At 39.3% G+C, this 144,179-nt stretch overlaps 3 protein-coding genes across 3 annotated transcripts; all 3 read right to left on the minus strand.

Moving 5' to 3' along the window:
- Positions 1-17,814: 17,814 nt before the first annotated feature.
- On the minus strand, positions 17,815-33,966 carry LOC121950168 (CD44 antigen-like). Its single transcript, XM_042496090.1, has 8 exons — positions 33,531-33,966; positions 24,745-24,910; positions 23,819-23,961; positions 23,595-23,660; positions 21,330-21,719; positions 20,200-20,286; positions 19,978-20,056; positions 17,815-19,815 (listed from the first exon to the last, which is right to left on the minus strand). The coding sequence occupies exons 1-8, from the start codon at positions 33,595-33,597 to the stop codon at positions 19,602-19,604; spliced, it is 1,212 nt and encodes a 403-aa protein (XP_042352024.1). The 5' UTR covers positions 33,598-33,966; the 3' UTR covers positions 17,815-19,601.
- Positions 33,967-43,122: 9,156 nt separating this feature from the next.
- pdhx (pyruvate dehydrogenase complex component X) lies at positions 43,123-81,145 on the minus strand. Its single transcript, XM_042496914.1, has 11 exons — positions 81,002-81,145; positions 74,990-75,073; positions 72,213-72,313; positions 65,185-65,393; positions 63,884-63,982; positions 55,985-56,150; positions 54,601-54,748; positions 52,746-52,804; positions 50,673-50,831; positions 44,955-45,019; positions 43,123-44,056 (listed from the first exon to the last, which is right to left on the minus strand). Exons 1-11 carry the CDS (start codon positions 81,135-81,137, stop codon positions 43,801-43,803), a joined length of 1,482 nt encoding a protein of 493 aa, XP_042352848.1. The 5' UTR covers positions 81,138-81,145; the 3' UTR covers positions 43,123-43,800.
- A 4,277-nt stretch (positions 81,146-85,422) lies between these two features.
- Positions 85,423-95,524, minus strand: ehf (ets homologous factor). Its single transcript, XM_042496291.1, has 9 exons — positions 95,313-95,524; positions 92,040-92,154; positions 91,317-91,574; positions 90,174-90,218; positions 90,012-90,056; positions 89,835-89,897; positions 89,713-89,751; positions 89,425-89,620; positions 85,423-86,213 (listed from the first exon to the last, which is right to left on the minus strand). The coding sequence occupies exons 2-9, from the start codon at positions 92,113-92,115 to the stop codon at positions 86,114-86,116; spliced, it is 822 nt and encodes a 273-aa protein (XP_042352225.1). The 5' UTR covers positions 92,116-92,154; positions 95,313-95,524; the 3' UTR covers positions 85,423-86,113.
- Between the last annotated feature and the right edge of the window lie 48,655 nt (positions 95,525-144,179).

The raw sequence follows: 144,179 nt of genomic DNA on the forward strand, positions 1-144,179 counted from the left end.
TGGTGTGTCTGTGCACACTATTTAATGTCGTTTTCATCAGTTTTTAGCAGTTTTTTGGAAATGTCATTTTTGCCATTTTTGCCATACTATAGCCTTGCTTTTTTGGTCATTTTTTCGACATGCCGAATTCGGGTGTTTTTTTGGCGTTTTTTGCAAATTCTATGCTATGGCGTGTCTTGGCACACTATTTAATGTAGGTTTAAGCAGTTTTTAGCAGTTTTTTTGGAAATGTCATTTTTTTTGGACATTTTTGCCATACTATAGCCTTGCTTTTTTGGTCATTTTTTTTCGACATGCTGAATTCGGGTGTTTTTGGCGTTTTTTGGCAAAATTCTATGCTATGGCGTGTCTTTGGCACACTATTTAATGTAGGTTTTAAGCAGTTTTTAGCAATTTTTTGGAAATGTCATTTTTTGCCATTTTTGCCATACTATAGCCTTGCTTTTTTGGTCATTTTTTTGACATGCCAAATTCGAGTGTTTTTGGCGTTTTTTTGCAAAATTCTATGCTATGGCGTGTCTTGGCACACTATTTAATGTAGGTTTAAGCAGTTTTTAGCAGTTTTTTGGAAATGTCATTTTTTGCCATTTTTGCCATACTATAGCCTTGCTTTTTGGTCATTTTTTTTTTTTTCGACATGCCGAATTCGGGTGTTTTTGGCGTTTTTTTTGCAAAATTCTATGCTATGGCGTGTCTTGGCACACTATTTAATGTAGGTTTAAGCAGTTTTTAGCAATTTTGGGGAAATGTCATTTTTGGCCATTTTTGCCATACTATAGCCTTGCTTTTTTGGTCATTTTTTCGACATGCCGAATTCGATTGTTTTTGGCGTTTTTGGCAAAATTCTATGCTATGGCGTGTCTTGTTACAGTATTTAATGTAGGTTTTAAGCAGTTTTTAGCAATTTTTTGGAAATGTCATTTTTTGCCATTTTTGCCATACTATAGCCCTTGCTTTTTTGGTCATTTTTTTTTCCAACATGCCGAATTCTGGTGTTTTTTTGGCGTTTTTTTGCAAAATTCTATGCTATGGCGTGTCTTGGCACACTATTTAATGTAGGTTTAAGCAGTTTTTAGCAATTTTGGGGAAATGTCATTTTTGCCATTTTTGCCATACTATAGCCTTGCTTTTTTGGTCATTTTTTTTCGACATGCCGAATTCGATTGTTTTTGGCGTTTTTGGCAAAATTCTATGCTATGACGTGTCTTGTTACAGTATTTAATGTAGGTTTAAGCAGTTTTTAGCAATTTTTTGGAAATGTCATTTTTGGCCATTTTTGCCATACTATAGCCTTGCTTTTTTGGTCATTTTTTCGACATGCCGAATTCGATTGTTTTTGGCATTTTTGGCAAAATTCTATGCTATGGCGTGTCTTGTTACAGTATTTAATGTAGGTTTAAGCAGTTTTTAGCAATTTTTTTTGGAAATGTCATTTTTGGACATTTTTGCCATACTATAGCCTTGGTTTTTGGTCATTTTTTTTCCGACATGCCGAATTCGGGTGTTTGTTGTGTTTTTTGCAACATTCTATGCAATTGCGTGTCTCGGCGAGCTATTTTACGTCGTTTTCATCAGTTTTCAGCAGTTTTTTGGAACTGTCATTTTTGCCATTTTAGCCATACTATAGCCTTGCTTTTTTGGTCATTTTTTCGACATGCCACATTATGGTGTTTTTAGTTCTTTTTTCAACTTTCAGTGCAATGGTGTGTCTTGGCAGGCTTTTTCGTGTGGTTTGATGTCATTTTCAGCTGTTTTTGGGAGATGTCATATTTGGACATTTTTGCCATACTATAGCCTTGCTTTTTTTTGGTCATTTTTTCAACTTTCTTTGCTATGGTGTATCTCGGCAGGCTATTTTATGCTGTGTAAGGTGATCTTCAGCTGTTTTTGGGACACAATTTTGCCATACTATAAACAGTCACACACAGAATTGTTGTTTCAAAAAACATAAAGCACAAAAAAATACAACATCACAGACCACAGAATATGTTCACAAAATGCATACATTTATTAAGAACAAAAATATTGTGTCAGTATAATGCATTGTAAAAAGTGCAAAAGTCAATGTAATATGACATATCAGTGTAATTTGAAAATAAAGGTAAGTTTATACTGTTAGCATGTCAAAAAAAAAAATAAACAACAATACATACACAAAAATCAGAATGAATACAGTCAAACATATGTATAAAATATATGGTAAAAAAACTAAGTGTAAATATCATGTAATAAAATTCTGAAAATTCATTCATTTTTTCAGAAAAACTTCATAAGAAATGAATAAAAATAATAATGAGCCTATTAAAAAAAATCTGTTTAAAATTTGTGTTTGAAAAAAATCAATATAATAAATTAAAAAAGAACTTGAAAGAATCACAGTATAATCAAAGGATTAAAAAGCATTGTATAAAAATAAATGAAATGAAACTGGGTTTTTCCAGTCTTTTTGTCAGGCAGTTCGACAGAAAAAAATGTTAAAAATATGGTTACAATGCCTATTATGAGATTAAATAGCATGCCGAAACACACCATATCAAAGAAGTTGCAAAAATGGCCAAAACACCATATTTTAGTATTTAAAAAAAAAAAGATGACAATGCAATACTTTTGTATGCAACTAGCCTGCCAAGAAACGCCATAGCAAAGAAAGTTGCAAAAAGGGACAAAAACACCATAATTTGGCATTTTGAAAAAATGACTGAACATGCAAGGCTATAGTATGGCAAAATTGTAAAAATATGACATCTCCCAAAAACAGCTAAAAACCAAATTAAACCATGTAAAATAGCCTGCAAAGACATGCCATTGCAAAGAAAGTTGCAAAAAGGGCCAAAAACACCATAATTTGGCATTTTGAAAAAATGACCGAACATGCAAGGCTATAGTATGGCAATAATGTCAAAATATGACCTGTCCCAAAAACAGACGAAAACTAAATTAAAACCACATAAAATAGCCTTCCAAGACTCGCCATAGCAAAAAAAGTTGCAAAAAGCGCCAAGAAAAACATAATTCGGCATGTCCAAAAACTGACCAAAAATGCAAGGCTATAGTATGGCAAAAATGTCAAAATATGACATGTCCCAAAAACAGATGGAAACCAAATTAAACCACATAAAATAGCCTGCCAAGATACGCCATAGCAAAGAAAGTTGCAAAAAGGCCAAAAACACCATAATTTGGCATTTTGAAAAAATGACCAAACATGCAAGGCTATAGTATGGCAATAATGTCAAAATATGACATGTCCCAAAAACAGATGAAAACTAAATTAAACCACATAAAATGGCCTTCCAAGACTCGCCATAGCAAAAAAAGTTGCAAAAAGTGCCAAAAAAAAACAGAATTCGGCATGTCCAAAAACTGACCAAAATGCAAGGCTATAGTATGGCATTAATGTCAAAACATGACATGTCTCAAAAACAGCTGAAAACCACATTAAAACCTATAAAATACCCTGCTGAGACACACCATAGCAAAGAAAGTTCCAAAAAGTGACAAAAACACCATAATTTGGAATGTCAGAAAAATGACCAAACATGCAAGGCTATAGTATGGCAAAATTGTAAAAATATGACATCTCCCAAAAACAGCTAAAAACCAAATTAAACCACGTAAAATAGCCTGCTAAGACATGCCATTGCAAAGAAAGTTGCAAAAAGGGCCAAAAATACCATAATTTGGCATTTTGAAAAAATCACCGAACATGCAAGGCTATAGTATGGCAATAATGTCAAAATATGACATGTCCCAAAAACAGATGAAAACTGAATTAAACCACATAAAATAGCCTTCCAAGACTCGCCATTGCAAAAAAAAGTTGCAAAAAGCGCCAAGAAAAACAGAATTCGGCATGTCCAAAAACTGACCAAACATGCAAGGCTATAGTATGGCAATAATGTCAAAATATGACCTGTCCCAGAAACAGACGAAAACTAAATTAAACCACATAAAATAGCCTTCCAAGACTCGCCATAGCAAAAAAAGTTGCAAAAAGGGCCAAGAAAAACATAATTCGGCATGTCCAAAAACTGACCAAAAATGCAAGGCTATAGTATGGCAAAAATGTCAAAATATGACATGTCCCAAAAACAGATGGAAACCAAATTAAACCACAAAAATAGCCTGCCAAGACACGCCATAGCAAAGAAAAGATGCAAAAAGGGCCAAAACACACCATAATTTGGCATTTTGAAAAAATGACCGAACATGCAAGGCTATAGTATGGCAATGATGTCAAAATATGACATCTCCAAAAAACAGAAGAAAACTGAATTAAAACCACATAAAATAGCCTTCCAAGACTCGCCATAGCAAAAAAAAAGTTGCAAAAAGCGCCAAGAAAAACATAATTCGGCATGTCCAAAAACTGACCAAAAATGCAAGGCTATAGTATGGCAATAATGTCAAAATATGACATGTCACAAAAACAGATGAAAACTAAATTAAACCACATAAAATAGCCTTCCAAGACTCGCCATAGCAAAAAAAAGTTGCAAAAAGCAACAAGATAAACATAATTCGGCATGTCCAAAAACTGACCAAAAATGCAAGGCTATAGTATGGCAAAAATGTCAAAATATGACATGTCCCAAAAACAGACGAAAAACTAAATTAAACCACTTAAAATAGCCTTTCAATACTCGCCATAGCAAAGAAAGTTGCAAAAAGGGCCAAAAACACCATAATTTGGCATTTTGAAAAAATGACCGAACATGCAAGGCTATAGTATGGCATATGACATAGTATAGTATGGCAAAATTGTCAAAATATGGCATCTCCCAAAACCAACTGAAAGCCAAATTAAACTACTTAAAATAACCTGCCGAAACATGCCATAGCAAAGAAAGTTGCAAAAAGCGCCAAGAAAAACAGAATTCGATACATCCAAAAACTGACCAAACATGCAAGGCTATAGTATGGCAAAAATGTCAAAATATGACATGTCCCAAAAACAGATGGAAACCAAATTAAACCACATAAAATAGCCTTCCAAGACTCGCCACAGCAAAAAAAAGTTGCAAAAAGCGCCAAGAAAAACAGAATTCGGCATGTCCAAAAACTGACCAAAAATGCAAGGCTATAGTATGGCAATAATGTCAAAATATGACATGTCCCAAAAACAGTTGAAAACTAAATTAAAACCACATAAAATAGCCTTCCAAGACTCGCCATAGCAAAAAAGAGTTGCAAAAAGTGCCAAGAAAACAGAATTCGGCATGTCCAAAAACTGACCAAAAATGCAAGGCTATAGTATGGCATTAATGTCAAAACATGACATGTCTCAAAAACAGTTGAAAACCACATTAAAACCTATAAAATACCCTGCTGAGACACGCCATAGCAAAGAAAGTTCCAATAAGTGACAAAAACACCATAATTTGGAATGTCAGAAAAGTGACCAAAGATACAAGGCTATAGTATGGCAAAATTGTAAAAATATGACATCTCCCAAAAACAGCTAAAAACCAAATTAAACCACGTAAAATAGCCTGCCAAGACATGCCATTGCAAAGAAAGTTGCAAAAAGGGCCAAAAACACCATAATTTGGCATTTTGAAAAAATCACCGAACATGCAAGGCTATAGTATGGCAATAATGTCAAAATATGACATGTCCCAAAAACAGACGAAAACTGAAGTAAACCACATAAAATAGCCTTCCAAGACTCGCCATAGCAAAGAAAGTTCCAAAAAGTGACAAAAACACCATAATTTGGAATGTCAGAAAAAGTGACCAAAGATGCAAGGCTATAGTATGGCAAAATTGTAAAAATATGACATCTCCCAAAAACAGCTAAAACCAAATTAAACCACATAAAATAGCCTGCCAAGACTCGCCATAGCAAAAAAAGTTGCAAAAAGCGCCAAGAAAAACAAAATTCGATATATCCAAAAACTGACCAAACATGCAAGGCTATAGTATGGCAATAATGTCAAAATATGACATGTCCCAAAAACAGTTGAAAACTAAATTAAAACCACATAAAATAGCCTTCCAAGACTCGCCATAGCAAAAAAGAGTTGCAAAAAGTGCCAACAAAAAACAGAATTCGGCATGTCCAAAAACTGACCAAAAATGCAAGGCTATAGTATGGCAATAATGTCAAAATATGACATGTCTCAAAAACAGTTGAAAACTAAATTAAACCACATAAAATAGCCTTCCAAGACTCGCCATAGCAAAAAAGAGTTGCAAAAAGTGCCAAGAAAAACAGAATTCGGCATGTCCAAAAACTGACCAAAAATGCAAGGCTATAGTATGGCATTAATGTCAAAACATGACATGTCTCAAAAACAGTTGAAAACCACATTAAAACCTATAAAATACCCTGCTGAGACACGCCATAGCAAAGAAAGTTCCAATAAGTGACAAAAACACCATAATTTGGAATGTCAGAAAAGTGACCAAAGATACAAGGCTATAGTATGGCAAAATTGTAAAAATATGACATCTCCCAAAAACAGCTAAAAACCAAATTAAACCACGTAAAATAGCCTGCCAAGACATGCCATTGCAAAGAAAGTTGCAAAAAGGGCCAAAAACACCATAATTTGGCATTTTGAAAAAATCACCGAACATGCAAGGCTATAGTATGGCAATAATGTCAAAATATGACATGTCCCAAAAAAAACAGACGAAAACTGAAGTAAACCACATAAAATAGCCTTCCAAGACTCGCCATAGCAAAGAAAGTTCCAAAAAGTGACAAAAACACCATAATTTGGAATGTCAGAAAAGTGACCAAAGATGCAAGGCTATAGTATGGCAAAATTTAAAAATATGACATCTCCCAAAAACAGCTAAAAACCAAATTAAACCACATAAAATAGCCTGCCAAGACTCGCCATAGCAAAAAAAGTTGCAAAAAGCGCCAAGAAAAACAAAATTCGATATATCCAAAAACTGACCAAACATGCAAGGCTATAGTATGGCAATAATGTCAAAATATGACTGTACCAAAAACAGACGAAAACTAAATTAAACCACATAAAATAGCCTTCCAAGACTCGCCATAGCAAAAAAAGTTGCAAAAGCGCCAACAAAAACAGAATTCGGCATGTCCAAAAACTGACCAAAAATGCAAGGCTATAGTATGGCAATAATGTCAAAATATCACATGTCATAAAAACAGATGAAAACTAAATTAAAACCACATAAAATAGCCTTCCAAGACTCGCCATAGCAAAAAAAGTTGCAAAAAGCGCCAAAAAAACAGAATTCGGCATGTCCAAAAACTGACCAAAAATGCAAGGCTATAGTATGGCATTAATGTCAAAACATGACATGTCTCAAAAACAGTTGAAAACCACATTAAAACCTATAAAATACCCTGCTGAGACATGCCATAGCAAAGAAAGTTCCAATAAGTGACAAAAACACCATAATTTGGAATGTCAGAAAAGTGACCAAAAATGCAAGGCTATAGTATGGCAAAATTGTAAAAATATGACATCTCCCAAAAACAGCTAAAAACCAAATTAAACCACATAAAATAGCCCTCCAAGACTCGCCATAGCAAAAAAAGTTGCAAAAAGCGCCAAGAAAAACAGAATTCGGCATGTCCAAAAACTGACCAAAAATGCAAGGCTATAGTATGGCAAAAATGTCAAAATATGACATGTCCCAAAAACAGATGAAAACCAAATTAAACCACATAAAATAGCCTGCCAAGACTCGCCATAGCAAAGAAAGTTGCAAAAAGGGCCAAAAACACCATAATTTGGAATGTCAGAAAAGTGACCAAAGATGCAAGGCTATAGTATGGCAAAATTGTAAAAATATGACATCTCCCAAAAACAGCTAAAAACCAAATTAAACCACATAAAATAGCCTGCCAAGACTCGCCATAGCAAAAAAAGTTGCAAAAAGCGCCAAGAAAAACAGAATTCGATACATCCAAAAAATGACCAAACATGCAAGGCTATAGTATGGCAATAATGTCAAAATATGACCTGTCCCAAAAACAGACGAAAAACTAAATTAAACCACATAAAATAGCCTTCCAAGACTCGCCATAGCAAAAAAAGTTGCAAAAAGCGCCAAAAAAACATAATTCGGCATGTCCAAAAACTGACCAAAAATGCAAGGCTATAGTATGGCAATAATGTCAAAATATGACATGTCCCAAAAACAGTTGAAAAAACTAAATTAAAACCACATAAAATAGCCTTCCAAGACTCGCCATAGCAAAAAAAGAGTTGCAAAAAGTGCCAAAAAAACAGAATTCAGCATGTCCAAAAACTGACCAAAAAATGCAAGGCTATAGTATGGCATTAATGTCAAAACATGACATGTCTCAAAAACAGTTGAAAAACCACATTAAAACCTATAAAATACCCTGCTGAGACACTCGCCATAGCAAAGAAAGTTCCAATAAGTGACAAAAACACCATAATTTGGAATGTCAGAAAAGTGACCAAAGATACAAGGCTATAGTATGGCAAAAACTGTAAAAATATGACATCTCCCAAAAACAGCTAAAAACCAAATTAAACCACGTAAAATAGCCTGCCAAGACATGCCATGCAAAGAAAGTTGCAAAAAGGGCCAAAAACACCATAATTTGGCATTTTGAAAAAATGACCGAACATGCAAGGCTATAGTATGGCAATAATGTCAAAATATGACATGTCCCAAAAACAGACGAAAACTGAAGTAAAACACATAAAATAGCCTTCCAAGACTTGCCATAGCAAAGAAAGTTCCAAAAAGTGACAAAAACACCATAATTTGGAATGTCAGACATGAAAAAAGTGACCAAAGATGCAAGGCTATAGTATGGCAAAATTGTAAAAATATGACATCTCCCAAAAACAGCTAAAAACCAAATTAAACCACATAAAATAGCCTGCCAAGACTCGCCATAGCAAAAAAAGTTGCAAAAAGCGCCAAGAAAAACAGAATTCGATATATCCAAAAACTGACCAAACATGCAAGGCTATAGTATGGCAATAATGTCAAAATATGACCTGTACCAAAAACAGACGAAAACTAAAATTAAACCACATAAAATAGCCTTCCAAGACTCGCCATAGCAAAAAAAGTTGCAAAAAGCGCCAACAAAAACAGAAATTCGGCATGTCCAAAAACTGACCAAAAATGCAAGGCTATAGTAGTATGGCAATAATGTCAAAATATCACATGTCATCCCAAAAAACAGATGAAAACTAAATTAAACCACATAAAATAGCCTCCAAGACTCGCCATAGCAAAAAATGTTGCAAAAAGCGCCAACAAAAAAAGAATTCGGCATGTCCAAAAACTGACCAAAAATGCAAGGCTATAGTATGGCATTAATGTCAAAACATGACATGTCTCAAAAACAGTTGAAAACCACATTAAAACCTATAAAAAAACCCTCTGAGACATGCCATAGCAAAGAAAGTTCCAATAAGTGACAAAAACACCATAATTTGGAATGTCAGAAAAGTGACCAAAGATGCAAGGCTATAGTATGGCAAAATTGTAAAAATATGACATCTCCCAAAAACAGCTGAAAAACCAAATTAAACCACATAAAATAGCCCTCCAAGACTCGCCATAGCAAAAAAAGTTGCAAAAAGCGCCAAAAAAACAGAATTCGGCATGTCCAAAAACTGACCAAAAATGCAAGGCTATAGTATGGCAAAAATGTCAAAATATGACATGTCCCAAAAACAGATGGAAACCAAATTAAACCACATAAAATAGCCTGCCAAGACTCGCCATAGCAAAGAAAGTTGCAAAAAGGGCCAAAAAACACCATAATTTGGCATTTTGAAAAAATGACCGAACATGCAAGGCTATAGTATGGCAATGATGTCAAAATATGACATGTCCCAAAAACAGAAGAAAACTGAATGAAACCACATAAAATAGCCTTCCAAGACTCGCCACAGCAAAAAAAGTTGCAAAAAGCACCAAAAAAAACAGAATTCGGCATGTCCAAAAACTGACCAAAAATGCAAGGCTATAGTATGGCAATAATGTCAAAATATCACATGTCACAAAAACAGATGAAAACTAAATTAAACCACATAAAATAGCCTTCCAAGACTCGCCATAGCAAAAAAGTTGCAAAAAGCAACAAGATAAACATAATTCGGCATATCCAAAAACTGACCAAAAATGCAAGGCTATAGTATGGCATTAATGTCAAAATATGACATGTCCCAAAAACAGACGAAAACTAAATTAAACCACTTAAAATAGCCTTTCAATACTCGCCATAGCAAAGAAAGTTGCAAAAAGGGCCAAAAACACCATAATTGGCATTTTGAAAAAATGACCGAACATGCAAGGCTATAGTATGGCATATGACATAGTATAGTATGGCAAAATTGTCAAAATATGGCATCTCCCAAAACCAACTGAAAACCAAATTAAAACTACTTAAAATAACCTGCCGAAACATGCCATAGCAAAGAAAGTTCCAAAAGGAAAAAAACACCATCATTTGGAACGTCAAAAAAATTAACAAAAACATGCAAGGCTATGGTATGGCAAAACTGTCAGAATATGACATGGCAAAGAAACAGCTGAAAACAACATTAGACTACATGAAATAGCCTTCCAAGACACACCATAGCATAGAAAGTTCCAAAAAGGCTATAGTATGTATGGCAATAATGTCAAAATATGACATGTCCCAAAAACAGATGAAAACTGAATTAAACCACATAAAATAGCCTTCCAAGACTCGCCATAGCAAAAAAAGTTGCAAAAAGCGCCAAGAAAAAACATAATTCGGCATGTCCAAAAACTGACCAAACATGCAAGGCTATAGTATGGCAATAATGTCAAAATATGACACGTCCCAAAAACAGTTGAAAACCACATTAAAACCTATAAAATACCCTGCTGAGACACGCCATAGCAAAGAAAGTTCCAAAAAGTGACAAAAACACCATAATTTGGAATGTCAAAAAGTGACCAAAGATGCAAGGCTATAGTATGGCAAAATTGTAAAAATATGACATCTCCCAAAAACAGCTAAAAACCAACTTAAACCACATAAAATAGCCTGCAAAGACATGCCATTGCAAAGAAAGTTGCAAAAAGGGCCAAAAACACCATAATTTGGCATTTTGAAAAAATCACCGAACATGCAAGGCTATAGTATGGCAATAATGTCAAAATATGACCTGTCCCAAAAACAGACGAAAACTAAATTAAACCACATAAAATAGCCTTCCAAGACTCGCCATAGCAAAAAAAAGTTGCAAAAAGCGCCAAGAAAAACATAATTCGGCATGTCCAAAAACTGACCAAAAATGCAAGGCTATAGTATGGCAATAATGTCAAAATATCACATGTCCCAAAAACAGATGGAAACCAAATTAAACCACATAAAATAGCCTGCCAAGACACGCCATAGCAAAAGAAAGTTACAAAAAGGGCCAAAAAACACCATAATTTGGCATTTTGAAAAAATGACCGAACATGCAAGGCTATAGTATGGCAATAATGTCAAAATATGACATGTCCCAAAAACAGACGAAAACTGAAGTAAACCACATAAAATAGCCTTCCAAGACTCGCCATAGCAAAGAAAGTTCCAAAAAGTGACAAAAACACCATAATTTGGCATTTTGAAAAAATGACCGAACATGCAAGGCTATAGTATGGCAAAACTGTAAAAATATATGACATCTCCCAAAAACAGCTAAAAACCAAAATAAACCACGTAAAATAGCCTGCTAAGACATGCATTGCAAAGAAAGTTGCAAAAAGGGCCAAAAACACCATAATTTGGCATTTTGAAAAAATCACCGAACATGCAAGGCTATAGTATGGCAATAATGTCAAAATATGACATGTCCCAAAAACAGACGAAAACTAAATTAAACCACATAAAATAGCCTTCCAAGACTCGCCATAGCAAAAAAAGTTGCAAAAAGCGCCAGAAAAACAGAATTCGGCATGTCCAAAAACTGACCAAAAATGCAAGGCTATAGTATGCCAATAATGTCAAAATATCACATGTCCCAAAAACAGATGGAAACCAAATTAAACCACGTAAAATAGCCTGCCAAGACATGCCATAGCAAAGAAAGTTACAAAAAGGGCCAAAAACACCATAATTTGGCATTTTGAAAAAATGACCGAACATGCAAGGCTATCGTATGGCAAAAATGTCAAAATATGACATGTCCCAAAAACAGACGAAAACTGAAGTAAACCACATAAAATAGCCTTCCAAGACTCGCCATCGCAAAGAAAGTTCCAAAAAGTGACAAAAAAACACCATAATTTGGAATGTCAGAAAAGTGACCAAAGATGCAAGGCTATAGTATGGCAAAATTGTAAAAAATATGACCTGTCCCAAAAACAGCTAAAAAACAAATTAAACCACATAAAATAGCCTGCCAAGACTCGCCATAGCAAAAAAAGTTGCAAAAAGCGCCAAGAAAAACAGAATTCGATATATCCAAAAACTGACCAAAAATGCAAGGCTATAGTATGGCAATAATGTCAAAATATCACATGTCCCAAAAACAGATGAAAACTAAATTAAACCACATAAAATAGCCTTCCAAGACTCGCCATAGCAAAAAAAGTTGCAAAAAGCGCCAAGAAAAACATAATTAGGCATGTCCAAAAACTGAACAAAAATGCAAGGCTATAGTATGCCAATAATGTCAAAATATGACATGTCCCAAAAACAGATGGAAACCAAATTAAACCACATAAAATAGCCTGCCAAGACACGCCATAGCAAAGAAAGTTACAAAAAGGGCCCAAAACACCATAATTTGGCATTTTGAAAAAATGACCGAACATGCAAGGCTATAGTATGGCAATAATGTCAAAATATGACATCTCCCAAAAACAGACGAAAACTGAATTAAACCACATAAAATAGCCTTCCAAGACTCGCCATAGCAAAAAAAGTTGCAAAAAGCGCCAAGAAAAACATAATTCTGCATGTCCAAAAACTGACCAAAAATGCAAGGCTATAGTATGGCAATAATGTCAAAATATCACATGTCACAAAAACAGATGAAAACTAAATTAAACCACATAAAATAGCCTTCCAAGACTCGCCATAGCAAAAAAAGTTGCAAAAAGCAACAAGATAAACATAATTCGGCATGTCCAAAAACTGACCAAAAATGCAAGGCTATAGTATGGCAAAAATGTCAAAATATGACATGTCCCAAAAACAGATGGAAACCAAATTAAACCACATATAAAATAGCCTGCCAAGACACGCCATAGCAAAGAAAGATGCAAAAAGGGCCAAAAACACCATAATTTGGCATTTTGAAAAAATGACCGAACATGCAAGGCTATAGTATGGCAATAATGTCAAAATATGACATGTCCCAAAAACAGATGAAAACTAAATTAAACCACATAAAATAGCCTTGCAAGACTCGCCATAGCAAAAAAAGTTGCAAAAAGCGCCAAGAAAAACATAATTAGGCATGTCCAAAAACTGACCAAAAATGCAAGGCTATAGTATGGCAATAATGTCAAAATATCACATGTCACAAAAACAGATGAAAACTAAATTAAACCACATAAAATAGCCTTCCAAGACTCGCCATAGCAAAAAAAGTTGCAAAAAGCGCCAAGAAAAACATAATTAGGCATGTCCAAAAACTGACCAAAAATGCAAGGCTATAGTATGCAATAATGTCAAAAAATATCACATGTCCCAAAAACAGATGGAAACTAAATTAAACCACATAAAAATAGCCTTCCAAGACTCGCCATAGCAAAGAAAGTTGCAAAAAGGGCCCAAAAACACCATAATCTGGCATTTTGAGAAAATGACCGAACATGCAAGGCTATAGTATGGCATTAATGTCAAAATATCACATGTCCCAAAAACAGACGAAAACTAAATTAAACCACATAAAATAGCCTTCCAAGACACGCCATAGCAAAGAAAGTTGCAAAAAGGGCCAAAAACACCATAATTTGGCATTTTGAAAAAATTACCGAACATGCAAGGCTATAGTATGGCATATGACATAGTATAGTATGGCAAAATTGTCAAAATATGGCATCTCCCAAAACCAACTGAAAACCAAATTTAACTACCTAAAATAACCTGCCGAAACATGCCATAGCAAAGAAAGTTCCAAAAAGGGAAGAAAACACCATCATTTGGAACGTCAAATAAAATTAACAAAAACATGCAAGGCTATAGTATGGCAAAACTGTCAGAATATGACATGGCAAAGAAACAGCTGAAAACAACATTAGACTACATGAAATAGCCTTCCAAGACACACCATAGCATAGAAAGTTCAAAAAGGGCCCAAAACATCATAATTTGGAATGTTGAAAATATGACCAAATATGCAAGGCTATAGTATGGCATTAATGTCAAAACATGACATGTCTCAAAAACAGCTGAAAACCACATTAAAACCTATAAAATACCCTGCTGAGACACGCCATAGCAAAGAAAGTTCCAAAAAGTGACAAAAACACCATAATTTGGAATGTCAGAAAAATGACCAAAGATGCAAGGCTATAGTATGGCAAAATTGTAAAAATATGACATCTCCCAAAAACAGCTAAAAACCAAATTAAACCACGTAAAATAGCCTGCTAAGACATGCCATTGCAAAGAAAGTTGCAAAAAGGGCCAAAAACACCGTAATTTGGCATTTTGAAAAAATGACCGAACATGCAAGGCTATAGTATGGCAATAATGTCAAAATATGACATGTCCCAAAAACAGACGAAAACTAAATTAAACCACATAAAATAGCCTTCCAAGACTCGCCATAGCAAAGAAAGTTGCAAAAAGCATCAAGAAAAACAGAATTCGGCATGTCCAAAAACTGACCAAAAATGCAAGGCTATAGTATGGCAAAAATGTCAAAATATGACATGTCCCAAAAACAGATGGAAACCACATAAAACCACGTAAAATAGTCTTCCAAGACTCGCCATAGCAAAGAAAGTTACAAAAAGGGCCAAAAACACCATAATTTGGCATTTTGAAAAAATCACCGAACATGCAAGGCTATAGTATGGCAATAATGTCAAAATATGACCTGTCCCAAAAACAGACGAAAACTAAATTAAACCACATAAAATAGCCTTCCAAGACTCGCCATAGCAAAGAAAGTTGCAAAAAGCGCCAAGAAAAACATAATTCTGCATGTCCAAAAACTGACCAAAAATGCAAGGCTATAGTATGGCAAAAATGTCAAAATATGACATGTCCCAAAAACAGACGAAAACTAAATTAAACCACATAAAATAGCCTTTCAAGACACGCCATAGCAAAGAAAGTTGCAAAAAGGGCCAAAAACACCATAATTTGGCATTTTGAAAAAATGACCGAACATGCAAGGCTATAGTATGGCATATGATGACATAGTATAGTATGGCAAAATTGTCAAAATATGGCATCTCCCAAAACCAACTGAAAACCAAATTTAACTACTTAAAATAACCTGCCGAAACATGCCATAGCAAAGAAAGTTCCAAAAAGGGAAGAAAACACCATCATTTGGAACGTCAAAAAAAATTAACAAAAACATGCAAGGCTATAGTATGGCAAAATTGTCAGAATATGACATGGCAAAGAAACAGCTGAAAACAACATTAGACTACATGAAATAGCCTTCCAAGACACACCATAGCATAGAAAGTTCCAAAAAGGGCCCAAAACATCATAATTTGGAATGTTGAAAATATGACCAAATACACAAGGTTATAGTATGGCAATAATGTCAAAATATCACAGGTCCCAAAAACAGACAAAAACTAAATTAAACCACATAAAATAGCCTTCCAAGACTCGCCATAGCAAAAAAAGTTGCAAAAAGCGCCAAGAAAAACATAATTAGGCATGTCTACAGTATGGCAATAATGTCAAAATATGACTTGTCCCAAAAACAGATGGAAACCACATAAAATTGCGTGCAGAAACACACCATAGCAATGAAAGTTGCAAAAAGCGCCAAAAATACCATAATATGGCATGCTCAAAAAAAGGCCGACAATGCACTACTATCGTAGGGCCTTTTTTGTTGTTTTTTTGACATTCTGCATTATGGTGAATTAGGCAGTTTTTGCAACTTTCTTTACCATGGCATGTGTCTACATGCTATTTTATGCTGTTTTAAGCTGTTTTGGGGACATATGAAATTTTGACTTTTGATGCCATGCTATAGTATGGCCTTTTTGGTCATTTTTTTGACAGGCTATATGATTTTGCCAGTTTTTGCAACTTTCTTTGCTATGGCATGTTTCGGCATGCTATTTAATAGGGTTTTCAACTGTTTTCAGACATGTCAAATTTTGACATTTTTTGCTATAGTATAGTGTGGCCATTTTCATCGTTTTTTTTTTAAACATGCTACATTATGGTGATTAAGGCCGTTTTTGCTACTTTCTTTGCTATGGCATGATTCAGCATACTATTTTATGTGGTTTTCAGCTGTTTTTGGGACTTGTCAAATTTTGCCATTTTTCGCCATACTATAGTATGGCATTTTTGGTCGTTTCTTTGACGTGCCATAATATGTTGTTTTTGGCTGCAACTTTCTTTGCTGTGGCATGTTTCAGCACACAATTTCTTGCTGTTTTGGGGATATCTCAAATTTTGACTTTTTTTGCCATGCTATAGTATGGTCTTTTGGTCATTTTTTTGGCGTGCTATATTATAGTGTTCCTGGCTATTTTTGCAGTTTTCTATGCTATTGTGTGTCTCGGCATGCACTTTCAAGCGCTTTTCAGCTGTTTTTGGGACATGACAAATTTTGACATTTTTCGCCATACTATAGTAAGACATTTTCAGTCTTTTTCTGGACATGCTAAATTGTGCTGTGCCATTTTTTCAACATCCTATGCTATGATGTGTTTTGGCATGCTAATTTACGTGGTTTTCAGCTCTTTTTTTTTTTTTTTTTACTTTTTTCGACATACTATACTATGATGTTTTGGTTTATTTTTTTGACATGCTTTATTATGACATTTTTGGAAGTTTATTCAACATTCTATACTCTGAGTTTTCTTGATATATTGACCTAAACATGACAAAAAAGTCATGGTATTGTATGTTGTCCAAATTGTGAAGAAAAAGTCATAGTATAAACTGTGAAGAAAAATGTCATACTATAGCATGTCGTCCAAAAAAAAAAAATGTGTGAAGTATGTTGTCCAAAATATGATTAAAAGGTCATACTATAGCATGTTTTTATCATATTTTGGATGGCATGCAACTTTTTTTGTATGTAACACTATGTACACTACATGTCTGCTAAGTAAGTAATAAGTAAGTAATAACTGTGCTGTATTCTTTAACACCTTGACTTTATTTCATGAGGTTTAACAGTGTACGTTAAGATGCCATCTCTGTCTTTTAAAATGGCTGTCTCACTACTGAATAAGCAGTAATGTCGGAGCAGGTGACACCACTTTACATATCCACACACATACTCACACACACCTTGGACATGGACTGTGCGCACCCTCACACTCGCACAAAATCTACTCACATTTTATAGGTTCTTATGTGCTGTGAACTCAGTATTGTTTTTAATTTAACTTAAGTCGTTTTTATGATGTCTCTACATGCGTGATGTTGTGAGGATCGATGAGCTTGTAATGCAAGACAAATGTCCATGCAAACGGACAATGAAGTCTTATCTTATCTTATCTTATCTTAATTTCAGGGATTTTTTTTCCTGTGTTAGCACTTTCTCCCTCCACAGTCCTGGTGCCATGGAAACCTTACTTCCTCTAATGTGGGTGCAATGTAACATCCGCATCCCACTGTCATGCCATTTACTCGCTCCCTTTGTTTTCAGACTTTCAGAATAATCAGTTAGTGAGCACACCATATTCCTGCACATCTCTTTCTATACACATTTATTTTTGCTCATGAGTTTACAAATCTTTTCAGTGACATCTTTTGTTAATTTGTCATGAAACCTGCCTACACTAGTACATTTGCTACATCTCCTCAAAATGAACCACCAGAGCAAAAGCAGGAGAAATAAAATGGAACAAGTCAGAAACAAAAACTCAGTTTGCGACTGCTGTATGCACTAACAAATCAGGAAAAATAGCTGTCACACAGGGAATAATATTGATATGACACAATGTATGATATATTTCACCAAGGAGAGGGTCAGTAGAAAAACTGCAGCATTTTGTTTACATGTGTGAAATGTACAGAGATTGGCACATTGAGGCCTTGGCAAGCACACAAGCCTCATTCATCACATCACCTCCCCCTCTGGAGCACACAAAGATGTTGTCACAGCCCCTCTCTTATGAAGAACCCTTTACATTCCTGTGTTTACAGCACATGGGCCCTCCATTATCATATGTGCCATGTAATTCAGCATCTAAAACTAGGCGGCTGTCACTCACTTTTTGTGACTGAGTTTAAATGTTGCATTCAAAAGATGATTACTATATCCAAATTGTTCTTTTTTTATTCCTTAATCAACGTACACACTGTGTATATAGTATGTACATCATGTATATTATTCTACTTATCCTCAGGATAACATCAGGGACTTCATATTTTTGTATTCCCAACCCAATATAAATATTAACTGACTTCAATGGTGCATCAGTTGCACAGTTTTGATTGCTATACATCAAGTTGATTCATACATTATCCACTCCACTTTGACTATTGCAAAATCCATTTACATTTCTTTACCTCAGAGGTACTCTTTTCTAGTTAAATAACTCTCAAAAAATTGACACATTCCTTTATTTAAAAGGGATACAAAGCCCCTTTCTATCAAAACAACAAAAAAAGCACTGGCAGCTATTGCTAAGGCATTTCCAAAACATATACTGTATATACAATGATCAAGAAAAAGGGAATCAGGGCTGCATAAATTAAGGTGGTGACATCCCCAAGTTGTCTTGAAAATGGAAAATAACCAAACTCCAGTCCACAGGTAATGTCTGAAATATACACAAGGTTACAACAATAAGAAAACAGACGAAAAAAAAAGAAACATATGGAAAACATCTAGGGTTGTTTTGCTCAAAATTATTATGTTTTTTCTGTTTTCAGTATCTCAAATAAAATAACCCAGTTCTCATCATTGATTCATTATTTCCCATCTAGGCTGAATGCCCTTGAATTTAGGATCCACCAACACTATAAAAACAGAATGGTATAATTTCATCAATATGTTCTTCACAAATTAGTCCCCCTCCCTTTAAAACCCATGTCTATCCAGCACCATCATCAACAAAGCCTACAGCTCACAAACACAAAGACAATAAACACAATCACACACCCTGCTATGCACCGATGCATGACACTCCACCATGCACGGTGCTCTTTGACCACCATTCATTTCCCTAGCTAACCTGGCATACCACAACAAACAAAATGCTGCACATATTGGTTTGAAAGACATGGTCCCACTGAGCGGTAACAGCTTAAGCCACAGTACAATACGTTGTACCTCGGTAAGATAATTTTTCTAAATGACACACACTTACACCCTTACTCAGTGTCCATCCAGTGCTGGCCACCAAAGCAGTTTTTACCACCCAGTGTTTGGAACCCCAACCCCCCAACCCATCCAATCTCCCAACCATCCCCTCACTCTATCCCTCACTATCCTCACCTTCTCTTTCCTATCTGCTTCTACTGCACTCCTCTTTCACGCCAGCTGTTCTTTATCTGGCGACTCCTCTAGCGTGATGACGGTGAACTCCTCTGTGTTGCCATTCTCCTGAATCTTCTCCTTGTTCATGAGGGTCACCATTTCCTGCTCTCTCTCCTGGGCGTGGGAGCTGGATACCGATGCCGCAGCACCATTCCCCTCGCCACCATCTTTGGATGTGATTATCAGGGTCTGCTGTCTGCCGCACCAGCTGCAAGAAAATATTTATTTATTATTGGTTGTTTTGTTTTTTTGCCATCCACCTAGACTGAAATAAAACATGTGGCTATTGGAACGCTGACTACTGTGCAAGACATCACATGACAACTGTATTAGTGTAAGATTTAAAAACAAATAGCTATCAAAGTCATACCTCTTTCTTTTGGCAACAGCTGCGCATACGAGAAGAATAGCAGCAACTGCTACAATCACTATAAGGATTACCAGCCAGTCTAGAGGGAGAAATGATAAGCAAGATAGTCAACAGTGTTAAGGCTGAGTCAGAGAGAAATAAAGAAGGAATCCAAAAAAGAGTGCATTTTTCCAACATGGTCTTCTTTGACTGCAATCTCTTCAGGATGTTAGAGGTACTTACTTGAATTGCTTTTCTCCCGTTGATTGGGCTCCTGTGTACTAGGAGTCAGGACCCTATCCTTGCCATGAGGGTGTACCTGTTGTGGAGCTGCATGTCAATAAAGCAAGAGTTAACATTTAAATCATGTCCAATACAAGTCATTCATTGACAATTTTAATTTAAAGGAACACACAAAACTAAGCATATTGAAAACATAAAACTTGATGAAATATGTAAATGTATTTGTGACTACATTACAGAGGATGTCTTTAACTTTAAATTCCCAAATTCTATGTGCATTTTCATCACTTTGTGAGGAGGCTTTGTGGCACCAGATACAGCAGGCTACATAATAAGTTGCTTCTCATTGTACAGCAAATTAAACTGTGCTTTCCATACACACTTTTGTGCCCTTGATGTGCTTGTTTTATACACTAAGCATTATAGTAATGCCCTCTATTACTGTTATTATTGTTACTGTCATTTTATTCTATTCTATTTTATTCTATGTTAAGTGCCTTCCTTTGTATATATATTTGCATTATTTTGCCTGTTTTAATGAATATTTCATTCAGTTGCTCTCTTATTTGCTGCTGTAACAAAACAATTTCCCTAACACAATTACTAAAGTATTATAGTATTATAAAGAATATTCTAAGGGACATAGAGGTAAAATCACTGTAATAAATCTGCTTCACAGCTCAAACTAACACAAGGGGGCGTCATGTGCTCTTAAAGTTCTCTAAGTCTCCCTGAAACCTGTTGCATCTGATGCCAGGACGTGTCTTTATATTTCGATCTACTTATATAACAATATAATAATCTCAACCATCTTTTTCTGTGATTCACTTTGGATATACACATGGCAGCACAAAAAAAAAGTAACCTTGCATTATAATACAATCAGTCAAATAAACAGAGTTAAATCTGCACTCATTCTCTTTGTCTACACACAAATTAGGCATTATAATCACCACAGAGGTGCTTTTGATTGCATGGCTGTAACACAAAATGCATTACATTGTCAGAACACCAAAATCCTGTTGTAAGTTGTAATCATATACATAACAGTACTTGTACTTTAGTTTGTAGCAGCTACGTTCTTTTTTTTTTATTTGTTTTTTTTTTTTTATTGCTGGTGTTTTTCTTACTTTTATCATCATCTCCATCATGCCTTTTTTTCTCTTCTTCTAGCTCATTTTCGGTGGCAGGTGGTGCTTCCTCTGGCTCCCCAACAGGGGCCGTTGGAGAGACTGTCTCCTCCTCAGGCTGCATCCCAGATCCAGCAGGCTGATCGAACTCTTCAGGCATGAAAGTGGACCCCATGCTGCCGTTTTCACTCCCTCCAAAAGGGTTTTCTTCTACAGCAGGGCCCTCTGTGGAAGACTCTGGCTCATCCACGCTAATTTCTGTGTTAACAGTGGTGGCTGGCAATGTAAGGTGCCCAGGTGTTAATGTGGTGTCTCCACCATCACTTCCGGAAGAATCCTCATGTCGTGTTTTTGGAGTGGTCTCTTCCTGGCCCTCTGCCATTGTTGGGGCTTAAAGAATGAGAATAAAGAGGTTCATGCATGGTAACAGTCACACATAATCTCATCTGGATATATTTGTACAGTGTTGTAAAGCCTGATTACATTCTCTCATGAGATTAAACTTGTTTTTATCCAGTCTGTCAATTTATTTATCATCTAGGCATTAATGTTACAATAGTAATACATTACAATTCAAAACACAAGTAAATTAACTTGCGTGATTGACTTTCTATGTTCAGTTGAGTTTCTCACAATCTTCTGCTTTTCATTAGTGTATCACCTCAGTGAAACTAAATAGTGTTTATTTTTTCGTTAGCATGAAAAGTAATCCTTCCATATTGACTGACTTGGAGGAAGGTGCAAAAGGGTGCTCCTCTGCATGTCCACCCTGTTGCAGCACAATGTTTCTACAGTAGCCCAGACCAGACAAACCAAACACTGATTCTAGAGAGGGCCTTTTGCTTTTGATGTTACTTGGAGGCCACCGTAGGTTTTGTGACACATGAGAGGTGAGCAGAGGGGTACTCACTTGGTTGCAATCTGCACCCTACCCCTGAATGCCTCTAAATCATACATACTGCTCATACATGCATATAGCATTTTTTTTTTATCATGGATTCATAAATCAGTAAATAAATACATGCACTGCAATATTTACTTGTAGGATGCACAGCTTAAAAACCCACAATAAAGATGTGTGAAGTGTTACAGCTACTAAAGAATTGCCTTGGATGGGAAGTTTTCAAAAAAGGGAAAAAAGAAATTGAGAAACTGATCCCTTAATGGCACTCAAGGCGGTCATACCTGACTGTAGGTCCCACCTTAGCTAACATAGCTAGGATATGCGAGGATGGTGTTGACTGAGGAGATAATTAGGTAACTAGATCAAGATGTTGTCTAAGACGTATTATTTGCATTTTCTTTTGCTCCAACATATTTTCACTTCCAACTTGTCAAATACCGACACTTGATCAGATACTTGTCAAAATATGACGTTCCAGGTACTCCTCCTGCGTCAGTTTTGTACACTCGTTACATGCATACATGTCTCTTTTTAAAATAAACTACTGTTTTCGCAAGAAATACACAGTTTCTGCTTGTTTAATGCATTGTCATTTTCAAAATAAACTTAGAACATAGGTAAAGACCTTTGCTCTTAGGTTTACCACGGTTAGGCTGAAAAAAAAAGACATGGTTTGGCTAATATTGTTATAATTAATGTAACATAATGTCATGTGACATACACCACCAGTATTGTATGCTACACATACATGCATACATACATACATACATATAGTATGTTGTTGTTAAAACAATTCCATTGACATTTGGTTTCACATGTGACACAAACAGCAGGCTCCTGGGTGAAAGTCCAAAGTTTTTTTGACCCATATTTGATCCACCCACCATCCCTTCCCCCTGCCCTATGCTGACTCTTGTTCTTTATACTATGGTATCCTGGAGCATCAAAAAAGGTCACCTCCTGGTGCGCCTCAGCCTCACACTGAAGGGTGCCTCTTTGCACCAGTGTCTAATACTGAGGTACATTGGCCACGTATCGACTGACTATTTGCAGAGTTGTTTGTTGCTGTAATTATGTGGAGGGTTTGTGAAATTCTAAATTTGTTTATTGTCAGTTGCCTGTCAGATGTGAAAACAAATATGAATGCAGTTTCATAATCTGGACATTCTGAGTGTTTTTAGATGTTGACATCTCATCGGTATTTCAATAGGTCTGATGATAGACAAGATTAGATTTCTTTTATTTGTTTTTCCAGCTTGTCCATGTAGTAGTAAATCAGTATTTAAACTTTGAAAGATGGTGACAGTTGGACACTAAATGTATAACACAAGGTGAGGGAGGAGCAGATCTCTTGTGCCTACCTGGTGCACCTGTGGGTAAAGGTCCATTGACTTCAAATTTTTTTGAACAGTCCATCCCAGGCTCAGCTAGCACATGGGGAAACAGGAAACAGATATTACCGAAAATGGAGAAGCAAAGAACAACAGGTCTATGCAATACAACTTTACATGACATTTGAGCTATTTGAGTGTCAGCTTTGGACTGCACTTAAGTGCAACTGACTTTTTCCTGGGGATATAGTCACCTTCGTTATCATAGCAGTAGACATCATAGCGTTCCTCAGCATTAACATGCGGTTGAAAAATGAAGCCAGTGTTGTTCTTTGCACAGTTTTCATGGTGAGACTGTCTGAGGATGGCAATGCTCACATTGCTGGTCCAGCCATACCTGAATAGAACACAACAATAGTAATATTAGAGGATATATTATGACAGCTTTGTAGCAAACTTTGAGACATTTGTTTATAGAGAAGGCCATTTTTCTCCAAGTAGCCACACATTACATCATCCTAAAAGAAGTAACTCACATGACACTCAAGTGACAATTAAGTGTGTGAAGATACTCTGTGACTAAAATGCAAGGCATGCTTTATTTTCATGCTTTACATTGTCCCAGTTTTTATGATTTTTTTTAATTTTTTTATTTATTTTTTTTTATCTAGTTTTGTGGTATTCACACAATCTGCCCAGGGACTACAGTTGAAAATTACCCAAGGTGACTTAACTATTATATGTGTATTAATGTGCACTGTCCCTGCAATCTCAAAACATAGAACAAAAAGAGACAAACTCAGCTGTGGAACAGATGGTAGTTTTCTTTGTTAGAAGTCTACATGAGTTCTACCACATGACAAAAGTGACATACCCTTTTTATAAAGCGGAAAGACCTTTTTCCTCTTTTCTGGTATTACATGTTTTAGTGAAGGCAATAATGGAGACCAAGTGTGTTAAAGCTGATGTTCAACCGTTGTTCAAATGTTAAAAGATGTTAGAGGGCTGAACTCATGGAAAGACCATATGCATTTGGGGTCCATAAATGTTTCACCCTAAATTGTTTCATCCACACATTTTTAAATATATCTACATAACAACCATAAAATGATTTTTTTTAAAAAGTCTTGTTTACAACACTTAATACAGATAATTATGACACCGAGGCTTGTGGTTTTACCTGCATGTTTCCATGTCTTTGTCATAGGCTTCCTGGACTTGATCAGGATGCGCCATGGTGCTCTGCAGCTGCTCACACACCTTTTGAGCCATGTCAAAGTTCAGGAAGTGACGGTCTGCTCCCTCAGCCAGAAATACCCCAGCATAGCTGCAGGAACGGGACTTCACTGTCGGGAGAGAGAAGGAACAGAAAAAGGTTCAGTGTCTTACAAGATTCATTACGATTTAGATAAATTATGGGAGGATTGCAGGTTAGGAGCAGTGGCGCCTGGGCTTCAGGCCTTTGCATGTATTCACAACAAATGAAGAATGAGAGCCCAGAGTTGTTACATTGTAGCAAAATCAAACAAACAGATACGACATGACAAGACAAGACAAGACTTTTAATCCTCCTTTAATAGTCCCACAATGGTGAAATTCGAATTACGTGTCCGTTTCTAGAAACCGGGAGTGTGCAACCGCCAGCTACTGTATGTAATACACTGACTAGACATAAATATCTCATACAGCCCCAGTTCAATAAATCTCAAACCATCCCTTTTAAATGAAGAGAGAAAGAAAGGCATTATCAGCACAACGTAATTTCATTTACTAAAAGTCTGTTCAAGGTGGAGCTTTCAATTCTGATAGAATGCTGGAAAGTTTAATGCATAGTTATGCATCATATTATAATTCATATTTTGTGAATAAAATTGGATTCTGCAAAAAAACAAGTAGCATGTCTCTGTCAGGTAAATGCAGTGGTAAAATGTAGACGTACAGAGTAAGTAGTTTGAGTTGCACATCTTTTAAGTGCTTTGAGGGCCTTTTGTAAACTATTTCAAGGTATAATGAGTTAGAACAGCAACAAATTATTTTTTATATCTAAACATCATGAGAAATCTATAGCTATCTGGGGTGTGTTGTTTAGGACCCAGGCTCAGCAGCAGGCTGAGCCTATTGCCTCATTTTGCACAGGCACATTTTGAATAAGCACTACACTGGTTAATTAAATTCCTAAAATCCAGTTATGGCTTTTGATTTTGATATCCCGCATGATTTCCACTGACCCCATCTTGTCACCCCACAAAAAAAATTCTGGGTGTGCCACTGTGTGAGAGTAGCATGAAGGTAAAAGAGTCTGTCATTGCTTATGTTTTTTTTAATACTCCATCAATGCAGTTCATTTCTAGCCATCATCAAGTAACCACAGGCTGACATTTTCATTTTAAATGACTATGGCTAGCTAGGGAATACGCAATTTCGGATGAGCTGAGAAATTGTTCTAGTCAGTCGAGAGAAAATTAGTAACTGAATCATATGAATGATTTATTAAAATACATGTAAAGTAAACAAATCAGTAGTAGCTCAAAGCCATAATTACAACATGCAGACAGCGAGATGGAGCATGGAGTTAAGATGCTGCTTCTGAAAATAAATACTATGATAAGGATCCAAACGCTGTGGATTACTTAATAGGTATTTATCATATATTGTTTTAGAATGATTTTGGGATCTACAGTGTTATGGGCATCCTGGTGCCTTTTTAAATAACACTACTATTTACTCAATTTAGCTACAATGTCTTTCACTCAGATGTTTCATTTATTAATTATTTAAGTTGCGATGGTGGGCATGAGTGCTTAAAATTTATGGTAAGAAAATCTAATTTATACTATACACATGCAGTGTCTTTTGCTTTAAGTGCCAAGTCATGGGACTTTTTTCTTTTTCAGATGAGTTTGCTGGGAGAGAAGCACAGAAGCATCATGAGACAGGAAGCATCTACAGTGATTAGCCCCCAGGTCTAGTCAAGTCTATTTTGTTCAAAACAAATTGAGTACACAAGTGTCTGCCAACAACTTACAGACAAGGAAGGATACATAAAGGTATGCACACACATACACACTATGCTGTATGCTTAAATGTATAGCAAATAAATTGCCTAATTAATCGTGCCATCACAAAAAAAGGTTTCACTACAGTATCAACCTCCACAAAATGCTGCCAAATGTTACACTGAAAGTGGAAAACAGTGTGTCTCACATGTGACACTCAGCGTATTTGCTTAAGTTTGCTTGACCAAAGGAGAAACCTCAGGGAAATGACTCTCCCTTGTTGAAATGAAAAAAAGACAAAGTAAACTAGGCCTAGCAAAGAAGCCAAGATATGTCCATTAAGAGAATGTTATAATTGGCATAAAAACAGATTTCAGAGTTTTAACACTAGGGGATTTTTTGACATGAACAGGTGATCATTTGCATTGAGAATGAAACATAGAGACACTACCTGGGAAGATTCAGACATGGGACACACATCCCTCATCCTTATACCTGTGACTGTGACACCATCTTTGCATGGTTTCCCCTCCCACATAGAGAAAAAACAACATTATTGTTTTCCTGTTGAATGCCACTGAAAGCTATTTTGAAAAACATCTCATCTAAATTATGTGAAATAACACATGAAACTCATGTTTCCAAACTTCATGGTAAATTGCAAAAGTCATAAAATGCATTATCAACACTGAAAATTTGATCAGGAAGCTGATGGGTTAATTCCGTTAGGGCTTAACAGATAGTTAACTCAGGTGCTGAAAACAGGCAACATTTTGTGCTAAGACTCGTATATATAAACTTTAGTGCATTAAATTGCACAGTGCCTGTGGGTATAACTTCAGATTTTGTTTAATGCAAGAATAATTTGCATGAGCAAAGGCAAAAATATCCTTTTGCACAAGCACAAATTTATTAGAATCCATGCTGTTAATGCACTGAACAAACCAATATCAGCAGATGCAGGGGATGTGAAACAACACCAGACTTGTACAGGAAAGCAGCACACATATGCTGAGCTTCTTGTGGTGAGGCCTGGCAAACAGATAAATCTGCAGTAACACCTATTGCAGAGTTTCTGAACAAGTAAATAACAACCGTGCCAACTTCTGTTAACAGCTTTCACTAACTGGAATACTTATAGCTTCACAAGCCTCCTGAAGGATCAGGACATAGTACAACTAAAGCCAGTAGCTATAGGGTTTCTTTGTGTTGAAAGTACTCAAGAAGACAAGACTGAAAATGGATCTAGATAATGTGGTTCACAGTTTCAGGAAAAAAACAAAAAAAATGTAATTAGCAAGTTGGAAGAAAACTAAAGTTACAAGAAAAAGTTATGGTGAAGCAATACATTAAAACATACTTTACATTACTTATTATTTTTCTCCTTTACTGCTGCAATTAAAAAACCTTTTACTGATCAATACTTATAAAAACTGCTCCCTCACAATAATATAACTACTTAGCAACAGACCAATGAAGGACATTTCTTGTACAATGTAATGTAATATACAATTGTCCCACAATATACATCCTACATTTTGAATCCTATTGAGCGTGCTTCAGAGAGAAGTGAAGTCAATTCAGTGGTTTGTGTTGTTGTTATCTGGTTGCACGACATTGTACAGTATGTTTTCACATTGTAATCACATGCTCCATAATGACTAATTGTGCGTCTAGCCTCAGCAAAGAGGGAGGTGCACTGTCTAACCACCAGCTTTGGCTTTCTCAGGCTGTATCCTGAACATCTGTTTTTTTGGGTGGAGGGGTTAAATATTCATAATATTCTTTTATAGTCTTTATTTTTTTCTATTTCAAATTATGTGTTGAATTTTACATGCTATTACCACCATGCACCTAAACACCAAGACAAACTCCTTGTTTGTGCAAACTATGTCATGTTTGAGGCAGGATGAGAACCTAAAAAGCAGAAACCCAAAAAGGGAGCAAGAAGTACAAACAAAAAGTGAGTTTTAATGCTGAAGAAAATCCACAAAAAAACATCAAGTGACCAAAAATACAAAGTACAAATTAAAACATAAGCAAAAACTAGGCCGCAGCAAACAAAACAAAAGGACAGACAAAACTAATAACACAGGTGACACAAATCAGGGAAACAGAGACAGAGGAACAAAGAATCAGGGAAACATAGAGGGAGAGACACACTGAGAGACAGAGAGACAGGAAGGCACAGAGAAAAAGCACAGAAGACACACAAGTAGTAAAAATACAAAATAAAACAGGAAACAGAACATGAGTAACTAGAAACAAGGAAAAGCTAAAAAAACAGAAAACCCCACATCAAAGTCCACAGCATAACACAAAACTGCTCAACCATGACAAACTACTTGACAATAAAACTGTTTCTGATTTCTCTGATTACACCTGCATTGAGGTTTGCAAATATGGAGATGTGCCTCAGTTTTAAAGTTTTACGATCCTATGTATGTAGAAATTTCCAAAATTTCTTTTGTTATGTTGTGGCTACATTAATCACTTTGCCATGGAGAAAGCTGACCTCAAAAAGACTAGATATGAATCTCCCCCTCCCCATTTTCCACTGGTTGTTATGAGTAAACAGCACACTAGCAGCAGCAGGAAGTTGAGCTCTCTGCTGTTAGTGGCAGTTGAACAACAAGAGTTAGTGCCAACACTGGCTTTGTCAGGCATTTCAGTTTGCTTCTCTCCCTCTCCCTCTTTCACTCACTCTCTCTCTCTCACTCTCTCTCTCTTGCTCTCTCTTTCTCTCTCTCTCACTTTTGTACACAAACACATAACTGAAAGAACATCAACACATGCTGCCACATGGCAAAGTGTCCCTGAGAGTAAAGGGGTGAAAAACAAGACAACAGTCCTGGCCTTGCAAACCTGCCCAGAGAGATCAAAAGGAGCACCGCTTACCATCAGTGAGCTGAAAAGGAGGCTGACATGAATCTGAGGCGCAATCATTAGTATGCAGAGCGAACGGTCATGGGTGTCTTTATACAGTTGAGAAGCCTGCTATGCCAAGGCACTGACTCCCCCAAAGGCTCCATTGTCACCTAATAGAGTTGAAACCAAGGATACTGCAAAGTGTGAGTGTACAGAGCCTGAGAGAAAGGGAGTTTTAAGGCAGCATCTTGCCAAAACCTCCAGCTGCTCTAGAAGTAATAGACAAGCCCGACTCTCCACTCTCGCTTCAATTTCTCCCCCCCACCTCTGTGTGTTTCTCTTGTTTTCTCTCATTACCCTCTGTTTGTCTTTTCTATGCCAGCAATAAAGTACAAATTACCCCCTGCATGCAGGTGTGCAAACACACAGAATATTGGCTGATCATTTCTTGAGTCATAACCTTTATAGAACCACGACACCACATGGAGCACAGCGAGACAGCCACAATGCTCAGCAGGCCAACATCGGCTTATTTAGTATCTGCATTTTTCCCTTTCCTCTTGTCCTTCATGGCTACACCTTACTGAAAATGTTCTCACTAATGTTTCTCATAAGTACTCATAAGTACAGGAATCCAGTGCTTGAACAGAAAGTCTACTGTATATCCCACTACTACTGTGACATCCTTTTAGCCATAGTTCATCAGCTAGCTAGACCTTTACTCCCACAATGCTCCAGTGTCCTGCATTATCACACTTGAGTGAAGTTGCCCCGTCAGCAGGCATGCCTTTCCCTCGACTGGTCAAAACAAAGGTCCAACGGGCGAGTGGAACAGGTGAAACTTGAGAAATGATGCAAATATGTTTGCACGCATGCACACACACACACACACACACACATCCCAGTGTTACCTTAAGGTTACATGAAGGACTCTAGCTATCTGATTTTCTTTCTTATTTGCCATTTCCTCTTTCACCTTCTGTCTTCCACCCATTGACACTTTGCAGCTTTCTTGAAACAGAGAAGGCATGTGCACGTTTTTCCCCCTTTTGCTTAAAGTTCTCCACTTATTTAAAAAGAAGCTTAATAGATCCAGACATCTGTGATTAGATATTTGACCTCCTACATTCTTTTCAAATTTTAAAATAGGCCTAGAGGAGACTTTAGAAGTCACACACTTTAAAACATTCTTGACACTGCAGGAATATTTCCGTGATACTGTGTGCATATTTTAATGAATAGCTTCTCTGTCTCCTGTTTGTTATTCCTCCGGGTTTTAAATAATGTTTTGCTTGACTGTTTCTTTAAGAGTAATAGTTTGTATGAGTACATGCATTTACTCACTTTCTTGCTGGAGGCTGGGAGATGGTTAGCCTAGCTTAGCACACAGACTGGAAACAAGATGAACATCTACACTAGCTCTCTCCAAAAGGCTCAAAAAATCCCCTGACCGCACATCAGAGGCTTACTATGAAGAAATGTTGTTTGTTTAATCCTTACACAAACAGAAATGCAAAAACAAAACGTTGGACTTCCCCACACTAGCTGTTGCCCACTGTGCCCATCTTTGTGCTAGGGCTAAGCTTGTCCCCTCACTCTTGTGCCACACTTAATGAACTGGCACGAAAGTGGTGGCGATCTTCTCGTGTAATTGTCAGAATGAAAGCAAATGACTTAATCAACCAAAATGTCAAACTATTTCTCTGAAGTAACAGCAGTATTGTTTTTATCTACACTTAGTCACAGTCCTGTCTGCACAACTATGGAAAAGGGAACTTTTTCCTTTTTGTCCTAACATGCATGGATCAGTATAATCTGTTTTACACCTGATGATGCAGTCATCAGAGTTAAGAAATCACTGCCTTGTGCAAGAAGATGTGTGTACATTACAGAGCTCTTTCTGAGCAGTTTTCCCATGGACACAAAGACTTTAGTGTATGTGGAAGGCAAGCAGATGGGGGGGTGGGGGGTGTAAGGAGTATGAAACTCACAAAAAGGTTTTCAAAGTAATAACAAGGTTTAACAGCAGACAAAAACAAAGACAAAATCTGAAACATGGGGGCTCCTGCACCATATAAGATTTGGCTTTGTAAAGACGAGAAAATTCAAAGAGGAGAGAGGTTTTACAAAATACTGGTGCAGGTCCATTTGGCTTCAGGGTAGTTAATTTGTAGAGAGGGGTATGTTGGTAGTGACGGCAAACACGTGTCTGAGAGTCTCAGGTGGCAGGAGATGGTACTCGGAGTCTGTACAGGCACAAGCCCTCTTTGTCAGGGCCCAGTCCCAGTCCACAGGGCCCCTGACCACCCCTCACCTTGTAACATGACACTGGTGCGTGCAGGATGGGCCTTTACGCCAAGGAGGCAAATACGGCCACATTTGCAGGAAGTCCAGCGGTCAGGTTTGCCCGAGTGCTTGAATTTAAGTTTGTGTGTGAAAGAGAGAGACTGATCCTCTGCATAGAGGAAGCAATAGTCAGAATAACAGTCGCACTATCGCAGCAAGTGGACACTTGGTATCTATATATGATACTCAAAAGATACAAAAAAGCTAAGCGCTCATCATCAGATAAAGTTATCAAGTGTTTTGATTCTGATCATCAGATCAGCACAGTTGAATAAACTGACAAATTATCAAATTTGAAAGGTCATTACAGATAACTTTTACAATCTCATGATCAACTTAATTATTGAAGTGCCTTAATAAATTTGAATCATCCCAAATTGGGTTTTTATTACACTACTTTCAGAGGTCATATAGTTACACATGAATTTATATGGCTGACATTAATCCAATTATCTATGTGGAGAAACTAATTTGAATATCCCTGGGGCATTTTCATTCACTACTGTGAAAGAGATACCAGTTACTAGTCAAATTACTTTTTTTTCCAGAAATATGTTGTAGAATTACAAGCTCACAGATGCTATTGGTGGGCAGTCAGTCAGAATTGTAAAAACTCTCCACAAATCTAATTTTCTTAGGCCACAAGTCCATGAGTGCTGCTCTTAATGATGTGCTTCAGGCAAAACACAGCCACCGGTTTAAGGTTCAAAGACAACGTCTGGACAAGGACGAGATGTAACCACCGCAGGACATTTCTAGCCAGACATCATTACTCTCAACACTCATACATAGACCTACAACCACACACAACAACTCACAACTCTTCAGCACACAAGGTGCCTTAAGGGGTGCAAACACATGTTGAAGCACTGGGGAGGAAAGAGGCTCCATCCCCTTTCCTCCTCCTTACCTTGCACATACAAGCTGTTTGGGCAATCTCTTATTTGCTTTTAAATACTGGTCAAATTTATAGCTTGATGCTTGTTGTTCTTTGGCGCAGTGCCAGAGGGAGTCTTTGTGAACAACCCCACTACCACCTCTTTAGGGAACAAGCCAGACGAACCCAGACCTGTTTGATTCAGAACCAACTTCACCTCCAGAGATATATTGCTCCAAGCAACATATCCAATCAAAACCTTACAGCGAAAGCACATGTGGGAAAAACAGACAAAGAGAAAAGAGGTACACATTGAGGGGGGACAGCTAGAGCGATTGCAGAGTATCCTTTGTGTCAGAGAATAAAGCATTAAGCGTGGCAGCACAGACTCCAGCTGTATCAGCACAGCAAAGAAGAAAAAAAAACTATTTCAGCTTCTACCTGAAAAGGACTGCTTGTGAAAGCCTAGCTGATCACCTAAAACCCTGATAAATAAGGTTCACTTCCCAGCGTGTGAATGTGTGTTAGACAGAAAGTGAGCAAGAGCGCCTGTCTCCTTTGTGTCTGTCAGGAGTCTCAGACTGCCAGACATAAGCCTGTCTGTGCTGGTTGTAGCACACGCTCTCTTGCCGGCATCCACTCATCCATTCTACAAGCAGCAGAGCAGCAGCAGCCTCTTTCTTTCACTGCCTTCTCTTTACATGAATGCTCACTCAAATACTCAACAATCCTCAAGGAGAGAAAAAATAACAATACTGGTTGGTCCTAAAATGTGAAAACAAAGGGTTTACCAGCATAATTTTGGCAGAATAAGATAAAAAATAAAATAAAATCCCCAAACAAAGAGCCATCTGCTGGGCAAAGGCACAGTCTCCTCACCTTGAAGTAGTTCGGACCTGGTGGAGGCCAGTAATCCAAAGGTGACCCCCAAGAGAAGCGTCCACATCCTGGGCAAAACGTCTGGCGATGGCTGGGTGAGTAAGCTGGGAGTAAAGGTGTGTAACAGTCCTCCTGTGGTCCTGTCTTCCCTCTGCCAGGAGTGACGGGTGGTGTGAGTGTGTGTGTGAAACAGAGAGAGGGTGAGTGAATGAGAGAGCAGTAAAAAAAATAAAAAAAAGAGAGAGAGAGAGAGAGAGAGAAGAAACCTGTCACTGTAGATGGGAGTTGCTTTAAGTGTCTGGTAGGCTGCTGGAGCTGACTCAGACTTTGCCCCAACTTTTCTATTCTCTGCCCGAAAAGAGACACAGAGACTAGTGGCACACGAGCAGAAGGGCTGAAGTGGTTCATGTAAGCACACACCCTTCTGCCTCTCCCACACTTGCCCCACCTCCCCTCCCGCCCCACCTTGCAAAGCCTCTCTTTTCCTCTTTCTCTCTTCCTGCCTCTACATTTATTAATGGTTAAGAAGAAGGTGATCTCTCCCTCTGCCTGGCTGCTTATCCTCGTCTCCCTCCTTCCCTGCCTCCCTCCCTGTCTCCTGCTTGCTCCCCACCCCTCTTTCCTCTTTTTATGTTCCTGACAGCAACAGTTTCTGAGAGCCCATCTGGTCTTTTGTTCAGTCCTCACTCCATTTTCAATTCATGCGATTTTCTTGTCTCTGCTCACTCTCTTGTCTTTCTCTCTAGCTGTACTGTATGTCTCAGTGTGATCTTGTGCCGCCAAATGAAAGAGGTCACATCCATTTCACAGAGACACACCTCATCCTCCAAGTTTTTACAGATCCAAAACACTGATAGAAAACAGAATTGTTGCAATTATTTTTTTGAGTGTCTCACATCTGTTTTTACCTGCTTTAATCTTATTGTACTGATTGGCCAACATACATAAATTCATCAGATGAAGAAAAACAAGCACCACAGAGTTACATTAAACCCATGTCTGCTTTACATAATTCTGAAAAAAAAATATGGTTGTGAAAATGTGTTCCAGTTGTGCCTCTAGCTAGGAACCCCCTGACATAGAACCATGCTTAATGTTATCTGCAACTTCCTTTTCCACCTCCATTATGAGGAACCTACTTCCACTCATTTCACTCTATCAGGCGATGGACAGAGTCATCATAAATTTCTACAGTCTCTCAGGCAATCTCGTGTTATTTACATGTGATTGTGCAATATTTTAAATAAACTGTGATGAAAATGTATGGTTGTCAGTCTGTAATTCTGTGACTTCCTCAGCAACCAACCATAACGAAAGTCTGATGGCTCAGCATGACCAATAACTCTGTAGTCATGGCAACAGCACTTAAACAAACAGATGTGACCTGGCCTCTCAGGTGAACACAGTTATTATTACACTCAGCTCAGCAGCTCATGGCACTTATCTCAACATTTCCAGCTCATTTAGCCAATATCATTATGAGACAAACAGGGACAACTGGAGTAATGGGTAAACAAAAAAGTCACATGAACATAGATTGCAGATACTTAAGGTCGATATGCTTTTCAACCGGAAACTTTTTACACGCTTCTGTTGTGAAACACAGGAAGTGTAAATGAAGTTGAAGACAAACGCACAGTCACACGAGTGAAATAAACATTAGCAAATATTCACCTCCCGTTCACTGCCATTCAATAAAAGGAAAGGGGCAAATAACACATTTGCATGCACTGGCAAAGTATATTTACATGTTTTTGTATCTTGTGGAGTTCAAATTTGGTGAACTTGACCGCTGAAGTCACAGCCACAACTAATAGCAAAGAATGGCTAATGAACTGCGCTTTTACAGTGCTATTTTAGTCTCGTGACCATCCAAAGCACTTTAACACTACAAGCCACATTCAGCCATTCACACACACATTCACACACTGGTGGCTGAGGCTACCATACATGTACACATACCATGTACCATACATGTACCCATACACACTCACGCCGATGAAACAGCCGTCAGAAGTAATTTGGGGTTCAGTGTTTTGCCCAAGGATGTGCCGACATGCAGACTGGAGTAGCAGGGGATTGGACCACCAATCTTTCAATTTGTGGAAGACCCGCTCTACCTCTGAGCTGACCGGTTCTGTCCAGCTTCCTATACTGTAACACTTCAAGACATGTGAAGTCTTATAATATACTGAATACTGAGCACAGTTTTCAACCACTAGATGAGAGACAGAGATCAACATAGGTTCATTGAACCTAACGGCCATGTTCTCATTTAATACCGTCCAGGGGCGTATCACGCAGACATGAAAGGGGGCTTTTGGCATCAGGATTGTATACTGGAAGCACTGGCAAAGCATATTTGTATTTGACCACTTTAGAAAAAAGTATATCAAAGAAGAATAAATGGAGGAGACATTGATTGTTACTGTGTCTATCCAGCCAATACTATATGATATTGGCAATGAAAAACACAACCTGCCCCACATGAGAGATGCGGCCTTGCTGGCATTGAGTTGGAATGTATGAAAATAGAAGATGCATCAACAACATCAGATTTTGGGGTATGCATTAGCAAGCTAGCTTTCCATGTCTGTCATGATTTCAAAAGAAATCAAGCCAATTTTCTGAGATCTGAGATACATATATTGGAACCATAGTAGCCTATGTACGTACACAAAATTTAATAGCAAATCATCAGTTGTTGAGATTTGTCAGTCTTTACCACAGTGGTGAACCAACTGACTGACCAACTGCTAAAGCCACATCACAGGCAGAGCTAAAAATACTAAAATACACCTGAATGCAATCAAAGCCCCAAACACAATCCCCGTCACTCAGCTAATGATGAAATAAACATACAGGAAAAGGAACAAGTGGAACTCACTGCAGAACAATACCTGAGGACATTGAGAACAATGTGCTCCCAGTAGGTCAGGACTAGTCCTTCAACTTCCTTTAGCCTTCACTGAACTCCTGTTTGGGAACAAACCTTTGATAAGCGCAATTATGTGAAGTGCTTTTGCATGTAGCCATGAAAAATTGATTCATGGTATTTGGGTAAACACAAAGATGAAGAATTAAAGGGAGAATGTTTAGATTTAGTTTGGAGAAAAATACTTACATTAGTAATTTCACACTCGTGATTTCATACACTGATTAAAACACATTTATCTTTTCTGATGACTGAATTCACACACACACCCTTGATTTCACTGAGAAAAGAAACGTCAAAAAGAGAACGCAGTATCAAAGATTCACACTTCCTATCCTGCAGACACAAGTCAGTTCCTGTTTTAGCTGTTGCCATAGTGAAATGTGTTTATAGTTCATCAGAGGCAATAACAGCAAGGGTGTAACAAGGTATTTGGTTCATGGTTGTTTTTTTTTCATGTAAATCACATTGAATTTTTCCCATGTAGATATGCTACAAAAATAAAGTTTCCCTTGCCGGTTTGACAAATATGCATACTGCTATATGAGGAATTATGTAAATATTTAAGGTGGTTTATAGTCCAATTTAATAAATAAAGCTGAGAATAAAACAAATTAAGTGTCAGTAATATCCAGACAGACTGAATGAAAAACAGAGTGTTAGAAAAAGAGGAAGAGGCAGATTGACAGAGAGACGCCAAAGACAAACGATTATCCAGCCTTCCTTCATTTGGTTTGCGTTTCATAACAATGTCTGTCCTAGTTTCTCTCTCTGGAGAAACTCTGAGACAAACTGCAAAGACCACTCCTTTAATGAATAGTCGGGTGAATGTGTAACATTTGCTGTGATTGATAAATCTCTTTTCAAACTGCTGAACGTACACATTGTGCCATGTAGACCTAAGAGTATAATGTTCAACACTTGAGCTCGACGGAATGCACAAAACTCTCAATCACTGTCAGTCGATAGTGGTTAAATAAACTTGTTCACCTAAGTTGAACTCATCACGTTTAAGAGCTTGAATGAACATGATCGTGACCTAGTGATGGGGAGAGTTTGTCCTATTTAAGTGCCAAGTGGACAATGTAAATAAAAAAAGGCGAGAGAGACAAAAGCCTGTAACCAAACAGTTAACCACAGTTTCTGTGTTATTATCTGGCTATCTGTGCTGTGTGACGTTACAGCAACACAAAAAAAGAAAAGCACAGGAGGTGAACAGCTGTACACTGGGCATGACTACAGCCTAAATTAAACAGCAGACTGCTGAGTCAACCAATACGCATCAAGCAAGGAAAAAAAAATTTCCATGATAGCTATTCAGTGAGGACACACACATATGCTCTCAACAGACGCCCTTGTGGTTGGGGATCCTTGTGGTAACGGCCGACTAATGGCAGCTCCTCAGCATTCCTGTGAAGTAGCGTGCCTTTTTCCCTTCAACCAGCGCTGTCACTGGTTTTGCGACTAGAAGCGATTGCAAGATGTCCTTATACACACAAAGCAACAAGACCAAATCCATCATTCACTCTCTAAAGATACAGTGAATATGAGCGTTTGCACAGATGTAGTGTAATAATGAGAACTACATGTTCTGCAGTTATATTTGTGGAAAATATTAGCTGTTGCTGAAGACAGCATTAAGTTTCTACACATTTTAAAGTGATCCACCTCAAGAAGAACATGTGATCTCTTAGTATTTATTAGATAGATGTTTCTGACAACTCCCTGTTCCTCTTAACTGGAACTACAGAGAGCCAATCAGAAGCCGGACTATGTCCTGGGGGTCTATGGGGAGGTGAGGGAGGTCATGAGGAGTGTGTCCTTGTTGTGTATCTTTGGCCGATGGATGAGCTCTGCCTCACCCTGCAGTGTCTCAGGCTGAATGAGTTATCCCGGCGTCACAGGAGCATGACTGGACTGCTTCAAAAGGCCGGGCTTTGTGCAACAACAACAAAGCAAGGGCCTCGCTTGTGTTTGGGTGCTGGGACGGCAGAGCGGGCGTGTTTGGACAGTGAGTGTCACAGAGTGCTGTATAGCCATATGGAATGTCTTGTGTCACCCCACATCGGGGTCGGACTCTCAGTCAGCATCACAATGATTAACCACAGCAATCTCACAGGTGAATTGTTTGCAGATCTCACTCAGATTCTGATTAATTCATGTGCTTCCTTCTACCCAACAGGATGAGTGCTAAAAGTGGCATTTCTAAGAAATGACATAATGGTCTAACTGCAGTAGAACTCAGACAGAAGAAGGAAGTGGAAGTATGAGGTGGTAATTTTACAGCAGGCTTGTCTGCATCCCAGTTAAAAGACGACTGAATAGAGAAGTGCTGGTAGTAAGGGAAAATGGGGAGACCAGAGGAAATCCTGTCAACAATGGTTGAACAAACTTGAGCGTGAGATAATGTGGATGAGAGCAAGCCTCTCACCAACCCTGGTGATCACTCACAAAGCCGTTCACACAGGGAAATATGTGTCTCTGTGGGTGTGTGCGTGATGCCAAAAAAAGAGGCAAACCCCTGTGAGGCAAAACAAAGTAAAATGGGACATTATAGGATGATACGATCATCAAATTCCTTTTATAAATGTTGAAATTATTCATAATTTACCGTTACTTTATCCTCCACAACACTACCCTCTTTGAGAAGACAGAGAAATTCACATGATTTTGTTTGAACACTTCAGGGCTGTTAATACATAAATGGTTCCAAGCTTTGATAGTGCCCAGAACTGGGAGCTGATGGATAGAGGCTTAAAGGGTGGGGTGCAGACTGGGGTACCGTAACACATCCCCACCCCATGTAATTTTTATTTATTTTTTTTACAATCAAGAGGTGCATCCAGCCCCTCATTGGATGTATCGAAACCCTTCAAAAATGGAATTCTGACCACTTCTGCAAATTTGGACCCACACATTTTGTCAGACGATGCATCTGAAGGACATCCAAATATCAGCACAAAACAAGTGCACACTCGCCCACTTTGGTCTCCATAGCAACTGCCTCCATCTCTCTGCAACCATGCTGTGTGTCCATGAGTCTGACCTACACGGCAGCGCGAGCCCCCACACTATCTTCAAGACCCTGTGCACAGTTCATCAAAACCTCGGCGGGAGCAAATCTGATTCCTTCTGTCTGGTGGCTCTCTTACCCAGCTGTTACACATAACAAGATTGCTGAGCGGAGATTGGCGGGCAGCAGTCGCAGAAGTAAATGTCAGACTGTGACAGGAAAGCCAAAGAAATGTCAGAATCTGTTTTGCTGCATTCACAGTGCTGATATTTGGAAGGGCATTGTTCAACTGCACTGCTTAGCAGCCCCAGCAGTTGTCAAGCTTCTAGCAAAATGTGATATGCAGGGAGGTCAAATAAAGGAACATGATTTCACTTTCCTGACAAACGGTACCAACCATATAAGAACAGAAAATATTGCATCACCAGAAAAAAATGCCTATTTCATCATAAATATTAGGCCTGAAGGATATTGCATACCAATGACACAAGAGGGCCAATACAAAAATCGTATTTCAATCAGCCAAGACCATAAGACAACTAATCAACATACGTAATAGAGATGCTTCCAGTTGCCTCTCTGTCAGCTCTGTTAAATTTGTGCTAAATCTACAAGCTACATGGTAGATTCATTCATTCTTTTTTAAACAGAGTTTAAAAAATTAAAGTTAAAATCTGCCCTTTATCTTGCTTCATCTTTGGAGTTGAAGGATGAGTTGAGTAAAATCACCAGCTACGATGAAAATTTCATCTGGTTGCTTGGGCATGTTGCTGCTACAATTCCTGCCATGCATTTTTTGAATTTGTATCTCAGTCTTGTGTCCTGTCTACTCTGAACACGGTCCACCCATCCAGTGCAACAGCTTGATCCAGGATGTTTGGGGTTGACTGTGTTTCCGTGAAGATGTACGCAGAGCAGTCTCTGATTCCCGTTGCTGAATGAGCCTCAGTCGCATCTCATCCACTTTATTCTACTGCAACCTCACATTAGCCAGAAGAAGGCATGGTAGAGAAACAGCTCTCGATCCAAGTCGGGTCAGCCTTGCCCTGATGCCAGCTCTCCTCCCTCTCTCTTCGTCCAGCGCTTTTGTTTTTTTTCTCCCTCTGGTCTGATTGGCCGCTCGGCATATGCTGTTGGTGGAGATCCTCTCGTGGTCTGCTGCATTCAGTCCAAATCCCACACAACTTTTCCCAAAGTTGATAAGTTCTTCCTTATTGTAGAAAAGTCGTGCTTCATAAATTTTCTGCAAAATTAAGCTCTTATGTCTATTTTGCAAGTCTTGGAGGTGCTCTTTGTTGCTGGCTTTGGATGGTGGTGACGTGTGGCTCAGTCATTCATCCACGTGAAAAAAAACTCTCCTTCTGCTGACTTCTAGCTAAATAGCTGCTAGCTAGCCAGGTCAAGATTTTGAAATGTAAACATCAGCAAACAATAATCAAAGTTGGGAATGAATGAACACCAGCCGAACTAACATCCAGCTAGTATTGCACAGGCATCAATAATAGACTGGACAACATCCATGCTGCAGCAGTTTCCAATGGGAAATCAGGAACTGTAATATCCTTGCATTCACCAAAACTTGACTAAATGCTGGACAGTGCCATTCAACCATTCAAAATTTACTCTTTTTGTGCATGCCCATCCGGTGGTACAGAGGACTCTGGCAAGAGAAGGAGAGGGTACATGTGCTATACAATGAACAAGGACCAGTGTGACAGCGGGAATGTTAGGTGCTGTCCTGTTCCTGCTGTGGATCACATACACCTTGTGGGGGGCGGCTGCAGAGTGGAGTCACTGCCTGTGTTCGGGTGGAGCAACCACGTGGTGGTTGAGGTTGGGCTGTGTGGACAGTTAAAAAAGTCCAAAACCAGAAATCATAGTTTACCAGAACTATCAAGAAACATAGACTGTTATAAAGCAGCAGCAGCAGCAGCAGCAGCAGCAGCAGCAGCAGCAGCTAACAACGTAGGAGGACACAAAAAAGACACAATTACAGTGCACAAATTAAGGAGCTGAAGGGATCCCATTTCACTGGAGTCGTACCTTGCATAATTCTGTGACAAATAAATGACTGACTGATAGACATTTTAAGAAAAATTACACGTTTATCACCAGCTCTAAGCAAAGTATCGCTGTTTTCCTGTCAGTGTGTTGCTTGGGTAACAAATCTGCCACCTGTAAAGATGTTTAAAAACTCAAAATACCTACAGAATGCAAATGCTTGCATTTGTGTTTACTTCCTGTGGCTTTGTCTTCCTGAGCAGTTGTTTCAAAGTCTGTTTTTGATTTGATCTCAGTCTAATCCAAGAAGCTACTATATCTCTCACCAGCAGCTGGTGGAGGTTTGCACATAGATAAATACTTACTCAATGCAGCAGTTGTATTATAATAACACATTTATATTCAATAAGGAGGAGATAAATGGAAGAAAGCTTCCCCTCAGCGAGACCATCTCAGACAATGGAATATGGTCCAATTCCTGAAACTGAAAGATGTACAAATATTTTAGACATTTCCTCTTTTTTTTAATTTCAGGTGTGCATGTTTATAGTGACATTTCATGCTTGTCAAATCACAAGTAATTAGAAAGACGAGACTCTGGAGACGCTTCTCCAAATTGTGGTATGGTGATTATGACTCAAGCTGAAATGTTAAAGGGCAACATTTTTGTCCTCTCCCCTCACTTTTTATTTGAGTGTACCTTCCATCACCGTGGTAACCAGCACCAAGGAAGGTGTATGTGAGTGTCTGGAAATGGCTAGCTGAACAGTGGGCATACTGTAGAAAACAGCTGGGCTGTGCCAATGGCCTGTTAACCTCCCCCCATCCCTATGTACCCTGCCTGTATGTGTTCCTCCTCAACACAGAATGAACACATCTCATTCCTCAGCAACCAAAGAACAAAATGTCCTTGCTCCACATTCACTGAAAAGAGTCTATGACGAGTTATAGCCAAATCAGAATAGCAGGGAGATAAGGCAGTTCTAAGAATTACCATCAGCCAGAGAATTTCACTACGAACCTGACTGTAATAGCATTCAATATTAGTGCAGTTCCTGTACCTCTTTTCTTTCATTGCTACCAGCATAAAACACAACTCACCTAAGGTCATTTATACTCTGAATTGAAAAAGTAGAAAACCCATCTTGGAAATAAGCAGCCCATAAATAAGAGCAAATTAATTAAAAGTAATGTATTTTGGTTGTCAAACTGCATTAATTGCACCAATCTCATTGTCAGCGCTGCCCTTGAAGCAGTGTGTGGTGTGTAAAATGGAAATACAAGCTGGGGACATTAGAAAGTGTGAGAGCACAACTTGACTGATCAGCAACTTCTTCCTTCATCTCGAAAAGAAACAATGTCAAACCCTGCCAACACACATCTAGGATGAGCTCTGGCCAACTAGTGCTGATACATATGTAAACAGCTGTTCTGCCCACACATACAGCAAAGATAAACATCTGCCGGCATAGACTGACCTGTATACTAAGCCTAGGAAATTATCCTAATTGGCTTCTATAAATTAATTATCATGTAATCTCTTTAGATTCTAATTAAACAGAAACAGTCACACATCTGTTGTTTCCCTGGTAGCCGTGTGCATGAGGGTGGGGAGAAACATGTTTTAATGAGGCACACACACATTTCAAAGTTGAACAGTGTGTTTTATTGGCATCTGAGGACACCAAAACCTAAATGATTAGTGTATGTATTTTGTATACACATGGACTTGGAAGATTGGTTTTCAGGGATGTTGCATCATCTGTTTTAAATAAGTTAGATTAATTAATACAGATAATTAATTACCTTGCTCAATTCTGTGAATTTTGTAACAGGAAGTGGTTCATGTGGGTTTACCCTGATCGGAAACTGCATTGCCACTGATGTTCAGTGATAAATATTTTTGTTTTTTTACAGCATCCCATGCATGTGTTTTATAGTGACATAGAGAAGATGCACTGGGACTGAAAAACAGAACTATATATACACAACGGAGGTGTAGCACAGAAAAACCACCCCTATTACAGTATGTAGGATTCACGTGCTATTCTCTCTTGGTAATATTTGGCACCACTGCTAGACTCCTCTACTACTCTAGCAGAAGCCCAGTTAAACTCCTCCATCACAAAGCCTGGGGATTATCTGTCAGAAGTGAGCCACACACAAGTTTATAGTATGTGTAAACCATAATCCAAGCGCGACCAGGAATCAGCTTTTTAAGAGCTCTCTGCTTGTGAAAGCCCACGACAGGCTTTGTCATGCAGGTGTTTCTTGCTTTTTCCTTCTAATCACTTTCATACAGCTATCCTGCTTTTGTTTTTTCAGGCTAGGGCCATGCGCTGTGGTTGTTCTAGGTTGGCGCGGAATTTATCTAAAAATCGTGAGGCTAATTCATCATCCACAAGTCGGCCGTCACTTGACAGCGTAACTGTCATCAGCTGCTGGGTGCGCAGGGTCTGGTCATCCTCGCACAGTCGCAGCTCGGCCCTGGAGGTCCCGACGGCAAGGATACACGCCTGAGGAGGGTTTATCACGGCGCTGAAGCCGCTGATACCGAACATCCCCAGGTTGGATATACTGCCAGCGAGACAAAAGGAGAACAGAGGGAGGAAGGGATGGGAAGAGACAGTACACATATTACATCATTAGTCAAGCTCAGCAGGGGAGCAAATGCATGAAAATCAACTAAATGAGCATTATAGAGGCGCTAAAACCAGCTTCTTGACGCAAAAAAGAACATTATCTCTTAGAGTGAGTGAATAAAAAAATGGGAGTGAATCAAGTCTATAAATACAACAGACTGTGAACATCTCATTTTGAAGAATATAACATTGAGCAGTAAGATTAATACCAGCCAGAAAGTCTCCCCCTTAATGTTGTGTATGGTGAGTAAGAGTGACCTGAGGGCAGTCTGCTGTTTGCCTTAATGAGTATTGGAGCTTAGGGTGATGAAAAAACGAATAGAGGAAGGACATACACATATATCCCCAGGAGGACAAAAAGAGCTGCATCTCCACAGGAATTCATCTCTCCTGCCTGACACAGAAACCCCATTTATGCCTAAATGACACCATTAATTCTAATGAGTTGAAAAGCCTCCCTTCCACTTTTCTGCAATTGATGGCACAGTAACTGATGGTACTTGTCGCCCAAGACCACATTAAGTTCAGTCCCACATGAAATGTAGAATATGCATAATATATTGAGTATCTGTGAAACAGGATTTAAGTCATAATAGCGGAAATTTATGATGGCTATCTTGCCGCTGAGCTACAAAAGGAAATTGTGAAATGGAATTAGGTGTTACAGAGATGATAGGGCCACTGTTCTCAAATATATGTAAGAAGTCAGTTTATTGAATTGAGAAAGACAGAGTCATATTGAAGACTGAGGAGGAAAATAACATTAAGTTTTATCATGTGTCTTTCTGTATGCCTTTTCTGTCCCTGAGAGATGACATATCGGTTGGGTTTACCTGAATGAGCCTCCCTGGTACTCTTCAGGTAGAAGTTTCCCATCTCGAGCCTTCTGGGCCAGTGCCTATGGAAACGTTAAATGTCAATCAAACTTGTGAGCTTTGTGTCAGAGAAGAAAAAATTCGAGCATGACATGCGGGAATAATACAGTGATAGAGAAAGCAAACCTATGTGACATGTAGAAGAAAAAGCTTGTATCCAAATCATTATAAATACACACAAGAAATCAGCAGAGCCCCTATTTGTCCATATGAATAAGCAAGAAGCATACAAAGTATTTGGTTAGATGGTAAAGGGAAAGTCAGATCATCGGAGTCAAAAAGATTCATCCTCTGGATATCATGAATATCTTTACAATATTGTGTGCATGTCCATCGAGTCCATGTTGAGATATTTCATATGATAAATGTAAACTTTGACCAGCTGGTGGCCCTACAGGAAATGTCAGGGGATCACCAAATACATTAGAGTCCATCACCTGGGGACCATGCATATCTGCACAATGTTACAACCAGATAGTTGAGATTTTAATCTGGACCAAAGCGGTGGGCCAGCCGAGCAACAGACTAACCGACAATGCCAACTACAGCCCATTTCCCACTGCACAAAACCCAACAGCTGCTAACATCTGGCTGTTTATGTAATGGGAAAGGTAATAATCAACATTCACACCCAAGTCAAATGACTCTGCAGTAATCACAGGTATTTTATTGGCTCCGATTGGCATTAATGGCGTGATGCAATGACACACTGACACAGAATATACCATTCAACTCTGCCCAAGCAGCGCTTAAGCATTACTCCAAACTAGTCTGCACTGAATTTGAAAGAGAGACTGAATAAGTAAAAGATACATAAAGAGAAGCAAGCACCGTAGAGTTTTCACAGGCCTCAAACCATGCTGCTCTCGAGTGTTTACTGACCTGTTCTCTTGCCTGTCCATTACGTTAAATGTAATGCATACTCTTATTGTAATAGCCCCTCAGCAGATGGAGACATAAAATACAATGCTTTACCATGTATGTACTATTAATTCATTGTGCAAAATAATAAATGTACTTGAACTTAGGATGGATGTTTTGTACCTGTTCACTTTGTCAATGAAATTGACATTGAATTGTGATATTAGCAGAAATTAACATGTTGGTTGATATTAATATTTCAATATCTGCTGATACCGTGCGGATAATACTGTGCATCCCTAATATCAAGCCAATTTACACAAATTAAAACTGTGCAGTTGAGGAAGGTTTGGTATATTCCCTTTAAATACATATGTTCTGATGAAATACTCCAAAATGTTCAGTAAACATGTTTACTGAAAAACTGTTTCAGTCACAGTATTATACCATTCAGACCTTTCAGTGAAAGGGGTCAACTTTCCAATATCATGATCAAAAAAATGATTAAAAGCCCAATAGCAAGCACTGATTTACATGAGAACTATTAGACCGTGTATTGCTAAAATCAAGAAAGGGAACTGACAACACCCAGTAGGAAGATGAGACATCTGACAAGGAACACGAACACACTGGGAATGTACTTGATCTACTTCTCACTAAGAAGTATTTGTGTGATTCTCTAAACATATACAGTTGTACCAGAGATCAAGTATGAGCTTTTAAATCTGTTTAAAATACAGGCTTCATTATATTACAGACATTGCTAAAATAACAGGGCTACTGTTGAAAAGCTATTGTTGAACTTCTCTTTTTTCCATGTTCTTTCTCTCACTTGAGACTGCTAGGTGGCCACCATGTCTTTATTCAACATGAACTTTATTCAAATGGAAATGTACTTAAAGGTTAATGCGGGGACACCACTAACACAGAAAGTTGAGAATGACTCACGGTGGTTGTGAGACACTGTGGGATACGGTAGGCGCATTTGAGATAAGAGCTCTTAGGGCAAACACAGTCTGATGTGCCACTCCATCACATCAACAGCCAGCAGTGACCTCTCTATGCTTCATTCAAACCACATGTTGATTTTAATTTGAGACCAATAAGGACTGATAAATGTAGATGCCAGCAGCATAACTAAACTGAATAGCAGTGGGTGGCGAAGCTCATTTTAAAGGCGGAAGTGGACTGAAATGTACGCAGTGTCAGCATCTGTGCTTTATAGCAGCTGTTTGCATGTGTATGTGCACTAATTCTCCTGCAGTGATTTTATTGCTAAGCGCCAACAGACATAACATTATCTGACTTAAAGTCATAAAAAAATGTTTAATAAAGACAACACATGGATAATGCATCTTTTCCTCTGGGGCTCACCACTGGGGCAAACTAAAGTTACTAACTAGAAGTGTAAGAACATATCGAAGCACTTGAGTATCGCAATGCTATGTTTTGTGATACTGTGTCGATGGAGTTAACAGGCAAAGATTCGTGACAGTGCTTCATTTTATGTTGTGTTCACACCCCAGCTAATAGACAGCAGTGCTGTAATCTATCTTTAGCCACCTGATTATTCCACTCCAACGTAACAACATATCACTTACATAAAAACAAAAAGCCAGGTCCTATGAAACAGGCAGTCATAATGGCAACACCAATTGCTCATAATATTACATTTTTTTTTAATCAAAACGTATCCCCTTAACTACAGTACCGCAATGTATTATATATATGATGTGCCACTCCATCACATCAACAGCCAGCAGTGACCTCTCTATGCTTCATTCAAACCACATGTTGATTTTAATTTGAGACCAATAAGGACTGATAAATGTAGATTTAACTGAAGCCAGCAGCATAACTAAACTGAATAGCAGTGGGTGGCGAAGCTCATTTTAAAGGCCGAAGTGGACTGAAATGTACGCAGAAATGCCTTTATGTTTATGCTGCTTTTTAACTTCTGTATAGTGTCTCTGAGTACTAGAATAGTGCTTTATAAATACTATTATTGTTATTATTATTATTATTGTTATTGTTATTATTATACTGCATTGCAATCCCTGTATAGTGGTATGCACTGTATTTTCAGATTACTGCCAATACACAGCCCTATTATTAAAACTGCATTTCAAAAGTATGGCAGCCATGATTAAGACCAGAAGAAATCTAATTCACAAAACCACCAAATTTCACCTGCTGTCCAACTTCCTAGACAGCTTTTTTTTTAGCTTAATGCAAATAAGTTGGTGACTTGACCTGATGATTCAGGAAGCAAAAATTACACCTAGAATATATAAAAAAATAATATATGTATATATAAACATTAAAAAAATGTATTTAGCAATTTATTATTATTCCAATATAATACTTTTTTTTAATCTCCTGGAGAATAAACAACGTATACCCTGGCTCTCAATAATAACACTATTGATAAAAAATACACCAATCACCATCCAAATGCATAATATTGGACACTATCTATAGTACCAAATTGAAATGTGCATTAAACTGGATAGCACTACAATCATCTACCTAATGCAAAACACCTTAGCACTAAAAAAGATATTACTAAAACGGAAAAATATTGCACTCTGGGTTGACGAAAAAAAAGGGTTTAAAACAGGCAAGGTTTGTTCAACTGTAATAGACACTAATCTATAAAACCACATGTTGAGGCAACACATTATATCCCTCTGCACTTAAGCATCATATTAACAGGTAGTTTTACTAGCTCAGTATTGACATAAGATGTCTGTCCAAACAAACACCTCATGGGCTGAAGCAATCATATCTGTTGCAAAATCTGTTTATTATGGATGTACACCATTGCAGCATAGTCATCAGTGCTGAAATCTGAAAAGAAAAAGTACGTCTAAAACCTAACACACCCAGTCACTCCTTCCCTAAACAACTCTCACAATGACAATGTGTGATTTCCCAAAATTACCCCACCATTGTCAACCCCACCAAGCTTTAACTGCGACTTTGCTAAAAATACTATCTTACTAAAACTACTTCAGCCAGCCACACTGAAACAACAGCTGAAATGTGCTGTCAAAACTATATAGTGTGTGATACTATATGTGTGTGATGTTGTATGTTGATTGTCATCGTAAGTAGTGATACTGAGTTTGTTGAATCTCAGATGCTGAGATCGCTACTGGTTATTACTGTGGTTTCCAAAAAAAAAAAAAAAGGGTTGGGGGGGGGGGGGGGGGGGGGGGGGGGGGGGGTGTGGGGGGGCCTGTGTGGCACTTCTTCTGCCACTAGACGGCAATACCTGTGACCAATCACACCTGAAGCAGTTTTTGCACTTACAAAGGGTTTTTTCCTTAAGTCTAAATTCTTGCTTGTGTTGTACGTCGCTAAAAGCGTCTGCTAAATGAAATTGTAGAATTGTAGAATATAGGCTAAAACTGGTAGAGAGGCAGTCTTCCAGTTTGACAACACATTTTGTGTTTAATGGAGACAGCCACGAGGGTTTCTTATTTTTTTGCAAACAGCTGTTGAATCAAATAAAATATCTTCACTAACACATAATAGACATAAACAGTGGCCCTAAACATTTAAGAATATTACAGCCAGTCACTTGTAGTGAGACATTACACTTATTACCCTCTTCTTGAGAAATTCATATATATTCAGTATCTGATCTGTGCGCGTCTTAAATGAGAAAAAAAGTGAGATTAATCGTCAAGTGTGTGTCTGTACATGCATATCAGATTTTGAGACACATTTCATCTGTTTGTGAATAAATGCTGGTCCCCAGCTGCTGACTGTAAGCAGGAGAGAGAGCTGACCACTGTTGCTTTGTGCTCCATCTGTGGCCAGTGACAGCTGAGCCCTGAAGCAACCCAAACCCAAAAAAATAACTATCCCAAATCTAATCAGTTATCTACAGATCTATCCACGGAATCCAGCAAAAGTCAGGTTTCCATCCAAATGTAGCACAAATTTTAACCAAATGTTTGGAAGAAAATGCTAATTTATGCCCTTTTCCATCCACTACTGGTATGCAAAAACTGGGTACTGGTTCATCAAGAAGAGCACGAGATGGCACTCTGATATAATGGCACCTGACTGGAAATTACTCCAGGAAGGTGCCATTATATCATTACAGAATAGGAGGGTGCAAAAGAGTGTCAGTCAAACTTAAAACAAAGGAAAGCAACAGATGAACGATAACTGAGAGCACACTTTAAAATCAAAGTTTTGAACAACTACGATTACTGCTTTGTGCTCTTTGAAGAGTTCGGGTAACAGCCCTTTGTTTATTTTGGCGTGTGAAAAGACATGCAGAGATGGCAAAGTGAGCTTTCAGTCGCCTATGTAATGATGGTAACGTTACATCATAAGCTCCCATTGCACTAAGTCAAATTCAGATTTAATAAATACACCAACTTTTCCGTCTCCCCTGATTTTTCATGATTTTTGTCAAATTATTGGCTCCAACTCAGTTTTTGAGGAGCAAATTGAAAATGTGCACTCTACGTGATGTGATGGATAACAGGGAAAAAAAGACAACTCTCTATGCAATAAAGTTCAAGCCAGATGCCTACAGAGTTTGTTTTCCCATACAGTTGGGCTGCAGTCAATTCCCAAATCCCTTATCTATTCCCACCAACAAATCACCAGCAAAACTCCATGTCTTCACCTGAAGTGATACATTGAACACCCCCACAGTTTGAAGTTAAAATCTACCAACAGCAACGCAGGTATGAGAAAAAATCCCTTGGTAAGGGAGCAGGCCTAAAGAAGACAATACTAATCTCACAACATATCATACCACACCGTGGTGTATAAAAGTCCTTTTTTTACCTTAGCATTAGCTGAGATCTCCTGGACTCCTTTGTTTGCAGCATCCTTGATGATGGGGGTAATGAGGCCTTTGTCAGTAGCCACAGCGATTGAAATGTGGACCGAATCCAGTGCACGGGGTCCATCACCAGACCAGGTCACATTCACTTCTGGCATTTCCTGGGTTAGAAATTCAGAGGTCAGTCAAGGTTTTGACAGATCTTAAGAGTGAAAATGAACAAGACGAATACAGATACATAGACTTCCTGCTTTGGTTACACAAATCAAAGTCTAACATGACCAAATATCTGTGATATATTTTTTAAGGTGACTGGTAGCATTCATGATCAATTATGATGGCAGTATGTTATATTGCAGTAAATGTGGAAAAATCACCAATCAATTTGGTGGTGGATGTCTACTTTTGCTATCAGGCCAGCAAATCTGGATACAGATTTACTGCTCCTATAATGATGTTACAGTGTTACACAAGTCAATCGCTTAGCTCAGGTTAGTGTAGAAGCAATGGTATTTCTAACATGTGGGATTCACTGGGAAATGTACACATTTATGTCCCAAATTCCTCGCATTTACTGTGACACACGCACCAAACAGCCAGGTTTTGCAGCTGCTGCTTTATCCTCACATAGCAGCATTTTATACATATATTCCTACAGTGCGCATGGTACAATGTCCAGCTCCCATGACATGGCATGTGTTAGGCCTTAGGCCAAGACATTTATTCACTAAGGTATATACTATATTCCATGATAAATGATAGCAATACAGGAATAAGCAGATGGAAGGCTGTTCTTATCAGATACTGTTGAGACATTCCTTGTTGGAGTTATTTAATTACCAGAGGACCGCATCCGTTTTTCCCCAATTACATTAACAACAGCATCTTTATTCCCAACATTTATTTTGTATTTGCTAAAATTGCTTGGGGAAATGGTGGAGTTTCCCCAGAATTTCCATCAACTGTCAGAAAAGAGAACAAAATGAACAGTGTCTGAGTAAACATCTAGTCTTGTCTTTTATTAGCAAGGCTATCAGTTGATTCACAATCTGAATAAACCAGCAACAAGGCCAACAGAGAGACCTTGTTGCAGAAGTAAAATAGTCAAATATAGAGACCAAATGATGCAGCCTTGCAAATTATTTACAGTATGAACTACACATTCTTGTGTGGGTTTAGGCTTCATGAAGCAATGAAAGACATAGGCGATACTTACAAGCATACAAGTTAAATAAACCTGTGTATTATAAATAGGTTACAGAATTGAACAAATAAAGATGAAAACGTTAAAGCAACTGTGTGTAGGATTTAGGGGGATTCAGCGAAATCTAGTAGTGAGGATTGCAGATTGCAGCCAGCTGAAACTTCATCTGGTTACAAATCCCTCAGTGTTCATTGTTCAGTTCAGAGTTTTGTTTTTTTTCCTGGGGAGCTCTTCATCTCACAAAACAAACTGTCCAGGTGACTTAAACCAACTGAACCACTGAATGAAGCAGTTTCCCATTATAATCAGTGTTCTACAATGCCATTTGGCATGCTGTATATAACATGCTAGCCTAGCAACTGCTAATGTGTTCTCACCTACTTTCTCTGATAACTTAAGATCCAAAGGATCAGGAAGTTTTTAGCGGGAGACTTATTATCCACAGTGGTCTCTTCCTCTCACCGGTGATTTTTAACCAGTAAAGACACTGAACAAAGCAGTTTCACATAAAAAAAATAAATTTAAAAATCAGCATTTTTCCAACATTCTTACTGTGTAGGGGCTGCTTACTATGGTTGTTGCTGCAAAAACGGAAATGGCCCCATCCAGAGGAGGTGTTTGGTTTGCATGTTCTGGGCTACAGTAGAAACATGGTGGTGCAACTTGTCAATTCCTAAAGATAAGAACCAGCTCCTCATGTAGATATAACAGCTATTGTAAAGTAAAAAGAAATGATACTACTCGTGCTTTCAGGTTATTACTCAGTACATATGTTAATTCCATTTTTGCCAATATATCCCCTAAATCCTACACGCTAAACCTTAAATTAACAAATGACAACAAAAGAAGATTCTTTCTGAACCATACTTACTTTAAGTGTAACAGCAGCTGCCTTGATAATGAAATCATTAACTGATACTTTGATTTGTTCTGAAAAGACAAAAAAATAAACAGTCTATGAGCCCAATTTAAGCAGCAAAAATACAGGCATGATTTCTGTAAAAGATCTGTTACGTTCGACATAAATCTCTCTCAAATGGCACATTTCTCTACACATTCTCTCAGCGGGAAGAGAGACCTCCTGTCTCTTGTATCTTGTTGAGCTACACTCCAACTGATCAGAATCAGTCCCTCTCAGTCACCAGCAGTTGTTCCACTCCCCTTCCTGTGTGTGACACCAGTGGGCCGGGCGAGCTCGGCCTGGCATCACTGCCAACTTGTACTAGTGTCCATTAGTGCAGTACCAGACAGTTATGAATGCTGTGAGCGGGATGATTAACGAGCTAACCGTGAAATCGCGCTGCTCCCGAACAATGAGAGTCCACAAAAACAACCGGAGAGAGAATCCCTCAGTACACACACATCCTCGCTAATAGGTCTGGAATGGCCGTCCTATTTCCTCCATCACAGAGACAGCACCCAGAGAGCTTTAACGTTTGTTTGACAGCTAGGCAAAGTTAAGCTAAATAAAGCCAATTACGTGCTAGTCTGTTGATATAAATGTTTAAAAATAGGAAATTGACAAAGCACTCTTGCTATATCAACAGAAAAAGGCCCAAAGTACGCATACGTTACATGTTATGCTTCCATGAAAAGCAGCCGTTTAAGGATAAATATTTTCTTAGCTGAATGAAGCAGCAACTGTTGTGACACATGAACAATGTTCCCTTTCTCTGGTTCACCTTAAAACACATGCACATCCTGATGCCTGTTGCACAAGAAGCTGCCATTAGCTCAATAACAGTTGCTAGGGAAGTCTGTAAGGCTGAAAAAGTAAAAAAGCAGCTTGCCTAAACTTGGTAAAGACACAGCTCAGCCCTTCTTCTACATATTATTCAGTTTTTAAGCTCTCAATCCATACATAACATACCTTACTGATTCTGTATGGATGGACTGACCTATTTTTAAATACCTCTCATTGCCCTCACGCATATCCTTTCCTCCAGAAACCTTTAAATAGGTTTCCACAGTCATTTAATGCTGATCTTTATCTCAAACAGTCATTATGTAACATAGGGCACATCACTCTAAAGAATCCATTTCAAATACTTTGAACTAGAGAGAGATGATTACTCTGGTAGACCTTGCAGCACAAAAGAACATCTATATGGATGAAAACTCACTGTTATGAATTGAAACAGCTTCCATTTCTAACAAATGTCACTTTTTTGTTTCTGAACTAGTGTGTTATTTTAAGATAACAGTGGCATACATCCTTCCTGTTAGTCAAAGTGAGAAATTGTAGATTAGAGCTATGTGTATGACGAACTGTTGGTGTCTCATCAGCTGTGCATTATGATGTGTGGTGCGACAACATCTGATCAGTGTCAAATATGGATTTTTACAAGATCAAATACTGCAACATTCAGTCTTGTGGAGATGCTAGGCTTCTGGGTTTGAATCAGCCACATTTATTCCCTCTTCATAACCCATACAAAATGTGAACTCTCATCCACCCACAACTTGCCAGGTTACACATATATTGGTTTTAACCAGAGGTACATGACCACCCTGAGACAACATGTACCAGAGCTTAATCAATGCAAAAGACTGTCCTCTCTGTCAAATGAGCAGTCATGTGAAAACCCTGAAATCCACATCTTCATGGAAAAAGTTTCCTTCCAAATGTTGACGTCAAGACATTCACTGAGGGACATGACACTAACATGCACATGTAAAGAAAAGTACTAATGTGTAGACACTTCATCAATGTTGTGTGATTTTACCATTGGCCAAGTTTTTGCGTAGGTTCATGACGGCAGCCATGTCGCAGTCGACTGAGGCATATGCATGGGGGATGGTGGTCTTCGATTGCGTTAGTCTCTGAGCAATCACACGGCGGACGTTTGTGGCCGGGATCTCTGTGAAAGTGCCCTGAGGAGGACAAGTGGAGGGAAAGGGAAATCAATAATTGACCAAGGAGAAAGAGGCATTTGCAAGAGACAACAAGAAAAACAGGGGACAAGAAAAAGACATATCTCAGCTGCCACCAATCACTCAAAAAATGCATGTGGTTAAAATGCAAAGATGCTATTGACAAACCTGTAACAATGAGTTAATGACTGGTTAGAAGTGACTGAATGATTTTATAGAAATAAAAAGGTGTGCATCTGGTTATTTATAGACCCAGTAATTGACATCTATATGTCACATTTTACAGGATGCATACTAATGAAGACAAAACTAAATATGGAGCAAAACCAGAGTTTCTGCCTCCCAGTTTTATGCCTCCTTGAAACAGTAAAGTTGCAGTTATAGTGTACATCTATGTCTGTTCGGACTTTTGTGGCCATGACAGCTAACAATGTTTGAAATACACGATGGATGTTGCCGAAAAGAAGTTACATATTCTAAAACGTGAATACTTCACACACATCTTCATATTGAGTCCTGAGCTATGATATTGCGTGATGGTTAGAAAAGTGTTTTTACAGAACACTATGATGTCACAGTGAAGTTGACCACTGACCTTTTGGATGTAAAATGTCATCACTTCATAATTTTACTGTATTAGATATTTACGGGAAATTTTGCATTATAAAACATATCATCTCTTGAGTTATGGCCAAAAAATGTTTTGTGAGGTCACAGTGGCATTGGCCTTTGACTATGAAATTTTAACGCACAAGTTAAAAGCTGAAAAAGTTGGATTGTTAAGTGTTTCTGGCTGATGATATGATTTGAGCGATTTCTTTAGTCTGTGTCATGCACAAAAAACATGTGCCCAACCCTCATGGGTTTACAAGGCATCATTACAATATGATTGCAGTGATCAATCCAAAATAATTATTATTTTACTGCTCAGTCACCAAACAAAATACTCTGCCTTCTTTCCCTTTGTTGTTTGTGTTACCCTTTAAAACACTTTTTTTCAGTCACCCACCAAAAAGAAATCAACATAAATGCGGTTCATTTTACAGAATACATCCGTTATATCTTTATATGCAGGCCAGTTAAAAAAAAAAAAAAAAAAAAAAAAAAAACATTCTCAGTTTCTCCTGAGTCATACAACAGACAGTCTGTCCTCCTTTGGAGTAGCATTACATTACTTGTAGTTTCTCAGCACTAGCACAAAACAAAAACATGTGTTTAAGTGCGAAGAGTGCTCACCGGTGCTCCTGGTTTCCCTGGTACAGAGAGGGGAGGTATGTTGGGTCTGCTGCCTGGTGGTGGAGGAGCAGCTAATGGGGTGGGGACAGGACTTGGGGCGGCTGGGGCAGCCATGGCTGGGGCTGCTTTAGGGGCAGGAGACATCTTCAAGAGATTCAATGCATCTCTGTTAAAGTAAAAACAAACAAAAAATAGATATACAAAGTTTTCTACAGTCAGGGACATCTAGCTGTATTTATATCTGAATTACTATGTCAACACATACTGGACCAAAAACACTGGAGTATTGGCTCAGAAAAATATTATAACTGGATGAGACAAAATATTCAAGTTGTTACCACATGTTCATTCACAAACATTTACACTAGAGCAGATGCTTCCCAGGCTCTTACCAAATATTTTGCAGGCTGCAATGATGCTTCTGGGTCAATTTTATTTGGGTCCATCTTTATTGAAGTACTCATGTCAACTCCTAGCATTCTCGTTGAACAAACATACTATTCTATTTGAGGCCTCTGGCAAACTTTTTTCTTTTCATTCATTCATTTTTTCTAGAACTTATTAATAATGGCCTACTTTTTGCAGCGAAAAAAAAAATCAAACATTTTTTTTTCTGCATAAAAACTGCAGTCATTTTTTTTTTATTTAGCTTTGACCATGAAAAATTAAATTACACTTGTATGAAACAACACTGGCATAGCTTATCAGTACAAAATTAAATTATTCACCCATTTTCTCCCACTTGGCAAGCTTAAAAGTAGCACTTTGCTACTGGTTTTATCTGGTTTGTATTCGTGTCAGGCTTATACAGAGAGGTAACTTTCGGTTATCCTCGAGCGGATGGGCGTATTGAGAATCATTTGCTAGTCACAAACAAACCCCATCAGGGTTAGGCTAGGCAGGATCAGATGTCAGCTGCAGCGAGGGACAAGGTTATTCAAAACCTCCGCTTCATTACCCTTCCCACTGGCATACCCACTTCTAAAACAGTATATTTGTCCAAAGGCAAAATAATAAAATAGCCTAGACTAATTATTTTTTTTGGAACAGACACCTAATGTTATTCTGCACAGTTAAAAGACACACTTTACATCTCAAATGAGGGTGATTTCCCTTTTTACAGATCATCCTAAAGCTACCTTCAGGAAGTAAAACTTAGAATAAAATGCCAGAATCAGTACTCTTTGATTGGAAGTAAATCAATTTCTTCTGCTGCATTTTTCACGTGCAATCTGGTTTTAATGCATCAAAGCACTGCTGTTTCATACAGGTAGTAAAGGAAGGTAAAGGAGGTGACAATATGGTTTGGGTCAGGATACTGCAGACCTACACTGTGTACTAATAAGACAGAGAAAATTAGAAGGTAAAGAAGGAGGGAATCAAAATGTACTGAAAGATCTGCCTGATTTTTTTTCAACCATTAATTTTGGTCTTAGCAGTGAAAGAGGTGGGAGGGGCAGGTATCAGGTGCTCCTGCTTGAAGCTCTCTGGCTCCATTTCAGTGCACTGGGGTCCTCCTACCCACACGCATCCAATCTTTTGTCTGGACCATTTGCCTCTGACCTCAACATGTGACCAGGAACAGTCTGGGCCCTGCTGCTATTTTCTCTGTGTCCCTCTCTGAGCTGTATCTTTTTTATTTCCTCTAGCACACTTGCTCCTCCCTCTCCCTCACTGATAGTGTTAAGTAGGAGTATTTGTTTGTGGAGCAACTAAGGCAACTTGGAAATCCCCCAGCTAAACTGAGAAGACCACAATGACGGTTTAATGATTACAGACCACCATGTAAAAAACCCCACAAAAAAAACAAAGGTTACATGCGAGCACTACGCTTGAAAAAAAAAGAAGACAGATCAAACAAATCTACAAAAAAAAACATTAAACTAAAAAGAATCAAAAATGCTAAGTTTGTGCAAAACCTCCTATGTTTTCTACTGTAATGTATTTTTCAACACTGCATGAAAATCAAGAGGAAGTCAAGTCAACAGCAGTCTACAGTGGACACTTCACAATGACACCATAGATACTGCTTGTGTAGCTGGTTGCCATGTGCTTTTTACACTGACCATTTACACCCATACTGACAGCTAAGGAAAAGGAGCCTCTAAAAGGCTGGTAGAGGGTGAGTAGAATACTAAAAAGGGAACGAGGCAACGTGCACACACACACATACACACACACACACACGCACACACACACAAACACACACACGCACGCACAAAAAGCACACACATGAATAAACTTTGTCTTCTACTGCCACCTAGGTCGGGCTAAAATGGGAGAATGGGTGTTGTCATTATGGGAGCTGCTCCAATGGACTGCTGTGTGGTCTGCCTTTTTATTCACATAAAAAATATATAATGTATGAACAATCTTAAATAGAAATTCAGGCAATTTGAACAACCCATTACGGCTGAAATTGAGTCCATTGTAAAAGAGGACTATGCAGTACTCTGAGTGGTCTTTTTCTAATAACATTAAGAGAAGATGATGATGACTTCATTAAAAAAAAAAAAAAAACAGAGAAGAATCAGATGTGCACAGCAAATACAACCACGATACGTTTGCAAAAGAAAGAGAAATGGGTTCAAATTATCACTTTACCCATGAGGAAGTTGGCACAAACAGTGGAACAGTGGTACACTAACAACTGCACTTCAAATCACCAGTCTGCCAAAGTCCTTAAATTCGTGGACGACACCACCTTCATTGGATTCATCTCTGGTGGGGATCAGTCCGCCTACAAGTGGGAGGCTGACCATCTGGTGACCTGGTACGGCAAGAACAACCTAAAGCTTAATGCTCTGAAGACAGAGGAGATGCTAGTGAACTTCAAAATGACTGCTGCCATCCCTGCCCCCGCCTCCATCACCCTCCTTGACTTCCCAGTTTCCCCAGTCTTTCCGCCTCCTGGGGACCATCATCACCTAGAACCTTAAGTGGGAGCTGAACATCAGCTCCCTCATCAAGGAAGCACAGCAAAGGACGTACTTCCTAAAGCAGTTGAAGAAATTCAACCTGCCGAAGACAATAATGGTGCTTCTACTCCGCCATCGTAGAGTCCTTCCTCACCTCCTCCATCACAGTGTGGTACGCTGCAGCCACATTGAGGGACAAGACCAGGCTGCAGCCTGTCATTCATGCTGCAGAGAGGGTGATTGGCTGCCACCTGGTATCTCTATGACCCGAACACCTCCAGGGCCCTGAGGCGTGCAGGGAAAATTGTGGCCGACCTCTCTCACCCTGGACACGGACTTTTCGAGACCCTCCCCTCTGGCAAGAAGCTGCGATCCATCAGGAACCAAAACCTCACGGCTCAAGAACAGTTTCTTCCCCACTGCAGTCACCATCATGAACAATACTCAGGCCATCCCCCCTCCCCCACCGCCCACATGACACAGGCTCTAATCCAGCGTAATGTTAGGCTAAATCAGTTTTTATGCGTTACATTAACACACTGGACTGGACTTTCTTTGTTTGCAATGCACACTGTAGGTTGCTTTGTTTATTTTAGACTGTGGATATTTGCACTGGAACTCCAACTTCTGCACAACTGTAATAGTTTAGCAGTTCAAGTTTTGCAATGAGGAGATGTGCTTTTCAAACAATGAAACACTTAATATGTGAATATAACTAATTTTGACATACCCCTATATGGCAGTAACATTCCTTTTTTTTTTACAGTATTTTGTTTGTTACAACATTAGGTACAAATAATATTTTATCTGTAACATACTGTATACATGTAAAACGTAGGTTCTATTTGTTATTTTAAGTTTTAACTGCAGCTCTGATGTTGAACATGCCAGAGAGTCAGGAATCAAGAAAACCTCTCTTTGTCAATGAAAACCTTTGTTGGTCAAGGTCAAACAAAACTGCTTTTTTCAAGCCAGCCTCCTTTGCTATTAATCCTTTTGTGTCAGTTTTGCCGTTCGCAGTATTAAACTTCGCATAGAGTAGGAAGTGAAATAAGTAAAGATATCATGATTGATCCATTACTAAATAATATATATATTTATTTTGGACTTCATTAATAGAAAGTATCAAAGTAAGTAAAATTTTTTAAAAATTACAATCAGCCACAAGCTCGATAAAGGAGGCTGATAGCTAACAATGAAGGGGTTTCCTTGTTGAAATTTCTGTATGCTTATCCTGCTTTAACAAATGTAATACTTCATGCTTGATAAGTGAAACCAAAAGGGTTGTGATAAATGTGTGCAGTTTCACAGCAGTGAAAAACAACTATTTATAAAGAAATAGCTTTTTAAAGAAATCAAACACATTGATGCACATGTAATGTCCTGCATATATTTCATGGATTTTCTTAACTGTCATCCTTTCCACATAGTTGGTAGTGTTTCGCCTGCATTTAAAGGTTTCATTCATTCTGTCTGTAGGAACAAACTTGTGGTATGGCCTGTGTTGAGATAGAAATCACTATAACCTTTACCCACCACGGTGCTCTTGGCTGACATTGCTATTGAGGATAATAGTAAAAGATAGGGAGAGAACACAAAGTAGTAATAGTTTCTTGGTCCCCAATCTGTATTAAAACCTTGCAGTGGATTATGTAACATGCTATGATCTCATCGCTTAGTTGTGTGACCTCTAGTTATTCATGCCCCCTATAGAGGGGCCTCACCAGAGCAAAAAAGTGGAACGGGAGGGGTACCTTTCCATGGTTTCAGTCTCATGTGATGCACCAGAGGACAAAGGAAGGGAAACCGGGTCTAGCCTGCCCTCTCTTGAAGGAGCTAAACCTTAGTGAAACTATTCTCACCAGGGGGTTTGGTTTCCAACAAGTCTCACAACATACCTAAACTATAGGCCATACGTTCAGCTATTCTGGGACATCAAACTTAACATATCTACATAAATACGTTATCTAAAAGGAAAAGGCTTATCAAACCAATGTAAGAATATTGGCTACTCAATATATCCCAAATATGAACAATTTCACATAAACTGTACAAAAAAGACCACTTATTAAAAACTCACACAGTGAAGTTGCAGTTACAGTTTACATCCATCCACACAAATGTAGCAATGACAGTTGACGATTATTAAAATTTGGATGATGAGTCTAAATCATAGATGCTTCACACACATCTTCAACCCGACAGCACAGAAGATCTATATAATCAGTTTCACTGTGAACAGGCAAGATAAGTGTCATCAATTTAGTGTCTGAACAAATGTCTCCCCTTTTGTTTCTGAATAATGGCATTGAATAATGGGCAGAAAACAGTGTTTGCAACACGTCATATCACAGTGAAGCTGACCTTTGATTTTTTTGGATATGAAATGTCATCACTTCATCATTTTTAACTTTTTTATCATTAAGAAATTTGTGTGACATTTTTCCATAATTAGTGTATGAATTCTTGAGTCATGGCCAAAATTATTTTTTCCTGAGGTCTCAGTGACCTTTGACCACCAAAATCTAATCAGTTCATCCTTGAGTCCAAGTAAATGTTTGTGCCAAATGTGAGGAAATTCCCTCAAGGCATTATTGACATATTGTGTTTATAAGAATGGGACGGACAGATGGAGAAACAACCAGAAAACACAATGCCTCTGGCCACTGCTGCCAGCATAAAAATCCTCTAATGCTTGCCCCTGGTATGTTAATTGGCCATAGTTGTCACTGGCTAACTTGGCACTATGAAGTCAAACTCTGACCAAAGAATTTCCAATCCAACTGATTTTTTTTTTGAGAAAGCAGCTTTCAGCCTAGTCATTCAATGACTGTCTCACCAAGCATCTGAGCAAATGACAAAGTTTGGAACACCACATCAATTCAGAAAGGTCTCTTAGCAAAGACGTATATTAGTTTTTTGTGAAACCTCTTGACACCCAGAGTCTTTAATCTCCTGCAGAATCCTCTGCTTTCTTTCAGCATCTACCTTCCTTTCTGAAGACTTCCAGAGCTTATTAGCTAGCCTAGGTGTCAGTAAGTTAATTGGCAAGCCATTCATGCAAATCTTGAGTCCAACAAATGGTTTGAAGAGCAGAAACTAGCAAGCATGCCAAATCAATTATCTGAGATATTAAAACTGCATTAGTAATTAAACAATTTAAACTTCAAAACATAGAAATCATGTTGACACACATGTTGAAAGTAAGAAAAGCCGATTGGCTAAACAAGGATGCTTATGTATGAAATGCTCTCTCAGCTGTTACCACACTTATTACAGGAATAAGACAGGTGTTTGTAAACATATAAATCATAGTAGTGATGCTATGAATCCAGATTTAAATGGGCCCTTTTAGCTACATATACAACAAAGTATGCAATAAGAGAAAAGGTAGCACTGTTTTTTTATGAGTCATCATTCTTTACTGTGTTTGGTTTATGAAGCTCCTCTTTTACTGTCTAAGACACGCATCCCAGAAAACATATGGTCTGCGTTTCTATGGTCACCAGTCGGTCCTGGAGACTGGGTTGCTATGGTGATCGAAGTTGCTTAATGAGATTCCCCTGCAGGGTGTTAGGGTGGTAACGAGAGCATTCAATCAGGTCTCTACTGACAGCAGGTAACCATTAGAGCTGTATGTGTGTGCCTGTGTGCGCGTGCATGTGTATGTGTGTGTGTGTGTGTGTGTGTGTGTGTGTGTGTGTGTGTGTGCGTGTGTGTGTGTGTGTAATTTTCCATGGTGTGAATTCACTACATAACAGGATTAAAGTACCTAAAGTCTTAAGCACCTCTTAGTCAGTTTTCAGTCATGTAGTCCCTCCCACCTTTTCATCTGTATTCACACTGCCTACACTGTGGTTATAACCTGCCTCGCTCTGAATGACACCTCTCTCCCACAGAGATATTGCAGTGTTATGGAAGCCACAAGGGGACCCTTCCCATCTGTGACCTTAGGCCTACTACAAAGCTAAACAGGCATCCACTGCTGACTTATCACTTCTTTAGAAAAATACCACCCCCCTCGAACCACAAAGAAAAGAGTGGACAAGCAAAGACAAAAATCTTAATATATTGCACTTTATCCAATCACCTGTTGTTGTTGTGGATGATGATTATGTGATAGATAGGTCATACTGGAATCCATTATTTGGCTCTAATGATTGTAAGTTTCTAAACAATAACAGTTTCTGCCCAAATACCAAATTTCTACCCAGGGTTTCCCCCAGAAAGGTTGTTAGGTCAGGTGCCAAGTTCGGCAGTTTGACCTATTATGGCGTTGTTAGGGAGCTTTGACTCAAAGTTAAGAAATTGTTATCATTAGCTCACTCACTGTAAATGCAAACATTAGCTGCTGCAAGCATTAACTAAAAAATTACCACTAACATCAGTCTGATGTTAGCTAACAGGTAACATTAACATTATGTCTGCAAAAAATGTTGTTGCACAATGCTGATTCACCATTAGCGCTGTTAGCTTGTTTACTATATTACATGAACGCCACTGTCACACTGGATGCCCCGCTGAGCCTGTTCAAACTTCAAACTATATGTGGAAAAATAAAATGAATCATCGAATATTCGTATTAAACAGCCAAATTTGATTCCACTGGCATGACCCTGAGTAGGTTGCCGCCCTGCTATCAAGTTTACCTCATTGACTCTGCGTGTGCGCAGTCACTTTAATTTTCATTGCCATTCATTATAATGTGTGTAATGCTTTTTTTCATTTAATGTTTGGGCTACTGTAATTTAAAAGGCTTCTTAAAAATACATTTGATACAATCTTTGATGCTTAGACTGGGCGGGCCGTCTGACTTTCAATACACTGGGGGAAACTTGTTATCATAACCAAGCCAAACAATTCTAGTTTTTATAACCTTAGACTGATGTCTGCATGTTTGTTATGTAATCAGGGAGGTTCTGTATCGTGCATTAAGGAGCCCTCAACAGGCCTTAGTGCTAACACATTCACCCATACTCACTCCTTGGTGATAAGTCCTCTTGGTCCAGTGGGTGTGGCCAGTTTGGGGTCGACACCATGGGTGTCCAGGATATGCCTTGCTGCTGGACTCAGACGTAACCTGGACAAAGAAGAGAATAAGGCACAATTTTACTATACCTCAAGTGTTTACTTGATACATTTGCTTTAAAGGTCCAACATTAATACTGTTGATTTTAATTATAGAAAGAAATGTTAAATCCTTCATTTATTAAGTCTTACTGAGAAGACAGGTACCTAATAAAACAAGTCCTGGTCTTTAAAGCACTCCAGTCTCACTTTAAAATATCGTGGCACATACTTTATTTATAAAACATGGGAAAGGATGTAGTGCTTAGCTCAGATACCATCTTTTTCACAGCTTTCGTTCTACTTGACCTAAATGCCTAAATATAGCCTACTCCTTTATCTATCACCTGACGATCATACTTTCAGCACAGCACATCTCACCCTTCATCTTTTACCACTGTAAAACTGATGCAGCCAGGGTACATATCTGAAAATATGGACGGGCTCAGCGTAAAAGGTTTGCATAACAAACAGGCCCGTTTGTTTTGTGGCAGCTCTTTTGCTTTTTGCAGGAGTATTTATTGTGTAAACAGGGCAAGGTAGGACCTCAGATTTTGGAATGTGAGCAGAGAAAGAACATCTTCTTCAACCTGCTGGATGGTGGTAGATACTGGAAGGGTCCCACAGACTCAAATGAACAGGTTGAGAAATTCTTAAATCAATTATTAACTCAAAGTATGGCTTCTAAGTAGTCTGGTGTACCTATGTCAAGCACTGAATGTAATAGGTAATGAGTAATATGTTGAACTGTATATACTTTTCATGATGGCTGTGGTGATTAGTAGCATTTATTGTATGATTTTGTTGTTTGGGTAAGTGTTGTCTGTATTTTTGTATTCATGTGTATTTGTGTGAACAGTTGACATACTGGGACAAGACAAATTTCAGACTTATTTCTGTGAATGCTCTTTCAGTGAAGTGAAATCAAGCAATCAAATCTTATCTAATCCAAGACCTTTAATCAGACTGGCTGATCAACTTAATTTAAGCTTTTTCAAGGGTTAAATGATACAGTGTACCAATTAATATCCAGTTAGGATGTCTGAGTCGAAAGTTTAAATGTCAACACAATCACTGTTTCCCAGAATATCTGACCCTCTATTATTTCCATATTAGGTTAGGAGCTAAGTGTGTAGACTTCTATTTACGCTAGAGGCTGATTAATCTTTATAGGGAGTAATTTCAGCAGCTAAAAAGAAGCAAGGCCACACTCACGGTCCTGATGTGACTGGTTTTGGGGGCTGAGCCAGGGAGGGAGCAGCAGGGGGCACAACTGGAGCAGCGGCTGCATCTGCAGCCGGTGGAGCTGCAGATGGAGCTGCAGCATCTGGAGGGGGGATCTCAACCTGCTTCCAGTCCTGCCCTTCCTCCACCATGAGGGCAATGAGAGTGCCCAGGCGAACGTTGCGACTTCCCTCCTCCATCTGTAAAGAGGGCAAGAGAGGCACTTACACAGTGAGGGGAGAACATTAGCAGAACTGGTTCAGTCACTTCGTAAGTGCTATTGAGCAAGAACAAAGGGGAAGTTCTCTTGTTGTATGATTTTGAAGCGAAGTTTAAAAAAAGAGATGAGGTGAAAGTGAAGAAAGGATATTTAGTTAACCGGCAGTGACTGAATAGACAAATATTTTGACAGTCATTATTAGGAGACCTCTTCAAAATAAAATCACACTGCCTTCTCATTCGCATCAATTTCCATCATTCCATTTTCTCGCTCTGTTAACTTGACAAATCATACAAAAACCCAGCTGTGCTGGAATAGGTTCTTGGGGTGCAATGGATGTGTTTTCATGCTGTTCAAAGCTGCAACTATTGATTCATTATCTTGTTGCAGAGTAATCCAAATCCACTGCAAGCCTTACGCTACTCTTCCAAAGCTGTGCAAGGTGTTGATCCTCAGTCAAATATTGATCAGTTTAAATGAAAGGCCAGGCACAATAGACAGGGCTGGTCTGCTGCACTTCATCTCTTTTCAAAAGGTGTCTACTTAGTGAGCTGCCTCTTAAACGTGTAGCCCGATAAAAGAAGAGAAGAGGAAGGAAGGAAGGGAGGAGGCCCTGTCTACAAATGGCAGAATATATCAGATCCTGACTGTGCTGTTGTGTTATCACCCAACGCCGCCACTGATTAGCTAAAAGATAATAGCCTGAGATTTCTAAAAACGGACCTAATAATAAAAAAAAAGGTGTGATTTCACAATAAAATGGTACAAATTGCACTGTAGTAAATCATCATACTCCACCCCAACCCCCCTCCCTCTAGCAGGCTTGTAAAATCAAAAGCAGCACTTCAGTACCCACCTAACTGGAAACAACAGCAGAATATATCAACACCTGCGCTCACTGGAAGAAAGAACTGCACTCACATGCTTTCTCTGGGCTACTTTAATTTGATGTACACCTACTACTACTCCTGTGATGGTGGTAAGCACAAAGCTATAGGCACAATATACTGGGCAACACAAAAACACTACGCCCAAGGTTCTAAAACATATAAATGACAAAACTTTAAGATCGAGCGTAAACCTCAACAAAAGGTCTGATGTGTGATTAACACAGAGCTGCTATGGGAGGTGATGGATGAGGGTAGGGCCTCTCGGGGATATCCGGACTGTAAATCTCCACAAAGATCCTTCTCCTAAGTCCCAAAGGGATTGTTTTTTTACATGGTAGAGACTAGAGATGCAATATATTACCCACACTTGCTGAGGTACCAAGCAGCACTGCAATATGTGATATGTTGTAACGAAAGTCATCAATACACCTGTGTGTATCTGAAGAGGAAAACATACCCATTAAGAGACCAAAAGCCAGGATCTGTAATATACTACATTTATTTAATGCAGGATAAAATGTTTACATACACAGATATCAGCATGTGCACATGCCATCAGCAGGTCTCCTACAAAGCAGAACAGATCCATTATATAAAGCACAGTCATAAGTGAATGTATAATGATTCTGGTGCCATTTTTTAAATTTTTAATATGACCAAAATGACAATGTGTTATAATTATTTAAATCAGACAACCCACATAAATAGATTTGCATCTTTTCAAAAATGTGTCTGTAAAATCGATGAGAGAATTTGTTTGTTTGAAAGTACAGAGAGTGGCTGGCAGCCTCACAGAATGGTGCACTAATCAATTATTACTCCAAATGTGAATCTAATTCTGTTTTGCAGCTGGCTCTCTTTCTTTGGTTCGTCCCTCACCTCTAAGGTTGAGAATTTATTTGTAGTGGTTCACCCTGAGGGAAATGTTGTCAAATATTTATTTATCTGCCCTTATTGTACTCTAGATCAGAGTTATTTAGGCAGTCGAATTGCATGTTTATCAGTAAACATGGAACTGAAATTTGTCGGTATGTTAATGACCAATTAACACCACAGTTAGCTTTACTGACAGAATGTGTAGTTGAGCAGCATAGATAAACTATTACCAAAAAGTACAATAACATTGCCTACAAGGCAAGTGCATCTCTCACATAAGTGGAAGTTTTGAAAACCATGATGCCATACAGTATGACGCACATTTTTCACACGAACTGAACTGAGAAAACCAAGAGTGGTTTCATGTTAAGGCCCGCCACTTTTAAGGTAGTACCACACACATATTACTGCACCCATAAAACTTAGGTGGATTCTCACAGTAAAATCATATGCACTTTTAACAATATGCATGGTGGGTAGTTGCATAAACAGATGCTTAGGAAACTAACTGTGGGGCTCAACACTGCCATCAAATGGCTATAGAACACACTGAGACCTACGGGAAGCATAAATAATGCTCAGACCAGCTTTTGAAATGGTTTAAATATTCTGAGGGGAATTTGCAAAGAATGGACAGTGAACTGTGCATCACTTGCAACAGCTATCTGCCCCCATCTGAAGGTCAGATTAAGAAAAGATTGATATAACATAAAAACACATAAAATATTGATACTGCAGCACACACAAGCCCATAAAAATTGGTAGCTCAGTGCAATTTAGCCTTTGTTCAGGTATGACTGCAATTACCCACGTGGCAAAATATAAATGTTTCCCTTTGAAAGTCGGAGGCTCAAATCAACAGGCAGAGATCCTCAGTTGACTGAGGTTGCATTAAGTCAAGCCACTGTTTTTCCAATGCAGTGTACTAATGGGGATGTTTTGGTCTCCAGATTTTGCTGTGGATTGAGTGGTCTTGACTTTCACTTCTCTATGCAGCTCTTGACATGCTACAGCAGCAAGAAGGGAAAGAGAGACCGCACCGCAGGGTGAAGAAGTGGTGAATTTATAGCTCACGGCAAGTTAATACGATTCAGTCTCTGGCTTTTGTTTGATATCTAGTGTCTGCAAAAGAAATGCTGCATATTTTTGACCTGCTGTTAGCGCCGTTAGCTTGGCAGCTGTCATACTGAATGTCCCACGGAGCCTATTCAGACTAAACTTTGTATTGAAAACAAAACGAATCAGTGAATATACGTTTGAACAGCCAAATCTGATTGGACTGCCATAATCCTGATTAGGGTACAGCCCTAGTTGTCTTTGCAGAACGAACATGGAAGGCAGAACAATGGCAGAGAGAAAAAGAAGACAGACCTTTTCAGACTACAAGCTAAAGGTCCTTACCCATGAGGTACAAAGGCATTCCTCAAAACCTAAGCAAAGTTATTTAAATTGGAAAGATACAAACTGTGATGCCACTTATAGATGCATTTCAGTTACCACCAACTCTCTAAAGAGACACTTAAAATATCACTGCATGTGTTCATTTCTGTGAATTGGACTGTTTTTGCAATGAGGCTCATTTTCATAGAAAGGGGCCAATTTTGCACCAAATGTATGCATATTACCTCATTTAAATATGCGCAAATAGCACAGGGGCACCAAGATGCTATTTGCTTGCCAGGTTTAAGGGTGCATTTCACACTTTGCGGGTGCTTTGAGAATTACACGGTTTCTTTTCATGAAATTTGTGCAGGATTAGCCACTGCAAAATCTGCACAATCCTTTTGTGAATTTGGCCCATCTATTTATTTGGCAATACTGGTTTCACATATGCTCAAAGAGGTGCTGCTGAGAAAAGTTATCAATAAAATCCCATCTTGTCAGCATGTCAAATTAGAAGAAACATTTAATCTTCACAACCTGTAAAAACTGCTTCTGCAATCACAGGGAGCGAGCATGGCATGACACTAAACCACATACTCAGGGCCAGATACAATTTTTTTATAAAATCTTAAATATTTTGTACAAGTATAGTTGGATTATTAACTTGTTACAATGTCATAAAGTAGGCTTAATTGTGCATACGTACCAGTTTGCAGCAAACAAAAATGTGTATGGTGTAATTACATTTTTCACATAAATGGATGACCACATCTAAGTAAAATAATTGGGTAATGTGTAAATTTCATCTTTGTGTCCTCACAGCCATCCTTTCCCTCATACTTAATGAAAATAGGTTCATAACTGGAAAGAAAGACATCGTGTTGGCCTAATCTGGTCTTCAGCCTTTTTCTATGGCAACATTCTTACCGTGAGAAGTCTAACAGATAGCAAATAGGGCTCTGAAGGGACCTCGCCAGAGCCTATCAGCTATGCTAATGATATTACAGTCAGACAGGACCATTTATGAGGTTTAACCTACTTATCTCCAAACTGTTATCAGCCAGCCATACAAGCCCCCTGAGAGTCCATACAGCTCAGTGATAAGCTTAGCTTAGACAGTCATCAACATTCCTTTTAATTTATTTTAATTAATATTGTTGGCTGATGTAGCTTTAAAGCTTGTGATGTAGACTCCATAAAATGTTATCATTCAAGGTTTGTCAGCAAGTTGTCACAGGGGCATTAGATCATGGTCAAACAGTGTACCATGGAAGCCATAAATCAACCCCTGAGTGTATAGTGTTTGAGTAGGTGTTAGTCTAGAAATAAACATAAAAAGAGAGAGAGATCTTGTTGAGGGAGTGAGACGGGGTCTGTCTCTGATCAATAGAGCATGACAGATATCGCACAAAGAGGATTGCAGCCCCATCCTTTGTCTCAGCAAAAACAGTCTGCCATTCCAATGTAATCTCATACTTAAAAAAAAAAAAAAAAAAAACCCACACACAATTGAAGCTGCAAATTACGAGTCAGCTCGTTCCTTCTGAGCATCATGTTTGCTGAGCTTTCTAACCGAATGCTGAATGGTTAGAAAGTGATTTACAGTGACAATTGATTTATAGGACACATAGCTGGTTATATTATTGATCCCTAATATGACATAGTGTGTGGTGATGAAGAGAGGAGGTGAAAGGGAATGATATATTGGAAACGGATATATTGGATGTGTTAGATATCTTCCTCAGTGTACCCATCTATTCATACATCTATCCATCAGTCCTCTCCGCCATGTAATTCATTATATCAATCACGAACATCCATAATCAACTATGTACTCATCGATACATTCCTAGACCAGTGTTCTCCATTTAAAGCTCAGTAGCATTCATCACATCAGAACACAGGGGAGCCATAGTATGTAACTGCAAACACATGCGTGTCATACATACTATGATTGATTGTACCCAGGGCTGACTTTCAGATTGAAACCCTCGGGTCAGGGTAGAGCAGCGCAGTAAGAGTATGATGACATACAGTAATCTGTGCTCCTACCACCAACATCCACATCCCAATGTGCGCAGAATATATCCCCTGCTCCTTACTCCCCCACCCCCACCCCCACAATAGCCATGGTTGGAAATTGGTAGAGGGCCATAGCAGTGCTTGACCCCTATAAATAACCCCTGTGGAGCACAGGAAGTTCCACATCTACTGCCGCCTGTCCAGGCATTTGGCCACAGGCAGGTAATTATGGTAGCCTCTAAATTAGAAACCGACTGGGTGCTTGGTGAGTCCCAATTACACTACTAAAGGGGGAATGCACTCTGGCCTAGACAAAGCGGATGCAACATTGTCAGTGTCATGTACGAGTGTACAAATCTCTGAAATATTGCCACTAGCTGTTGTTTTTCTTATTAATGATAAACATACTCTCTATCAGTGCGAGAGAGAGAGAGAGAGCTAAGGGGCTTATCTAATGCAGACCATCTTTCTCTGCCAGCTCCAGCTCTAAAGCCCCTACCCCCAATTCTTGGGTGGTTGCTATGGAAACTACCTCATCCCCTCACTAGCAAAGACAAGGATGGAGTGAGGGACTGTGAAAGAATGTAAGCAAGTGAAATGCAAGGAGATATAATCCTGTAGTTTCTGACACTCATCCATGCGGTAATTTATTTTTTTTTTAATTTCGCCATTTCTATGTTTGTGCATGTAGAAGCGAGTCTGTGTTGATCATGACCAATGCATCCGTGTGCTCATTTGTGATGTGCATCTGCTGGTAAAGACTGGCAGTGTATTTGTTTTTTATTTCTTCTGTTAAGGTTGTGCAAACAGACACATCAGCTAATTAAAACCTGTTCCACTGGGGCGTCGCCAGAATGTGAGCATGTCCGAAATTACATGGCAAGGGAGCACGTTGGGTTATTAAATGAGGCACTCTCTGTGACAAGGAGCAAGGGTGTTTGATTTAGTGCATGCAGGGACAAACACAGCAGCACTTTGCTGCCATCCCATCGGTTTTTAAAATAGGGAAGCTAAAAAAAAAAAAAAACAGAAATCTTTCTTGAACCACCGGGAAATCCTGCCCCTCCCTCCCACTTCTCTTTTCTCTTATCTAACTTCATAGATAAGTCAAAAAGCAAGATAAAAGATAAAACATCTTCATTGTTTTGTTCAGGGGGGACGAACATGTGGTGGAGTACTGATGAAAGAATGAAAGAAAACCAATCGCTCTGTCTTTGGCAGCCTAATAAATGCACCGCCAAAAAAGAGGGCGGGGGGGGGGGGTATTTGTCACTGAAGACACCTTGTCAAAGCTTTGCTGTCACCATGTAAGTACAGCAGATTTAACAAGCGCAGCCAATTAGCATAGGCAATGAGGGAACCATTTACACATAAATATTAACGGGTATTTTCTATGTGGTGATAAACTTATGTAAAACATAGCTATAATTACTTCAAAACGCTGACTTCACATAGTTTGAAGACATAATAAGAGTAAATTGAGGAACATAATTCAAAATCCTGGTGCTGCTGACACACTTAACTACACAGCATTTAACTACTCCTTCAACACATCAATTTCACAGTTAAGTATACCTGGATATCTAATCATCTCCTGGAAAGGTTTGTATGTGTTTTGGCTCACTCACCAATATCTTCGCCATGATACCATCATCATTAGATTCCATGGTAACAACAGCCTTGTCAGTCTCAATCTCACAAAGGGCATCACCAGCTGCCACTGCCTCACCTGCAAAAGCAAAAAAACACATCCAAGAATTTCAATATAACATAAAAAAAATATATTTCTAAAATAAAAAATGTAAGCAACTAATTTCCAAACATTCTCTTCATTATGAAGGGGTTTCTGACCTTAGTGAAAGTGCAAATGACTTATTTTAGCTATAATTGGGAAAGCATAAATCATGATCACCAGCAGCATGTTCAGAACAACTGCCTTTTGACTGGGGGCTTTGCACACACTGAGAACAAATTGGCTGCCATAATAATAAAAGAATTCCACTGAAGGGACACAAAGGTTATGTGAGTGAAATATCTGCTTGGGCTTTGGCCTACATATCAAACGAAGAACCTAATCAATGTTTCATGGGAAAGAATGAGAGATATGAAAATGCAGCGTGTCTGAAGGAAGGCAAGATCTTTGCCTTTCCTGGAATCCCAGTAGATTCCTCACTGGTCCACCTCGTGAGCAAGCTGGAATATATTAGCATCTGCTTAGCAGTGAAAGAGGATGTCAATTAGGAGCCACTGGTTCAGTTTTGCTATGCTCTTATATCCATTTTGTGCTACACCTGTTTTGTGTCACAACTCAAACAGGGCTTTCAATGACATATGGACATTGTTGTCTTCTTGGACAAAAAGATTAGCATAAGAAAAACTAATGGGGTCAGTCGTACAGCTCAGTTGTACAGGAAATGCTAGATAGAAATCAACAGTATGTTGTTGAAAATGAAGAATGTTTGGTTACAGAATTTCAGGATTTCCCCACACATTCATTTATTTGTGGCACCCTCGCTGCCACGTACTGATTTTTATATCTTTGGAACTGGACTTTCCCTCAGGAACGCTATTGGAATATACTGTATATACTATTCAGTTATGCATTGCACCGCAGTGCCTGAATGCAGAGTGTACTCTGGGCACAGGCAGAGCAGCAGAACAACAGGGGCAGTGAAAGTGAATCATTAATTGCACTGGGTCTATAAGTTTTCATTAATTCCTTTTCATCCATAAATCTGATCTGATCCGTTCTGTCTGCATTGATTGATCAATTATCTCCCTTTGCAGTAGAAACTTGCAAACTGCTGCTGAGGAAAAAATGAGTTCCACCTGAGTTGCATTCACAGACCCCCAAAGATTCTGAATTTAGAGAGGGGACACAGAATCTCAAAAAAGGAGCACACACAAAATAGGCGACTGCCACACATAGATTTTAAATCTGTGGGAAACACTGACAATTTAGCCCACAGCAATTTCTAGCATTTAGCATTTGCAGTCAGTCTATTTCATGTAGAGAGTCAAGAGAAGGTACAGGATGATTAAATCGTCTTTGTGATGTATATCCAATATACATTATAAAGATGGTATAAAGACGCAAGGAGGACGTAAGGTATATGACACAAAGGTCAAGAGGTCATGGATCTGACATCTGATCACATTTTTATCTTCGGGCTGAAAAAGCTGTAAGAGGTGCATCACCTAGGCTTGTAGCAAAGAATAATAAAACCAAGGACAGAACTTTGACAAAGAAGAAGGTCTCTTGTAAAACCTCACATTAATATCCCAATTTAAAAATGAAGTTTGTGGGATCTGTTTAAGGTAGAGAGATGTTTGGGAAGGAAAAAAAAGAAATAGGATGGGTCAAGGGAAAAAAGGATGTAGATGGGGATGGGTGAGGGGAAGGTTGAAAGAGCAGTATTGACGTTGGAAGCCCCTGAGAGCAAGCAGTAGTGGAGTCAAAATTGGATTTGTATGAGGCTTTAACACCGAATGACCCCAGGGGTTAGGTGTGATGTGCAACATTAAAGATTAAACAGGCGACCTCAAGCCTTTTCACCTCTGTGCTATACCACAAAGGCAATGGGCATAATAACAAAAAAGACATTATATGCAGACCAGAGCTATTTTAATGCACATATAAATCTGTCAAAACAAGATGTTGATATTATTTGTATGTTTTGAAGGAAGCCCAAAATATGGAAAAACAGCTGGTTTAATTATTCCAGCTTAATTATTTTAAATTCTAATTCAAGGAGCTATAAAATAGGTGTTCTACATTACAAAAAACACCTCAGCAAACAAAATTCCATTGTAGCACAATTAACATGACCATGATATAAAATAAGTGTTTTTTTTTCAAACGTCTCTTAAAACCCTTTGAGGAATTTAGGGGTAGGAAAGTAGCATCCTGAATGTGTTGTTCTTGTCACTGAGAATTTATCTTTCCTTTCTCTCTTGCACACACATGTACATATCTCACCCCAAGTCACAGAAGCACATGGCAACACAGTAAAGCAGCCAATCAGAATTCAGTATGCTGCCTCCTGATAGATGAGAGTGTGGCTTAGGCGCCTGGCTGAGCAGAGTTGCTAAGCAGTGATGAATAGTGACTGCCGAGTTTCTTTGAGCAAATTAGCCACCAAAGGCCCTCAGGTGCTTCCAGTGCTCAGTCCTTTGCCTTACAGAGCAATCTGATGTCATGGAGTAAATGATTACTGCTGCCCCTGGTCCATCGCTGTGAGGGAAAAGAAAAGCTAAGCTTTCTGATCTGATGAGCAGAGGGTGTGACTGTGAAAATTGCATAGGACTTAACAGTAGATTTACCAGGTTAGTTATAAGAAGTGAAGCAGAAAAGTGTTGCAATGAGACCTGGCAAATGAAGTCTTGTGTCATGTGTTTCTTTTACCTTCCTTCTTCAGCCATTTGACTATGTTTCCCTCCTCCATGGTGGGGGAAAGAGCGGGCATTTGCACCTTGAGTGGGCTGACACCTACAGGATGGAAAGAGAACATGCATCAAGGCTCATCAGACTTAACTACATCAGAAATATTCCCATCAAAAACAGAGTTAAAATTTTTCTACAGCCCGTGCTTTCAGCATCAAATAGGCTGTGTGAGTGTCAAAATAAATCAAGGAACATGCCCAGAAATAGCAGTGTTTGGCTGTGAGCCCTCAGGGGTTCCAACATGTTCATCTCGGCAGCAGGGCACAGGAAGTGACAGTGGCACTATGACTGCAAAATGCTGCGGGTCATTTGTGTAATTGTGATCCTTGCTGACACCACACAAGAGGCTGCAAAGGCGCACGGACTCTTTCAGGCCTGTGAGCGACCATCCACCCCCCCCCCCCCACTGTCACCAGCTGCAGTCACTCAGAAGGTCAGGGTTCAACTGGCTCACAGCACTGTGGTGGACAGTGGGGCTCCTCGCTGCCAGAGGCATCACTTGCTGAAGTTTCTTGAGGATGTTTCACCTCTCATTCAAGAGGCTTCTTTAGTTCTAACAGACCGGTCAGGCCTTAAACCCTGTGTGGGTGCGAAGCCTCACGCAGTCAACAGTCGACTCTCAACTCTGAGGGTTCACAGCAGGCTGTTTGAACTGAAGTAGCCTCTTGGATGAGAGGTGAAAAGTCATCAAGAAACTCAAGAAAGAAGCAAATACAACTGCCTGATATATAGCACTTATAACTACCAAGGTATGGAAGACTAAGAATCTTCATCAATATTAACATTAAGAGACTGAAAGAAAGCTCAGCTGGTGCCAGTGTATCACTACTGAGGAAAACGATTATCGAAACCGTTTAAAATAATCAGAGACAGAAAAAATGTAAATAGATAAGGCAGAGGAAAAGGAATATGTGAAAGGGTTTTTCTTTTTTTTTAATTTGATGTGACCTGAACAGTTCAAATAGAACCCATAAGACCAAATCCTTGAGGTATGATGAAATGAAATAAAATACCTGCAATAAACATACAATAAAACATGTTGCACTATCTTCACAAGTCTTCCAATTTTGCAGTGATTATCTATACAATACAATCAACAAAAAATCAAAAATCCTGAAATCTGGTCCTATCAGCCCATCAGTGTTCCCTCCATGTTTATATGTATCGCAACATAACACATTTTATCCAATCTATTTCAAATTAGAAGAAAGTCTGCTTTATTCAAAGAATGTCAAAGAGAAACAGTTAAAAGCCTCTATAGAGGCCATATAGGATTTGCCTCGTGACAATTAACTATCATCCCATAAATGTTGAAATTCACTGCCGTCTCTGGTCGTGCTGTGTGCTGCTGCCATCTGCTGGATATATGGCAATGTCACAAAATATGTGTGCATGTGCAAGGAAGGCTGGTATATTACAATAGTATAACAATGTTTGTTACATCGCCATTTATATTTTACTTCAAAATCCTGAAAATCAAGAATATCATCAAGGCGTTTTTAGGCCTGTTTATTTTTTTGTGTGTGTGTTGTGTGTGAGTGTTTATGTGAGTGTGAGTGTGTGCGTTTCTAAAGAACAATCCACTTGACTTTTTCAGTAGGTAACTGTTTTGGGTCCTTCATATTAACATATTGAGTCAAACACACAGATTTAGCGTAAATCACCTGTGTGTGTGTGTGTGTGTGTGTGTGTGTGTGTGTGTGTGTGTGTGCTTTCATAAGTAATAGACTGTTTTCTTGGCAGTGATTCTGTCATAACAAGCGAAACACACATGCAATTAAAAACATGAATGACAACTAATGATGGCTACATTTCATTTAGGTGTGCCAGTTCCAAGAACCACTCGACTGTGCATGCTTGCTTGCTTACTGGCACAGTTTGAAATGGAGCCATCATTAATGTGATTAGTTACACCAGTGCTTTGTCTGCTATTACATGTCAAACTGTCAGCAGTAAAAAAGATCTGTTAGCTACTAAAATCAAAAGCAGCACATAATCAGTCCAAAAAATCATAAATAAATGCCATATTTGAAAGAAAACCTCTTTAAGAGTCACACAGCTGCTCTTGATTCTCAACATTCCCCTCACATTTTGCTTTAGTTTCTTCCAACGACCAATTATTTCTGCCCTGGACCCTTTCCCTGTGCCTATTACTGCTGGTGAGTAATGGCCACCTGCCAAGCAGTAAGTTGATTGGCCCTCCCCCTAAAACTCAAGTAATAAACTGCTAAATGGTGTTAAATAGCTGATAAGTAGCTATTCCAATATTATTTCTGGATATATAAAACAGTCTCTATATGTAGATAGTTTTATGCAACTGTCCATTGCTTCCCAAACTTCATCTACATCATTTACACACTTTATTTAATACAGCAGCGACATGCAGCCTAGTGTAAATTACCAAGACAAGAACAGCAGGTGAGATGACTAAATGATCTGTCTTAAATTCTGTCAACGTCATCCATCTCAGTTATGTTGCACAAGTATTACTATGCCCAGCATAGTCTCATTAATTTTCTAGATAAATGTATATTAGTTTGATTGTTGGATTCAATACGACTTTTTCAACAGAGGGAATTCTGAATGTCACAGTTATTAAAAAACAGGTGTAAATCATAAAATGAATAGTAACACTGTGATTCCCTACCACGACAATGCTGTGAAAAAGGCATTTAACTGTTGGACATGTACCTCTTTGGTCAAATATTTTCTAAATAAGACCATTTTAAAAAAGTGGGTGAATTCCTGCATGTTTGAGAAACAACAGGTGGGATCAACAGACAGATGTCATAAAGAGAGACGGATGTTTTGGTAACACAGCCTGCATTGATAGAGCTTTCTGAGAAAGAAAATCAAAATGTAAATAACATCAGAGGCTTCTAGTACAACTTGGCTTGTGGCGCCTGTAACCCACAGCTTTGTCGCATTCCAAAAAGGATGCTGCCGTCAAAGCTAACAGAGTTGAGACAAACCAAAACAAACAACTTGATATTCCTGTTTGGTGACAGTTCGTGTCCACTACAGTTTAACTCCAACAAGGTTCGATAGACCTTTCTCACAACAGACATTTTTACTGGTCATAGTGGGGAAAGCACAGGTGTATTTATGAACTCTTTGAAACTTGAGGAAATTAACCAGATTTCTTTCAAAAATACAGGAACAAGGCAATGAGTAACTTAAGAAGAAATGACTCCTAAATTAGCTAGAAATTAGTAAATAAGAAAATTACCTGAAAAATAGAAATCAAAATCAAACCAAAACAAACAAAAAGAAGAAAAGAAAAACAAATTTTAAAAAAACAAGGAAATTACCTTGAATAAGTGCTTAAGATGCCTTATAATCTTGTAACACAATTTTAAATATGCATTTATATAAATATAGTTTTTAATAGCTTTTTTTCTTGATTTTCCTAGACAAAAAAATGTTTTCTAAATCTACACATTTCTTGCAATTTGTGGAACATGTCTTACCTACTTACCAATTTTCTCAGGGTTTAAAGGGTTAAATACTTGTGAAAGGTGAAAGCAGCACTAAAAAAGTGATGTTGCACCAGGTTTCAAAGGGTTAACATTAACAGTAGCTGCATTTCACATAGAGGAGACCTGGTATTGGGTGAAGTCAGGCAATTTGTGACACTTTTTGGTAGATTACAGAGAACCACCTAGAACGCTACAGACTATCTGAAGTGTTACTTGTAAAACTTGCTATGGTTCTATGCCATATTTCTATAAATAAAATATGTTATTAAAACATTTTAGAAGCTTTGGATCTTCAGACACATCAAGACCCCCCACATCATTTTGATGACATGTTCAGGTAAAATGGGACAGCTAGTAAGGCAAAATAGGACAGTCATGTTTGTTTTGTTTTGTTATTTTTTTAATGTTCAAATCAATTTATTAGTTCAGTCATTAAATCATTCACATAACCTGTGGCTACGCATTCAAAAAAGATATTTTCCCTGTTCTTTGCTGCTTGTTTCCTTGTTGTCATATCATCTAAAAATGACGTGTGTGATTACATGTGTGTGAAAATGATGGCTAATTCTGGACTCTTGTGGCTGACATGGACTCACTGCATCATCTTAAATACCTTTTAAGAGACAAAAATACTAAAACGTTTGAAATATGACAAGGAGGCAAACAATGTCATAAGTCATGATTTTATGGCACCTGGTAGCCTGAAAACATGCCGATTACACATTTGAAAAATATCCCTTTTTAGCTCAGTTTTTTGTCCCATTATATTATAAGCATTATATTCTCAGTCAAAACCCTTTCCCATAAAAAGTACAGTTTAATGTTAAAATATTTTGATTTTAAGTTAAACAGTTCATAAAATGCAACATCCTACAACCATTTTTCATTCTTATATTGTTTTTGCTGTAGTACTTTACTAACTAACATGAGATAATCAACATGCCACATGGCTTTCCTGACAAATTCTAGGACCAGTGACTTTTTGACTCTTTGCTTTGCAAATCACAGATCAATAAAAACATTAATATATAAAGAACATTTGTAGTAACAATAAAGTAACACATTTGACTGGCTGCTCATATGTAAAGAGCCCAAGTTGAAAACCTTATTACCTTTCCTCTCTTCATCCAGACTCGTCAAACTTTCAAAATTATTAACGATTAAATTTAGTACAAGTTTAATACATTATACATAGCAGAGGAATTTCTCAGATTGAGGATATTGTGGGCTTAGCCCGACCTCTGTAGGGGGGTCCGAAGGGACCTCCTTTATGATGAACAAGCTCTATTTTGATGTTTTTTTTTATGCACCCTGGCATCTTATTTACCCTGAAAAAACATTTCTAAAACTTAAACTATAAATTGTGAAATTTGAAATTTTAGTAGTTGGAGTAGTTAGATATGGAATAAATGCTCTAACTGAAAAAAATGACTAGAGTTGGAGAAATAATATATATATCCATCCAAAGTGGAAGAATCAAACTAAATACATTTGATGAAGTGTAAGTATGGAAATATTATTAGATCTAAGGCTTTTTATTAGTATTATTATTTGTAATATATGGAAGAGTAAGAGCTGGTACAAAAAAGGGGAAACACTTCAAATAATACGTTAAGCACTGGGAAGGGAGTTCAGTTTTTGTTTGTTTTTTGACTTAGAGGAGGGTTATACAACTTTAAATTGTTTTATATTTATTTTACTGCTGATTTTTTTAACAGAAAAAAACATGACTTCCAAACCCACATGCCTACCAAAACTCAAATCACCAAAATTGCACTATTTATCACAGCCAGAAGATGTAAATCCTTAACATATCGAAATTATCGTTGGATTTTCATTTCTCTGACATGATCCTCGGACAAACAGGCCGAATAACACCACACACAGATGTGTCTGTTTCAGTTTGGTAGAGCCAGACTCTCCTCACAATTTATCATCTCACAATGTCAATACCCCCATCATTTAACGTTAGGCTGGCTTTACACTAGTTGCAGGTAAATGTTTGCATTTTAACAATTACCCTAAATAGCTGAAACATGATTTGTCTCATGCAACACGATCCCATAGCTTATTTCGAAAATTAGCTAGCTAGATTGCTGTTTCCCCCCCTCCATCCGTGTGTACTCGCTAAATAATGTCAAGTGGAGGTGTAACGTTAATTATAAGTACATTTGCGTCATTGTAATTCGTGTTGACCGGACGTGTTTTGTCGTTTTGGGTTTCTGTTTTCCTTCTGGCACCGACCGCTGAGCTACTTCATTTCATAGCGGCTGTCATGGAGAAAAACTATCGTTGCATTCCCGTGTTTTAGGGCCAAATAAAACCCTTCATATTCAGGCTGAAGTGCATAACATCAATGTCATTAATCATCATGCTATTAAAAATGATAATGAAGTAACCTTTAGGCGATTAAAGGGAGCAGAAAACGATGATAGCAAATGTCAGCGGCTGCTAGCACAGAAAAGACACCTTATAATACATTGTCAACACTCACCGAGGATCCACGGAGACCGAAAGAAGTGTCTGACATGCTCCTGCCACGGTTGAGTTGCCCAAAGACATTTATTAAAATGAGATAATTTAAGGCCAAATAAAATCCCTTGACGACCCAGACGTAAGGAGGCCGCCATGTTGTCGTCCTCCGTCGCAGAAGTGCCCCTACAAATGCCTGCCGGAAAAAACAGCGGGGAGGGGGGGATGGGAAGTGTAAGTCAAATATCAGAGTTAATTTTGTGAGAATTATTATCTGTATAAAACTTTTAAAGTGTGCCATGATTTGTCACATATATTGTTTCAACCAAAAATGCACTGGTTGTATATTCAGAGACAAATGAGCAGGCTAAAAATAAGTTACTGTTTAAGGTCCTTCGAGGGCCTTTATGTTGTTGCTCGCCTGCGTTTAAACTTGGTCGAAATCCCACTGTGCAATGATTTACTGACCTCTGCTGGAGATAATATGAAGTGACTATCCTGTACAAAATAGTTCCGTGTTATATGATAACAAAATACCCCAGTGGTAGGCCTACTTTCACGGCTTCTGTTAGCAGGCCTCAGGTTTGCAGGGGTTTGTTCCACAGGATCATAGAAACTAAAAGCTGCTTTGCCTTGCTTGGTTTTGATACTGGGAATGCTGATTAAACCTGTTTCAGATGACCTGATAGGGCTGGATGCTTTGTAGCATACAGGTATATCAGGAATGAATTTAGGCCCATTTAGGACCATTCAGTGCATTATAGACAAGGGATTTTAAAATCTATCCTTTGACACACAGAAACACAGTGCAGTAATTCAAGAGCTGGTGTAACGTGCCTCACCTTCTTGGTGTTAGCATGGACTCTGGTAGCAGCATTTTGGATGAGCTGCAGCTGTTGATTTTTACTAAGACCTATGAAGACACCATTGCAGTAGTTTAGCCTGCTAAAAATAAATGCATTAACAAGTTTTTCTGTATCTTGTTTAGACAGAAATCCTTAAATTCTTGCAAAGCTGTGTGTCATCAGCAGAAGTATGGTAGGAGATATTATAATATTCCATAATCTGAGCAAGAGGGAGCATGTAAATGATGAATGAGGATTTTTGTTTGCCCAGATTTAAAATTAAAACCAGCTGATTAAAAATAGTCCCTGTCTTTTAAATTGTTTTATTTACCGTGGCTTAAGGAGGAGGACAATCAAATCAATCAATACACAGCTTACTGCTCTCTGAATCCATGAATACAGACTCCTTCACTTCTAAAAACATCCATTTAGGATTCATTTTGAGATAAAACATCATCATCATCATCATCATCATTGTTTTAAAGTTTTATATACAGCACATAATGCTGTTATGGTAAATATTTCCCACTCTGGAATGCACTGACATTATTTCCCTTTCCTAAATAAATATATCAAAAAAAAAAATACCAATGCCAGGAAATGTTGATGCGTCTATATATAAGAAAGAAGTATTGTTACATCTTAATATAACATGCTTTGTTGTTGTTGTTGTTTTGTCATTGTTGGAATAAGATTAAAATTTAGGTCAAGATGTGCAATTACTCTGATGTGATATGTATATTTAAAAGAAATACAGATACATGTGATGTTTCATTTAATTTTTCACATACAATAGAACCACGTGACAACATGAGCATACATGTCAGTTTTGTTTGTGACAGTGTGTCAAACAAGAAAATTATTGGTTGAATTGATGATCCAAAGTGCATAGGAAAACAAACATTAATGGAAAGTCTGAAAAACTGAGCAGGAAATTAAATCATAACAAGACGCACTTGCATTGTCATGAATGCTTCCTTGTACTTTTGTCTCATCAAAAATGCAGACCTGACTGTTAATGACTCTTCATTACTGTTTTTATGAGCACTGTGACACCAGGGCTGGTCTTTGTGCCATGCAGAAGGAGTGGTTTGACTGTATGTTAGCATGTGTTATTTTTTCTTACATAAGATACTAAAGCAGTGTGTTATTTCTAACTGGGCAGTAAACTGTGATACAATCCTCCCCCACCTAAAAAAAGTTAAGCTGCATCAGTGACGCAGTGCTAATCTGTCCAGCTCACAGTTTGGGCTGAATGCCTCACAGGGCCATTTGAGTGTGAAGAGAAAATGATAAGGGGCCTGATAAGCTGGGGCTGTGTATCTGCCGAGAGAACACAATAGCCCCACTGAGCAGGCATGGGACACAGACACAAAATCCCAGCTGGCTGTCTTTATGTCCATGCTCTGCCTATCTTTCATCACTTCCCTGTTCTTCCTCCAGCATCTATCTGATTGAATTAATGCACTCCCTTTAAAATAATAAAATAGCCCTTGCGTGGCTCATTCAAATCTGAAAATATTTTTCTGACAATAAGAGATAAAGACACTTGTGGACAGATATTGCATACTGTTTTAAGGCAAAATAAAGATAGCCATTGTTACATCTGTGCAGCCTGGTGTGACACTCAGTGTGGGAGACACATAGATCTTTACCTACATTTTGTTGTCATCTTCAGACAGTTGCACTATTCTTATCATAGTAGATGATGTGCGATGAAACCACTCATTGCTAAAGTGAGTCACACGGATTAAATATCTCTTCCCAGCTGCATTTGTCTGTTTTTTGTTCCTTCCTGGATCAATTACAACCGGTTTGGGTGCATGTTTACCCTACGTGACATTGCATGCCGGCATGCCACGAGCACACTACAACCAGGTGTTGTAAATACTTGTTACGCTGGTTTAAAGGTGCTTTCCCAAATGGCACAATATCTTACCCAACGTACGTCTGATTCTTAAGAACCAGTGAAGTCACACGACTCAGTGATTCACACGCAAAACCCCCCACATTTTACTATCACTGCGTATAAAAGGCCACTGATGTCTGATTTGAATCAGATGTGAATGGCAGTCATGGCTTTCTCAAACATTGAGGGTATGTAAAGCCTAAGTTTGCATTCACAGGGCAAGTCTGTTAGGAAAATCAAGCTCTTGTCTGTCTGTGCTGCAGGGGTTAGATCAGTCTAGACAATTTGCCTAACGGTTTACTAATCTTCACTCGCATCAAACGTGTCCCCCTATCACAGCTCTCAGCAGCATCCACATTATTTAGAAGTGAAACTGAGATCACATTTCAGTTGTCTCTATGTGCCTCTGGTGATCCATCTCTTTTGTGTGATATTAATGCTCACATACAGTGCATTAAGTCTTATAGTTTGGAAATCAAAATAAATAAAGCGTCCAAGGTAAAAAATACACAAATCTTATTCATTATGCTTCACCTCATTTGTTTGTGGCTGCAACAGTTTTGCAATTTGCTTCTAAGCTCTCTGCTATATTGTCATTATTTAAGGATGTAAAACACATGCCACTTGTAATCATAACTTTTATTGTAGGGAATCATTGGCTCATTTTGTGTACATTTCAAATTAAAAGTGCCCAATATGGGCCATGATAAGTGCTGCTTCAGAGAAACAACAAAGTGTGATTTTATGTAACAACAAAGACTCTAAACAATGGAATATGATGGATGTGCACTTCAATTCGCATGGCTTGCTTGTTTCATGTACGGCAATACAACAATGGCAATCAGTAGCTATTATCTCAACCCAATCAGGAGCAGTCACTGGCTATATCATCTCTCTGCTCGCAATTTTCTTATTTCATCCAGTCGTCAATGGGAAACAAAATTACTGCAAACTCCTGTAATCAGAGACAGTTTCCTGCTGCCAGGAAGAAATGCTCTGTTAGCGCCTCCATCAGATCTGACACTAGAAGATTGATGTCTACCTCGTGATAATGACGTGGTATAATTTTCTTCCAGCTCCCATCATGACAGTGTTGGTTAGTGACACTAATGTGTGTGTGAGAGCTGGGCGACAAAGAGCGGTGGTGGTGCAGTGGGCAAATTTTGAAGCAGTCAGGAGAGATAATAACTGAACACAGTGTCAATCAATGCCACGCTATGTAAAGAAGGGTTACATAAGCCAGATAAATCAGAGTGAAGATTAGACCAAAATTTGCTTGTGAACACAGACCAAAGAATGGAGCCTTATATTCGCACTGCTTTTATCTTGTTGGCCATCGCGGTCCAGTCATTTTGTCTCCTGCCACCAGCTGGGGAACGTGCCGATGAGCAATTAACTACGTGGCATTTCACACAGTCAACTGCACTATCTCTGAGTGCACGGCTTTTAAAAGTCAAGCTTGTAACATATCCAATGGGAATAAGGCTTAAATCTAAAGTCACACTCTGTGGGTAGACAAAAACAACTGCAATTTGGGTGGTAGCTTGAATTAAAAATGTTGATTGATATGATTTATCAGATTAATATGACTTTGTTTCATAACAATTAAAAGTCACAGATATGGCCCTCTTCTTGATGTAAAGCATACCAACCAAATTGTGCACATGGAGTCCTGAAAGATAACTTTCATAAAATAAAAACAATGAAAAGCTTTATTTGTGTCAAACATCAACAAACATTTACATTTTTTTACAGCTCAATGAATGCAAAGTATGAAATGAACCAAATAAAACAAATATATCTCATGTTAAATATTTATCATTTGTTTATGCATTCTTTTACTTCATTGCTGCATTGTGCTTATGGATTTTTTTGTTTTTTAAATATTATCTAATGTTGTTATGTTTTTCTGCAGTGATTTCCCTACCAAAGGACACTTCACAGTATCAGTGTCAAAACATACATCAGCATTTGCAACATGTGCTTTCAATTCTATCAACATGTGCTCCTTTGGGACTTGTAGTATCTGGGAAAAAAACAACAAGAAAAACAGGATTCACAATGTTTTACATTATCTTTTGGCAGTTTTTGATGTCCTTTTTGTCAGTAAGATCTTACATAAACAGCTGTGTTTGAGGTTTGACTGCTGTCATGCTCGCACAGTAAGCAAGAGTTTTATTAAGGAACAGTACAGAACGTCTCAGTGCAGTGTCACAACAAACGAATGGATTTAAAGAGAAAAAAAACAATACAAACATATTTATAACCAACAATGTGTAAACAGTTCAAACATATATTTTCTGAAACACGGTGAACGAAAACAACAATAAAACATCACATTTGCATTCAACATCCAAGAAAACATAAATTAATGAAATAGTCACTTGTCTGACTCCCTCCAGCCTCTTGCATTCCTTCCAAACTTGTAAACCAGTCTGCGCCCATCGACTCGCTCTAGGATTTCTCTTTTGTAGTAATATCTGTAACAGGGGACAGATGAACACTGTTAGACAGATTCAAAATTAATTACTCACAGATCGTGTTTGAAATTGTAAAGGCTATACAAATATTCAGCATAAAACTACTGTAGTCTGATTATAGAATTAGAATTAGAATTGCAGACAAAATGTCACACTAGGCAGCGCTGATCAAATATGCATCAAGATACTGTTACTGCATTGCCTATTTCTCACCTCAAATTTTTTCCAGAAACAAATTTTGGTGTACTGTTTAGTTGTAAAATCAGCTGATGGGAGTAAAAAATACTATGCACCAGCTATTAAAGCCTTTCTCAATTTACAGCTAAACAGTACACTAAAATATGTTTATGAAAACAAGATAAGCAATGCAATAACAGAATCTTTCCATATTTTATTAGTGCTGCCTATTTTTACAGTTTGACTGCAGTTCACGAGCAGTGATTGTCATGATTGGCAGCTGCTTTAGAGACTCCTCCTCTGATTGGTTGTTTGTGCTACACCAGTAGTAGCAAAGGGACGAGGAGGGACATGATTGTTTTCACACACTATCTGTTCCAAGCACTTCTTTAAAATATAGTGGCAGTTTCAGCAAATATGACACAAACTTAGTTTCATAAAAGCCAAAACCACATATATTGCTAACAAGTATTATCTGTGTATCTAAAGCCTGATCCCCTGTGCCATAGATCTCCACTGTTGTTAAATAAAAACACATCAATGAGCCACACAGTTGCCCAGTGACATGTTCCTTAATTACAATTTACTTAGATATAATTTTGAATCAATCCCATATACATTGTCCTGGTGGTGAAACAATAAGAAATCCACACCCCAAAAATAGTCCCCAACAAATACACTATTTTCCACTGGTCTCTATACTACACAGATGTTTAGATCAATCTAAGATCAATTCCTATTTAATTTTTTTTATTTAAGTATTTACTCACTACCAATTTTTAAAGATGTATGTCCAATAAGTAATATCCAGTGGGAGCCACAGATGGGCTGCTGAAATCATAAAGTAAAGAGAATAACAAACACATTCCTGGTTTGGGATTTTTCAAGGGATTCGTGGACAGTAACAGAAATATAGAGATTTACCATCCTTATCTTTTCACACTTATCTTAATATGTAATACGTATGTCTTCAATGTCAATAATTTGTGTTTTCCTCCTCTCAGTATAAGTTTTACATTCAGTATTTTATCTGAATGAGTTTTTGCTTGTTTTTTGAAGCAACCAAATTTGATTAAAGCTATTGCTGTCATCAAATTACTTTTACCACATTATCTGTACTAAATCCAATATGCAATGAAGGTATGAAGACAGAGCATCAGTTAATACCAGCCTAAATTTAAATTTGATGAGCTTTTTTTTTTTTACTCAGTGTCATCAAGAAATAGACGATAGCTTTGTCAATAGAGTTACAAGTAACCTCAGTGTCTGCGTTGTTTGGCAAATATAATTTTCTTTCACAATATATTTTATATTTCCATGAAATTCAGTCATACAGATTCAAATGAAAAGAAACTAAGTTAGTTTATTTTTTTTTATTCCTTTTTCTTTTGTTATTCATAACAGAGAGTACCGATCTGTTTGGTGATGCCATCAAGCTGTAAATCCTCCTGCTGCACCACAGTAAATAGAAAATCAGCTTTGTGGTCACAGTGACAATACCTGTGGGCACATTTTAGTTCCCAGTGGTTTGCACCACAATGAAATTAAGCTCATTAGATTAGCTCATTTGAATGTAAAGCTGCGACTATTGTAGGAGCTAGAAAGATTTTCCGAGGAGAAGGCTATTTCAGTTCATTTGGGGGAAGAGTGGAAAACATGCAGCAGTTCAAAAACGAGTCCATTTTACTGAAGGTAATCAGCGATGGGAAACGTGTTTGAAAGGGCTGAGTTCATTGTATTTAGATGTGTAACGCTTAATGATGTCACCTTTGAGCATTTCAAAGTAAAATTCCTAGTTGTTACTGTTTCAGTGGTAAGTGCATAATATAAGCTGCTTAAGTTAATTGGATTAGGAACAATGCAGTGTGAAAAGTTTTTCTCATCACAGATTTTACAAGCTGTTGCCAACATAAAAAAAACATTGTGTGTATGCAGGTGTTGATTGCATCAAAAGTGCAGCAACTTAATTTTGCAGACAAGTTTCACTCTAATGAAGGGAAAAGTGCCGAAAAAGTAACAACCTACATGGTAGCATTTAGAAGTCACAGTCACTAATGAATTTGGCACATTAAAGGTCCAGTGTGAAGGATTTAGTGACATCTAACAGTGAGGTTGCAGAATTAGAACAACATGACAGACTCCATGGAAGAGGACCTACAGTGTATGAAGATATAAACAGCCCATTCTAAAGAAAAAAATACACAACGATTAACATTTTCAGGTGATTATAAACTAATGAAAGCATGGTTATGAATATCATATACCGTTTAGAAGATTATCACTAAACTGAACCCCACTTCAGATACTATTAATGTATTAACATTCAGTATTTATCTCTCAATATAACAGTTTTTATGACTAGTGACGGAGTCCATCATTCATGTGCAGAATTCAAATTGCTGAGCTATATAGGAGGGATTCACATGAATACAATACATGCATGTAATCCAATCTTATCTCCTTGATATCTGCCTCACTGCTTACTGTTAGCTCTTACACCATCAAATTAAGTTTCAGCAAATGCAAACAGAAAACCTGATAGCCCAGCTCCATATTAAAGATCCATTGTGTAGGATTTAGCAGCATCTACCGTGAGGTTGCAGAACTGAAATTTCTCCCGTGGGACAAGCATGTAGGAGAACCATGGAGGCCAATGCAAAAACACAAATGGCCCTATCTAGCCAGTTTTTTGTTTGTCCGTTCTGGGCTACTGCAGAAACAACATGGTGGACTGCATGGCAGAGGACCCACTCTGTATATAGGTATAAATGGCTGATTCAAAGGAACCAAAAACACAACAGTTCTTTTTTTCAGGTAATTATACACAAATGAAAACATAGATATGAATATTACATACTGTTTGGGCCAATAGATGCCCCTAAATCCCACACACTGGACCTTTAAAATCAATGAGCACTAAATTAAGTCTTTTAGCCGATTCAGAATTGTTATGTGCACCGTCAGTGATTGATTACTTACTGTCTGAATTTATATTTGTGTTTCTAAATGTAGTGGATAATAGCTGTAGGTGTACCTCATTGCACGGCTTAGTTTCTCGTAGGTCATGCTGCTGTTATTCTTCTTCTTGCCCCATAACTGTGCCACTGCCTCTGACTTAAGGAAGCGGAAAACCCCCTCCGTCCGATCCTCCCACTTGATTAGCCCTGGGTTTCGCTCTGGGTTCAGCAAAATGTCTCTGATGAACTCCCACAAATGGGTCCCCCTCGGGTCTGTAAGGAAATAAAATGGGTTGAATTAGGAAAAAACATATCATATGCAGAAGAAGAAAAAGGATATGTAAAGATGTACTGTTATTACTTACTGTGTTTTTTGACCTGACGACTGAAAGACCTTTTGATATCTGAGAGATGGAAATAAAGTTATTGAATTTATTCATTTATTTTGATTTGTAATACTTGTGTTTATTGTATGTGAATTCCTCACCAGGGCTAGAGGGGGTGGGGGAGGCAACAGGAGCAAGGGGATGAATTGAGGGATCATAGATTTCTAACGAAACAGAGAAAAAAAAGAGTCAAGAACAACATTTCATTTATTTGTTTTGATCTATTTCTGTTAAAGCTTGAGATAAAACATTGCAGCAGACAGATATATTTACAGTACCTCCAGCTGGATAGCTGACATCTGGAAATGGACAGGAGAAGTCAACTATCAAGGGGGAAAAAGGTAAGTGGAAGGAAATAATGATTCATTAGATTTATCAGAACAACAAACATATATCTGCTGATTTTTTTTCAAGACTAAAAACTTGTTTGACAGACTTACATTCTGGTTTGAGTTCCAGTTGTCCTATTTCCACATGGTACTGCCCTGTGCAGACATGAGAAGGAACAAGGAAGTGAATTATCAGCATCAAATCAGGAAATTCAATTTTTCAGTGTTGTGCAGTACGTGCAGATTGATTATTTACTTGCACATTTATTGTGAGTTGTGAACCAAATCCTTGCTGAAAACCTTGAAATCCTCTTTAGTATGTATTGTATTCCTTTGAGCCATATGCATATTAATTTCAAAGCCCAAAACAGGATGGTTAACTATTGTCAGCACAAATAGAGCCAAATCATGCACTAGTTTCTTAATAGCAGAGGATAAAGCAAGTGAAAGATTGGTTGCAAAATTACCTGTTTCTCAGCATAAAAACAGTAGAAAGCAGGGAAGTAGCAACAAACATTCTTTAACAAGAAGGAAAATGGGAAATCTGACATTCCCAGAGTGTTACCCATTACTACCCAAGGCCTCAACTTTTTGGGTGCTTGTTATCCCAGGTAACACAAACAGTTTGACAATGATTTTGATGTATAAAAATGTAACCTCTTTTACCAAGAAACTGAGCTGTTTTTTTCTCTTACAGCTTGCAGCAACAATAGCAGCATTGTGCTCTAGTTCGGTTCACCTTGAATGTCCCTGTCACCTGGAGGTTAAACCTGTTGTGCCTGGTCCCTTGCCATTACTGTTGTTTTGGAATGCCATTAACTTTAGATGTTAAACAGATGTCTTTCACCACATATTGTTGCACAAGAACGTTTATTTCTTTTTCCTTTAAGGCACACATAATAGTTAAAAGCCCAATGGTGAAGCCTAAGGCCTATGAACTTCTTCTTTCTTTACAATAACCCTCAAACTCTAATTAAAAAACAGTGGATGAGCAAGCTTGTTTCTTAGCTTCACATCCCCTTTGTGCTTTGTTAGGAGACCCACTCTAGCAAGCGCAAACAACAAATCCATCATCTCCCTCACTTTAAGCAGTCTCTCGCCCCCTCTACAGCACCACGCTGTGCGACCCCTGACCAGCTCTGTGATCTCTCCTCAGCAACACTTCAGCAAGACCCAACTTGAATCACTCTGCTTCGCTTTTATTGGGACTAATCATCTTCCTTTTTTCCCCCTCAGCCCCCCTCTCAGACGCACCGCTCCACTTGAGCTCTGTGATGCTGTGGAAAAGAATGGGTCCCACGCTGCCAGCAGCACGGATGAAGTCCTGGTAGCTCAGGCTGCAGAGCTGTTGGCCGTCCATATCAAAGTTTTGGAAGGGAATGCTGGAGGCATCCATCTGGTGCATGTCCATGACCTGCTGCAGCCACTCCCACACCTGGTACTTACTCCAGAACTGTGGCTGGGAGTCACGAGGCCACAGGCGACTTGTATAACCAGACATCACCATCGGCACTGGAGACAGACATCAATGGTTGTGCATGAAAACATCAGTGAATTTATTTTGTTTTGATGTAAATATGCATTTGATGAGGGAAACATAAATTCCTCTACACAAGGTATTGTTCAATAATTAATCTGAAAGAGCTGTTGTGCTACTACTCAGTCGGGGATCTCGAATTCATGCCTTGTGTCTCAGAGCTCTGGGCTCATTAGGTGAGCAATACATCAGTTGCTAATTGTTGAATGATTTTCATTTTGCATTGCAACTTCATAACCAGAGAGCAAACTGGATTGTTGAACAGACAGCAATCAGAATCCTGCAGCAGAACAAATTAGCATAATTTCTTGAGGCATTTTAGAATTTAATTCAGACAATTTAATTAGGTGATTTACGTCAGTGAGGAGTGCATACATCATGTTAGTAAGGCATACAGTAGGCTTCATTAAGAGCTTATTAGTATGAGTCAGAGGCCTCACCATCAGGGTAGGGGTCTGTAGGGCCCCAGGTAGCGGCCAGTTGGCTGTCCAGGGTGGTGGATGAAGTTACACTCATATTGTAGCTGCTACACTCTGATGTACCATGGCCCAGGGGCTGAGGCAGGAGAGAAGTAATTTAATTTATGGATCAACTGAAAATGAAATAATGATCTCTTCTGCTTTAGGCCATCCAAACAACACACAAAACAACTATGCTTGAAATATTCTATGAGTAAGGTGATTTCAATTAAAAAATTAACAAAATATTCTGGTAATATATAAAATATAGTTTGTTTAATTCAACCGAAGGTCTCTCATGTTTATCAAAAGGATGATCCAAGATTATAATAAATGAAATTATAAACAAAATACATAAAAATATAAGATTTACATGAGAACAAACACTACATTTGATATTATTAATGTTTTTAAATTCAGTGATTATCTCTTGATAAAACAATTTTGATGATTAGTGGCAGAGTCCACCATTCAAGTGCTAGATTCAGATCCCCTACCTAAACAGGAGGGAATTACATGAGAACACATGCATGTAACTCAGTCTTATCTCATTGATATCTGCGTCATTGTTTACTTTTCGCTCTCTTTACACCATCAGAGCTTCATTACAGTTCTGCTAGTATGAACAAAACAATTCTACATCCCTGTCAAAAGACGAAACAAAGGTGGCTCTGTTAAGAAGCAATGTTTTTGTTTTTTTTCTCCCCACAGTACGCACTACACATGAACAACTCAACCAGGCCTGAAATCTTAAGGATTACAACATTTAAACTGTGTGAATAAGTTAATTTATTAAATTAGATGTATTAATTGTACCATTTAAGGTCACTAAAAAGTAGTCAGCACTGTTTATGAGTTGTGTAAGCTGTGCAGTGGACATTCAAAAATAACAGACGAATCGGTCAGTTGGGTTTTATGTTTTAATGGGGGCCTGTTTGCTGGTTACATGGTGTAAAACCAGTTAATCTGTTTGTCAGTTCCGTAATCATATTTGTTTTGGACTGCTTGTACTGTCTTTACTTCAGAAAAGGCTCAAAATGCCTTAAGTAACATAAACGCACATGCTGCTGCTGTTTGAGCTACTGATGTTATTATATTTTCCACACTGATTTTACATAATTAAAGCTGATTACTTCATTGAGAGTTGATTTAGCAGTTAGTATGGGCTGCACTCCCTCTCACGGCTTACACTTTGCAATTGCATAGAGGTAAATAAAAGCATGTGTCAAACTTAACCATAAGTATATTTGCATCCCATGTAAATAAAGCTTGTCAGAATTTCAGCCGCATTGCACATGCACAATAGCCAAGTCATGACTGGCACTAATATACAGTTTTATGTTACTGTGTTACACGGTGATGAATTCTACATGTTTGCAACATGAGACATGAAATGCCAGACTATTACTTACCGTAGTTTAGTTACAAGCAGCGCTGCCAAAACAGATGACTATGCACATTCTTTGATCTGGTCGACACTAGGGGTTTTGTTTCCATATGTTCTAAAAAGCCTTTCAACTAGAAACATTTTCCAAAAATTAAACAAATCTTCACGCTCCCAATTTATTATTTTTTTAAAAATAGTTTTTGGTTGTTTGAATTTTGCTTATTGACTGAATTTGTTTGTTTACTTTTCTTCATTGCATGGTATTTGTATTTATTATGCTTATTGAGGTGGGATTCCTTATAAACCCCCATGGGTTTCTTAATCTCACCTGAATAACATTGTTTTCTTTTGTTGATGTATTTCTATTGGTTTGTGTAATAATTCTTCACAGCTTTGGGAACTGAACTTTATTTGTCTTAACACGTGCTTTAAACTGGACATTAATTCACTGCCTAAGATGAGAAACATGAAAATAAAATGCTGCAAATGCTATTGACTTGATACATATCAAAGGTCAGCTTTGGTTAAGGTTGGTAATACCCGTCTCAGATGGCTACACAATGAATCTAATTCTTTACACAATGACCCACATTACACCTGTTCCCTGGGAGATCTTGGTCACACCTTTATGGCAGGTTATAAAAAAAATATGCCAAGCCCTGTCACACATTTCAACAGCAGATACTGTGCTGTCATCCTAACACAAATGTGATATATATACAGACAGGCAACCAAGCTCCTTAAAGATCTGGCAAATCAGTTTTATAACAACCCCAAAGTCAAGATCCCCCTGAATGAGATTTCCCCAGGAGACAGGTGACACGCGCCGTCATGCCAAGGTAGATCAGCTCCTCAGCTGACAATCTGACAAGTGTGCTCAAACACCTTATGCTGTGTGTTAACCCTCACTGCTGTCTGCGACTGCCGAGCAGCTATCGTGTCAACGAGGCAGCGAGTACTTTCTGTCAATACAACAATCATGTAGCAGCACTTAGGAAAAGAGACAAAGACAAAGTTATGGATCATTATCCCGTTAGCTGAGCCATGGTAAAAAAAAAAAAACACACCACTGCATATGACATGGTGACGTTGTTAGGAGATAAGCTTATCTGAAGAAGTTCACACAATCACAATTTCAGTCAGAAGACTGTTTTGTTTAATTTCAGCCACTGCAGCTTCACGAAGGTCAACTTTTGTTTTAGCTCTCTCTATTTTTTACTTTATTTTTTTACCTATCTACTGTCAAGAGGACTTTTGAAACTAACCTATAATTAAAACTGAGGTTGATGCCATGGTATTAAATATGCAACCTTTCTGTGACACCAGCAGCTGAAACACAGTGAGGAGATGCAGTGTTGACTGTGTGAAAGTGTGCTGAAATAGTGCAAGTACAGGGGAATATATTAAAGTTAATGCATTACTTTGCATAACATTACACAAAACTTTTTTTGGGGTGGGGGGGTTTAAAATTCTCTCAGCAAATGTGAGCAAAGGAACACATGAGGATAAATGGGTCAGTTTGTGTGCACTATTCAAGGTTCCACTTTATCTAACTCTCATGGAAATGTCAAGATGAGACATACACAACATACACGTGAGACGGCTGGACATTTAAACCCACTGGAGAAAACTGTGCAAAAGTTGTTTGACATAAAAAAATGCCATTTTTTCCTATGTTTCCCGAATTTCAAGATACACCAAATAGAAAGGCTTCTAATGAATACGTGTAAAAAAAAATCACAATACTTTTAGGATCAAATGGCTTCAAAACACACTAAGCCTATTCAACCAGCCTTCAGTTTGATCATACTGTGTTTAGTCATTTTAAAAAACCCTGCTGGCTGCCCAGCACCAGTGTGACAGCTTACCAGAGCAGTAGAATGGGGTCGGCCCAGGCCTGATAGACGTCTCACGTAGATCCACTCTCAACACTCTGGACACAGATCAATACTAATTCCAGGAGATTCCAATACTCTAGAGTACTAGTGTTTACAGTGGGACAATGTGAGTCCTTTTGCTTCCCAAACCTTTTAATTAACAGATGAAGCATGCAGCCACACAAGGTGCTGCCCTACCACAATGGCTTTTTTATGCTCCTAACTTCCTTATCCCACACCAATTGGCTACCTGTCCATGCTCATACCAGGCAAGTATTTGCATAATGCACACCCACACACACTCCTCGAATAACTTTTATATTTCCTATTGGCACTGCAAAGCACTCTTAGTTGCTTACTCAAACACACGCTCGCTCAAGCTGAAAAACACACACTCATGAAAGGACATATACACAGGCATGGATCCAAACACACTGAAAAGAGCACGGAGGGAACGTTAAATTGCTTAAAGTCATTGTTCAGTCATAGTTTCTTAAAATAGTGTTTAACCTTCAGAGAAATTTTCCCCTGTGTTATGTTGCACAACATTTGTTTTCCTTATTTCATTATGATGAACGAGGTGCTGACAGTTTAGGTAAGAGGCCCTGCGAGAGTTTGCTCCTTTTCCCTTTCTGAAAGTCACTGGAACTGCATGCTAGACAAACATTAGTGTGCCTGAAAAGACTGTAAGAGAAATGTGACACCTGGGTTACACATTTACAAAATACCTTTAATTTGTCTTCTAACACAGTGGCCTCTTTCAGTTTCGAATTTGCAAATTAAATGCATGCTTTGTGTCTGTTTGAAAGATGATCACTGTTTACGACAAGCTTATTTTAGTTTTACTTAGAGCTATGGATGACCTCGCCTCATCACAATCACGTCAGGCTTTGATCAGCTCTTAAAATAGCTTCTACCGACACACGGTGATCTGCAGGTGTCTGAGTGGAGACTGACAGATGACAATTAGCTTTGGTAGGCGTCCCACGAATCCCAGTGAGCATCACAAAATGATGACAGGAGTGAAAATTCACAAGCAGCTTTACCATTTGTGAATTCTTTGCCAGTGTTCATATATGCCAAAATCTTTTCCTGTCAGATATAGTCAATTCCCACTCTGTGACATTCACAAGATGTGCTGTCTTTGAGGAGGACGTCAAATACTGTAGCGGACATAGAGCTAAGTCAATGCCAATAAAAGATAAAATTGTGTTTATATTCAAATCAGCCAATGCACACTGCAAGGCTGTACTAATAAAGAAAGAATATGAAAGTGATTACTTTTTTCATTCAAATTCCTCAAAACTTGTTTGTCCTGTTACATTTTTTTTCTCCCAGTATGCAAATGCAGAGCACATCTTTACAAATCAAAACCGGATAGATTAAATAAACAGTATCCATGAAAATGTGTCAAAAAAGCATTTTTACTGAACTTTGTCACCCTTCATATTTGCTGTTGCCCTATACTGACAGCGATCAGAGGGAGTTCAAACATTCTATTTTTGCTTGACGCCAATTAGGGTTTGGGCAAATTGTAACATCTTTGATCTGAGATCTAAATGTGATCTGTAGCCTTGTACCACTACAATACCTCTTGGGACCAGAGGCACTAACAGTATCATGTTGATAATTGATGTGACTTTGAGCCGCGTTGAACTGTATAATAGGCTGAAGAAGGGAGAAGTCTCTGAGAAAGTATGTCAGGTTTCTCTCAGAGCTTCGAGTCGTGTGGAGGGAAACAAGAGGTGATGCTGAGCAAATAAACTCAATTAATTTGCTCTTATACAATATGGATCTATCAGGCAAAATCATATAACATCATCTCCAAGCCTTAATATTTAATCACCTCAAGAGGCTGACATTAATGGCCTTTCCTCATTCCACAAATCCCTGTGATCAACATTCTGGCTTAGTTCTGTGCTCTCCACAGTTCACACTGAGCTCACTTTGGAAGCTCTCACTCTCTCTCTGACCGTGTGTGTGTGTGTGTGTGTGTGTGTGTGTGTGTGTGTGTGTGAGACTTGGACTCTTGCCCACAGCTCAGCCTCAGAGGTAATGAGGGAACTCAGTGTTAGCATGATTATCTCTGAGAGTTCCCCTCATCTCCCCACACACGCCAGATCGCTAATGGTAAAAACCCAACACTCCTGATCTCCCTGCGACTCTCTGACACCGGCCTTCCTCACGCGGGTTACGGATAAGTCGCCTCAAGCCCTCCCTGCAGCCCCTCTGCTGCCTATTTGTAACACAGGTGCTATTTTCTGGATTATTTTGCAGCAGTTTCCCATCCTCTTCTTAAAGGGTAAAGTGCCTCCAGGGTGTAATTTGGGAACCTTAGCTGCGTTTGGTGTGCCGTCCCACTGTGAATGCCTGACCAGATTTTATTGCAGTGAGATTAATACGCCCATCAGCAGTGAACTCAAGTCACACACTTCTCATTACGGCCAATGGTGCTTCTCAACTTTTTTTTTTTTTTGTTCTTTCTCTATCACACTTTCTTTTTCTTTTTTTTTTTGCTATGTCACAAGGAGAGCCGAGTATTTGGCATCTCATTTCATGGATCTTCGTTCTGCTTTTTCAGGGTGGATGTGGGTCGACATATGCAGAAGTCCACTGGGGGAATAGCAAAAGAGAGAGAGGGAGAGAGAGGGAGTGGGAGAGATCAAAGTCTGTCATATCAACTGTGTGAGTCAGCCTACCAACATCGTGAGAGGCAGTGAAGACATCCTCCCAGACACTGAAAATGTCATCAAAATGTTGGCATTATAGACAGTGTCATCTATTTTTAAATAGAGAGTCAAGTAGAGGCTTATGTCACCCTCCAATAATAGTACACTACTGATCCATTTATAAAGAGGCTTATAACTTGCTTAGTGGTACTGTGAAATATTAATGCTTTATTTGAGGATGCGGTCAAAAGTTTCCCTTTGACAGGAAAGGCTGTCAAAGCTGTCAGTCAGAAGAAACAGACAAGACAGGAGGAGGGTACAGTTTGCATGCTCTAATGAACAGGAACTTATTAGCAGGAGTATGTCTATTACTGTCCCACTTGCCTCCCCTCTTTCATTAGCTGCTTATCACGCCCGTTAGTGTCTTCTTTAATACTTCACATTTTGATTAGCACATGATCCAAGGGGAAAGTTGGAAAAATCATTTTATTAGTGTCAATTACTGCTACAAATGACAATTTCACTGCCTAAATTGCAATTTCACATTTCCTCCCTGTCAAAGAACAATGGCTGTGTAATTAATGTAATGAGAAGTGCAACAGGAAAAAAATTAATCATTCAAAATCCTTTTCCTTTCTTGTTCTTTTGAACTCCGCCGTGTCTATTTGCTTGTCATCTGCCTGGCTGTTTTAATCAATTTAGGAAGGAGAAACGCAGGTTGTGCATGTCTAGCAAGCGACATGTTCAGGTGCATGAGTCTCAGAGCATGAATGATGTAAAAAAGAACTTTTCACCCGTACAGTGTCCAGGAGCTTCACTGCACTTCACGAGGTAGCATGTGGATCTCTCCTCCACCCGTAGGTGACACTGTTGTCTCACATACTGCTGGGGATCTCTGAAAGCAAGGTTACGTGATGAGTGAACAACACAGATATGACATGAGAATATGTAGGCGATGAAACATGCCTCCTGACAGCTACTGACTGCGGTGCCAATGGATGGCGCTACCCATATAGGTTACTGTAACCTACATACTCCACCAGCTCCCGAAGGGAAATATCAGAGGTGTAAGAAGGATACATGAAAGAGGAAGAGACATAAGAGACGAGAAGTATGGTTCAGCACAGGACCAGTTTATTTTGACACATGCTGTATTATGGCTTTGCCATGGCCAGTAGCAGCCCCCTGTGTTTCAATTAACACATCTCAGAGACGTACCACACACACTGTTAATCCTGGACATCGGTGACGGATAGTCTCTCAGTTTCTAAGACGACTGAGGTACAACACATCATGACACAGACCCTGAGGCTGTAACCTCCAGCATGAATGTACAGTGTGGTATTACAGGAACATCCCGCACAAACTGTTCATAACAACAACCATTTATTTGCTAAGAGTGTATTGTAGTTATAAAGAAATAACTGTGTGATTTTTGCACTTTGTACCTCTAAGTAACAAATATGAATACTTTTAGGCTGCAATACTTTAGATTTTTGCATTAACAATGAGTCAAACTGATTAAAAGAGGTTGTGCGTAGAGACAAACCCACAGATAATTATCACTTAACTTCCCCTCAGCTCTACAGAGCAGAGCTATCAACAGTGACTGATTGTTTTGGTTTTGCATCCCCCAGCTTTACTGTTTTGATTCCTTCTTGCTGCCCCCATGACTCAAATATACAGGCAGCTGTTTTCAGCAAAAAAGCTCCATAACTTACTGTATGCAAACAAAAAGCAGACAGAGAGAATTTGGTGAACACAGTGGAGCATTTAGCAGTTAAAGAGCCATGCATTTTATTCAGGAGTTGGTAGAGCACAAAACAGAGAGAGAAGGAGAGTGAATATGCAAAAAGTCAGAAACTATGACTTTAAATGAATATAATTTGCTGGATGTATATATAATATGGTGTATGTCACTATATTATGTTAAAGGTCCACTATATACAATTTAGTGGAATTTATTGCCAGAAATTGAATTTCATATTCATACCTTAAATCTGTATTAGTTTATAATCACCTAGTAAACATAATAATTTCTGTGTTTTTGTTAGCTTAAAATTAACGGTTTATATTTACATACGGAGGGGGTCCTACACCATGGAACCTGACACGTTGTTTCTACAGTAGCCCAGAACAGACAAACAAAACACTGGCTAGATAGGGCCATTTGCGTTTTTTTTTCATCCATTGTAGCTCTCTTACACACTTGGATAATAGGAAAAGTTTCAGTTCTGCAATGTCACTGCTAGATGCCACTGAATCCTACACACCAGGCCTTTAATGAGTAATAAGAATGTTGCATTTCCAACTTGTTTCAGCTTAAATATGTGAAATAAGTATTGTAATTCTCACTCCTGCTAAGATAAAGGGGCTGAAAAAGAAGCCAATCCGCGTCGGAAGTGCAAAAACTGCAGTTCCTTGAATGGCCACTTGAGGCTGGCTTTAAAAGCAAGTTGATCATTCATGTTAACTCATAAAATTCTCAACCTCACAACTGAAATAAAGAGGTTTTCAGCCGGAAAAAAACCCAACCTATTCATGACAATTGTAAGAGGGGTACATTTTTAGATTAAAATTTTAGACCTAAAATTATGCGTAATTAAGGGCGTGGCCACTTTGAGTGACAGGCTGTCTGTGAATAGTGTCCACAACTCCACCCTCTCGTCCAAACATGATCACTTTTGCCTCCAAAATCCCCCAAAACAAAACAATATGGTGATGTCCAAAATCCTAAACTTAAAGCTTAAAAGCAGGAGTCGACTAATGGCCATTATTTTTGTACAGTCCGTGGAATATGAAGATACAATCAGCAGGCTATTAGCTTAGTTTAGCCTGGCTAACTAGCAACCAGCAGAGACTCCAAGAAGTCACTGCGCCTGGCCAGACATTAAAGTCGCATCAATCTTCACATCTACCGTTACTCTCTGCAAAAAGGGTTAGGGTGAGTTTGGGTGAGTAAATAAGCACACACTCCCAAAATGTTGATAATTACTTTGTGGTACTGTTACTAGTGTTCCTGATTCTGCATGAAAACACCAGTGAGATCGCATAAAAATCATTGCACAGGGCAGAACTAAAATGTAAACATCATGATCAAAGGATTGGTCACACACATATTCACAAACAGACATGCCAGTCCATTAGCACTGACACCCATTCCAGAAGAACTGCAGCGGGAAAATATCAGACTGGAAATATGTCTTTTTAACTTGCCTCTCTCTGTCTCTCTTACAAAAAGCAGAATCTTTCTGTTACAACAAGAACTGTCTGAGCACAGAGAACAAAACCATACTGCTGCATGCTTTAAAATTAATACATGAATATGTCAAAAAAATTGCAGATGACTACTCACTCTTATCCTAAATTAGCATTTCATTGTTGGGTCTTAAACTGCAACAGCTGAAGTGGTTTAATAATTGAAAATAAAATTAATCAAAAATTAATTCTTAGTATCTCATGGCAATCAAAGACATTATGTCAATTTATTCTGCAACTGGGCAACTTGACTTGAATATTTCAAATTCTATAAGTACAGTAACTCATGTATTCTGGCTCTACAAATAATCATTTAATGTTGTATTTTTCTGAACTACTACAACATACTGAAGCAGGCAATATGTGTAGTCATAGTATTTATTTAATCATTATTTTTTGTTTTGTTTCAAATAGGTGATTTATTGCAGTAAAAATGTTATGAAATAAGTGACTTTGTTCAAGATTTTGTATTTGTGCAATCCCAAGATCTAACTCTCCATAACTCTCATGGTTTCACTCATTAGAGCTTTTCACACCACTACGCAGCAACTACCCTGAAAACGGCTTCACTTTTGGGGGATTCCCCTGGAAAGCCAGGTGTTTTTGAAAGCAGCTGCTGCCGCTGTGGTGCGAGGCGGTGATGACAGGGAGGTGTTTCAGTGAACGTCATATAGCTTTGGGACAGCCCACCCAAAAGTCCACCAAACTATTTTTTTTTCACAACATGTATACTACCTGTCGTATCATCTTCGTATATTAACCATGTACTGTATATGTGCAATAAAATTGGAGAAAAAAAATGGTTTCATGGGAAAAAATCCCCTAGAAAATAGGCTTCATTAATTGGTTCTGCGATTTTATTATCAGGTAGAATAAGTGCATCGGAACAGCCCACCCAAAACTCCACCAAACTGTTTTTATCCACATGTATTATACTATCCTGCTTATAACATCTGTGAATTAAACATGTACTATTTATGGGCAATAAAACTGGTCAAAGTATGGTTCTGTCATGAAAATGATTCCCCCTAGAAAATAGGCTTCAAACATTGGTTCCGCAATTTTTGTGTTCAAGACACCAACATTATCAGCTCCTCCATGTTTGCTTTCGGATCTGCGCTTGCCATTTCTGTGTTGCCCATCCCCTTCTATTTGATGGGCTGCCACCAGAAGATCAACATCAACGTACATTTAAGAGAAAATCAACAATCAGCACAGCAACAGTATCAGTTATTATATTAAAGAAGTACTATGCCAAATTTCCTGCAAGTCGGCGTGCAGTGCAAGGATATTGGCCACCATTTGGCTGAAATCAATGCTGAAAAGAAAGTGGCAATGCAACTGGCAATAAAGTACATGAGCTGTCTGAGTGTAATTTGTCAGGCGTTGGCAAGGCTTCTGGGTTTAGTAATTGCCATGGACACATATAGAATACATGTCATCCTGGTCCACCCCTCATAAAATAACACCCCTATCAGGTACAGGTTGTCAACAATCATGAAGTGAATGAAATGTGACGAGCGGCTAAATTTGGAAACATCAGTTGTTGAACTGAAATATCATGTGAGTACCAGCTCTGACGGTTGAGCCATAGGGTCAGCTAACCACCTGTGTTTGCAGAGGGCTTTTGGTGAATTAGCTTTAGTGTCTTCAGAGCTGTCAACCTTTTCCTCAATTGCCTAGATAGACTGCCCCTTGCTGTGTGCCTATATCTTGTAGTATAATAATTCTGCATGGTGGAGGGCAGATTGATCAATTTTGACCCTCTCCTGCTGAGTGAAAGCTGTTGTTATACTGTAGGATATTTCTGCAATTTCACACTCTTTACAGGTGAAAACGAACATGGGGAAGTGACAGAAATACAAAAACTGCAGGTGCGCATGATAATGAGGTGAAAATTATATATTTTGTATTTTATTGTTGAAAGACAAAGTGGGAGGAGCATGATCCTTTGGCTTTTGTGTGAGTAATAGTGGTATTTGTCAGACTGTAGGAAATCTGTTCACACAGTTGCCTTGTGGGGACTCAACTCCCATCTGGGAAGCTGAAAGCCCAACTCCACACGTTTAAAGGTTACTTTCAGATTTTTTTAAGTCTATGATATAATGCTGGTACTCACATCCCCATTGTAAAAGTTATCGTTTGCCATTATCATTCCACCTGTCCATATGGCTGTCAAGCGATCCCTTTGTAGTGTGACTCCAATGTGACAGATTGGGGACAAAATCCATTGCATTCTGAAGTTCAGCTGAAGCTAATGAGTTTTCAATAGTGTGAGTGAGCCAAATCAAATACCAAGGTTATAGTCCTTGTAGTATAAAACTGTCTCTTTATGTCAGACACCTTTAGACCGAAAGTTTGCAACCTCTCACACTGTTGCCACATATAGACCTGTACAGCCTGTTGGTAACATCTCTTTTGTTTTAAGCAGGCTGTAATGTTAGGCCACATGTATATTTACTGACAGAAACAGGCCAGAAACTAATGCTCGCTAAAACAAAGAGGAGGCCATCCTGAGGAAATCAAACATCAGCTGCAATAATGTTAGCAGCAGTAACACAATTATCTTTTTAGGAAATTAGTACTTTGGATGTTTATTGAAAAAAAAAAAAAACTGTCCTTCTACTCTTTATTCAAGCATATTTTTGAGCCACTGACTCTACTTTTTTGCCTCGCTATATTTGCCATATACTGTATATAACTAGTCTGCTCTGAATGCAAAAATGGTGGGGAGGGGTTAGCAGGTAGCACCAGATATCAAGTTGCTTGCTGCCTGGAGAAAAAAGCACCACCATTCTCTTGAGTCAATACAATGATGGTGGAGCAAGACCTGAACAAGAGATTTTGCAAATGGAAATTTTCACCTGTATTATTTTTTTTTTAGGATGGTAATGTAATTTGACTTGTCTGTTATTTTCAGCACTAAGCACCATTATCATTAATTTGTACTAACTTTTGATGTAATTTCAGGAGAAAAACATGACCATCTTTCTCTGTCTGTTAGCTACACGAGGTTGTGGGCGCAATTTCCAGCAAGCTTGCAAAACATTATACTTCTGGTTAGATTCGCAATGCTACTGAAGTGGCAGCCTGTGGTTAGGTGGACAGTCTTGAAAATGTGCTTTTTCTCTGCAGCATCTTGCACTTGTCACATTTTTTTATTAAAAACTTTGTTAAAATTAAAGTAAGATTTATGATTAGATTAAGGTGAGGGTAAGTATATCTTTACATCTAAAATGTTTTCTAAAACAGAACAACTTTACATGTTACGTGGGAAGGTGTGAGTTTTTAGGTTTGCCTATATAATGTAATGTATTTATGTGTGTTTCATATGCCTCTTCCAAAATCCTTTGTAATGATGTCATACACACTTGAACATATTAAGTTTACATCCAGTGTTCTGTTAATACAACAATGTAAAAAGGCCCCTAACTAAAGTAGCATTACTCCTCCAATAATAGAACGATATTTGTGTATTATTGTCCCTGATCGGCGTTACAGTACTAAAGTCATAGTTCATTAAGAATCAATTAGCAAAGATGGGAACGTGGCTGCAGACAGCACCAAGAGGGACTTTGAGGAAACAAACAGACAAACAATAAATTCATAAATGCATCCAGTCTGTGCTCCATTCACTATTTCTTAATGATGTGTTTTCAGGCAAAAACAAAAACAAGAAAAGACTATTTTCATACTGCATTAGTATTCATCAATAACTGCAAATATACAAAAGACTGACAAGGTATGATCTCATTTGGTATGAGTTTTAAGATTTGCACAATTTAAAAATACACAAAATTACCAAAAATAACACAGTATGCAGGAAGAGGCAAAAAAACAAGTGGGCTTATTTGAAGCCTCAGACAAAAAAAGGTTAAAATTTCACAATGTTATAAGAAACACAAACATAAATGCACAGAAATTCTAATGACAGCACAAAAGTGATAGCAAACTAAGAGCAGAACATATATATATATACACCAGTAAACCTATACTCTGTTGACCTATTCCCCTACACAAGCAGCCAGCTATGGATGACAGAGTGAGAGGCAGACAGAAAGTGATGAGAGGAAGGATAAAAGAAGTGTTGTTTCAGAACATGTGAAAAACACATTTGGTTTCTAAAAGTGAATTATATGTCTAAAGCCCTCCAGCCTGCCAACCCTACCTTTCCCTTTCTTTTTGTCTCTCTCTTTCTCTGTCTCTTTCTGTCTCCATTATCAAGTTAATAGGTTCTCAGCAGGGAAATTTAAACTGTAATTTGAAAGCTTTTCTGAACAACTTTGACAGTCAAAAAGTGGCACACTATACCACCTGCAGAGTGAACAAACGAGAGGAAAGAAGGGGGATGTGAGAAACAGTATAGAAAGAAATGAGTGAGTGAGGGGAGGAGAGCAACAATTAGCATTCCTGAGGCTGCATGTGCAACTAATTACGTATGAGCATTGTGACAGGGAGGCTGTTGAGTGCAGTAATGGGATCCCTGCTGCTTAATGAACATGTCACAAGCTTTTGTCTGAGCTGAAGGAAACAGACGATGCTTGATGACCAGTGGGTATCCTGTGGATGTTATGTGGGTTGCATGTGCTTATATGTTGTGTCCCTTTGTACGTATGCATGGTGCTTAGAGACAATTTGCTAGGGGGGGGGGGGGGGTGTCATTGCAAATTTCCCCAGCGAGAATTACATCAACATTATTAGCATTCAACATATTGTTTGAGAGCCCCTCAGTTACATATAACATACCCTACTTACTGTTGCATCAGGCCTTTTATATCTTCACACAATTAATTAGTTCGAAAAAATAAAGCCTTTCAGATCCACGTGGCTCTGTAAATCAGTACTTCTCTTGGTAATCAGCCTTGCATGGCAACCACTAAAACATTTAAAAATATCCCTGAAAACTTTTTTAATGGTGGAACGAACTAATTATATGAGAGTGTGCACATTGCTCAGCCTGTGAGGAAGACGTCTGGAGAAAAAGGGGAAGGTAACGAGCATTTAAATCTTGCAGTCTACAGAGACTTTCAGACTTCTGATCTTTGCTTTTATAAATAATGATTGTTAATCATTGTTGTTCCAAAAGGGCCCCTCGCTGGCTCCGTCTTAATCGATAATGGTTGCAGTCGTTGCATGCAAAATTTCATTGTTAAGAAAGTCAGTTGTTATTTTGGGATCTTCTGCACAACATTTTTGTTGAAACAATGAAAAGAAAACAGAATTGTTAAATTTCAAAAAGTGGTACAATTTAGCCAAGCCAAGAGCAGGGCTCTAGGGATGCCGGCATTGCCAGTCTGTCGGTCAGTCCAGCAACTTGGTCTGGACTGAGATATCTCAGCAACTATGGGATTGCCATGATTTTTTTCCACAGAAAATTCCCCTTGGGATAAATCCTACCAATTTTACCTCCAAAACGTTTAACTCCACATACAACCTCAGAAAATATTAGGCTCTCCAAGTACCTCTAATGTTAAATTCTGGTAGCATGGGCCTTCCCTGCTCCACTACAGACAGTTCACACAGGAAGCAGGTTCATCTAAGACCATCGTGATAATGTGAACTCAACATTTTGTTTCCCTCTTTGGACTGGCTGCCGCCCCAAACACTTTGAGTGGGTGGGAGTACTCGCCTTAGCAGACAAACTCCTACAGCCAATCCTGACATTGGCACTTGCCTCTACTACACAATACATTGTCATGTTAGACAGTATGAATGTATTTATATTTACCATTTGTATGCAGTGTGTACCTTGTCGACAACAATCTCCATGAGGTTTTTCGCGATACGCTGGTATTGCCAGCATATTTTGCCATTTCTCTTTCAGCAACCAGCTGCCTGCGGACTACTGAATACCAGCTGGTAGCATCCTTGTATGTCTGATGCATTGTAAACACTGATCTGCAAGGCAGCTTTGAAGTCTCTCGTATCTGGTCCTCCCTTAGCTCAATCAGTGGCTAACAACAATGAATGGACTGGATTTGTATCGGGGAACATTTTCTTCATCACCAACCAGTTGAGATGTCAGGCTATTGCCAAATCCAGTTGAAAGAATGCAAGAATTTACACGCTGACATGAAGCATTATACCTGCCAAACATCAGCATGTTATCATATGACTGGTTGTGATGAACCTACAGAGAAATATCCCCCAAAGCTGCAGCTCCTCACGCTTTGTTGATTCTACAGGAGGCAATTTATTTTATACTCACACATACAACAGTGCCTTGCTTGGGATTAAAAATAAATAAAAAAGCAAGCCTTAATGTTTTAGTGTAAAATGATAAAAACTGACAGCGTCTGACACATTTATCGAGCATTTGAAAGCACATGCTCTCAGTTCTATTCACATATTTAATTGAATCCATGTAGACACCAAATCTAGCCCCAAAATACATCTATTTTCTTATGAATGTCATCCCTTGGGAGAAATGCTGCTAATCTACATTTCCAAAGTTTGACAAGTCCTCTTAAAAGGTAAAATATATACCATGTAGAGAAGCTCCTCAAATACAATTAAGTCACCATAATCACTTTCTCGAGACGACAGCGAGAAGAGAAAGATTAATGGTGTGGAAGAGCTGTGAAGGAGGGGACGTATTTTTCACCATCTTGCCCCTCTCGCTCACTTCCTTTCAGCCCCCATCCTTTTGAACAGCTGAAAAGTCTGAGATACATTATTGGAGCTAATCAGAGTCGAATGAGGAAAGCGCTGAGGTGAGACAGCAGAAATTACCTCCCTCCTCAGCCTGCCTGTTCTCTGCGCCCTCTTTCACTGAGCCTCTGTCCACATGTTCCCTGATAGAAGCAGAGAGATAAAGGTGAAGGGAGATGATGATGGCGGGGGTGCAGCTGAGGTATAGTCATAGAGCTGCGACTATTGCACTCTTAAGTCAAAGGGAGCAATGAAATGACTCTCTAATACAATGAAACAAGAATGAAAAGAAATGAAGGTTACAATAGAGGGTGATTAAGAGTTAATATAATTCAATTTTGCTTCTTTGTTGTCCAGATGGTGCCAGAGTCCTTCTAACCAATGAGTTAACAGAATTTACTCAAACAAGCAAACAAGTGCAATATCTCCTCATATAATGAGAAAACACATGGTCAAGTTTATAGTGGCTCCAATCCTCAATTTAGCGTGAATTTGTTTATGTGGGCGGGTATCTGTGCAGCGCTGAAAAAGGATCACAGCCTCCTCTAGGTTGGGGGTGGATGTCCAGAGGTAGTAGAAGGATGACAGGTCGAAAATAACTGAGCCTGTGCGCTGGCAGATTTCCTAAATCGAGGTTTGGTGCCAGGTGGAGTCAGCAACCTCCTCCATGCCTACAGTAAAAACACTGCAAGATTTCCCCTTAATCGCATCCATCATATCAGCAGCTACAGAAAATCTTAACTTCCTCATTGCTGCCTCTGAGATACGTTTCCTCATTCCCTTGAGTTGCATGTTGCCCGTCTTCCCTCTCAGCTTTCTGATGCTCGGGGAATAATAAGCAGAGTGAGACCGGAGTGGTAAAAACTGGATAAAGGGCTGAATTTAAGGTCTGAATGCTGATCACAGAGAGGTTAGATAAAAGAAGTTTGTAGGAGTTTGCTAATTTGAAGTTTCTATGCCGACCGGAGGAGTCCGAACTCAAGAAAAGTGAAGCTGACTTCAAACGATCGTTTGTGGTGTTTATGAATCCTTTGTAGTTTATTGACTGGCCATTATGTAACACCGAGGGGTGTTTGTTTGACACAAGTTCTAGAGTAGATAGATAAGTCGACTCACCCACCCACACACATACACAAACAAACAGCATTTCCCTGTGATGTGAGCACCAGTAAACTATCACCTCTTCAGTATCTGTCACCTCAGTGGATGATCACTAGGCTTTGCAAAGCAGTGACGGCCCCTCTGCCTGTTCTCATTGTCCCTGCTGGCAGCCCACTTCTCCCCCTGTCCCCTTGCATTATCTCTTTACTCATGGCACTCCTAGCCTACGGATGGACAAAAGGGCTTAAAGAGGTTCATTAGGATTTATTTTTGTTCATTTTGTGGTCTCCCTATGGAGTGTTATGGTGCCTCGGCAGCAGGGCTGACCCTGCGGTTCAAAGCGCTCTAACAGCCCATAAACAGAGACAAGGCCTGCAGATGACAACCTGCCACCACCCTGGCTCCGTCATCTGCAGCTCACCAAGCCCTTTAAATAGGTGTCTGGGGTGTCATCGTCTCTGAGGGCTGCCTTATGGGGAGGTGTATAATAAAACCAAGACTATAAACCTGAATGTAAGTGGCACAGCCTTGCCTGTGGCGCATGCTGCAACTTTTCAGCAGCAGCAGAATGCGGGCTGTGTTAGTTGTATGAGAGAAAATGAGAGAGAGAGCGGGAGGTGAAGAGCAAGGAAGGATGAGAGAGAAGTAATGAAAGGCTTTATGACATTAAGAGATGAAGGCAGTAAATCAGCATTAATGCCAGACTGATGCATTCTCTGCACATTTTTCATAGAGACATTATCGTACGGTTGTCCACCTGTGGCTGTGCTGCATGGTGGATTATTATCATATCTGCATTATGTGCATGTGGGAATGGGAATCTAACTTAAACACAACACTGAGTGATTCTTATAGAAGCGCAGAACTCCTAGGCCAGGCCAAGATGTTCTGATATTATGACAAGAATTGTTTTGTAAAAGCGTGAAAAATATCATGTAATATCGAGAAAAGTTTCTTGTTAGAAATCAAAACATCTTAAAACATAAAATTATAACAAGAAATGCTTCTTGTTGACATCAAAACATCTAACATCATATAAACATGAAAAACATTGCTATATCAAGAAACTTTTCATGTCATAACCCGATACTGATTAGTTTTGTTTCTGGCCTGGCAGTTCTACGCTTCCGTAGATTCTGTCCCCTTAAACCTCATAATTTTTGGTCGTAAGTCTCCAAACAATGCTTTTCACTCTCCAAGGTTTACTTTGTTTAGAACTGTGTTCCACCACAGTCAGAGCACTTGGCAGTTCGTACAGTCTGGCCAATAATGATGTTTGCTGTGTTCACAGTGCTGAGGAGAGATAGCCTGTCTTAAGCTTTGTTTTTTTCCTTTTTAAAAAAAATCTTGTTTTCCAGCAGCTATAAGTGTGTACAGCAGTTTGATCCAGGGAGAAGAACGGCCAAGAGCCATCTGCCAAAACCAGAGCATCATAAGCAGCTGCTGTGCTTTTATGCATATGTTGACTCTTTTTTTACATAATGTTGTTGATGTCTTGACCCTCGCATCCAGATGGAAGCGTTCAAGTAGCTGGGAAAATAATAAATAAGGGAATGGAGGCTATTCGCAGTCCTCCCGCTGATTTATGAATGCAAATGCTGTAAAAGGGCTGGTGGAGGGATTTAACGAGCTATGTGTTCTGTGCATCTGCGGAGGATGAATGACTGATGCGGTTATTTTTCCCCTCAAATCTCCTTTCTCTATGATGTGTAATAGTGATGGCAAGGGGAGAAAGGGTGAGGGGATGATGCACGGCATTACACAACCGGTGGCAGATCTTGTTCTCTTTCAGCTTCTGTATTGTAGTGTATTGTTAACCATCGCATGGGTTGCTGTATTTGTGGTTCTTCCACCATATCTGCGTAATGACCACGTTCCTGCAAAGGGTCCCTGTGAGAGTCATTATCCCTGATGCAATCGTCGATGACAGGGGGAAGGGGATGAAGAGGACGGATGTAAGATGACAGGCGCTGTGCTTTCTGATGGCCCCCTCATGTCTCCAGGGGGAAGACTCACAGCAAACGCTCATACAAAGAATCCACAGAGCAACAAAAGTAATCAGGCCTCTTCAGCATCAAACTCAGGGATTATGTTTTCTTTTCTGGGAAGCCACATATTTACTCATTGATGTGCTCCTTGAAGGGCAGCCTACCAGTTGTGTACAAGATAACATCCAGGTCGCTGGGGTTTAGAGGAGAGCCTCCACACACGCCACATGTTCCATGACATTTAGATGTGATGTTTCTATTGTGAAAGGGCTAAAGCCATTACTTGACCCAAGGGCTGTGCGCATCACGCAAGGCTTTGTTTTGGCTTTGTATGCATCAGCGGGCTTTTTTTTTTCCTTGTGAAAATGTCTCATTTTCTCTGTAGACATCAAAGAGCACCCATAGTCAACATGAGCAAATATATGTGACTGGAAAGTGCTTATTTCCAATGTAGTATGATAAAGATTACAGAACATAATATTAGACAGCAATGCAGTTTGCATTCTATTTTTTAAAAACGACTTTTAAAATCGACAGAAGGCTCAACAAATAATACAAAGCACTGACAAAACAGAAAAAATAAGCATAGGATTTACAGTAAATAAAGGCTAATACTCTTTCATCATTATAATTTTTTAATGTTAAAGGGACAGTAACCGCAAATTATTTTTTTAATCTCTTACCTATAGTGCTATTTATCAACCTAGACTGTTTTGGTGTAATTTGCAGAGTGTTGGAGATATCGGCCAGAGGTGTCTGCCTTTTTTCCCAATATAATGGAACTAGATGACACTCAGCTTGTGGTATTTAAAACACCAAAACAATACATTTCACAAATCTATCAGCTGTCTAAAATCAGGACCAGGTTACTCAAGATAATCCATAGACCTATTTTTTTTTCAGACAAAACTACACCTGCCAACTGTATCTCTGCATAGAAGGAAGCATCTACTCATAAATGAGTGGCTCATGCTTGTAACAGTGCAAGATGTAAACATTAATGGCGTCCTCCTCGGCTGAGTTGTAATGTTAGATAGCTCTGTGGGGTTAGGTGAGCTCACCGTAGATGCACACTTCCTTCTACATGGTCATATGGTTGGTCGGTGTAGTTTGTTGGAAAGAAAATAGTTCCCATATTAAACTATTCAAAACAAGGTCTGTTGATTATCTTAAGTAACAGGGTCATGATTTCTTCAAGAGTAATTGCTGTTGAGTGTTTCAAATGTATTTTTGGGTGCTCTGAGCATCAAAAGCTACGTGTTATGGAGTTCAATTATATTAGAGATGATATTTTTGGCCATAATATCTAACTTGGCAACTCACAGGGGAAAAATGTGTAGGTTTTTTCTGTGCTTTTTTTGTGTGTTTTTTTTTATTTTGGGGTGAACTGTCCCTTTAAGATGATTTAACTCACAATATCCAAGCCTGTATCCTATTAATTATGTACATATATCACTAATCTTTACTGCAGATTTGCTAAATTAACAACATTTAATGCCAGGAATGCATTTAAAGGGAAGTGACGTGAAGGTCACACAGCAGTGCAGTGAGTGAGTGTGTGGAGTTCAGCTGAGTTCAGGGAGGAGGATGAGGGGATAGTGTTAAATTGATCAGACAGGTTTGTATTCCTCTTGATGCTGGAGGTCACCATTAATATTTTTAATCTAAAACACTGACTATGACATGTCCTTCATCTTGACCAGGTGGTTTTAGTTGCATAAAATTAACCATATGCTAATCATGATTTATTAGCCATGTGCAGATTTTGTATTAATAAATTGCAGAAGGGAAGATTTTGCTGATATGTGATGCTGAGAAAAAACATTCTGGATACATTTATTTTAAAAAAATTAATCTGAAAGGCTTATGTCTCACCCAAATGCATTTTGCTAATGCAAACCAGTTGCATATGAATGTAAAAGGGCTGGAGGAATTATACCACACTAGAGAGTACAGCTGGATATGTTTGTGTATAAATTAGCAAAAATATTTTGTCTTGTTTTTTTTTTTTTTACAGCTGGCTAAGTTGCTCTGCTGTAGGGAGCCATGTTTTCTGATATCAGCCAGGCTGCACAGCCAGGCTGTGCCTGCTGACTCTGTACTTTGTCAAAGTGGTTCTGTATTTAATGCTATTCTCTATAGTCAGGTAATCTGCCACTCTGTTCTGTCTTCTTAAGGCCGCATAGCACTGCGTTTTGCTCTGTGCTTCTCCCTCAGTGTTCAAATGAGTGTTGAGTGAAGTTTTGTTGGACTTTGGGTATTTGGTTCAGTCTCATTTGTTTGAGGGTCCTACTGAAGCATTTAAGTGAACTGGTGTCAGGATAAGTTAGGAGAAGAGGCTGTGTTTTTTTTCTGTGCTCATCCCTTGGCCTTGTAGAGTTTTGTGGTCAGAGCAAGCAAACTGCAGATGTTTGAACGACCACTTGAGGCTGGCTCCAGAGCTGAGTCAATCCACAAAGACCCCTATGCTAAAAAGCCCAACTTTACAGCCGGAATAAACAAGTTTACAGCCTGGTACCAAACGCTTTTTTTAAGCTAATTTCCCCCTTAATGCAAACTATGCAGGGATGGATTTTTTTATATAACTCACCCGTTAAAATTTTATTAAGGTCTAATGTTACACATTATTATTATTATTATTATTGAGTGTCAGGATGCCAATAGTGTCCTTGGCTTTTAAAACAGGTCCACTGCTTGCCTTTCCACAGTGCCAGCCTTTCAACCAAATATGGTCACTTCTGGCTCAAAACAAACAAACAAACAAACAAAAACAATATGATGACAGTCAAAATGCCAAACTTAAGGCTTCAAAGCAGGAGACGACAGACTAATGGGTGACTTCATGTTGGCCATTATTTTTACAGTCCATCGAATATGAAGATACAATCAGCAGGCTATTAGCGTAGTTTAGCACTGAGACTGGAAACGGGAGGAAACTAGCCTGGCTCTCTCCAAAGGTTTCTTTTGGGTATATCGGTATTTTTGTGTTTGTTTGTTTTTTGTTGTTTGTTTGTTTTTGTACTGTTTACAGCCACTGAACTCTTGCTTTCACTTCTCTTAGCACTTGTGCCTGACCTCATGCAGCTATTGTATTGATTTTTAGTGTGTGCTTGTGTTTGTGTTTGTGGGCAGAGTAAATACATGGATTTCTATCAGTCTCAGTCATGTTTTAAGTCGTATTTAAATCCATGCCTGTAAGCAGTGTTCTGATTCTGGAGGAGAAAAAATTGTAAAGGGTTAAATCCTTTGGCCAAATGATAAAAATATAATTTCGAAAAACAGTTGGAGGATATACAGATGAATACTATGAAATTCATATGTGAGAAGGCAATAACTCACAGCCTCAGAGATGGTGTCCGTAAATGACTGAGCTCCGAAGCTAAGTCTCATGGGGCACTATTGGCACACTGACCGAAAAATGTTTAATTATGCGGTTGTTTTTGTCTCTGTGCCTAATAGCAAGCCATTACCTTGGACTGTGTTAAGAATCTGGAAATAACAACAATTAATTTGAGTCATAACAAAACAAACATCATTAGTGGAGGTAAGGTGGTGACAAGGATCTTCAGCCTTATTCTTTCTCGCTATGGCCTATTTCTGCATTCAGTGTGATTGTCATTAGGCAGAGAGAGGAGGTTGTTGATGATTGGCTGAGTTTGACTCAGCTGACTGATATAGCAACACTTATCTTATCTGATTGCCAAGGAGATGGTTCTATCAAAGGCACCAATCGGGGTAGCTATGCCCTGCAGAAATCAAATAAGATATGCGTGCTTAGTAGCCTCTCTGCAGATTAGATGGCTGAATAAAGAGGGATCTATGAGGGAGATAGAACAGGTGTGAAATAAAATTGCACCCTGGAGGAACATCTCCTACAAGCCTTGACAACTCCGGCACACATGTGTACATGCACATGTGTGCACAAACACACACTCATATGCACACAAAGCGTGTGCATTCTACACTATTTATTCATTCTACACATTAAGACACTCACTTGCAAAATAAAGTAAAGACATCTACATAGTTACACATAAAATCATGAGAGCCATATGGCTGGATGGAATTGGATGGGGGGGTGGGGGGGCAGGAAGGAAAACAGAAAACTGCCTCTACTGAGAATATGCGTCTGAAGCTTTGTTTGTGACCTTGACCATGACATTGCTGCTTCACCTCACTCGATTCCTGTCACGCACACAAGTGTACACTACTGTAAAATCTCAATCCATCAAGCCGCATTCAACAGACTTCTTGTAAACCATTTCAAGGGTACATTTATATGAAACATTAAACACTGCTTGGCTAGCTTTTGGTTCCTATTTACCTGCACTTCAGTGTGACCCCAATTACATTAGGCAAACTGCTGATTTAAGCGACAGACTTTTAACAGACTATTAAGAATAGTGGTAATAACCCTGAATGAGCCCAGAGTAGTGAAGGAACAGATTTCTGTATGATATTATGCTCATGTGATACAACGACTCCCTGATGTCACATGATTAAATCATGTCACATGTCAGTTTCTGTTGTCTCAGTAATGATGATCAGTGACTTGTTGAGCGAATAATTTGCATGTGAATGATGGGAAGCATGTTTCATGCCTGCTGCATGTAATAGTCAGTCATCTGAGATGAACACATTAGACTGGTAATTTGTTTTATCCCGCGGCGCATGACGTATAATATGTCTGATAAGAAAGTTCAAGTTGTGACTGTGCTAAAATCAATTATTAAGACAACATTTCTTCCCTTGTGGCTTATAACTGACAGCTGGCCTCTTTCATAGGTAACATGCACAAGGGCCAATTTAGAGTTGCAAAAGTGGTGTGCAATGTTAAAAAAAAAGGGTCACACAAGTCTAGAGTGATTTATTACCCTTTGTCTCTCTCTCTCATTGTGACATTGAAGACTGCATGATGTACTGCATTTTATTCTCACTGTGAGTTCTATTGTCTTCTAATGTGGATGATTCTGCATGGGTCATACGGGACGGTTCGAGTGCTGTCAAGCTTTATTTCACACATCAGCGGTCTCTGCGCCTTCAGTATCACAGGCATAACGTGAATGCTTTTTGGATGGTTGATATATTATAATACTCACAGATAAAGGCGCAGTGCACAATTGGCTATACATGAAATATGTTTTACCTATTATGATATCAAGACCACAGAAGAGTATGTCATTTCAGGCCCTGCGTCTCATCTACATGCTCTAGAAAGATGCATCTGTGTCGGCTTTTATAGGTAATGCGCATTATGCTGAGATAAGTGATTGTAACGTCACTGTATCGTCTTTGTGGCGCTCGCTGAGGGAATACAATGAATAAATCACATTTTATTGAACATACCAGACTTTATTTGAGGCCATGCTGTTACTCATTATGCGATTATAGAAGTTAACTTTGGAAGTGTGTGCTTGTTCTAATATGCACCTTTTAAGCGACCTTCAAGAGGAAAAAGTCAACCCCGGCATGAAAACAGCTTCTAATTCCCCTGGCACTTGAAAGTTACCTCTCTTTTAGAAACATTGCTCTTTTTATCACCTTGTTTTTTCCTGATGTGCAAACACAACATTACTTGGCCATCACTTTCTTTGCACTTCTGCTTTGTCCCCTCTCTACATTCCTTATATGTTGCCCCTTCTCTGTCACTCCCACTGCAGAAACCTAATGCCCTCCTCTTCCACCTGGTGTCCTCAAACATGCACCTGCCCTTGACCGGCAAAGCTGCCACTCAGAATCTGTCTTATGTCTTGAATGTAGTCTTCCACTTCCTAAATCATTGGTGCAACACCTCTGTATTGCAACAACACACCATTAGTGGTCTCCAGTCAATATGTGCACTTTCACAAGGCTGGCAAAAAACACCACAGGGAGTTATCCTCTCTCAATGTGTGTGTGTGTGTGTGTGTGTGTGTGTGTGTATGCATGTGTGTGCATGCGTGTGTGCGTGTGAGTGTGCTTTTCACCTGTAAATCCCCTGAGAAAAAGCATTCACTCTATAAGAACACAACACTGAGGGCTGGTCACACCTCATTAATCAACCAGAAATCCTTGTTTTTTGCTGCCATACACCTGTATCCTCTGTAACAATCTCCACAAATCTATCAACACATAAGGAAGATACGAAGACTGGTCTGTCTAGTGCGCACACACAAATACACACACTCTCACTCACGCACACACACACACACACACACACACACACACACACACACGAGTGAATAGGAGTAAGGTGAAACAAGCTTGATTTAACCACAGCTTCTATGTCTCTGTCCTTCCCGTGTTCTCCTTGTGACTAAACTCCAGGTCAGCCCAGATTTATAATTGGGTCCAGGGTGGGACACAAGGTACGTAGATAATGGGACAGCTCCAACACACACACACTCACACACACACACACACACACACACACACACACACACACACACACACACACACACACACACACACAACCCCACCTTCACCCATCATCTGTTCTCTCTCTTCAAGGCTACGCACAACCTTTCTATGAGTGTGTGTGTCTCTCGGACCCATTAAGAAGAAAGCTAATGTCCCATTATGTTCACCAGAACCACTACCTATTAACCATACGGCATGATAAAATGAACTCTGACCATGCCTTGACTGATAGCACAGTTCAAGGCTCTGTCTGTGTTCATTTTTGGCTTCCAGTCAAGCTGTTACATACAGCCTGTCTTATACCCTGGTCTCTCTGTGGGTGCCGCATATCCCTCTATTCCTGACTCTGCCGTAACCACAAGGCCGTAAACAACAGGAGCTGTCTGAAGACGGGAATGAAAGCCGAGCGCGAGTATTCACCTTCAGGTGAGGTGGCACTTCACACAATCCAGCGTGGGAGCGTGCGTGCTTTCTCTCACAGTTCCTCCTGTGTGTTTTTGCCTGTGTGACTGAATTATTAATACTTGACAAATGACAGCCATTTTGCACAGGACCCTCCACTCGACATCGATTAAATATAAACAATGAGCATGTGTGAGCAAATGTGTTTCTACCACTGCAACTGGAGCTGCAAGCCACTTTTCGCTTTGGTGGAGGGAGGTTGTGGTTGAGGGTGAGGGGTGAAATTTACAGCACCAGACAGTCACTTGGTATGCAGGGAAGGGACAGGCAAGACTGTTTACACATAATTGTTCCTTCATCATCTTCTCAGAGTTATGCTTTTGTTTGCTGGGTTTTTTTGTGCTTATGTGTGTATCTTTGTGAGGGACAAAAAAAGAAGACTGGCAGAGAAGGGGGGGGTGAAAATGGAATATCAAGCACATATGAGTGCATATTTGTGTTTATAAGAGAGAGGAAGAGAAGAGACAAGAGTGAGCAGAAACGGAATAAAGACTGTACGACAGCACTTTGTTTGTGTGTGTCTGCATGTGTCCATGTGTTCACCTGTTCACGTTCACCTGGGAAGGAGAGAGCTGAGAATGAGATCAAAGGCAAACAACTTTATTGGCGGTCTCCATAATTCAGCAGCTATACCAGGGGTCATAGTCTTTCCTTTGAGGTTGAGCTGCAGAGATGAATCTTTAATGCACTCCTGCCTAGGAATAATGGATGGCACGGGCCAGCCACTACCCAGCCCTGCTGCGGGCGCTTGGAGCAGTGGGGAAATGAATGGGAGCGAGGATGTGGAGGACATGTATGGACCACGGACAAAGCAAGGCATGTGCGGAAACGAATGAGGATTTGGGTTTAGTTTATAAAATATGTCTCGCTGAGTGCATGCCTTGGTTGTCTATGTGGATACTGTATGTTTCATGTGTGCACTGCATGCTTTATCACACGGCTTTATGTATATGGGATGAATTTCACCGCATGACAGTCTCCTCACAGCTGCGTAGCTCCGAGGTGCCCTTAGGGTACGGGAATGATTGAGCTGCACCACCCTTCCCACTGTGACCCACTAAGCCTCTCTGCCCCCCTGTGGTCCCCCAGCAGTCCGGGCCCTGTTCACCTGCCCTCCCTGCACCTGGACTGGAATGGCAGGCTCACACGGTATCTCAGTTCACCTGGAGGACGGGGAAATCTTCAGGACCTCCCAGGGGAGAATAAAAAGACTGCAGCACAGCAGGTAATACAGAACCGCGGGTTTCGTAGCTCGACACAGCAGATAATAAAGTAAGTGAGTTAATGTTACTGATCGTGTCTTTACTAAGCTGTGTTTTACAGCCTCCTCTGAGAGATGGATCCTTGTTATCCTGCTGTTTTCTGTCTGACATTAGACACAATCTATTCTCGATGTAGCCTCAGTTTTCACTGTCATTGTTGCCATGTTGCAAGAACCCCAAACAGCCATCTAGGACTACTACAGAAACAGTTTATGTAAATGTTGTGTTACACATGTTATCTCCCTTACAGTATGTGCTCCTCCGTACCCATAAACAGGTCATCCTCTAAGTTTAAGTACCCCATGTTTATATCCCTAACAGCCCAGATGAGCTTTAGTCCTTCTGATGTTTAGAGTGCTGTCAGAGTGGTGTCACGCACTGCACTAACATGCTAACGCACTACATAGCTCTGCCTGAGGGAATGGAGGAGAAACTATCGCAGAGGAATAGCCAGAGTTTGTAGTTTCCTCTCAGTGAACTAGTTTGTAGGTATATTGCTTTAAAGCATATCCACAAAGTGCAGCGTATTTACTGAAAGTAATGTATTAAAAGGGGAATGTTATATTATTAGAGAGAGAGAGAGAGAGAGAGAGAGAGAAAGAGAGAGAGAAAGAGAGAGAAAGATAGAGAGAGAGAGAGAGTCACAGTGTTGTGAAATTGGGTCACCCACAGCCAGAATGTGGAGCTGGCTCGTCTGAGCCGAAATGAGGTATAAAATACAAACAAATGAGCTTGCGATGCAATAAACCGAGCATCACACATTGCCCCAGCCCTTTCCCTCTCTAACACAGACGCACACACACACACTGGCACACTTCACAATTCAGCTTGCACAAGATTACATCTCAGCATCTTAGTCAATCAACCCCCCCCCCCATTCCCTCCATCATCTCGATCTCTAACCCAGCACAGGGTGGAAGCGGGGATGAGGGTGTGGTGGCAAGGAGGAGTAACAGGTTTTTTCGGATGGTGACAGAGTAAGAGAGGGAAGACGACAGAGAGAAGAGGTGGGGGGTGGGGAGGGACAATCGTCTGTAATCTGACAACGGAGAGAGAGAAAACTCCTTGCTGCAGCTCAAAATATATTCCACATTCAGTGTGTGTGAAAGCAGGCAGCCGCGCGGCAGCAGAATGCTCTGAAATAGTGGAGGAGAGTTCATTATGGAATGACATTGACTCAGGCTGATTTGCTGAGACGAATCAGATTGGAAAATGAGACATGTGCATTTTTTTTCTCCACTCTATTCCCATTCCCTGGCGCACAATGAAATATTAACTCGTCCTGTATGGCAGCCCCTTAAATTGCATGCGCGGCTCACACAAAGGGCCTAGCAAATGTGCCATTACCTCGTTTTAATCTGAACCATTTTCCCGGCTGCCTGCCTGGCTCTCGCCTACCGAGGGGACAGATTGTTGATCTGAGGGATCGAAAATAGGGAACAGAGAGACAATCTTATTCGGGAGAGTCTTAAATTCCTCTCTCACCTAAATTTAAGGACATCCATCAACTTAAGCAGATCATGTATTTTATCAAAAAATGCAGCAAAATCTAGGAGATGAGCTGTCAATGAGCATGCAGGGACAGGAGGATCTGCACTCTGGAAATCTTGGCTCACAACGCTCCTGTGTTTATGATTAAGATGTAGATGATTGTTGATGGTATCACAGCAGAGATTACACTGACAAATCTGTAGTTAATCTGTATCTGAGAAATGTCTTTTGCTTTGCTATTTGTATATCCATCCACACTGAGCTCCATTGCACAATAGAGCACAATATGCTCTTAGCTTCAGTGGGATGACACATCTATATTTTTTAATTACAAATTCTAAAGAAGAGTGGAAAATTACATAATTCACTTCGCAAAATACAAGTAGAATTTCTCTGCTTTGGAATATGATGTTTATCTGTCCATTATGTGAAATATGCAGGCTGCTAATAAGATATTTGGGCAACTGGTTAGGTGTAGTGGCATTTAGGCCGAAAACAGCCTTGGATTAAAACAATGGGGTTTGTTGGTTTGGAGGGCGTTGTTTTAGGTACCAGCAAAACATGAAATAAAATCCTGAAAGTCCAGTTTCAGTAACAGACTGAGAAGTGTTATGGATGATCAAAATGCAGAGTGTCTGGAAAAAGTGCAATGTTTTTACCTGAGCCTTGCTGTGTCTGTGGTATGGCCTTATTCAAATCAATGATGGGGCTGAACACAGACTTTTGCAACTTGATTAACATTGGATACGGGCTTGTGGTCATCACAGCTTAAGGCAAATGAATAGCCCTATTCACCAAACCGAGCACTACTCCTCACTGCGCAAGATCAGATTACTGACGTGTGCTCTTTGTGTTTTCCCCATGTGGGAAAACGTGCTTCTCTTGGTCTTTTGCGTGTCTCTTCTTTTAATTTCCTTGACATTGTCAAATATTTGGAAAAAAAACTAGAATTACCACCTTGTGGTTTTATGCCTCCACAAACCAGCTGCAACAAGTTGCAGCTACAGTTTAAATCCGTGTCTGTCCGGACTCATATGTAGCCACGGCAGCTGACAGTGCTTCAAATATGGATATTGCTGCAAAGAATTTACAAAATCTAAACCATGGATGCTTAACACACATCTTCAACCTAACAGCAAAAACAGATCTATATAATCTGCACAGTTTCAAGATGGGCACTTAAGATTAGTGTCATTGAATCAGTATCAGACCAAATGCTTCCCCTGCAGTTCCTGGGTTATGACATTACAGAACATTATGATGTCACAGTACAGCTGACCTTTGACCTTTTGATATAAAGCGTCATCACTTCATAATTTTATCCTATAAGACATAATTTTTGCATTATTTGTTTTTTTTCTTGATTTATGGCCAAAAACACATTTTGTGAGGTCAAAGTGACCTTGGCCTTTGACCACCAAATTCTAATTAGTTCATTGATGAGTTCAAGTGGACATTTGTGCCAAATTTAAAGAACTTTCCTCACGTCATTCTTGAGAAATCTTGTTAAAGACAATGACAATGATGCAAGGTCATAGTGACCTTTGACCACCAAAATCTAATAAGTTCATGGTTTAGTTTAAGTGGACGTTTGTGCCAAATATTAGATATCCCAATCATAAGAATGAAACAGTGAGGTCCCAGGAACCTTGGCCTTTGACTGCCAAAATCTAGTCATTTCATCCTTGAGTCTAAATGAACATTTGTGCCAAATTTGAAGAAATTTTCTCAAGGCATTCTTGAGATATCACGTTTATGAGAACAGAACAGATGAAAGGATGACCTGAGTCTCACTCTGAAGGCCTCACACGGTGACGGTCGCGCAGTGATCGCCCACGTCAACCTATAATGTGTTAGGTATCCCCGCTACGTCAAGCTTTGACATTCTGAGGTCAGAGAAAGGACTGTGTAACCACATAATATATGAAGGAGCGCAAGTGCAGGGTTGGCAGGAGGGGAGGTGAATAGGCCACAAAAAACAACTAACTTTCGTGCGGGAGTCTTGAGTTTGCGTCCTCTCTCTCTCTGTGTGTGTGTGTGTGTGTGTGTGTGTGTGTGTGTGTGTGTGTGTATGTGTGGTTTTCTACAGTTTACCATGTGCCCTTTTTGCTTAAACTTAACTTGACTTTGGTGCCTAATCCCTAACATCATGACAGTCTGCGCTGTTGTGTGAATAGGGACCGTGCTGTTTAATCCCACCACGTGCATTGGTTGACATCACAGTAACGGGTTGCATCATCCCACCATGATGTCATCCCAACACTTGCATTTTGTCATAGCTTGACTTGGGAAGGATACCTTAAACGTCATAGGTTGAAGTGGAAGGTCACCTGACCAAACGTCACTATGTGGTGAGTTGGGAGTGAGAATGTGCTGTGAAAACATAATGCTTCCGGACACAGCTATTGCTGACTTCTAAAGCGACAATAGCCACATGGCTATCAGCAAATAAATTACAGCATGTGATTAATTGGATGTCAATGTTTTTGCAATTTTTCTTGAATCTTAGTCTGCCATTACCATCCCTCTATATTGGTCATCTTTCTCTGGACGTAAAAATGAAGAAGCTCTTGAAAGGATTTCTTGACAAGACATGTTACTTCAGCAGTTCTGCAGGATTAAGTGTGTTTCCCATGCTGTTTCTGTAATAGATTCCAACAAGCCAGATCATTTCCCAGCAGTCTGACTTTATTGTATTTTTATTATCTCAACTGTGGTGCTACCACCACACCTCTGGTTCCCCTCTTAATGCTTCTCTCAGGGATTTTGTTGGGGCCTAATTAGCCATGTTGATGGATTGTATAGACCGTGTGTTATGCTCCTTACGCAGGGTGGTGAGCTGTGGGCTGTGGGAGTCTCTAGAGTCTATGTTAACGCAGTAGTTCCCTTTCGGAGAGTGCTAGCCATTAGCAGGCCTCTCACCCAGCCAACACAGGGGATTATGGGAATAAAGGAATGAGACTGCGTGACCTTGGCCTCACACAGCCACTCCAGCATCAGCGCATCGCAAAGGGGTTACGCGTTTATCTGCAGCTGAGTGTGTGTGTGTGTGTGTGTGTGTGTTGTGTGCGTGTGTCTGTGTCTGTGTGTGTTTATGTTGGGAATGCACGTGCTGTTCTCTGAGCTGTAAGGAAAAAAAACTGACAGAGAGGGATTCACACATAAACACTTCCTTCAAGGGCAACCCTTAAAGCCTGGACCACCTATTCTCTGAGACCTGTGTGCTCTCTTTGGCATCAAGTCAAACAGTAGAACAACTGAGATCTGAAAATAATAAAAAAGCTCAGCTCACTGCACGCTGAGACGCTGACATTCTCCCCGGGATGAGCTGAAATTTCAAGGGAGACAACAGGGAATGGGGAATTGCACCTCGGAGCACTCAGCAGGACGTCGTTTTCTATCTTTTGGTCTGTCTCTATCAACCTATCAATTAACATCATAACCGTCCCATGAAAGTTGACAGCCCTGCAGGAGCGTCATAGCAAGCCTTCAAAGTCTTACTGTAGTGTAAGGCTGAGAAAACACTCCAAGCCTCTTTTTTTCCTATCTTCGTATCTTACCTGGATAATGTGGCCTAGCAGCAGATGATTTCTGTCGCAATTGATCCACTGCACTGAGTCTTATGCTCTGTTGCCAACAACTCTATTGAAGACAAGTGCCATACATCCATCACCCACTGAGATGAACTGCTGGTGAGTACATTTACAAACCATTTGCTTCTTTCACTTTGCTGCTGCCCCCCCCCCCTCTCCTCCACTGCTATTCAGTCTCTATCTCTCTGTCAGTCTTACTCTTTATCTTCTGTAGCCCATTCAACACTAACACATGCACACTTTGACTGTGTGCCCAAACATGTACACAGATATGTAAATATCACGTTGTCCGGTGCAGATGGTGGTTGCACTGATAACCAGTAGAGGGAAACAAAGCGCTGCTGTTGTCCCCGGTGCAGCTGCTGTCATGGTGGCCCTCATCTGCTGTTGTCACGCATGCAACAAGCGTAAGTCTCTTATCATCATCCACCCACAGAGGTATGTTTTGGGAGCTTGTTAATAATTTAAAGAAAAATGACCTACAACTAACACAAAATGGATTTGAATTTAAAATATTGTTTTGCCTCCACCCCCACCAAATATATATGATACAGAAAATCATGCTCAACACAAAGACAAAAGGTGTTGAAAAATCTTGACAATATTACATTCAATGAAGGTGTATTATAGGCCTAGCAGTCTCAAACTACAGATTATGTGGAGGGGGGCTGCACTCCACATCACTCACTCCTGCCCACTAAGCAGTATAGAAGTACAGGTGATCATTCTCCAGTCCAAAAGCTTATTCTGCAATGCATTTAAAATGAATCACACCAGAATGTGTGAGATGGAGAGACCCATTCATTATAGTTATCTGCACAATACTTGAAAAAAGATTTTTTTCTTTCACCCTTATCATTTTCCTTCACTATTTCTTTTTTTCTTATTCACCGCCGAACATACTTTGCAAGTTAAGTGAAATGAAACATTGTGTGTTGAAGAGTCTTGACCTGTGACCTTGTGATTTGGGCAGCAATAGAAGAAGCAGAAGCTTGCTTAATGTTCCCCCTGGTCCCCGACTTCATTTAAATACCGCACATCATCGGAATACATTATTCATACAATCAACTTGCTAATCATCTTTTATGGAACATCATCTAGGGAATGGCTGTTCTTACTTTGCTCATTTCGATGCCTTGCTTTCATTCACTTCCAGCTGAGCAGAGGGTGACAATAATAACAATTAGGGTAGATGCACGGAAAGTAATAGGTGGTGCGAGCATCAAGGGAGAGAACAAAATAAACAGCATTATAATAGAATTCAGCGCGGAACAACAACATCCACAGCCTCAAAAATACCACAGGGTTAATGGTGTTCCCTTTATTGTGTCCACCCTGCGTGTCTGACATCTTTATCCATTTGATGCTCATCCTATCTGGCTCAAAAGTGAGGGGCAGAATGTAAAATACCATCTAGACCCAAATTTCAGAGAAAGTCAGAGTACTTTGCACCTAAAAACCCAGGCAGAGTAGTGAAGAGTTTCAGGAGGTGGACTAATACGTTACGACAGGTGCCAATGTCCATCATATCACCGTGTTGATATGCATGCTGCTGCTATAAGCCAACATGTCAGGCACAGGCTTCCTAGCAGCCCCTCTACAGCTGACCAATCACTCAGTGTTGACTGCTTTTTCAGCAGAATAGACAGCATGGCTCGGTTACAAAGGAAGACAGTAGACTGTTAAATTTTGGAACAGCTTTCTGATAATGGCAACATCAAAGTTGCATTCAGTGTCATAAGATTCAAGACAGCTTTGCAATGATCAAGGTGGATCTGGTTGGACTATGTTAACGGCAGAATCTACACAAACACTCACGTCATAGAGTCTTTACAAGCTGACAAGACGTAGCTCAAAGATCCTGATGAAACCTTGAAACAAAAGCAGCTTGGCAAAGTGAGAGAAGTCAAACATGCTGCATTACTGACAAACTCTTTCTCAGTCGTGATCGTCTGTTATCAGTTCTTCCTGAATTGTTATTTCTTCATTCTGTTTGTTTCTCTGTGGTTGGTGCCAGAAGGTGGAATACTCATTAAATCTCATTGATGGGGGGAAAATGCAAGGTTCATGCTATTTTGCATTTCATACTTGTTTGATGTTTTCATTTCTAGTGGCTCACTCTGTTTTTTTCTTTCTTTCACTTTCTGATTTCCTTATTCCTTATATTTTTTTTCAGCAGGCAAAAGATTCATATGAAGGCTTAAAACAGGCTCTGTGCGGGACAGATAGCAGAAGGAATTAACAGCCATTTCACGCTAGCACCTCGGTCGCCGAGCAGGGCACTGGGAGAGGGAAGCGGTTTGGGTGCAGCCGGGGCACTGACGGCCCCCGAGACACTCTGTAATTGTACTGCTCTGAAGAGCAGGTAGGTGTGCAAATTACCAAATGTGCCGTGTAAGCCCATTTCAGCCAGCTCAATCACTGTCAAGCATTTCCAAGTTTTGAGCAATTTCATTTTTGGTTCATTTCTGGATTTCTCAGTGTCGTGAATAGAGCAGGATTTTTCTCTCTGTAAAGGCTTAAACAGAGATGATATGTATGATGTGTCCTGTTTCTCTCAAAAGTGCATTATTAGTTTTTGATATACCATTTAAACCACTTCATCAATTACATCAATTAAGTTTGCATAATCAGAAGAATTTTCTATGTTATCACACTTACATGATGGCTTACCAAAAAAGCTTTTTATATTAAAACTGGATTTACTGCACGCAAGAGCCTGTATTTATACTCACTTAATTACATATGACTGATGTAAGATTATGACCTTTTGTGAGTCTACTCAGAAAAAGATTTCCTTATCTGTCGATCAGCATTATATTTCTCCTCACATTTCACACCATCTTGTATTCCACTTCACCACTCTGCCCAACTTTTTACTGGACAGAAAATCCTTCCCCTTGATGTATTGCCTTTATATAAGAAAGTGTCAAACCTGCAGGAATGTGAAGGATTGCAGGGCGACCTGAGGGCGCCTCGGGGTGGGCAAAAAATACCAGCTGATGTCACCAGGGCTTCTGCTAACAGAGCTGCAGCCTCTGTAGGCGGCATGGGGTTCGGGACCAGAGAGGGAACAAAGGAAACACTGACCCCTGGGTGTGTGACAATAAGTTGGCACTACAAAACAGGGGAGACTTTACACAGAGTAGGCCTGGCACGGTGCACTGTGATTTCAATCTGGCCTTTCCAAGCATTCGCTGTCACCCACAGGCCACTCGTGGGCAGGTGCCAGGACTTCCAGGGCATAGGTCCTGTGAGCTGTCAGGTGTGGAGAGTAATGCTGACTGAGCAGAGGTTGGCGGTGAATAGTCCACACCACTGACCCAAAGCACTGGAACATTAAAAACGTCCTTACACAAGGTAAGCTCATTGAGAATCCTGTATTAAGCACTCTCAGTACAACACCTGTATACTACTTGGTAACAGCTACATCCAAATGTATCGCACAGTATGACCTCAATTAAAGAAATTTATTTTGCATTTTGGTTTGCATTTTATGTGCCTATTATGGTCACAAGTCAAAGTTCTAGTTAGTCATAGTTATATGGCATTTTAAGATAGAAGTCTGACACTTTGGAAAATACTCTTATTCATTTTCTGGTGAAGAGTAATACCATCCATATGTCGGTAATGTAAATATGGAGCTCCAGCTAGCAGTCAGATATCTAAGCATAGCATAAAGACTGGAACAGTTAGCCTAAGTCTCTCTGAAGGCAGCAAAATGCTATTAACAGCATATCTAAATATCATTGATTAAAATACAGTATTATTTCTCACTGGTTTAATCCATACCAAAACTGAAGAATGACTAAATGGATCGCGACCCTTGCAAGGATAAGGATGAGCTATGAGTCTGGCTATATTTTGTCTGGAACCACTTTCCACACAGCCGGTAGACATTTCTGGAAGTTTTATATTTCACAGGCTTTACCCTATACTGGACCCTATGGGCAATATTCTCATCCAATCACAAGCATTCAGCCACCGAAATTCTCATAAAGGTTGCCAGCCAATCAGGACGTGCCCACCCAAATACCTGCCGTGTCCACATATAAGGCAGCAATATGACCCTAACAGCCACTCTGTTCTCTCGAGCAATAAAGATTTGCCCACCAATCTTTAGCTAGCCAGGATCGGTGTAGTGGGTTGATGTTATGTCATCACAGAGTGTTCATTCATCAGGCTCCACTCACTGTGTGAAAAAGACCAAAGGTCACACCATTGTAACCCTAGCTCTGTTATTACAGACAGAGGCCAAGGAGCCCTCTCTCGCCTAAGTCCAACACGTTTTCACTCCAAACTCGTCACATGGCGCCACTGTCAGGACCTTCTGCGTCAACCTATGACATTTTAGGTATCCTTGTGCGACAGCTGTTTACGCTCCGGGATGCTGCTACGGTGATGTCAACAAATGCATGTGGTGGGATAAAGCGGCACGCTCCCTAAGTTCACACAACAGTGCAGACTGTCACGATGGGCAGGATTAGGCAGCAAAGTCACGCATGGTTAGGTCTAGGCAAAAAAGGAACATGGTAAAGTGTAAAAACAAAAGAAAAGCACACTCTTACATCCACCCACCCACCTTATGACACCCCCGCTGTCCGCCAGCGCACAATAACGACGCCACCAGTTCTACCTGACCATGTTATCATCTGACGTGTCTGTGTACTTGCATGTGGACACGGAAGGTGGTTTTTGGCATCACACTCCTATGCCGAAAGCACTGACAGAGCGCTGCTATTTGACGAGTTCAGAATTAGAGCGGGTTGGGCTGACACCTTATATGTGGGCTGCATGTATTTAGGCAGGCATATCCTGATTGGTTGACATTGTTATCAATTTTTAGCAGATAAATGGGCTCGTGGTTGAAGGAGGGTATTATCCATAGAGTCCAGTGGAGGGCTCCACTTTTCCTAATAGAATTAGTGTTACATCATCTTGCTTCCAGACAAGAAATAATTGTGCACATACCCCCCCGAAAAACAACAAACCCTACAGATAAAGAGAGAGTATTGATGTTGTCTTTTAAACCTCCACTGCAAAGTAAACAGCACGTTCCCCAAAATTTTAAAGTTTTGCTTTAATGCTTAGTGCTTTGATCTAATGTTACATGGAAGATGTTGAAATCAGGTATTAATACCAAGAGGTTTGAACATTAGAGCAAAAAATTTAGGTTCCTTTTTATGATTTGTTGTTTCATAAATCCTGTATAGTAACTACTGTGAATTTCAGCTTATTTAAAATGATTTAGGATGATGTATGTTAAAATGTGGCATGTTGAAATAGAGTCAGATGTGTTTTCTACGGTGCCTCAAATTGAAGATCATAGCTTATAGAGGATTTTAATACATTCAAAAGCTTACAGTATGTATTAGCTTGCATGACTTGGTTCAGTGTTACACAACAGCATTCAGGCAACTTTGATCTTGTGTATAAATGGAGGAATACACCATGACCCAGCGTCTGCTTATTATGAGAATTAGTGCTGACACTGTCAGCCCATGCAGCCAACAGATTCAATACAGACACAGCGATAATGAGCCTGATGATTTTTACTTGCACATTTGTCACCTTCAAGATCTTTAGTCATGTGAGTTTTTCGCTGCCAATCCATCACAATGTCTTGAGGTAAAACCCTGTATGAGTATTAGTGATGATTACTTTTTTAATTTGTAAAAATGACTTTATTTTGGTTTAACCACAGAGAAATTAAATCTGTCCGGTAAAGTGTGCAGATGTGTTCAATAATTTATTCATTTTTTCAGGAAGGAGCATGAATGGCATTTGCAATTCACAATAATATTCACTGAATGAAACAGGTACAGTCTGACCAACTCACTGATGTAATTCATTATGAATCAACTAAATTCCATCCAAAATTCATACCCACATGTTTCAGGTTATTGACTATTATTACATGATTATACAGGTCAGTAGTTTAAAGTCAGGCAAGTTTAAAACAAAAGCAAACACAGAACCATCTTGAATCACATCTGCCACCTCCACATGATTAGCTGCAGTAAAGGGGCATGCAATAAGACATAAGGCTGATGTCTTAATACTAAGTCCCTGCTGTGTAGGGTATGGACTCAACCCAGGTTTGGTAAGAAATTTTGTTTTGCTTTTTCCAAATTCAGAGACATCAAAGTGCTTTTCAGAAAGGATTCTGGCCCTGACATGTAGTAGGTTTTTTAGTCACTAAGGTAGTCATCAAACTATGCCAGTTTGTTTATTTTATAATTTGACACCTCTTCTTGAATTTTTGGTTTTCAAGTTCCTTTGTAATGTACCATAAGGAGATGACAAGATATTTGCCAATAATCTCAGGAATTTGGATTGATGAAGTCTTACTATTAAGTTATTTTACTTACATCCTTCAGGGGATACAGTGAAAGAGCTTTGTAATGATACAACAGATATAAATGGGAGACAATCCTCAAAGATGCCCAGCTGTACATTTTGCCCACATACATAATTATCATAAAAGCAAATTAATGTTATTTAAGGGAACATAATTTGCCATTGCCAATAATGATTTTTTTCCCCCAATAGTTTTTTCTCTTTCTAGATTTTCTACTCTTTGGGTCTGGATAGTCCTCATTTTCTTCGTCCCACTTTCCATCTATAAACCTGTCACAGTGAGACATTACAATAGAAATCTGGTGTCAAGTCATGTTGCTATGATGGCTGAACAAACGCCTCGGCGATAACAACACACGATAGGGACCAAAACTAGACAAGAAGAAAAAAAAACACCACTTACTCCAGCGCCCACATTCCGCCACATTCTGTGGCTTGGAGTGTCACTCAAGTGACGCTCTGTTTGAAGCATCGCGGTGGCCACCAGCATCTATGGCAACAAACGCACCTCAACTGTAAAATTGGGCGGGCATGTTGACCCACGAGCTTCCGCTTCGGCCGCGGCTCCTCAGTATTCAGCCACCCAACCAGATCAGAAGCAACACCGTCTCCTCCACTCATCCCACTGTGGAGAGCCTCTCTGCCCATTTCACTCAAGTGCTCACGGTCCGCAGCGCAGCGATAAGACAACCTGTTGACGTGTGGCACCTAACTCCATGTGTCATGGTCTACAGTGTTTTTCATTCTGTGCTTGTCACTGTAGTGGGTGGCCGGTTGCCACACTTGATTGGTTCTCTGAGTGGACAGAGATGCTTCTGCAGTGTTTGTCGAAAAGAAAATGGAAAAGGAAAACTCTGTGAGATTCACCAACAGCAATCCATATAAGGGAGTGACTTCAGCGTATAGGCTGCTCTAGTTCTACTTTAACTCATCACCCAAGCACAAAAGTGATGAATGTGGACTTGTGGGCCACTGTAGGCACACTATTGGGCACAGGGAGTAAAGATGAATAGTCGGTTGTACTTTCAGCTGAGTCATCTGTGAAATCCTGGCTTCATATTTTGCTATTTAAAAACTCCTACCGCTCTTGCAACTCACATCTCACATCACCATTTTTTTCTGCCGGCATTATTTGCTATGGGAATACATTGAAGCCACTACTAATGAAAACACAAACACAGGACAGCAGGCATTTAGGACTTCATCCCTCATCCATGGTGGGAGCCGAATCAACTGGGCTCTTATCTAAATGTTGACATTTGAACCTGAGAGTAATATCTCCAGGAATTATGGTTGTAAGCCGTCCTTAATGGTCGAGCCGATGGATCGAAATCAGCAGTCATCCCGTAGCGGCAGCCTTGCTCCCCCGAGAAACAGTGAGAAGTGGAGGGGCTTGATGAATAATATATCCAAAAGGGAAGGCGATATGACAGCAGGAAATTAAACACACTAATACTGGGAACGGAGGACAGGACAATCAGGACTTAATTAAAGACTTTGAGGAGTAGAGGGCATGATTTAAGGCCAGAGATATACTACTTTCCTGCTGACATCAACTATGAGCTAAGGATTATGGGGGCACGACAACTCGGTGTGTTTCGGGAGACCTTGTGCCCTTTTATGACTCTTGTAATGAGTTGCTATTTCTGCTGTGGGATAATTACCACCCTCCACATGTTAACATGATGTAAGTGTCTGGAGAAGAGTCTGCTTTCTAATAATACATGTGTTGGCAATGAGGTTTATTTCACCTCACACAAACCTGTGTTGTTAAAACACTGGCCCTCTTAATAGGAGCTAAACAGAAAGACATTCAGGGGGGTTTTATAGGCAAAGCCACCACTGTTTAATTATGTGCAAGTAAGTGCCAGCATCTTTCATAGTAGCACATCCCTCCTGTTGTACAGTTGCTATTTAATAGAGATGCACTACACATGACAGATGTTGGGGTGAGCCGGACAATCACTCAGAGAAACTACAGGTACAATCTATTACACAAGAAAAATGAAAGAAAAGGGAAATAAAAACTCTACTACTCTTCCTCTTTTTTTTTGCTGCATCGTACATCTCTCTGGAGGGGGCGCCATGAAAAGGTAGCACAGGCTGCAACTCATCTTTGGGGACATGTTCATTTTTATTTATACTAACTAAATCATTCTACTCAAGAATAATTTTATTGGCAACTGTTGCCATGGTGTGTCTGGAGCCTGAATAAAATCATCAGTTGACCTCATTTAATGAAGCTGATACTGGCAGGCATGTGCAACCTTTTTGCACATGGCCACAGATGCTGGGCGAAATCATCAAAGCTCAGAGATGATTTCTAATAATATTTACCCCTGATTGGAAAATGAACTGCTTTCATGTATTACACAGAGCTACATTAATAATAAATAGTAGTAGTAGTATTAGGAAAAAATAAAAGAATATGTTGGATGAAATACTGAATTCTATCCTGCTGTTGGATCCTGCTGTGATGCTTTTGGGCATACAATTATGATTTTTTTTTTTTACATTTCATGTTTCAGTTTGTCATCTGCCTGTCAGGGTTTACAATTTAAATTTTGTGGAACTGCAACAGCAGAGCCACGGTCTTTGAGAGGCTTTTATTTAAGGAAGAAATCAGTGATTGTTAATACCGACTCAGGTTTTGTTCAAATCTTAATTTTTCAAAAGGGGAAAGACAGTTGCTGTGGCACTCATTCAGGATAATTCAATAAGTCCTCATAAACAATTGAAGATATTTTTTATCAAAGCAGACATAATGACATTTTGAGGTGGAATTAAGCAGCTAGAAACAATCAACAAATGAAATGAGAGCTGATGCCTATCTTTCTCATTGAACTCTCCTCCAGTTCCACATATCTTTCACCCAACTGGTTCCCTTTCTCTCTCCACCTCCGCTCCTTACCTTCATTTCCCCCCTCCTGTAGATAGTGGATGTAAGGTTGATAAATGGAGCTAATTGTTTTATGGCATGGCTGGCCTGATGCTGGCAGCGCAATCAGGCTGAATGAGGAGGCCTTGGGGAGGCCATTACCCTTCCCATTGTTATAAAGGACAGGAGGACGAGGCTGGGCCAGTGCACTCTGGAGGGACTGGGTCATAGACAGAGACCCTCTAGCACTGTGCACTGTTGTAGCCTCTGATACACATAGATGTACATCACCTCTGGAATTAAATAAAGGTTTGTGCAGTTCAAAGTGTCCTGGTGCCATTTCTGTAATGACTTTCACAACACTACTTTCTCTTATACAACACTAGAATTAAGTAGAATTTAATGCACCGCGTGTTATCACAAATCTGTAAATAAGAATCTCTCTCTCTTACTTGCGTTAAGTTAGAAATTAAAAGCTGCCATAATCAATATTTTTATTTTAACAATGGATCAAATGTCCGTCTGTGATGTGAAAGCGCTCCCTTAACCCAACTGTCTTGTGTTGCGTTCAGATGCCTTTCACAAGCTATTTGACCCTTTGACCCCTTGACCTTCACAAGGTTTTAGCACTCTAGGTTTTGGATTTGGGAGAGATTTGATCATTGATCACTATTTTGAACTGTCTTAGTGTATAAGAATAGCATGCATGATTTTGGAGAATGGGTATAGCTCCCCTTTAACCGTAGTTTATTCTCCACTATCATATTTTCTGAACCTTAATCATACAAAAGTTGCATGTGTAGATATTGTGGGGGAAATCAAATGTTAGCATTGCTAAGAAAAAACAAAAAAAAACCAACCAAACAAAAAACATAACTTTGAAAATGGGAAAAAATGCAATCTTTTTGTCTAGTAATACAGATGTTATTTTGGCAATTCTATAGTTTCATACAGCAAACTACATGTGAATACACATATGTATGCACTTTCTAAGTTCTCTGGTCATTACTGTAATGAAAGGAGCTCAATTAGAATCATTACTTGAAAGAATCTGAAGACATGCTGTCTCAGCATGAACGCAAAAATATGTGACTTAGAACGCACAGTGGCTAGTTACTAATCTCTGTCGACAAAGTACATGAATTATATCTGCCTTCAGTTTTACAGGTTCTTACTGCAATCACCAGATAAACCAGAATTTTCATTTAGTCTTATGTGGTTATCTCATTTTTATGATTTTGAGGTTCAGATCATCATTCTTCTACACTTTGCCATACTACAAGATAACACTGCGGTAGATAAGGCACCAACTTCTCAAGTAATAACCATGAAGCACTTTGGGCAATCAAAATGACTGCTATCTGCTGCCATTTTAATAATGACAGCAAGTACAAAGGGTATTGCAATCACAGCCATTATGTCCCTGATGTGCAGAAGGCTTTGCAGAATTACTTTTTTTTAACACATTTCTATCAAGGGTAAAGTCGGCAGAGCAAAAGTTGTTTAACACTGCAGGCATCTGAAGTAGCAGGAGGCGCATTATACTCACAGCCACCTGAGCTCCCATCCACTATTTTTATTCAGATTTTGAATTTGAGCCAAAAAGAAATCTGAAGGTAAACATCAGGTTCATAAAAAGTTCATATTCTTAACTGAGATAGAAAAGTTGGCATAGTGATAAAGAGAAAATGTGCTGAAGTGAGACTGAAATAGATTTTTTTCTTAAATAAATGAGGCCATGGTTGGATTTCTTGTAGTGTAGACACACACACACACACACACACACACACACACACACACACACACAGAGAAGCATTCACTCACCTGTTACACACCTCCTCACCACTGCCACTGCTTACTCACTGACTCATATAGCATCAATGATGCCTTTCATTGCACACATTCTTAATGTGGTACAATTTTCAAAGATGAGTCACTGGTGCTTATTTGATCACTTATTCCTAGATGACTTTGTTGGACCCTCTGATGGAAACACATGTTAATCGACATTGTCCCTTGTCAAGCTTTTGGAAATTCCAATAACTTGTGTGCAACAACAGAAATATACCTGCTCTGCCCTCTTGTACTGTCAACACTGATTGCACAAATGCCAACCGCCTGGGCTCCGAAAGCTCTGCCTGAACCACTGCAAAGTCCAGCTCCTCTGCCAAAACAATGCTAGCTGAATTGGAAAACACTGCTCTTTCAGTTATAGCTAATCTGAACTGGGGTCGTGTGTGGCATTACCTGGACAGCAAAGGACGTGACCCAGGCTTTGACCCAGGCTAAGACAATGCGGTTTTCTGGGTGAGAGAACACTTGTGCTTCCTGCAAACATATTTACTCCCCAGTCTGGTGTCAGAGAAAAAAATGTGCTGGCCCTGGATTGAACTGTTTGCTTCAACCAATGTCTGCTCAAGTGGCAGTGCTTGCCATTTCATGAGAAGACAGGACACAATATGCAGAGGTTTTGGGAATGCACAATGGGAAAAGGCCAGCGAGGCAGTGACCAATGTGGACAAAGCCGAACTCGAAGAATAGGAGCCAGGATGCCTTTATTGGCTATGACACTTGCCACACACTTGTGCCCAGACCCTGAACAGAAGTCCTCTCCTGCTTGCAAAGATCTGGACAGGAAAAGCCACAGGTAATTACCTATCCATTCAGGCAGAAAACAGAGCTAGGTGATCAGGCCTGTGTTACTGTCAAAATAGCCAGGAGGGCAGACAAAAATAGGAGAAATTACACGAATCTGAAACCACACTGACTGACTTAGAGCTCTTTGACTCAGATCTGTTAGTGACTTGAGGATTAATGTAATTCTGAAAACAATGTAAACAAATACATTTACTTTAGCAGGCAGCAAAATGACCTCAAATAACTAAAATTAACAGTAAACTGGATTCTGTGTCCCCATCTGGCTCAAATTCCACTGTTTTTTTTTTGTCTCTAATCTTGTTTTTTAAAGGTTGCACTAACAATGTATCACCTCGCTGCTTGAAACAATGCACTCTTATAGCACAAGATACCACTTAACAGGGTTTTACAATAATTTAAGATATTGCTCATAGTGGCTGTTTCAACACAACAGAGTTCCTAGGACACTTATTCTGCAAGTTGTCTTGGTTTTGACTCCTGTTCCAGGTTGATTTTGTCAAATCCAAGTACTCATGTAAATCAGGAAGAAACTTTAACAAGGTTTATTCTAGAATACAAAAAACTAAATACAGCAGGTAAAGTCCCTCCAAATCACACTGTGTCTGGCCCACTGATGTCTTATTCCTAATCTCACTTATCACCTGGTTTAAAACAGTACAACACTACACGGTCAAAACACATGACAACCCACATCTACACAGACTTTTCATTGTCTGCAAACACGTCATCACATTTTTCCATAGTCATGCACACCAAACACAGTCCACCACCACACACCATCTAAAATACACAGAAACTGCTGCAAAAACATGAACAATATCAGAACCTATGCAACATGTCACACTAAAACAAACGCTCACACCAAGCACAAACGTGATTCAGTGGCTTTTACATTGCTCCTTACATTGCTCCTGAAATAAGTCAAAAAATGTTATCATGCAATGTGTAGTCAATAATTTTAAAGGGGCTCTAGGCAAAATTCAGAGTGTTTGAGTTGCCTGGAGGGTGAGGTACTCAAGATGGATGTGGCTGAGCTGGTGGCAAGCCATTTAACAGTGCAAATCAAAAATAACGGCACTGACAGATATAACGGTGTTAACCTGAGAGAACTGCAGGGTGGTCGCTACACTCAAGCGTCAACGTCATCCTGATGTCAGCAGTAACAGCTATATAAGAGCAGCACAGACTGGCAGTGATAAGTTAGCCAGTGGGATACACAAATAACAAATGTTCATGTGCCTCTGGATCGGCTGACCCAACACGTTATCCCAAGTCATCACATATTGCTGCTTTGAAGTGGCCTTCCCAATCTACATATGATTCCCTAGGTATCGTTCTGCATAGTGGAACATGCTGGCACGGATGGTTAGGATTAGGGAAAAAGTGCACGGATGGTTAGGATTAGGGGAAGGGGGCACATGGTAATGTGCAGGAAAAAAGACACTCCATTATATCTCTACAAAACAAATGGTAGTTTGCTGCTGCATTATAGCTTTGAATGTTGCACATAATGTCTTGAAGTACAACACCATCCCAAACATCTGTAAAATAATGACCACTAACATATATGTTTACAGTGCTCACAGAGGGATTTTTGTTTTAAAAATATATATTTTTTAACTGAATTGTGTTCTGCTGTCCCATTTGGCCTCTTGCTTATTACATATCAAACACTGTTTCTTGCCATTTACCCATGAATCCAGAGTGCCTGACATGATTAGCTGTTTCATTTAACTGATTCTTGTTTGTTACACTTTGTTCCTGTAGAGGAAAACTAATTTTCTCCTTCCCCAGTTGTGTTCATGTTCTTGTGTACTTACAGTTGCTGCAGAACAATGATTTTGGATTTTACCATGGTAATCTCTCTCCTAAGAGACATCTGAACAAGAACATTTTTAGCCCCATTTTGGCATCGGGTTTTAGCATTCGGTTCCAGCAGAAATGTGTTTCAGTGTCCTTCCAGCTTGGTCATTAATGTTTGTGTAAGGCTCAGTAGTGCCCCTGTAAACCCAACACATGAATTGCTGCTGCTGCCAAGAGAAACACAAGTAGACCACCTTTCCTAGCGCATGCACTGACACTGAGTTCTGCCCAGCTGTCGCAGCCTATCCAAATCAAGGCCACGCTTTCCCTCAACGCAGTTTTCTCCAATCACTGGAGCCGATTACAGACATAGCTCATCAGTTTCACAATGGCACAGGATATGAAGGGAGTTAGTTTGTCAGAGGGCAATCAGTGCCAAATGGAGCCTCTTCACGCTTTGGTTCATCCTTGCCCATTAGTTAACCATGATTGTCTCCTTCCCCTAACAAGTCCCCAGCACACTGAAAACTTGCTATGCAAAAAAAAAAAAGAAAAGAAAAAAATAGTAACGGATGTGTCATATGCATGTCAAATACAAAAATATGTGATGGTTCAAGCATGGATCGTGATGAGGCTTTTTTAGTGTTTGCTTTTTTGTCTTAACTTAATGTCCCTTTTTCAGTTTGGTCATCTGCAGAGTTGGAATTAAGCATTAGAACAGGAAAGCACAACACTACCAGATGGTGGACACAGTAGTAATACACATAAATGTAATCGCCACAATACAATGAGTTCCGAACCATGGCGGCGTAGTAAAAATGATCTCAGTTTGAGTTTAACATATGAAAAAATTCATTTCAACAGTTTTTCCTTCGTCAGACAAGTCAGTTACAGTTGTCAAGCTAAGTACAACTGAGTGTGAATTTCCCCTGAAAATGTCTGTATTATGTTAGTGGGTGGAGGTAATTATCGATGGTTCCTCTCCCTGTAGACTGATAAGGTGGCCGAGCTGACAGATGGATTGCTGTGCTCTGCATATCTGGGCAAGGAAACATTGATCTCTGGGATTAATGCTGGCCCCAGAGGAGTTGATGGCAGTCAAATTCTGTTTCTGTAATTATACATTTACATAGGGCTACTATCTGGAAAGGTGCTGACAGGCCCACTTTAATGCTGCACAGCTACTCAAGTGGGAAAAGAATACATTTTTTTTACCCCTCACTTTTTATAATATTACTTTGCAAGATTAAAATGACCAGTTCATTCTTCACTAATGCAATGATTTAAGATATTTCTAAAAGATTTACGGAATCTCTTTGTATGCGATCGCATCAAATTTATGATCCCAGGTGAAAACTTAACACCACTCTGGCAGCTAAGAGGCAACATCCAATCGCTATTTTGTAGTCGAAATGGTTTGCTGATATATTGATAAGCTCACTTTGAAATTCATGGTACTGCTATTTAGGCGGACCTACCTGAATTAGTACATACATTTGTAACACTCACCATCATTTTCCACCCACAGCGTGGAGGATTTAAGGCACATGACTGCTTAGCCACTGCAACAGCAAGCACTAACATCAAAGAGATGGTTTCTAGCAAGCCAAATATTATAATGCTGGGTTTGTCTGGAGTGAATGCAGAGATCAGTGGAGGAGAGTTTGTAATCAGTGCAGAGCAGGTGGAAAATGAAGCTGTGGGTACTCTGTGCCTTCAGATCCTAACATGTGCATAAAGAATAATTTTGATCATTTGCGGTGGAGATTCTGGACTCTGGGGGGCCTCAGGCAAAGAAGCAAACCGAGGCCCCATTTTATTGCATTGGTTACACCTATAATTACATGTATAACAGTTACAGGTAGCTAGCTGATTGTCAGCTGTCAAATGGTCGTTAGAAAGAGTCCCACTTTAAGGGCATTTGGGGCAGCAATGTTGCAGTGTAAGATGCTTTTATGGCATGTTGAAGGGGTTCACAGCTATGATTGCAAAATATATCAGTGGCCATTAGGAAGCCTTTTTACCAAGTTTTTGGTGGCCCCAAACAATTGCATGGTTTGCCTCCTCAGACAGTGCACCTCTGATTACTTGAAAACTGGTCTGAGTTTCTGGAATTACAACAATTCAGCCCGTTCTCATTTTGATCTCTTCCAAGTACATCTGCTCTGTTAGCACTTTCGGCATACAAGCGTGACGCCAAAAACCAACTTGTGCGTCCACCCGGAATGCGGCTGGACAGCGTGAGATAAAAATGCGCTCAGACAGAACCCTGTTATTATACACGGATAGACGGCTGGATGGCGCCAGGCACGTCCACATGCAACATGCATGAGCTTGCCTAAACCTAAATATCTGTGACTTTGTTGCCTAATCTTAACCACCGCGATGGTCCGCCTTGGTTGCCAGGTGGTGTTATATAAACATAAGGACCATGAAGCGTCATCCCACTATGTGCATTTGTTGACATTGTGGTAACGGCATACCAGAGCGTAAACAGCTGACGCAGAGGGATACCTAAAATGTCATTAGTACGCATGGAAGGTCAATGACAGACCAGCAACGTGTGATGAGTTGGGATGAGAACGTGTTGAACAATGTGCTGACTGACCTCTTCAGGAAAAAAGCGACAAATACACTTTAGTTGACTGATTTTACAAATATGCCTCAAGTGTTTCCCCTTTGGGATATTTGTATTCATGAATTGTAATAAGCCATGAACAAACTACAGCAGATATTTCTTGTGTTCTTTAGTATGTGTGATGATTCATTGAGCGTGAATGTGCCACAGATTCCTAACTCAATTAAGATGAGGAGAGTTTGGCGCAGTATGAATACAGCAGAACTCTTGATCAGGGTTACCAGTTGAATAATTGATGTTGCTGTTTGCTTCTATTAATTGGCAGAGGGGCAGCTGAACCCGGTTTCTGTGAAGGACAACGATGCAGTGGCTTAAGATAAGCCTTCTCAGTAATTACTATTGACATTAGTTTAAAGGTAAACCACGGAAGAGTTCCTGTGGGGTATCGGTTATACAACAGACGAAGAGAAAAAGATCATTTCAGCTAAACAACAAGAACAAGAGTCACAGTAAAGAGATATACAGAAAACACATCATTTTTTGTTCTATGTACCAACTCCTTCTGGACTTGACACAAATATAAATTGATAAATGGAAAAATCAGAAGTGAAAACATAATTACACACACAGCATTAATGAAGCACAGGCATACTGTACAATGCTCATTTATTTCTAAGAATAAATGGTGTATCAAAATATTTGATAATGATACATAAACAATAATTTCATTGATTTAGACCATAAACCTTTCAGATATTCCTAGTTCCAAGTTTTTATCACATCCACCACAATGCATGGGGGAATTGTTGATTATTTGCACAAATAAGCCCAAAAAAGAAAAAAAAAAAATCTACAAAGGTCAAAGATCAGAGAAACAGCCATTACCATATTCACCATATTAAGAATGTTAGCATGCTAACATTTAATAATTAGTACTAAGAATAAACTACAGATGCTATTGTAATTAATTTAGTATTGGATCAGAAATCAATACATTAGACAAAGAAGAACCTTGACCTAAGGATGGCCCAAGAGGAAACAAATGAGTGAGTCACCATTAATCCTCTTGCAACCATAAATATCTAAATATGTAACATTTTACATTACTTTGTTTTGTCAGTTACTGAAAATAGTTTGGCAAAACTTTGCTCCCCCTGATTGCTTAATTGGCATGCATTTGTGCTGTGCATTAAGTTATTGCCAACGTGTCCTCACTCCAAACTCGTCACATGGTACTACTCTGTCAGGACCTTCCGCTTCTGCCTATGATGTTTCAGGTATCCTTCTGCATCGACTGTTTATAATCTGAAATGCCGTTATGGTGGGATGACGTAGCCCGTTACTGTGACACAACATGCACAAAGCAGCATGGTCCTAATGTTTACACAACAGTGCAGACTGTCACATTGGTTAGGATTAGGCAACAAAGTCATCGACGGTTAAGTTTAGGCAAAAGAGGCACATGGTAAGGTGTAAAATAAACACTCGCACACGTGCACCCATACAGGAAGTGAACTGTGGATCCCCCATAAGCCCACTCGCGCTACTCATACTATGTTGTTACCTGACGCTGTCCTTCGTCAGGTAATAACACTGCGTTCTCCAGTGAGGCTGCTGAAGTATTTATTGTCACTTTGTTTACACAGCATTAGGTATTACAGGAAATGCTGGGAAACCTTGGAGGGTGTACCGTGACTGTGTGACGCTACTAAACTAAACTACTGCTATAACAACGGAGGCCACAAATAGAGTTAGCCTTACTATGAGCAATATTGCAATACCTCTTTCCTATAGACTCCTAGCCAGAAGAGCTTAAGGCACTCCACCCAAGGATGTTATCGATTTTATCTACAGCGCAAACACAGAAACTAGAATTCCTAAATAAAGAATATTAACAAATTATTCCTGACAAACGTTTGTGTACAGTGCACGGCCCTGAACATGTGTCAATTTATGTCATTAACTTTTTGCACCATGATCGTCATGCAATTCTGTAATGTTTACTTGTTTTTAGTTTTGGCTGAAGCCCTGAATGGGTATACAAATGCAGATGCTTCAAGCTACAATTAGCAGATTTTTTTTTATCTTTGCTGCAATTAAAAGTATGTCACCTGAAATTCTCAACACAGCATTGATGTGAAATGCAGTTTCACTGTATCACAAGTGCTGTCGTTAAGCACAGAGTGGTAGGCAGCGAGATGAAGCTGTCTTCTTTAGTTTGTGCTTCAGATCTGTCTCTCAGTGACATGGCTGCCTGGTTTGATGTGTCTCTTGCTGTATTGCCCCCTGGAGGACACAGGTGTTGTCATGTTGATGCACACTGATTAGCATGGCCAAATATGTTATATAGATAGTATACCCGTAACAATCAGCACTGCTGCTCTGGTAAATAATTATTCAAATGCAATCGCGTGCCTTTGAGTGTTGCACACAGTTGTACGGAATCTGTCTGGAGCATTTGGTCATTATGTTGTTAAATTTCTGCCTGGATGAGCAGAGCATCCTCGCAGCTGGGCTTTAGGTAGGCTGCAGCCCACCGAATGATGGGAAACTGGGAGGCAGTGAAGTGAAGTGACTCACATCACATTCAGCTGAAGGGCCCTTTCCTGTCAAGCTTGATTTACTATCAACTGTCATCCTGTTGCAGGGATGGGTAATGCCACTTATTCCACCAAATATGCATGTATCAGACCAGGTGACGGCAAATAGCAATCAAGGATTGCTATGAGACGTCACAACAGCATGTGTGCACCCTTAAGTATCGCTCATATCAGATGGAACAGTCGGGCAGGCATTTCTGGCTGACGTTATTGACAACTGGGCGAGCTAAACTAAATTGATATTGTCCCAACATTTTTCTTGATTGTGTTTTGTTTATGTTTGCCTTTGGACCTGCACCATTAACTCATCGTCCCTGTTATTATGGTGCAATACCACTGCCGCGTGTGTGGCATATGCTTCCATCAAACTCTCATTAACCTTGTGTCTGATTATGTCCTGCATGGTGAGATTACTCTCTGAGATTCCCTTCACACAACAGAGTGGCCATTTACAGCTCGATGATGATTAACAGTCCAAACAAACAGTTGCCCTCCAGGCTGCGATCAGACAACTGTGACTGCAACGTGGTCTTTAAGTTGTGGAGAAAACAAAAGGCACAAGATTTTGATTTTTTTTTCGCAAAGTTGTAAAGATGATAGTAATCTTTAGTTTCACCTTGAAGAGGGAGTAGATCCCAGTGATGTGAAAGAAAAAGTTTGATATAATGGGAAAAAAGCTTGTTGTTAGAGTTAGATGAGACGATTCCACTGTCATGATTATTTGGCACGGTACATATGAAGCTACAGCACTCTCAGCAGGCGACTGAGGGAAACAGCTGGCCTGGCTCTGTCCAAAGGTGAGGAAATCCTTCTACCATCCTCCTCAAAAGCTCTCTCTGTGTCAAATCACCCCTCCAGGAACTCAGCTTTTCCCGATCCAGAAATTTACGCTTAGTTTTTTCTACGGATTAGACAAACCAGATATAATGTGTTACTGAGCTTTGGAGGTCTGGTAGTAAGATGTTGTAACCTTTAGGCACACTGTGAAAATAAACTTTTTGTTTTAACTTAAAATAGTGAGTGTGCAGGCTGCCTTAAATTTTTAAGTTGACTGAATTTGAGAATCATAACAAAATACCTCAACTTGACTCCTATAGCTTCATATTT

The sequence above is a fragment of the Plectropomus leopardus genome, chromosome 11 (assembly GCF_008729295.1).
Source record: "Plectropomus leopardus isolate mb chromosome 11, YSFRI_Pleo_2.0, whole genome shotgun sequence".
NCBI lineage: Eukaryota > Metazoa > Chordata > Actinopteri > Perciformes > Serranidae > Plectropomus > Plectropomus leopardus.

What these genes read in the sequence shown, in the direction of transcription:
- pdhx (XM_042496914.1), bottom strand. Translation starts at nt 81,137, where the DNA reads ATGGCGGCCTCCTTACGTCTGGGTCGTCAAGGGATTTTATTTGGCCTT. An exon ending in CAAATGGCTGAAGAAGGAAG is followed by an intron (nt 72,314 to 74,989) that starts GTAAAAGAAACA and finishes TTGCTTTTGCAG; the next exon opens with GTGAGGCAGTGGCAGCTGGT. An exon ending in AAACCAGTCACATCAGGACC is followed by an intron (nt 63,983 to 65,184) that starts GTGAGTGTGGCC and finishes TTCTTTGTCCAG; the next exon opens with GTTACGTCTGAGTCCAGCAG.
- LOC121950168 (XM_042496090.1), bottom strand. Translation starts at nt 33,597, where the DNA reads ATGTGGACGCTTCTCTTGGGGGTCACCTTTGGATTACTGGCCTCCACC. An exon ending in TTTACCCACAGGTGCACCAG is followed by an intron (nt 21,720 to 23,594) that starts GTAGGCACAAGA and finishes TCATTCTTTAAG; the next exon opens with CCCCAACAATGGCAGAGGGC. An exon ending in ACGGGAGAAAAGCAATTCAA is followed by an intron (nt 20,057 to 20,199) that starts GTAAGTACCTCT and finishes TTCTCCCTCTAG; the next exon opens with ACTGGCTGGTAATCCTTATA.
- ehf (XM_042496291.1), bottom strand. Translation starts at nt 92,115, where the DNA reads ATGAGTGTAACTTCATCCACCACCCTGGACAGCCAACTGGCCGCTACC. An exon ending in ACTGGAACTCAAACCAGAAT is followed by an intron (nt 90,057 to 90,173) that starts GTAAGTCTGTCA and finishes CCCCCTTGATAG; the next exon opens with TTGACTTCTCCTGTCCATTT. An exon ending in TCGTCAGGTCAAAAAACACA is followed by an intron (nt 89,621 to 89,712) that starts GTAAGTAATAAC and finishes ATTTCCTTACAG; the next exon opens with ACCCGAGGGGGACCCATTTG.